This window comes from Salmo trutta, chromosome 1 (genome assembly GCF_901001165.1).
Source record: "Salmo trutta chromosome 1, fSalTru1.1, whole genome shotgun sequence".
Classification (NCBI taxonomy): Eukaryota; Metazoa; Chordata; class Actinopteri; order Salmoniformes; family Salmonidae; genus Salmo; species Salmo trutta.
In genome coordinates, this window is record NC_042957.1 from 58,447,975 (window position 1) to 58,592,153 (window position 144,179).

A 144,179-nucleotide genomic window follows, 5' to 3' on the forward strand; every position below is an offset into this window, starting at 1 on the left:
CTATGTATATAGGGCAGTAGCCTCTAAGGTGCAGGGTTACGTAACCGGGTGGAAGCCGGCGTGTGATTGGCTGTTTTAAAACTCTACAGCTGCAATCAAAAAATGTATGTTTACAATAAAAAAATAAGGTGACCCTCGAAAGCCAGATGGAGATGTGTAAATTAGATGCTCACTCAGTCCTTATATTACTGTAGCATAGACTGTGCTGCAGCAAATGTAGGCCTACCAGTCACAAGAAAAAAAGTTACCATGATGAGATGATAGGTCTAAATGCATTGAGAACTGCGCTCCATGCTGAGATGCGCTTTCTGTCCCCACCCTGAGTGTTGATGACTGATCATGCAGATAGCAGAGAGAAGGCCATAGAGAAGCCAGATTTAGACATTGCATATGATTTAACAGTTCCATTTTACATCATGCTGTTCATATAAATAATATATTATAATTGACCAGTTTCTCACAGTTATTTATTCCTGGAAAAGGGAGGGGTTTGGGTGGTAAATCTCGGTAACCCAGTTCCTGCTATTCAATCCTAGTCTCCATGCACTCCTTAAATATCCCAGTGTCAGTGAAGAGATTGGTGTGTTGAGTTAAAACCAGGGCTCGAATTGAGAGGGTATGTGAAGGTATTGTGGCTTTTGTTAAAGGAAATGGCTGATTATATAACGCAATCTGTAACAACACTTTAGTTTAATGCTTTAAGTTAGAAACAAGCTGTAAAATGTGGCGAAAGTCGTGACAGATGCATATAAGATATCTTCGATTTGTCTCTATGATATTCAGAGGCTGCGCTACAACCTTTGATAGGAGATAAAAAATGTACTTTGCTTGGGAAGTAATGTGTGATTCTGTCACTATCAATTGATGTTCGACATTTCAACAGACTATATAACAACATACTGACTCTAAATCAGTCAAGAGCAAGCCAGGTAGCTTGAGAAGGAAGGAAAATAAATACTTTTGTTTATAATATTAATATTTCAAAGCTATAGCCTGCCATTTAAGAAATCAATTGTGAAGCATTTGTGACGCGCTACAGGCTGGCAGGAGAACTCAGCATTTCAACAACACATCAGCAACAGCACTTCAACAACATGCCTATAAATAATTACTCAGAGTTAAATAATAATTAAACGAAAAATGCCTTACTAGGCTATACCCTCAAATTAAAGCTGACAGTCTGCACTTTAACCTCATAGTCATTGTATCATTAAATCCGAAGTGCTGGAGTACAGAGCCAAAACAACAAAAAATGTGTCACTGGCCCAATACTTTTGGAGCTCACTTTATAGTATACAAAATGGGTTTTATGTATTTACCTGCCTGGGATTACATAAGAAACTGTAAAAAAAATACCCACCAAGGAATGACACCTATCAGTTTGTTGTTAACTAAATAGCATGCTAGTGGTTGAACACATTCCTGGTGATGTTCCTGCATCATAAGGTGAGTGGGGCCATCTCATTGAATGATTTTTGCTGGTATTTGATGAAATGGAAATATCTACCAATCACACACCAATGACTTGAGGTTTTGCCTCATCTCCAGTCTGAGGTGCATTGATCCGTTGCTTGACCCAGGCCATGTGAAGTCTGGATGGGAGGTGAAGCTCCTGACACGAAGTTTAGCATGGAAATTCAAAGTGACTTTGCTGTGGTAAAAAAAAGATTAAAGGAAAGAAAGAAGTGAGAAGAGAGAAAAATAAAGAGAGCGAGAGAGAGAGGGAGAGGAGGAGGACCAGATGGAGAGTGAATTGTGGACTGTGTATGTATGTGTGATGATTAATGGAAGCGGTTGTCAATAAGACAAAGCAGACAGCGTATTCATTAAGGTGGCAGAAACCACTGACAGTAATTAAAAACACTTCCTGAGTAGTGGAGAAGTCGAGAGTGGAGAAATGTAAGCAATTGCAAGACTTTTGACTTCAGCAGTACATGCATAATTAATCCATATGACTGCAGTTGTTTTGACAGGTTCTGAGTCACAACATTACAGAATTCATGACTGACTTTGTTAAACATGAGTTAACCCTTAAAGGGGGGAATTCCGACCTGAGTTTAGTGCACGTAAATGGAACGTAATTCCCTTTTTATGCACTTTTCCAGTAGTGATTTTAGCATGTACATCTTGGTGGGGCAAACAAAAACATTTTTGGAGGGGGGGGGGGGGGGGTGCATGCCAGCAAAGCCACTACACTACACAACACTAAACAATACATTAATTGTACTATAACGGTGACAAACGGTGCCCACAAACTGTTAGGGACAACATAGTCGTAACACCTTACCACTGCTACACCTGGCTTTCAGCGGAGCCTTGTCTGGCAGCGAAACAGTTCATTCAGCCTAATTTACTGCCTTTAAAAAAAACATTGCTGATATGGCTGACTTGCTTAAACAAATGTGGTTTCTACTGACAATTGAGATGTAAAAACTATGGCATAAGGGGACGACAAGCGGATAAGAGGCAATCTGTAATTTCGATTAAGACATTAATGAGTTAGCTAGGACAGACGTAGTCAATATAACTATTTGTTCAGCACTTTTGAAATGTACAGCGACAGAGTTCAGAACATGGGCCATCCTTACAGAGTCCTCCCTGTACACCAAGTCAACTGTGAAAGCAGACAATGAAAGCTCTTACAATATTCAATGATTACATTGATCTGAAACAGGTTATAGGCTACATGTGCACCACCAAGTCAGAACAGCAGGTGAAATTAAGAGGGGAAAAAATACCAAATTATTAGGGGGAGGCATATGGGCTACTAACATGTTACTACACAACATACACTTAGTATTACTTTCTTAGCTACAGTATACATATCTCCCTGGCATATTACATAATTTATGCAGCAGCATAAAATACATTTTTGGACTTGTTGTGCTGTGCTCACTTGAACACGAATGTGGTGCGACGGTCTTTTGTGGGCAAATTTGCCATCAAAGTCTGCCATTCTCTGGATTTATGGGGCTTTCAAGACAACTGGGAATTTGGAAAAAAACAAGGTAGAATCATGATGACGTCAGTGATCTTTAGGTCGTAGCTCTAGAAAGAGGCCCGAGTTCCCAACTTACAATTCCTCCGAGTTAGATGACTGTTCAAAACTTGTTTTCCCAGTCAGAGCTCGTTTTTTCCTGAGTTCCCAGTTGTCTTGACCTTACTGAAGTCAGATTTCCCAATTCCGAGTTAACAGTTGATTTGAGCGCGGCTGAAGTCATGCTGGATTGACAGCATGGCCAATGTTGGATGTTTATCATTTTAAGCTTGGAAAAGAGACCCCTAAACCTAGTGTCACGTCCTGACCAGTAAAAGGGGTTATTTGTTTTTGTAGTTTGGTCAGGGCGTGGCAGGGGGTGTTTGTTTTGGGGGTTTTGGGGGTTTTGGGTTATGTTTAATGTTCTTCTATTTCTAGGTTTATTCTAGGGTATCTATTTCTATGTTGGTATTGTTTGGGGTTGGCCTCTAATTGGAGGCAGCTGAATCTCGTTGCCTCTGATTAGAGGCCATATTTTAGTAGGGGTTTTTCTCATTGTGTTTGTGGGTGGTTATTTTCTGTTTAGTTCATGTTAACCTGACAGAACTGCTGGCTGTCGTTTTCTTGTTTTGTTTATAGTGTTTCAGTAAAATAAATACAAATATGAGCACTCAGCACGCTGCGCCTTGGTCTAATCCTTCAGACGGCCGTTACACCTAGACTTAGGACCACACACCCACTCCACTGAATAGCAGGCTAGTGATTTTTGTGCAATGCTTGGAGTTAGCCACTGATTCCATCCAAACCACTCATTGTTGAATTTGCGATTTCAAACTTGTTGTGTACTGTTTATGTCCAATGGCCGATGACCACCGATACGTTTTATCTATAATTTATCTTAATTATTTCTCTTCATATGACAAGGATTTGCCAGTAGATTGTCGACTTGATTCATGATGACTGCTAGCTAAGATTTTGAAAATCTGATGTTGACATGATCAGTCCAATAAAAGCTACTGTAGATATAACGTGATTTGACATATTTTTTTCTGTAGCCAATGATCATTGTTATTCTAACTTCCGCGATGCATATAAGGCCCTCCCCCGCCCTCCCTTCGGAAAAGCTGACCACGACTCCATTTTGTTGCTCCCAGCCTATAGATAGAAACTAAAACAGGAAGCTCCCGCCCTCAGGTCTGTTCAACGCTGGTCCGACCAATCGGATTCCACACTTCAAGATTGCTTCGATCACGTGGACTGGGATAATGTTCCGCATTGCGTCGAACAACAACATTGACGAATACGCTGATTCGGTGTGTGAGTTCATTAACAAGTGCGTCGGTGATGTTGTACCCACAGCGTCTATTAAAACATTCCAAAACCAGAAACCGTGGATTGATGGCAGCATTCGCTCAAAACTGAACATGTGAACCACTCCTTTTAATCAGGGCAAGGTGACCGGAAACATGACCGAATACAAACAGTGTAGCTATTCCCTCCGCAAGGCAATCAAACAAGCTAAGCGTCAGTATAGCGACAAAGTGGAGTCGCAATTCAACGGCTCAGACATGAGAGGTATGTGGCAGGGTATACAGTCAATCACGGACTACAAAACAAAAACCAGCCCCGTCGCGGATCACGATGCCTTGCTCCCAGACAGACTGAACATCTTTTTTGCTCGCTTTGAGGACAATACAGTGCCACTGACATGGCCCGCTACCAAAACCTGCAGGCTCTCCTTCACTGTAGCCAACGTGAGTAAAACATTTAAACGTGTTAACCCTCTCAAGGCTGCAGGCCTAGACGGCATCCCCGGCCACGTCCTCAGAGCATGCGCAGACCAGCTGGCTGGTGTGTTTATAGACATATTCAATCAATCCTTATCCCAGTCTGCTGTCCCCACATGCTTCAAGAGGGCCACCATTGTTCCTGTTCCCAAGAAAGCTAAGGTAACTGAGCTAAATGACTACTGCCCTGTAGCACTCACTTCCGTCATCATGAAGTGCTTTGAGAGACTAGTCAAGGACCATATCACCTCCACACTACCTGACACCCTAGACCCACTCTTACTGCCACAATAGGTCCACAGACGACGCAATCGCCATCACACTGCTCACTGCCCTAACCCATCTGGACAAGAGGAATACCTATGTAAGAATGCTGTTCATCGATTACAGCTCAGCATTTAACACCATAGTACCCTCCAAACTTGTCATTAAGCTCGAGACCCTGGGTCTCGACCCCGCCCTGTGCAACTGGGTCCTGGACTTCCTGACGGGCTGCCCCTAGGTGGTGAGGGTAGGTAACAACATCTCCACCCCGCTGATCCTCAACACTGGGTCCCCACAAGGGTGCGTTCTCAGCCCTCTACTGTACTCCTTGTTCACCCACGACCGCGTGGCCATGCACGCCTCCAACTCATTCATCAAGTTTGCAGACGACACTACAGTGGTAGGCTTGATTACCAACAACGACGAGACGGCCTACAGGGAGGAGGTGAGGGCCCTCGGAGTGTGGTGTCAGGAAAATAACCTCACAATCAATGTCAACAAAACAAAGGAGATGATCGTGGACTTCAGGAAACAGCAGAGGGAGCAGCCCCCTATCTACGTTGACGGGACAGTAGTGGAGAGGGTGGAGAGTTTTAAGTTCCTCGGCGTACACATCACGGACAAACTGAAATGGTCCACCCACACAGACAGCGTGGTGAAGAAGGCGCAGCAGCGCCTCTTCAACCTCAGGAGGCTGAAGAAATTTGGCTTGTCACCAAAAACACTCACAAACTTTTACAGATGCACAATCGAGAGCATCCTGTCGGGCTGTATCACCGCTTGGTACGGCAGCTGCTCCGCCCATAACCAGAAGGCTCTCCAGAGGGTAGTGAGGTCTGCACAACGCATCACTGGGTGCAAACTACCTGCCCTCCAGGACACCTACACCACCTGATGTCACAGGAAGGCCAAAAAGATCATCAAGGACAACAACCACCCGAGCCACTGCCTGTTCACCCCGCTATCATCCAGAAGGCGAGATCAGTACAGGTGCATCAAAGCGGGGACCGAGAGACTGAAAAACAGCTTCTATCTCAAGGCCATCAGACTGTTAAACAGCCATCACTAACATTGAGTGGCTGCTGCCAACATACTGACTCAACTCCACCCACTTTAATAATGGTAAAATTGATGTAATCAATTTATCGCTAGCCGCAAACCTGAACCTATAGGGGAGGGTCCGGGTGGGCATCTACCCATGGTGGCGGCTCCGGTTCGGGGCGTAGCCCCCGCTCGGCCCACTGATCCCTCCGCTTTTGTGCCACCGGACAATGGATTGTCGTCGGAGAAACCGGACCATAGATCATAGCTGGAGGCTTGTGCTGCAGGCCGCCGCTGGAGGCTTCGGGCTGCCGCTGGAGGCACCAGGCTGCAGGCCGTCGCTGGAGGCTCCGGACTGTGGGCCGTCTCAGGAGGTTCCGGACTGTCGGCCGTCTCAGGAGGTTCCGGACCGGGGACCATCTCAGGAGGTTCCGGACCGGGGACCGTCACTGCAGGCTCCATGCCATGGATCATCACTGCAGGCTCCACGCCATGGATCACCACTGGAGGCTTTATGCCATGGATCATCACTGGAGGCTCGGGGCCATGGATTATCACTGGAGGCTTCGTGCCATGGATCATTCCTACAGGCTCCGGGCCATGGATCATCCCTACAGGCTTCTTGCCAAGGATCATCCCTACAGGCTTCTTGCCATGGATTATCACTGGAGGATCCGGGCCATGGATTATCACTGGAGGCTTTGTGCCATGGATCATCACTACAGGCTCAGGGCCATGGATCATCACTGGAGGCTTCGGACCATGGATCATCACTGGAGGCTTCTTACGTGGAGCCGGAACAGGTCTCACCGAACTGGGGACTGTCGCCGGAAGCTCTGGACTGGGAACTGTCGCCGGAAGCTCTGGACTGAGAACTGTCGCCGGAGGCCTGATGTGTGGGGCTGGCACAGGTGGCGCCAGACTGGTAACACGCACCTCAGGGCGAGTACGGAGAGCAGGAACAGGACACACCAGACTGGAGAGACTCACTGGAGTCCGGGTGCGTGGAGCAGGTACAGGTGGCGCCAGACTGGTAACACGCACCTCAGGGCGAGTACGGGGAGCTGACTCAGTTGGCACCAAACTGATAACACGTTCCTTTGGGAAAAATCTGTGCATCCTCCACAAACTCAACAACTCTCCCATTTCTCTCTTCTCCTGGATTGGCTCTGGTTCCCTCCTCGGCTTCGCCGACTGCTCCATGTGCCCCCCCCCCAAAAAATGATTGGGGTTTCTGGGGCCTTCCTTCCCGACTTCGTAGCTGTCCCTCCTTCACTGCTTCTGCCTGCTTCCCTGGCAGGCTCTTGTCTCCTGCCACTATTCCTTCCAAAGTCCAGGATATACTCCTCCTAATCTCCTCAAAAGTCCACTGGTCCATACCACGCTGCTTGGTCATATTGTGGTGGGATCTTCTGTGACGCTCGTCGTCGAAAGGAGTAGACCAAAGCGCAGAGTGGTAAGTGCTCATGATATTTCTTTATTTTAACTCAGAACACTAAAACAAAACAATAACCAATGGAAAACTAGCGTCACGTTCTGCAGGCTAACTGAGCTGTACAAAAACAAGATCCCACACTGAAGAAGGGAAAAAGGGCTGCCTAAGTATGATTCCCAATCAGAGACAACGATAGACAGCTGCCTCTGATTGGAAACCATACTCAGCCAAAACAAAGAAATACAACACATAGAATGCCCACCCCACACCCTGACCTAACAAAATAGAGAAATAAAACGTCTCTCTCAGGTCAGGGCGTGACAGTGTGTCTACAGATACGCCGTATTCTGACCTTTACTTAATTCCATCATAATTCCACCAACTTTGTGGAATAAACAGTGGAAAAAACATCTACTTTATAGATAACAGCACTGTAATTTATAAAATGATAAGAGCTATTGATAAGAGCTAAGTAAATAAGTAATCTGTTTGGAGAAGGGGATTGTAAATACACATAGCAATTGTTTTAGATTATTTTCCCCTATGATCCCTGGAGACGAATGTGAAACCAGTCATATGGAAGCTAACTGAAAATCATATTAACATGACATGTATGGCGACCCCATTTCCAAAGTGAAGTAGGCTATAAATAGCTGTGCCATTATTCAGAATTTTTATTGTATGCCCTCATAATTTGCGTGGATGAAATTTGGAGACCCAAACTATAGGCTTCTGTAGGGCTGAACCTGCCGAGTTGATGAATGCACTTTAGAATGTTAAAATTACATGCCCGGACTTTAATCCATTTTACAATTTATATCATATTACATGTTAGCCACTATCAGGAGCCACCGTCAGTAATACCCACATACATTTATAACTGTGACTTTAGTGTTAGTTTTCTTCAATTTGTAGCTTACATTTGGCATCATTCCATTCTGTCTACCTTTCTTTCCTCTGTCAACATGTGCAAGTTGTTCCTGAGGATTGCTAGCAATACTGGATCATATTAAGCTAACGTTGTGCAATAAATGGGGACACAGCCTATTTGAATCATTATGGAACTCAGACTACATGTAGCAGTTTAAACCTGGAGCCTGGTGCACGGTTCACAACTACTGGACCGTTGACATCACATTTCCATGATTAGTGAGGATTAAGGTAGATTTCTAAGACTATTGTTCATCCATTATTGTACACTTTTTTCCAACTTCCAATATTTAATGGATTGAACTTGAATATGACAACTTTCAGGATGAACACTGTATTTCTGATTAATCAGTATATTTTGTGTATAAAGGCTCTCCAAACCTGTGTTTTATGATTCATACATACTTTCCTCACCCCAAAATTTGCCTCAATAATCTACAAAATCAGAGTATTTTTTTAACCTACCAGTTGGTGCTGAAACAGAGACGAACATGCCTGCACCATTAAACCCCTACAACTCATCCAGAACGCCGCAGCCCGTCTGGTGTTCAACCTTCCCAAGTTCTCTCACGTCACCACGCTCCTCCGCACACTCCACTGGCTTCCAGTTGAAGCTCGCATCTGCTACAAGACCGTGGTGCTTGCCTACGGCGCTGTGAGGGGAACGGCACCTCCGTACCTTCAGGCTCTGATCAGTCCCTACACCCAAAGAAGGGCACTGCGTTCATCCACCTCTGGCCTGCTGGCCCCCCTACCTCTGCGGAAGTACAGTTCCCGCTCAGCCCAGTCAAAACTGTTCGCTGCTCTGGCACCCCAATGGTGGAACAAGCTCCCTCACGACGCCAGGACAGCGGAGTCAATCACCACCTTCCGGAGACACCTGAAACCCCACCTCTTTAAGGAATACCTGGGATAGGATTAAGTAATCCTTCTAACCCCCCCCCTCCCCCTCAAAAAAAGATATAGATGTACTGTTGTAAAGTGGTTGTTCCACTGGATATCATAGGTGAACGCACCAATTTGTAAGTCGCTCTGGATAAGAGCGTCTGCTAAATGACGTAAATGTAAATGATATATTTAGATGCATTTATTTTTTTTATTTTGGGGGTGGGGTGGGTGGGGGGTGGCTTAAAACATACAATCTACCTGCAGTGAAGCCACTCAACATTTACATTACATTCAGTCATCTAGCAGACACTCCCATCCAGAGTGACCTACAGGAGCAACCAGGGTCAAGCGCCCCACCCAAGGGCACATTGACAAAAACCTCCCCCTCCACTGTATTTGATATAGTCATTGCATGTGTCAGAAAGGTGCTAATATAATGTAACACCATATGATGTAATATATCCCTATGAGTGTTCTGACCTAAATGCACGAGGTCCATAGGCCTACTTGCGAACATAAGCAAACATTTAAATTTAAACAGGTTCTCCTGCACAAAATGCATAGCAGACTTGATTTACTTACATGTGACAGAAGGCTAAATTGTAGCTGGTCCCATCAGATAACGTGACATATGTTAACTCTATACAAATTCTTCATCAGCCTATCAAAGATCCGAGGTTTTATATCAACCAACCAATGGAATTTCTTAAAATAGGCCAACCCTGGCAACTAGAGGAACATTTTAAATCTACAAATTCAAGGTTAACTTTAGTTCAATTGGTCTGAAACAAAATGTTGTGTGCCAACATTGCATTGATGCGTCTTTGATTAGGCTACTTGCTACTAATAGGAAGTGATTTCCTACATTAAGACTGTCGATTCAAGTCCTATGGATTTGCGATAAACTTCTTTAAAATAACTGCAATACTGTCATCTGTAGGATGATAACTAGAGTGCAAACTACAATCCTACTGTACACTTTGTAATTCTCATCCTCCTTGTGCCAAATAAAGCATATGTGACAAAGCTGATGATTATAAAAATGCATACAAAACGTTGCCTGCATTTAGGTGTACATGTCTATGTAATATAGCCTATGTAATATGATTACTAGGCAATAGAAGTCTGTTGTGTGCAATGCCAAAGAAATAGGTAGGGGAGAGTAGGGTAAGTTTAACAATTCTTTACATTCAGCATCACTCCGTCAAGGGAAATATTATATTCTTTCTAAAAGCGATATCTATATATATTGCAGGATGTTGTGTATCCCTGGAAATAATCAGATTTCATGGAAACATTACTGTTTTGAAAACATAGCATATCCCCAAAAATGTATCTATTGGCCCAACTTACTCTGGGTACGGGGTAAATTGAGCCTAGGACAGGGTGAGTTGAGTCACCTACAAATTTCTGTACTGAATTCAATTTTAAATCAACCTTTTTAAAACCATGTCTATTTTTATTTCCCAACACAATTCAACACGACCACAATCACTTTTTTGTCTTTTAATCATTTTAAGCATCTTTTAACACAGGATTAACACAGGATTAACACCTAACAAAGACATTGTCCTTTTTAAAAACACTTTTAACATAGGCCAGGTCCAGTTGTTACCTCATTTGCTCAACTTGCCATTGGCTCAACTTACCCCAAGGCAAATGTTTTAATATATTAACCAACATAGCTACAAGGATGAAACCCACGGCTGTAATGTTTATGTGATGACACTTGATTTATTATTATGGTCTATGTAATGTGGTTTCACCTAAACCCCTCTCTCTTACTGCAGTGCTCCATTGAACAACTATTCTCATGAGCTGTACAGTAGAAAGGTTTTCCATAATTACTCGCCTGATTGTTGTAATTAGGGTTATTACAGTAATCATCATCATCATTTGCTGGGCAGATGCCCTTTCCCACTTAGTCCTCTCTCACAGTAGGCTCTTAACCTCACACTGTGGCTGAAAGCAGCCAAGGTGATGAGGTCCCAGATCAACGATATGAGAGAACATGGTTGGCTGCCCGTGGTCTGGTGGCGCTTCATCAAGCCTCATTATGAAATGACCCTAATAGTATATCCATTATGTAGCATTACCTGCATACAGCCACTTCTCATGATCGTCCATTAATTTACCACTCGATGAGGGGAAGCTCTGGCTGGCTAAGCAGCTGAGTGGCCGATGACTTGAGTTATTGGTTTAATTGAAAGTCGAACATCATCATAGACGCCTACAGGCTTTTACAACACCAAACCTCACCAACTGTAGTTACACTCGTTCTACCCTCTCCCCTCTCCTTCCTCCACCCAACCACACCATTCCCAAGAGAGAATACCTTGGCCGCCTACGAGCCTGCACGGTATCCAATTGACTGCTCTCATTTAAGTGGTGGCGAGGCAGTGTTGGGGGGGATCAATACTTTCAGCCTGTGGGGGCTGTGTGGGAGCTGGGTGGGGGCTGTGTGGGGCTGTGTGTGAGCTTTGGGGATTTAGTGCTGGGAGCAGTGCCGGGCCCCGTTAGGTGCATTCATCATCTGACACCCACGGTCGGCTGGTCAGCGCTGAATGTCATGCTGTTAACACTCCTCACACACAGGCCTCCCTTAGCACCGACACTTACTCTCTGCATTTACATGTTGCCCACATTCATAGCCTATATTGCACCCATGAGCCCTGGAGCTGCAGTGGTGACCCATACATTACACACATCCAATCAATGTCGTCCAATCTTGGCTATGTTTCTGAATAGGTTATTAAAGTGTAATTGCTGTAGAGGAAATGGCTACTATTTCCGTTCTGGTTGGTCAACACCTGTCATTTGAGTTTTTACTGTAAGTGACAGGGCAGTGTGCTACCCCCGTCTCCATTCCTCATAGTATTCCTTCCCTGTACTGTGCTATCAATCCTAGACAACCTATTCTTCATGGTGTTGTGGATTCTGATCTGATCAGGTACGTAGGTGGTGAGGCAGAAGGTCAACCCCAGTTCTCTGAATTCCTTCACCTCACAAGTCAGCTTAACCAACAAATGCCAACTGTAATACAGAGGAATGAAATACAGCGAGAAGTCTGTCATACTCTTAAGTTGTCATGTTGCTCAAATTCTTCCCAGAAGGATAGAAAGGTCACTCCATAAAAAACCTGGCCTCAAAGCAGTAGTCTGGCGATATGTGCAGTGAATGACAAGTGCCATGGCAGAAACAACATGGCCGTTTTCCTGTTGGCATTGGCATTTCCTTTGAACTGTTTACCCTGAGGTAAAGCCACAACTTCTCTGATATCAGAGAACTCCCTTGAGTTGTGTGGCTTAGAATATACAGATGCTTGACCTATATTGTCAGAGCAAAATAATCTTGCAGCAACAGGAGTTGAACGTTTATTCTATAATGTTGCTTGATTGGTGGTTAGGCTATTAGCTGGCCAAAAGTAGACGACATGAAAATGCGATACTGTTAGTGTGGGTTTTCAGTGAATATATGTAAATCATAAAACGGTGCAGGAAAATTCTCAGCAACAAAAGATTGATCAAATTAAGATCCTACATCTGTAAGTTTGTTTTTGGCAGGACTATTTTTTCATTTTAAAAACTATTATTGGAAAAACAAGTTCAATGGGTTAATGTACTCTGTCATGGACCAATTTGCGCAGATTCAAAATCAAATCAAATCAAATTTATTTGTCACATACACATGGTTAGCAGGTGTTAATGCAAGTGTAGCGAAATGCTTGTGCTTCTAGTTCTGACCATGCAGTAATATCTAACAAGTAATATAACCTAACAATTCCACAACAACTACCTTATACACACAAGTGTAAAGGAATGAATACGAATATGTACATAAAAATATATAAATGAGTGATGGCCAAACGGCATAGGCAAGATGCAATAGATGGTATGGAGTACAGTATATACATATGAGATGAGTAATGCAGGGTATGAAAACATTATATGAAGTGACATTGTTCAACGTGGCTAGTGATACATTACATCAAGATGGCAAGATGCAGTAGATGGTATAGCGTACAGTATATACATATGAGATGAGCAATGTAGGGTATGAGAACATTATATAAAGTGGCATTGTTTAAAGTGGCTAGTGATACATGTAATTACATCAGTTTTCAAGATGCAGTAGATGGTATAGCGTACAGTATATACATAAGAGATGAGTAATGTAGGGTAAGTAAACATTATATAATATAAAGTGGCTAGTGATAAATTGATTACATCAATTTTACCATTATTAAAGTGGGTGGAGTTGAGTCAGTATGTTTGGCAGCAGCCACTCAATGTTAGTGATGGCTGTTTAACAGTCTGATGGCCTTGAGATAGAAGCTGTTTTTCAGTCTCTCGGTCCCCGCTTTGATGCACCTGTACTGACCTCGCCTTCTGGATGATAGCGGGGTGAACAGGCAGTGGCTCGGGTGGTTGTTGTCCTTGATGATCTTTTTGGCCTTCCTGTGACATCGGGTGGTGTAGGTGTCCTGGAGGGCAGGTAGTTTGCACCCGGTGATGCGTTGTGCAGACCTCACTACCCTCTGGAGAGCCTTCCGGTTATGGGCGGAGCAGCTGCTGTACCAGGCGGTGATAAAGCCCGACAGGATGCTCTCGATTGTGCATCTGTAAAAGTTTGTAAGTGTTTTTGAATTTCTTCAGCCTCCTGAGGTTGAAGAGGCGCTGCTGCGCCTTCTTCACCACGCTGTCTGTGTGGGTGGACCATTTCAGTTTGTCCGTGATGTGTACGCCGAGGAACTTAAAACTCTCCACCCTCTCCACTACTGTCCCGTCAATGTAGATAGGGGGCTGCTCCCTCTGCTGTTTCCTGAAGTCCACGATCATCTTCTTTATTTAGTTGACATTGAGTGTGAGGTTATTTTCCTGACACCACAGTCCGAGGGCCCTCACCTCCTCCCTGTAGGCCGTCTCGTCGTTGTTGGTAATAAAGCCTACCACTGTAGTGTCGTCTGCAAACTTGATGATTGAGTTGGAGGCGTGCATGGCCACGCAGTTGTGGGTGAACAGGGAATACAGTAGAGGGCTGAGAACGCACCCTTGTGGGGACCCAGTGTTGAGGATCAGCGGGGTGGAGATGTTGTTACCTACCCTCACCACCTGGGGGCAGCCCGTCAGGAAGTCCAGGACCCAGTTGCACAGGGCGGGGTTCAGACCCAGGGCCCCGAGCTTAATGATGAGTTTGGAGGGTACTATGGTGTTAAATGCTGAGCTGTAATCGATGAACAGCATTCTTACATAGGTATTCCTCTTGTCCAGATGGGTTAGGGCAGTGTGCAGTGTGATGGCGATTGCGTCGTCTGTGGACCTATTGTGGCGGTAAGCAAATTGGAGTGGGTCTAGGGTGTCAGGTAGGGTGGAGGTGATATGGTCCTTGACTAGTCTCTCAAAGCACTTCATGATGACGGAAGTGAGTGCTACAGGGTGGTAGTCATTTAGCTCAGTTACCTTAGCTTTCTTGGGAACAGGAACAATGGTGGCCCTCTTGAAGCATGTGGGAACAGCAGACTGTGATAAGGATTGATTGAATATGTCTATAAACACACCAGCCAGCTGGTCTGCGCATGCTCTGAGGATGTGGCCGGGGATGCCGTCTGGGCCTGGAGCCTTGAGAGGGTTAACACGTTTAAATGTTTTACCCACGTTGGCTACAGTGAGGGAGAGCCCGCAGGTTTTGGTAGCGGGCCATGTCAGTGGCACTGTATTGTCCTCAAAGCGAGCAAAAACGATGTCCAGTCTGTCTGGGAGCAAGGCATCGTGATCCGCGACGGGGCTGGTTTTTGTTTTGTAGTCCGCGATTAACTGTAGACCCTGCCACATACCTCTCGTGTCTGAGCCGTTGAATTGCGACTCCACTTTGTCTCTATACTGACGCTTAGCTTGTTTGATTGCCTTGCGGGGGGAATAGCTACACTGTTTGTATTCGGTCATGTTTCTGGTCACCTTGCCCTGATTAAAAGCAGTGGTTCGCACGTTCAGTTTTGCGCGAATGCTGCCATCAATCCACGGTTTCTGGTTTTGGAATGTTTTAATAGACGCTGTGGGTACAACATCACCGATGCACTTGTTAATGAACTCGCACACCGAATCAGCGTATTCGTCAATGTTGTTGTTCGACGCAATGCGGAACATATCCCAGTCCACGTGATCGAAGCAATCTTGAAGCGTGGAATCCGATTGGTCGGACCAGCGTTGAACAGACCTGAGGGCGGGAGCTTCCTGTTTTAGTTTCTGTCTATAGGCTGGGAGCAACAAAATGGAGTCATGGTCAGCTTTTCCAAAGGGAGGGTGGGGGAGGGCCTTATATGCATCGCGGAAGTTAGAATAACAATGATCCAGGGTTTTGCTACCCCTGGTAGCACAATAGATATGCTGATAGAATTTGGGGAGCCTTGTTTTCAGATTAGCCTTGTTCCCCGGCTACAATAAATGCAGCCTCAGGATATGTGGTTTCCAGTTTACATAGAGTCAAATGAAGTTCCTTCAGGGCTGTCGATGTCTCTGCTTGGGGGGGATATACACGACTGTGATTATAATCGAAGAGAATTCTCTTGGTAGATAATGCGTTCGGCATTTGATAGTGAGGAGTTCTAAGTCAGGTGAACAAAAGGACTTGAGTTCCTGTATATTGTTATGATCACACCACGTCTCGTTAACCTGTCTGGGCTAGGGGGCAGTATTTTCACGGCCGGATGAAAAACATACCCAATTTAAACAGGTTACTACTCTGGCCCAGAAACTAGAATATGCATATTATTAGTAGATTTGGACAGATAACACTCTGAAGTTTCTAAAACTGTTTGAATGGTGTCTGTGAGTATAACAGAACCCATATGGCAGGCAAAAACCTGAGAAAAATCCAAGCAGGAAGTGAAAAGTCTGAGAATTGTAGTTCTTCTTTTTATTCTCTATCGAAGCTACAGTGTCTGTGGGGGACGTTGCACTTCCTAAGGCTTCCATTGGCTGTCTAAAGCCTTCAGAAAGTGGTTTGAGCATTTTCCTGTCACTGGGCAGATAATAGGAGCTCAGTTACTGAGTGGTCTGCCTGGCAACAAAGGGATTGGATATGCGCGGTCATGCGAGGACGCCGTTCCTTCTTTTTCTTCTTGAATGAATATGCTATTGTCCGGTTGGAATATTATCGCAATTTTACGTTAAAAATACCATAAAGAGTGATTTCAACCAGCGTTTGACATGCTTCTAAGGACGGTAATGGAACATTTTGACTTTCGTCTCTCATTCCTCACTCGAGCATTATGCCTTTGGATAAGTGATCTGTACGCACGAACAAAACGGAGGTATTTGTACAAAACTATGGATTATTTCGAACAAAAACAAAATTTCTTGTGTAAGTAGCAGTCCTGGGAGTGCATTCTGACGAAGATCAGCAAAGGTAAGAGAATATTTCTAATACTAATTCTGAGTTTAGGTTACCCCAAACTTGGCGGGTGTCTGAATAGCTCACCGTGATGGCTGAGCTATGTACTCAGAATATTGAAAAATGTGCTTTCTCCGTAAAGCTATTTTAAAATCTGACACAGCGGTTGCATCCAGGGGTAGTCTATCTATAATTCTTAAAATAATTGTTATATATTTTGTCAACGTTTATGATGAGTATTTTTGCAAATTGATGTGCACATTCACCGGACGTTTTGGTGGGAATACATTTTCTGAACATCACGCGCCAATGTGAAATGCTGTTTTTGGATATAAATATGAACTTTTTCGAACAAAACATACATGTATTGTGTAACATAATGTCCTAGGAGTGTCATCTGATGAAGATCATCAAAGGTTAGTGCTTCATTTAGCTGTGTTTTGGGTTTTATTGACACATGTCCTTGCTTGGAAAATGGATGTGTGATTATTTTTGTCTATGTACTCTCCTAACATAATCTAATGTTTTGCTTTCGCTGTAAAGCCTTTTTGAAATCGGACAATGTGGTTAGATTAACGAGAAGTTTATCTTTAAAATGGTGTAAAATAGTTGTATGTTTGAGAAAGTTGAATTAGGACATTTTGTTGTTTTTGAATTTGCCGCCCTGATATTTCACTGGCTGTGTCCCGCAGGTGGGACGCTAGCATCCCACCTAGCCCATAGAAGTTAATCATAAGGCATACACCCCCGCCCTTCTTCTTACCAGAGAGATGCTTGTTTCTGTCGGCGCGATGCGTGAAGAAACCAGGTGGCTGTACCGACTCAGATAGCGTGTCTCGAGTGAGCCATGTTTCCATGAAACAAAGAACGCTTCAGTCTCGGATGTCTCTCTGGAAGGCAACCCTTGCTCGGATTTTGTCTACCTTGTTGTCAAGAGACTGGTCATTGGCGAGTAGTATGCTCGGGAGCGGTGCGTGATGTGCCCGTCTACGGAGCCTGACCAGAAGACCACTCCGTCTGCCCCTTCTTCTATGGTGTCGTTGTTTTGGGTCGCCGGCTGGGATCCGATCCATTGTCCTGGATGGTGGGCCAAACAGAGGATCCACTTCGGGAAAGTCGTATTCCTGGTCGTAATGTTGGTGAGTAGACGTTGCTCTTATATCCAATAGTTCCTCCCGACTGTATGTAATAAAACCTCATATTTCCTGGGGTAACAATGTAAGAAATAATACATAAAAAAACAAAACACTGCATAGTTTCCTAGGAACGCGAAGCGAGGCGGCCATCTCTGTCGGCGCCGGAAGTCCTTTCTGTCTGTTAATGTGTCTGACCACTGCTGTTTCCTTCTTACCTCACATGTTCCAATAGCCATGACCTTTTCCCATCTAAATGCAAATGGGAGGGTCCTACACAAAGTGAAAACCATAGCTGTTTCCCATTTATCTGTACACAATTGTAACCACAAGGCTTTTGTTTTCATGTTGCGAGGAAATGTTTTCTTCTGACTCTATGAATTTAAAGAGGCTTTGAAATTGCACTGGCTGTTCTGGAAACAGTGGGTATTAATATGTGTGTCATCAGAGTAATGGCAGTCATAATGTATTCTGTTGTTACTGTGAGTGTCATTAGGTCAATGACCTCTGTCAATAGTACAATACAATAGATTCAAACTCTCAGTGGAAGAGGAGGGGAAAAAGAGTTGATAATGCTCCCCTATTGATTTTAATCATTAATGTGTAGTTAACAACTTTACCTACCAATAGAATTATGCAAACTGCGGCAGTGGAAGAGCACTGTACTATAGCACGACTTGTCATCAATGCACTGCATTGGATAAAAATGTTGCTTCTTTATCTTGTTTCATGTTTATTCCAAATGTGTGGCGTGTAAGACCTTGTGGGTGAGGTTGCAATTTGGGCAACTTCTTGCAAAAATCTCAGAGTAGCATTTAGTCTAGTTAATATAGGTGACAACGATTTGTAACTCAACCTGGAGGTCCATAGCATTATATCTATGGGGTATATGCTAATTTGATGTTGAAATGTTTAAGTTTATACATTTATTAGACTGTCAAACAAGTTGTATAATTCCATATGTACAGTAGATGTGGGTTATGGTTCTCTGTCATTCTTTACAAACAGTTAGTTATATGTTTATACCTCAGCCATGAAAAAACATAATACCAATATTACCAACTCACTCTCTAATTCGTGAATATTGTTTAAATTAACATATGAAAAAATTCCCCCAGACTCCATATTTACTAAACTGATTATTGTTTTATACAATACACATGGGATGTGCTTTAATAATTCATTTGTAAACAAAAACATTTGCACAGGAACAGTCGTATACTGCTTGCTTTGAAGCTTTTTAAATTAGTCCTCCATTGTTTGTGCAACAAAGACACAAAGGAATTTTCATTCATACCACATTGACACATAAAAATACAAGCTTAATAAATGGCAAGGAATATTTGCAACAAAAGTAAACAGTGTTTTTACAGCAGATAGATCATGAGACGCAACAACTTAGCAGCACGTTAGTCTCAGAACCATCTGCCAAAACTGAGCTCTAGCCTCGTGTGTGTGGGAAAAGCTTCTTGAAGACAATATCATTGACTGACTGGAAAGTAAAACCGGAGCTCTGTAATGGGGTGGATGTATTTGAGCCAGACAGATGGTTGCTTAGAGACATGTCTGTAAGATTCCGGTGGCGTAACATCAGTACAACACAGTGTTGCAGCTCCACCATGTCAGAGTCAGGGCCATCAAATGTCATTTTTTCGTTGCTCAATTTCTTTGTTGCTCTGACAGTTTTATAGCCATTTTATGTTGTAGCTATCATTGGAGCTTGACAAGGACTATGAAACTCCATATTGAACTATTAAGTTTTTTTTTGTACTCTGGCCTTACCTCAAAAGAAATTACATTTTAGTTGCTATGCTCTCAATATCTTAGCTGATACAGGGGCTTGAAACTAGTGTAATAATTGCTCTTAATATTTCAAGTACATCAATTTCTACTGTGTCTACATTGCATGTGAACATACAATATAGTATAGCTAGTCATAATGATATAAGCATATCATTTACTAAGACAAATTGCAATAGCCTGTTGTAATGACAAATTCTAAGCAAAATGAAGTCTTAAATATGGACACTGCACAAGTTGTAACAATATTATGCAAGCTCCTAACATTTAATGTAGTACACCAGTGACAATGTTTGAAATTGTCAATGACCAGCAAATTTATATAACAACATCTCTATAGTAAATGTCTATATACCCATTTCCATGACCCAGGATTTTACGATAATATTTGGACTTTCTTGTTAACTGAAGAGATAGTTGAAAAGTAAAAACAACGACAAATCATGTACTTGATGTGTCTGTTACTCTATAAGTATAAGAGGACACAGTGGGAGTCCACAAGGAAGTCTGGATGAATTCGAAAATGTGGAAGACTTTTTTTATCATTTGAAATATTTGTTCAATTCTAGTTTCTTATGTTTTTTGCTTAAAATAATCACTTCCTTTGCTTCTTTTCAAAGAACATTTTGTTAAATTAAGAATTTCATCCTTGTAAAATTTGTGTCCTATAGATTCTGAGGTATATCACCAAAACTGATTCTGTCCTTTGCTTCTATAGTGCTGGTAAATCATCCATGATAAAAAAAATGACATACAAAGCTGGTTACGGATCAACACCTTAGACACAAGACATAACACAAGCGTGATGGTACAATTAAGAACATGAGTATGGGCTTCCACACAATAAGGCATTGCTTTAATGAAAACATCTGGACATAAATCACAGTTTTAATCCTTACTTAGCTAGTGATTATATTGATGTCCTCTTTGTCGATTGTTTCAGGTACGTCAACACACCTGCAACAATGTAACAATTGTAAACACATAACAACTATTATTCTTCAACTCTGATGAATGGAGTCAAATATACAACAACACTGTATATCAAAATGAAAGGAGCTTTTCCCAACTCAAAACAAAATGGATGTGATCCACTTGGATTATATAGCGAGGGAATGAGTGCAGAAAATGAAGCTATTGAAAGAAGCATTAGTTTACATGGTCACCTGTGGAGTAGTGTGCCTACAGTCTAAAGCTGCCAATTAACAGTGGCATGAGGTTGATTCAACCCTAGCCATACACAATCATCCTACAAGCACAGTTACAAAAATATACACACATACGCACACACATTATTGTACATGTTTGTTACTATCAAGTATTTGTTGAGGGGTTGGACTAATCTGAAATTGTGATCTTTAATTGTGAAAAGACTGTAGACTCTTGGGTAGAAACTCAACAATTCCACTTGTCCAGCTCTTCTCATTTAGTGTATAATGCTGCTAATATAGCCTATTTACAATCATTTATGCAACAGAAATTGCCACTATATCCACTAATAAGCTGATATGTGCTGGCCGTTACCAAAAAACAAGAATAAATCAACAGAGAAAAAACCCCATTAATTGTGCTTTTTAACCCATAAATCCACTTCATCATTGAAATGAGAACAATTTCCAGAGGCACCTCTTGAAGTTCTAACACCAGTTAAGTTCAATAAGAATCTCTAAAGCTATAACAAGGACTGAAAATACAAATAGTAAATATATGTATATATTTATAAAGTTGATCCAGTTCCTTTCCAATTCCCCTTTTTAAAAAATATTGTCTTCTTACGAATAACCTCACATAAAGCATTCCTTATGTGTCAACGTGCAAAGCCCTTATGTTGCCCTATAGAGAAAGTACAGATGTCTTTGTGGTTGTTGATTCTAGTTGTGAAAATCCAAATCTGAATGAAGCAGAGAGCTTGAGCTGAAAGCAAGAAGGGTTAGTTGTTCGCTACTTTGAAAAGAAGACCTATAGTGAGGTTGCACACCTCTGGAAGTATCTGCTGTTTTCATCTGTTGACAGTCTGTTGACACAGGAATCCTTGGCCAGCCACCCTCTCGTTAAACAGTTACCTCGTTCTTACTGGCCGTGCGGTACTGGTTGTTGTGCTGGTGGCCTGGGATGTACTGTAGATGGTCCACTGTGTGTGTCCGTCGCGAGGCAAACTGCTGCCTCTTGTTGGTGGTCGGGTGGTTGACGGTGAGCGTGTTGTATGAGTCGTTGATGGTAGTGGGATGGGAGTGCATCTTTTGCATCTTAGCGTAGCGCTCACTGCGGTCCATGACAGGTGTGGTGGGCACAAAGTTGATGTCTACATGGGACATGGCCCGCGACATGGCCTTCTCCCGGAAGTTGGAGCGCCGCAGCGACAGCATCTTGTCCGGCGAGAGCAGGGGGTCCTGGGACTGGAGGCGGTCCGCGGAGAGCAGCTGCTCCTCTGAGAGAATGCGGCTGCCGTAGGTAGAGATGCCCATGTTGTAGGCTGAGAGGCCGTAGCCATGGCGTGGGGTCCTCTCTGGGGACAGCACATGGTCCTGGGACATGGCCCTCTGGACACGGTGAGGCCGCTGACGGTGCTGCTGGTGGGGCTCTGTGTTCAGCTTCACCATGTGGGGCGGCTGCAGAATCTGCCGACCTGCCAAGTCTTGGTGTCGCTTCCGCATGTAGTACTCATCTATGTCCTTATCACCTGAGTGGGAAAAGAGGGAGGGGGAGGAGAGAGGGAGAAGGACAGGAGAAACATTACACTCTATATAAAGAATGATTCTATACCTCCTCCTGAGTGGATCAGCTCAGCAGTTCTACTGTGACAACTCCTACAATTCCCTTTTGATTATGATTGCATTTTCTGTCCTTCTGCTTTCATGGGAGAAGGCAGGGGCTCCCTTGCATTACAATAATTCCACTCCTGTTCTGGTGTGGAAAGGACTATACGCCTGCCGCGAGGCAAAACAATCAAACTGTCAGTGTTGCACTGCAGGGTAGCCAGTGGTTTGACTCTGCCAAAAGCAGAGGGGCTCTACAGCGAGTGCCAACACTCTCCTGATGTTAAAGTCATTACATCTGCATGAGGAAAGCGGCAGGCTCCTCTCAAATGACTTTTAAACAGGCTTTTAGACCGGCTGGGCCTGGCAACATCAGATTGATGGCACCCTGAAACTACTGTGACTAACTGTCATCTCTGGGGGTTAGATACCTCAGCGGAAGCTAATTTCCCAAGGCCTCAAGAACACACAGAGGTGGTCTAAAAATGTCGGGACAAGACTGTGCTTGACTAAGATTTGGATGATAAGGATTTTGTTTTGGTATGGATATTTAAACCCTCCTCCTTAGATAGATGCCACGCCTGGATAGAGAAGATCCCCCTTTTTTTCTCTCCATAAGGGATTTATTTTCCCCAGCCATGCATCCCTAATGAAGAAGACCTGGGTTAGGCTTCTGGCAATAGCGTTTTGTCTTTTTCTCCAGGGGTCCCTTTAGGTGTGACATTATGGTAAGAAATGTCAACAACACTGACCCAGAGGCTATAGCTTGCCCACAACAGACAGGACATATCCCTTAGCTTCATTTAAGTGCCTCTTCGTTGCCAAGACTTAAGGATTAGGGTTCAGTTTATCCTAAGCCTATAGATCAAAGATTTAGAATTGACATCATTGCATTGAAAATACTATGCCATGTTGAAATAGGGGTTGATTTCATGTTGTACTCAGAGACATTTCCACCAACTCTCCTCAGATGCTTTAGTTTTGACATTTCAAAATCAATTTAAATTTGACATTTTAACTGCTGTTAAAAATGTTAGGCCTTTCGTAAATAATTCACATAGGGCATTAGGCTGCATTATTAGAATGAAAGATGCAACTTTAACTCTTATCATGGCGAGCATGGAGTCTGACAGCTCACTAAACTAGGCAATCCATAGGCAGGTCAACCTTGTGTGTTTTGTGTCCATGCTCATGATGTTACACAGAACAAATGTATTTCCTTCCTTTTTACTTTTATGTTAAAGAAATATATGCTGGATTCATTTCTTTGCTGCTTCGAATAAGACGTTGCACTTCAACTTGCATTCGATTTTGAGAGGGCATGGTGTCTCAAAGTTGAGGTGAAACCACAAACCTGCTAGCTGTGGCTAACTGACTAGGTATCCCCTTTCCCGTTCCTTACCCTTAATTAAACTAAAGTCTCCACTCTCCCAGATTAAATTCAATATGGTGAGTATATTCATCTGTGGTAGCTATTGATCCCAATACGCCATCATCCGGCCCAGACGGAGCAGTAATCACATAATGCACATACACTTGTAAAAAAACTTGTGAAACATCAATTATAAAGGGATCTTTAGAGGGGATTAAGATAAGGCGTGGTAAGAGAAAGGGGCCCACAATAATATCATTTAGCTTTTTGCTTGGCATGAGGATTAAAGGGGCTCTGTTGTTCTGACGAGTGTTCTAATGCCTTTTAAGTTGATTACAGAGGGAAGGACAAGACCGAGCCAAATAAGATTCCTGCTGCCTCCTCCCTTCCCCTCCACCCGCTAGCTCCTTGGAGGGTCTGAACAGGTTATTTTAAAGTAGGGTCCTCCATCTCCATCCCTGGCTCCCTCCAGTCCTGTCTGACGGACAGGGGAGAACGAAGGAGGAGGAGGAGGAGGAAGAGGAGGAATCACACACACAGACTACAGTATGTGCATTTAGAATCACAAATGAACCATATTAATTTGATTTTCGTTGTCCTCTCCAGATGGTTTCATTAAAAAAGCAACTCATTATATACACTTTTGGCGTTTTTCCAAAGCCTCTCTCCTTGCACAAAGCCACAGCATCTATCAGAGGTATGAGGGAACTCTCCTCTCAGAAGAGCTGCCACTGTACTGTAGGTAGGTAGAGAATTGAAATATTCACTTTTCTGACAAATACTTTAGGGTTTATGCGTCCCAGCTCAAACTGCTTTTCATTTAATTGGATTCCTCTCTGTGATTTCAGTGTGTTTACAACCCCCTATGACATTAAGAGAAGACCCCTTGGTTTGATAAGGGAGAGACACAGTCTACGATCTAAAGGCATGTAACATACTATGAAGGGAGTTTAAATTGGTGCATAACATGTATGAGATTATTCATTTTTTCATCAAGGTCATGAAATCCTTGGATTATTTGAAGGTCTTATATCTCTACCCACTGGGTACAGACATCAATTCAACGTCTATTCCACGTTGGTTCAACGTAATTACATTGAATTGAGGAGGAATCAATGTTGATTCAGCCAGTGTGTGCCCAGTGGGTAATGTTTCTATTGAACAGTACTAGATGAAGAAGCAGTACAACGCATTGCTGAGTATAGACAATTCAGATGTTATCAATGTTGTCCACATCAAAGGTTTCGTCACATTGATTCCCTGTGTCCACACTGAGCATAACATACAAGCCTGCACTGGAATACCACACCCTACTTATTTTAATACAGCACTATTGAACATTCGAGCAGGAAGGAACTAATGCTTTTGCATGACACATGCAACGCAATCAACCACAGGATACTAGAGGAGGAGCATACTGTAGATCATGCAGCTGTCATAGGGGAAATGGAGAATGGTGAAAGTCAAGCCATCATGCAGAGGAAGTATAATGATAATAATTGGGCTGACCCAGATCTCATCTCAGAGACATTAGTCCCATCTTGTTGGCGTCTAGACTCATGTGGGTATGGAGAAATGGCTGTTAATATGTCATTACCAGACATTAGCTACATGACATGGGCCACAGATGGAGCCAAATTACACGACAATTATATGTCAGTCAATGGGTCGGTAGATGGGGACAATGGGGCTGAACCCAGTGACTTTAACATGTGCTTGTGCATTTCAAGAAACCCATCTCACACACAGATGTCTTCCTATGGATTCAGCTCATAACCCCAATGACTTTGTGCTCATGACTTATGTTTGCATCCCTGTAACAGGCATCCATACAGGGACAATATTGCATCATAGTACTTGAACGCAATGTGGACTTCAACACAATGTGTTAAGATCAACCTTTTCTCCCCCCTGTGGACTGACGGGGTCCAGGCAGGAGATCAAGCAAACATGATGGTGTATGTAATGAAAGACCACCTACTTAATTTGTGGAGAGAGGAGTATTTACTTAAGTCAGCTTTGCTCATTGCCGCCAGCTCGTAGTTGGGAGGCAGGTGGGTGAGGTTCTGGAAGGAGCGTGAGAAGGACATGTCCAGGTCGTACGGCTCTGTCTGCGAGGTTAGGATGTTGTTCATGCGCTGGGGCTTCTCTGCAGGGGAGACAGGAGAGATTGACGCAGTGCAATCAGGCTACAATCAGACAGCCGACAGTCTGGAGGATGCCACAGAGAGGGGCGCGTACACAGGGGGTCTTCACTGGAGGAGACAGGGGGATACAGAGTGTGGGTGTGAGGAGGGAGTGTGGGTGCGGTGGGGGTATGTGGGTGAGGATAGATGAAGTGGGGACTTATGTTCGACTCTTCTAACCTGGATTTAACATGATTTGTTGTGTGTTTTGTAAAATGTTATTTCAGAGTGCAATTCTGGTGTGCTAGGATTGGTTGCGACTGCAAGTGCACTCGCCACGCTGGCTGTCACTATGTGTGGCGCCATTGCGGGTGGCTATGCTGCCTGCCTGCTGTGGCCATGGTTATGTGGGACATGTGGTCATGGCGCAGGCAGCTGGAGCGTTAGCAGCGGTAGGATGGGGCGTTGCCAGTCCTCTGAGGTGCTGGTCAGCAGTGGCAGGTTTAAAAATAGGGCTGGGTGACTACTGTGATAGAGAGGACAGGGACACACAACACCAAGGACCATGTGAAACAGAAGTGAGGCATTCTGTGAGAGAGAGAGACAGAGTGAAAGAGAGTGTGAGTGTGAGCAAGAAAAGATGGAAGGGAGTAGAATGTGTATTTTGTGTAACAAAGGTCCGGTTCTGAAGCGTTACCACAGATCTTAATGAGATTCTACCATTGCAAACACTGTGTGGCAGCTAACCCAACAAAGAGAGATACTGGAGAGAGAGAGAAAGAGAGCAGAGCAGAGTGAGAAGGTAAGTGAGAGTTTGGTGTGTCAACTCTGGTTCATTCAGCCTGAACAAAAAGGAAGAGTGACCCCCCGCCTTGACCCCAGCAATATACAGGACGTCACTGTCACCAACTGTCACAACAAGAGGTCGACATATACAGTACGTAAAAGAGAAAGGGAATACACATGTACAGCAGGTGTATATGCGTATTACTTACCATGTCTCATTTGTCTGTGGGCTACATAACAAATCCAAGTAAGAGAAAATGGATCAGTACAATAACAAACATTATTCATAGTATGTATTAATAACCAAACCAATGTGTCTGACTTTCTGTTTCAAATGAGTTGTTGAAAGCCTATGCTATTTATAATGATCGTACTAGTCAAATAAAGTAATCAGATTCCTATGTATTGTGGCCATTCTCAATAGTCGTTATTCAGCTGTGGTTTGATCCACCTTGAAAGCCATCCTTTGTTGTCTGTGTTGGAGAGACCTATCTACTTATGGGGACTTTCAGTCCCTTTGCCTTTGAAAATGTTGGCCTCAAAACATACAATTGGAAAACTATCCTGCCATGAGGTTGGAGTCCACAGCTCCACTGATGTTGAAACAGACAGTGTAGCATGATGTAGCGTTTCAGTGCAGACCTCAGTGTGAAAATCTTAAAATCTTAACTTTGTTCTTAGCCAATTATGTAGGATAGATGGAGAGGCATCTAGCAACAATGCACAAATAGCTTTCCTTTCTGAACTCATGGTGTTTCACTGCAGTGTTAGAGCTGTGACCACTCAATAATTTCATGCTAAAAAGCATCTCTTTTCATAGAAAATCTCATTTAGGAAAATGGATAAGGCACAATATAAGTAATTTAAGTTTTTCAATAACTTGAGTAAGCCATACAGATGCCATTATAATTCATTTTCCACAAGACCCCGTTTCATTTGCTATCCAAGCTATTCATTTCCCGTCAAGAAAATTGTTTTTTCCTCACTTGAATTCTAAAATAGCATATTTTGACTTATTTCGAATTTAGTCAAAGTTCATGTGCCGTACTGGAGCTGATAAAACCATGCATTCAGGAAATCAATAAGACCTAATCCCCCCTCAACATTATTGGGGTAAATGAAGACATCTTTGTAGCATACCCAAGAGCCACTGTGCGTTGTGTGGCAGTATAATCTCACACTTAAAAGGGCATGGTTAGTATCCATAATGTACTTTCCATCTACCATATATCTCTAGAGGTTTAGTTACCATCTAAACATTTTATTACTCATTGGAAAGAGTGAAATATTAGCAACCAACCACAGTCATATTATATATACTGTACTTATGTGAACATGCAAACCTTAAATATCCTTACCAATTTTAGGAGTGTGGGCCTGGGTAAGATCCAGGTGACTATGTTGATAATCATGTTGGTGGTTGCCTATTGGGAAAACAATGAAAAGGTTAGGTTTGGAAATCAAATGAAACATTACCATAGATTCTGTACATATCATGTGAAATAAATGGCTGTTAATACATGACAATATTATCAACTTTTCCCTTATTTTTGTGATCATTGATTCTTGTAATGCAGGCTGACTAGACACCACTGTGAATGATCACATAAACCTATGTCCCTTTGACAGACATTTTAGTAAATTGTCTTTGCGTTTCTAAATTCAAAGTATGAGATCTGTCCAGAGATAGCAGTGGTGTGCTTTGATATCTGACTGATGATTTATGGGATTCTGTGCATCTTTACTCTACTACACAGTTTTCACATTTTAAGGCAGGCATTTTGTGCTATTCCCTTTTGAGCAACGAAGAATGAGGTAAGACAGATTTCATCTTCCTGACATCTGTTGGACTTCATGTCATGCGAGGGAGTGAATATGTTCCCTTTATTCGATGAGGTCTATTTGGTCAATGTAGAGCACAGCTTCTCCTCTACTACAGCAGCAGATGCAGGACACTGTACCTTATCTGCATTTCAACACATTCATTGATCGTCCCATTAGAACCCTAAACACAAAAGAAACTCAAATAAAATGTGAACTCTTTAGAATGTTTAACGTGAAGTGACAGGAGAGCATCTCCATGGCTTAAGAAAAACATTTGCTTTCTTTCCGTTACTGTGACTTGCTAATGGAGAGTTGTGACAGTTACAAAAAAGATGTGTGGCAACACAAGCCTTCATTTCGTCTTCTGGTTTCGGATAAGTAGCTGGAACTGCGCATAACATACATTTTGCAGGGACAATTGCTTCCTGTTGGAGAGATTAATGTCAAAGCAATCAGCACAGTAGGGTAAAGTACCTTATTAAACTGGATTTTATCACAGTTCTAAAGGAATAGCTTTTTAGAAACAATACAACGGAGTAGAACAACAACATCATCCAATTAAATGGCAATGTACCGGTATTCCAAATCCCAATATCCTTTACGAACATAAAACAAGATTTGTGCCCAATCTCCCTTCACACCATAGCTGTATTGCCCTGTTCAATCACCCTGTTTGATCAAGGGACCAATTACATGATCTTCAGATGGCTGAGCTAAACTAACCTGCTTTGAGCTTGCCAGGGAAAAAGTTTTACACTGAAAAGAAGTCCCTGCTATCTGCAAACTGTCTAACAATCACGCCGTCCCCAAAAATACGTGTTGGAATACTTCAGGTTTCTAAAGGTTGTTCAAAAACTGATTGGAGTGACTGCTCCCATATCTGCCTTCCTGTTGTATTGGCTTTCCTTTGGTTTTTCATAAACGTTGGTAACATTCCGTTTTTCTTATACAGTATGTGCATCCATTTTGTATTGCATCACCATTGATTATCTTCTCAGAGCGGACCTCCTACAGTTGCACGCCTTAAAAAGTTAAGCAAATGTGAACAACCGCAGATGATGTTGTTTGCTGAGGAACACCCACATCCTGTCTGTTGTGTGTAAGGAGGTGGGAAGATGTCATGCCCCAGGACTCCCATATCCACCCACCACTATGTAAATGCATCAACAATGAATCAGATGTACAGTAGATAAGTCACACGACTCTCAGAAATTCAGAGGTGTCCAGTCATTTCATTCCAGTCTGTAACGTGTCCAGAAATAGGTACAGGAATGTTTGGATGAACAGCTGTACTGCCTGCAGGGCTCTGGATCATAGAAATAAGAATGAATAGAACAGGCTTGGAACCTCTAAATCTGGCAATTTTACTGGTAAACTCCTGGCTACACTCACAAAGACTGCTATGCCCATCCCATAATGCCATCATTGGCTTGAATGGGAAAGCCCAATCTATTCATTCATATTTCTATGCTCTGGAGCCTGTCAGTGGAGGGGCTCTGTGAGAATTTGAAATAATGACTGTTGGAGTTATACACATCCGCACTTCAGGTCTATCTACTGTAATAGAGCTAATTTGGAATGGCTTTGGTGTGTGAAAGTCTTCATCCAGACGTGACAGGTCAATGCTTTACTTGATACCAACAATTGTTCGCATTTTACCCATTATGAGTCCACATTGTACTTTGTCATAACCCTCAAACCGATATCCCTGGTTATTATGAATAAACTTTGTTATTACATAGGAACTACATACATACTACATATATAATGGTTTAACGTCACCTCAACATGTCAAACATGCTTGGTTGAACATAATGCAGGCATTTTGGGCACCACTGAGTGAAACCCTTCCAGGTTCCAGCGGCGGGACAAGACAGAGGGGATCCCACTGTTACCCAGATCCATTTTGAAAGCCTCACTCTGCTTCTGTCAGTGAAACCTGATGGACTGCCTGTAACGATGAGAGCCCACACCATGTCATTACCCTGGCAGTGTGTAAAGTGCCATGTGGGCCCTGCAGGGTGGCTGGCTGGGGCTGAGGCTCACCTCACCTCTCACACCCTGCAGTGGTAGAGGGAGGGACAGGAGCCTGCTGGGCCAGATGCACTGCAAGAACCTACCGTCAACACAGACAGGTTCGGCATGGATGTGGGCTTTGTATCGATATGCGCTGTGACCAGAGCTTCTATTGTGCACAATGCTTGCAGGATGTTTTTGGGGTGTGATTATGGTTTGCAGGTGCTGCTTTGTTTCAGTGTACAGCAGTGTAGTTGTTGCTACAATTCCAAATAAGTGAATATCCCAGCTCTTCACACATTCAGAAGAAGTCCAGATTTTATACCTTTATTTAACTAGGCAAGTCAGTTAAGAACAAATTCTTATTTTCAATGACGGCCTAGGAACAGTGGGTTAACTGCCTGTTCAGGGGAAGAATGACAGATTTGTACTTTGTCAGCTCAGGGATTTGAACTTGCAACCTTTCGGTTACTAGTCCAACGCTCTAACCACTAGGCTACCCTGCTGCCCCAATTGTTAAGTTCAAGATGACTAACTGAATCCCTGTCCTTCAAAGAAATAATATTAGTCACTCTACAGACACAACAACCATAAAGCTCAGAAGAGAAGACAAAACAATATTGTGAGAGTAAAACTCCATGAGGCACAATGAAAGATGACACTTTGAACAGGTTGCAAGGCATGTCTGGATACATCACTGTTGCTTTAAGAAACTCTGAGCCACATGAGCTTGAACTAATGCTGGTCTATAACTGTATCTGCCCTACATTGACAAATCTTTAGGGGGTCAGGACATTTTTCATCCAGCTCATCTGCCAATGCCATCACAACGTCTGTTAGTTTTCTGCATCACATACTGCAAAGAGATCCCAGTGATACTTTTTTACACCATGCAATTGTTGTAACAACCATATTGGGAGAGACATAAAAACCAACAGTTACATGACATAAACCAAAAACATGCTGCAACTTTACCAAACCTCCTCCGGTGGCCTGAAGTTTGTTGATCTCGTGAGTTGCTAACAAGGATAAGCACAGATTTATCTGATGTCTCCTTCAATTCAAAAGAAGTAACATCATTCAAAGCTGCCTTTATCCCTGCCTTAGCATCTTATCATCTTGAAGGATCCAAGTTGAATAGAACAGCAACACCTGGAATCATGTAGGAGTCATAGGAGAGAAGCATACAGTATCCACTTGCAAAAATAGCACTCTATAGATTGGATATGTAACAAAAAAAAACAAAAATTTAAAAAACTGCAATTATAATGGCTAAACAGTCATATGATATGAATTGATGGGATTGGATCAGTTCTAATGGAAAGGTTATTTTCAAACTCTGAAAAGAAATGCATGAAGCTCAAAGACACAGAATTTGCCATCGAGCTCTACGTATTAAGTGGTAATCCAGAACCGACCAAATATTTGGCATACAGGAATATTTCTCCCATAACCTTCCCCAGATAAGATTTGAGGATCACAGACAAATATCAGCCTTTTGCATATCCTTTCTATGGCTGTTTCTATTACTAACAGATGTCTATACTAAAGAGCTCTCATATTCATTGAATAAAACATATACAAGAATGCTCAACAACCGAATTCATTTAATTTTCAGTGACGCTAATTAAAAATAAAAGGAGTCCGTTTTTCATGAAAGAGATGCAAAAATCCCACCGAATACAAATTATCAATTCATTTCCATTTCCCTTTATTTTTTTGTTTGAATAATTACTTTCTATGTTTTCCCACAATTATATTTGTATTTTCAGCATAAGGCAATTGTTAATGGGGGAGGTGATGAAACATTTTAATGAAGGAGAAATGCCAGGCTTTGTGAAGACACAATAAGCTGGAAAAATAACAACTGAAATGACTTTGCAATTATGAGCCTGGGTTGACTGCGCACTGGCATTTAATCACAAAGGTATGGAATGCAAAGTGTAAACGTTTACATGTTTCAGTTAAATTTGCTTTCATTCAGCTCGGCTAATTTGTTTTCACCCACATTTTGAAGAGACAAAGTCAGTTGTGTAGCTAAGGTAGACCGGTCAACAACCTTGAGCGTGAGTATTGAGATCTCTGAGCACCTGTACTGCAGCTTTGTGCTGTGAGGTCCATCTATTACAATGACAGATCAGTGAGTCTCTGACTGTGTGAGGCTCTGAAGCTCTGTCAATCCTTCCTTCCCTCAGAGAGGCCAATGACAGCGGGTTGAGAGTGCTGGTCTAGCGTTCCACATGACGTCGTCCCATTATGGGCCCCTGGGAATGAGGCTCTTTGATCCATTTCCATCGATTCTGTATCGCCTTTCCTATCGCCTCCTGGCTGTCTTAGGCTGACGTGAATCATGCTCTGGTGGCATACTGCTTCCAGTCAACTGGAGGCTAAAGCCTTCCTCTCCCCTTCAGCCTGACCTTGTGACTCATGTACAGGAAATCCCATCTAACACCGAGCCCTGGACTGGAGGGAATCACATCTAACACTGATCACTGGACTGGAGGAAATCCCATCTAACACCGAGCCCTGGACTGGATTGAATCACATCTAACACTGATCACTGGACTGGAGGGAATCACATCTAACACCGAGCCCTGGACTGGATTGAATCACATCTAACACTGATCACTGGACTGGAGGGAATCACATCTAACACCGAGCCCTGGACTGGAGGGAATCACATTTAACACCGAGCCCTGGACTGGAGGGAATCACATCTAACACCGAGCCCTGGACTGGAGGGAATCACATCTAACACTGAGCCCTGGACTGGAGGGAATCACATCTAACACCGAGCCCTGGACTGGAGGGAATCACATCTAACACCGAGCCCTGGACTGGAGGGAATCACATATAACACTGAGCCCTGGACTGGAGGGAATCACATATAACACTGAGCCCTGGACTGGAGGGAATCACATCTAACACCGAGCCCTGGACTGGAGGGAATCACATTTAACACCGAGCCCTGGACTGGAGGGAATCACATCTAACACCGAGCCCTGGACTGGAGGGAATCACATCTAACACCGAGCCCTGGACTGGAGGGAATCACATCTAACACCGAGCCCTGGACTGGAGGGAATCACATCTAACACTGATCACTGGACTGGAGGGAATCACATCTAACACCGAGCCCTGGACTGGAGGGAATCACATCTAACACTGAGCCCTGGACTGGAGGGAATCACATCTAACACTGAGTTCTGGACTGGAGGGAATCACATCTAACACCGAGCCCTGGACTAGAGGGAATCACATCTAACACCGAGCCCTGGACTGGAGGGAATCACATCTAACACCGAGCCCTGGACTGGAGGGAATCACATCTAACACCGAGCCCTGGACTGGAGGGAATCACATCTAACACCGAGTTCTGGACTGGAGGGAATCACATATAACACCGAGCCCTGGACTGGAGGGAATCACATCTAACACCGAGGCCTGGACAGGAGGGAATCACATCTAACACCGAGGCCTGGACAGGAGGGAATCACATCTAACACCGAGGCCTGGACAGGATAGCTTTCAAACTGCACTTTAAGAGCAATGTGGAGGTTTTAGCCCCCTTAGTAAAAATAGTCTTCACTCACCTTGACACTCCACGATAAAGGATGGTGACATGCCATCAATGCCCAACCGTTTGTCAATTACTTATAGAAACTCTTAGCAGGAAGCTTTGCGTTATTATACATATTTTTCAGGCAGTGAAAGATGACTTGGCTCAGTATCCCTTTGTTTATCAGTCGCTTCATCTCGCTTTTTTATATCCCAGCCTTTCAGATGATGGCTGGCCTCTTTTCCTACCCAACCCAATCTCTTACCCAGCCCTCCTGCGAGTAACCAATCCTGCAACAATCAATCCATAAGATGCGTAGACGAGGTGATTGTATCTATTTACATAATGACTGTGATAGATACTAGTCCAACAGAGTTAAGCTTGTTTATCGTGGCCAAGTATCTGCATGAATTGTTTGCTGTTCATCTTGTTATCCCCTCTTCAAAATATTTACCGCGTATCTCCCATCTAAAGTTGGCTAATGAAATGATCGCTCACAGCCCGCAAACATTTGGGCACGATGATGACGCTAATTAATAGTTGTTGGACGCAGTGAGGCGCTACGTGTGACGTGTTGCACTGGATGACATTCATCTCCTAGCATTTATTAAGACACTCGTGATTAATGGTGTGCTGTCCTATGATAGGGTGAGAGCCAGAGCTGCAGCCCCAGACTTCGAGTGATGGAGAGAAGGCCACACTTGAGCGCCGCTCGAGAATATATGGACCACGTTAATTAGTCGCCTTTCCATGTGCCTTCGCCCATAATGATGAGCGCACTTCTACGTATCTCAGATGAACAGTGTCTACAATCTGCACTCCAGCGCAGTTATGCCCATATTAATTACAGATCCTGCACACTGGCAGGATTGGAGAGGCTTCTTTGGAAAGTGGTGGGTCTCCCTTTAATTAGCATACTAGGAAATAATTGACGCCATATGCCTGTCCCCCATGCTACCGTAGCGGGTGGTGGCACAATGCGCCGCAGCTCGTCTGGCATTCCACATCCCATGGTGATGGTTGTGTCACCCTTCTATCCCCATGCTTTCTAAATGTACAACCAGAGAAACCTGGCATCACGAGGCACTTATTAGTGTACATACATCAAGGTGATAACTGTCGGCTCATAGAGGCGGCTCATTAATTGACTTGTTTGGCGGAGGAGTGTTTGTTTGGGTGTCCAGTATTCTACCCAGGAACCCCTTCTCTGATGCTGTGTTGAGGAGTGACAACTAATGAAATAACAGTGGAGTAGCTCTGAGAAACACAGGCCTGGTAACTGTTCAAATACCTAACCCCTCCTCTCCTCATAACAGTTATTTTAATCACCTGATCTCCTTACCAATGGGGAGGCAGAGAGACAGAAAGGGACAATCTGTTTCTCAAAATATGGTATTGATGAGATGGAAATGGAAGTGATTGAACCAGTGGTGAATTATATTCGAGGGAGAAACATTGATAGATGGCACTGGGAAATATTGATCGAACATAGATAAATGCAGTGATGTTTTTAGGGGCTTTCACACCAGACTGGTAGGATACGGACTGATTCCATCCACATAGAACAGTGTCATTGGAACATTGTCCTTTTTGTTTTCATAGTAGGACTGCATTAGTCTAGAATCTAACTAGCATAACAACAGAGAAGATAGTACGTCAAGAAGCAAGTGAACTATTAGAAGACATTGAACATGTGATGGAGGTCAGGGAAGAGAAGTGAGGTGCTTAGGTTGAGGCTTGTCTAAATGTATGCATGTTGAAGCCGAAATGTTGATGGACAGACCATATTTCCAAGGGAAACAGGAAAAGACAGGTCCTGCCAGATTGAGGGTGAGTGGGGGGGGGGGTAAAAATATTAGCTTTCATGATATCGGAGAGCGTATCATAAGAACACTTTTATTCTGAAATGTGAAAGGTTCAATCAGAGAAGCTGAGATGAGAAAAGGGATAAGAGGAAATGAGGGAGATGAGGGATAGGAGAGAGAGAGGCTAGAGAAATGATGAGAAGGAGGGCAGAGTGTATGAAAGAGACTGATGTGGGTGGACGGCTGTGCATTGCAGCAGAGGAGAGTTTGACAGGATCAGAGAGGAGAGAGGTGAAGGGGATGAGGGCCGTCAGAAGGGTGAAATTTACCAAAGACATATGAAGGGAGCAGGAAATTACTAAACAAAGAGAATCAGAAATATTTGTGGGCAGAAAAGGGGAGCCAAGTCAATCAGCAGTATAAGGGGACATTCATAGAGAAGCTAAAGACAATTTAGGTTGATGGTGAGATGCCAGAAGGGGAATACATTGAGCACATGCTTGCTGTCTGCTAAGGGGGATGAAGAGAGGAGAGGATGAAATGTGATCTGATTGTGAAGGAAGCAGAAATACTCATGTCTACATGTCTCTGAATGGAGTAATCACACAAAGATGTTTATGTGAAACCTTCTAATTTACTGATAAGACCACAACCCTCTAGCTATAGTCATGATCTATATTATGCTTATGTCAGTTCACAAACAGAAGTTAATGTGATTGACATCAATGATTAGCAGTCAGTCTCCATTATTGCTTAGCTCTGTTCTTGATCATATTACTTAAACATTGTCTGAAAAGGATCAATATTTCTCACAAGAAAACCCCAGAGGAGCCACATCTCTTTGTGAGTATCAGTGAATCGAGCATTCTCTGTTATGGTCTCTAGTAATGGCATTTCTCTGATCACCACATCCCCCCTGCAACCTTCTTTTCTTCTTCAGGAGAGCCTGAGTCAGATACCTGATGTGGCGACTCAATGGGAAAATCAAAGAGCAAAGTGGCCCTAAAAGCATTTGTGAGAGGCTTTTTTCACCTCCAGATCAAGCCAGACATCCATCACAAAAGAAATCTGTGTGATGTTCTGTGTGATTGCAGCTATTTAAATAATGTTCTTGAATATACGTATAAAGGTACCTCTATGATGAGCGTAAGTTTAGGCATTAAATTAAATGTATAAATGTGGCAGTACACCATTTTCAGCAATGCCTATGAGCTACGACAAACCATGCTTACTCATCGCACATAATTATCTGCATCCCAGTTTTTTCCTGAAAGGTACACGTTACTTACACTGGGAGACCCCAAAGTGTTCAGTAGCCCTTCCCACTCATAGCCCTTGTCATCCTTTATACGGGTTGAAAATGGTAGGATTTTGTCATTAATAGGCGCTTTAAATGGATCGCAGTGGCTGTACAGTAAAATGATATGCATGACATCAGAGCTCAGGTTCTCTGCTCATCTGGTTTTGACTGACAGCCATTAGGGAAAGGGAAGGGGGATACCTAGTCAGTTGCACAACTTCCGCATTTAACCCAACCCCTATGCATCAGAGAGTTGCAGGGGGCTGCCTTAATCGACATCATCAGCAACCGGGGATCAGCTGTTGTGGGGGTTAACTGCCTTGGTCAAGGGCAGAACGGCAGATTTTGCATATTGTCGGCTCAGGGATTTGAACAAGCAACCGGTTACTGTCCCACCACTCTAATCGCTAGGCTCCCTGCCGTCCCAAGTTATAAACTTGAGCACTGCGCACGACAAGATGATGCCCCCCCCCCCCCCCCCCCCCCCCCCCGCCAGTGGCGATTTTACAGTGTAAATCTTGGTGGGGCAAACCCCCCCAAACATTTTTCTTTTGCATGCCAGCAAAGACACTACACATCACAACACAACACTAAACAATACATTAATTGCACTATAATGGTGACAAACGGTGCCCACAAACTGTTAGGTCATACATAAAGCTGTCCCAACAGCAGAGTCCCAACAGCAGTCCCAACACCGTACCACTGCTACACCTACCTATCAGCAGAACCTTGTCTGGCAGCGAAACAGATCATTCAGCCTCATTTATTCTTTTAAAAACATAGCTGATATGGTTGACTTACTTAAACAAATGTGTTTTCTACTGACAATTGAGATGTACAAACTATGGCATAAGGGGATGACGAGCAGATAAGAGGTAATCTGTAATTTCGATTAAGACATTAATGAGCAAGCTAGGACAGACGTAGTCAAAATAACTATTTGTTCAGCAATTTTGAAATGTACAGCAACAGAATTCAGAACATGGGCCATTCTTACAGTATTCTCCCTGTACACCAAGTCAGAACTGTATGATAAACAAAGGGGGCATATAAGCAGACAATGAAAGCTCTTACAATATTCAATGATTACGTTCCTCTAAAACAGGTTATAGGCATGTGCACCACCAAGTCAGAACAATAGGCAAAATGATTAGGGTGCGGCACATGGGCTACTAACAGCTTACTACACAACATACACTTATTATTACTTTCTTAGTTACAGTATACATATCTCCCTGGCCTATTGCATCATTTATGCAGCAGCATACAATACATTTTTGGACTCACCTTGTTGTGCTGTGCTCACTTGAACAGGACGGTGGAGCGGCGGTCCTTTGTGGTCAAATTTTGTAATCAAACTTTGTCATCAAAGTCTGGCATTCTCTGGGTTTATGGTGCTTACAAGACAACTAGGAACTCAGAAAAAACAAGCTTGAATCATGATTATGCCAGTGATCTTCAGGTCGTGGCTCTAGAAAGAGGCCCGAGTTCCCGACTTACAATTCCGAGTTGGATGCCGTTCAAAGTGTATTTTCTCTGTCAGAGCTCGTTTTTTTCTGATTTCCCAGTTGTCTTGAACTCACTGAAGTTAGATTTCCCATTTCCCTATTTCCAGTTGTTTTGAGCACATCAGAAGTCATGCTGGATTGACAGCATGACCAATGTTGAATGTTTATAATTTTAAGCTTGGAAAAGACACCCTTAAAACCAGACTTGGGTCCCACACAAACACTCCACCAAATAGCAGGCTAGGGATTGCTTTGCAATGCTTGCAGTTAGCCACTGATTCCTTCCAAACCACTCATCGTTGAATTTGCGATTTCAAACTTGTTGTGTAATGTTTATGTTCAATGGCCGATGAGCACCGATACGTTTTATCTATAATTTCTCTCCATTATTTATCTTCATATGACACGGATTAAAAAGGATTTGCCAGTAGATTGTCGACTTGGTTCATGATGATGACTGCTAGCTAAGATTTTGAAAGTATCAGTCCAATCAAAGCTACTGTAGATATAACCTAATTTGACATAATTCTTTCTACCAACCCCTACACATTTCATTGAAATGACGATGAAACAAAGTTGATTCAACCAGTGTGTGTCCAGTGGGCAGTTACAAGGATGCTTGTTCCTCAATGGGAAAGCTAGGAGAGCACAGAAATGCACCTTATAGTTGAAGGCTCTTTCCTTGTCATAAACGTGAGTTAGAATTACTCATGAAATGTGCAGTTTGGAGAGGTGTGTGGGCACTTGAACCACCAGTTAGACCTCTCCCTCAAACCCTTGTAATAGTTTTTTTTCTGATCTTGCACCTACTCCAAAATGTCAATAAATATTCTTATTATGTTACTGAATGTATCCAGAGAATTTTCAGATTTAGTTATTGACAAATGCTGTGAAAAGTATAGTTAATGTAAAATGCACATAAAATCAACAGTGTAACGTTTGGATTCAGTCTTGTGACAGGTGAACTGTTGTGTCCTAACCTTTGGTCTGATAATTTCCCCATAATCTCCAAAGTGCTCTCTTTCAATTGCTACCATGGTCATTTATATGCTTTGTGTAGTTTTTCTGTTAGAAACGTTTTAATTAGTCCCTGTCCACATGGGCCAATTTCCACGAGTGTAAAGGGTTAAGAACACATATAGAAGAAATCAAACAACAATTTGAAGGAACGATTTGTTTTGAGCTGTGACGTGCTTAGGAAGGCATCAAACTGCAGGGTAATTGAAGTACTTGCTATCTCTACACTGCTCTTGTTGTCTTCTGTCTGAAGACTTCTGCTGTCAATATGCCTGCACAGGTCAAATGTTGCTCTTCTCTTTTATGTCTCTCTTTCTTTCTCCCTCTCTTTCCCTCTCTCTCTTCCCCCATCCAGACACCCCAGCTCTTTAATTAGACAACGGGAAGAGATCATTTCACTGTGCCTTTTCAAGGCTGCCTGTTTCAAGATGTCCCTGAAAAACCCATTTCCACTGAAAAGAGACCATGCTCAGCAAGGTAGTTTTCAGACTGTTTACAGAAAGTATAGGTCTGTAGCTAATATGTTTTGATCAGAGAGAGAGAGAGAGGGTGCTGTATATCTGTGTTAATAGAAAATGACACCTCATCGAGCTGTGCGATGACTTTGAACACGGACTGTATGGGCTAAAATGGCTTGAGGGCATGGGGTTTTGGAGGTGAAAGCACCCCTATGACTATGAGTGGGATGATTTTACAGGTATTCCTCAAAGTCTCATATTTCCACCACACTCCTTTTTGCACATTTTGTGGTGTAAGGCACACATCTATCCATTGGTTTTGTTGGTTTTGACTCCTCGGAGATGAATAGTCAACAGGCATAAAAGGACTATGATCTATCTGGTCATTCAATCTCATAGCTGTGCTGTCTGCTCCTGCCTTAGAACTCGGAACACAATGTACTAAGGGAAACTTGGGGGAAAACAAAGAACTGCCTGTTGAGTCAGTCTTACACACGGCATGTCTCATAGGGTACAGTAAACACCACTCCACCCACCAGTGTTGAAAATTACATAGCTGACACTCCACACCTGTCAGGACTTCCACATAGTCAAAGAAGGCGATGTAAATCCAATTACAAAAGGTCTTCAGCAACTTTCTGGAAATGCTGATCATAAGTGTGTTAGAGATAATGGGTCTCTAAGAACTGAACTGGCTGACACCGCCCTCTCTGCTGACTCCATTAAACATCTATTATCAGTCTGTCAGATTAAACAATCAATGGTAGATATGGAAATTCATCATTCACATCCCCGTTTGGGATATTTTATGATGAAAAAAAAACGGGAAGCGGCTCATCATTCACAGAGGCAGTCAGAGGAGAGAGCGTTGAGCATGGAAACGGACACAAATAACAGGGCACAATAGGAGAGACCATTTCAAACAATGCCCTGCTAATGAAATGTTCTCATATGTAAGTCTGGTAAAGGCTATTCAAAATGACAGAAATATGGACCTGTGCAATATAGACCCTTGGCGTTATGGAACCGGTGCCCCCGCACATTGACTCTGTACCGGTACCCCCTGTATATAGTCTCACTATTGTTATTTACTGCTGCTCTTTAATGACTTGTTCCTTTTATTTCTTATTCATATTTTTTTTAACTGAATTGTTGGTTAGGGGCTTGTAAGTAAGCATTTCACTGTAAGGTCTACACCTGTTGTATTCGGCGCATGTGACTAATACAATTTGATTTGATTTGATTTTGAAATCACATTTGTCTGAAACTCATCAGAAGACAAAATGGTGCTATGTGAAATACTTTAACTGAACGCCACTGCTGTGTTGGGTTATGACGATCATCAATTCACTTTTTCCTCTTTTTCATCAGGATACTTAATGCAAGTGCTTTCACCCAAATGACTCAGTATTCAACAACAAATGTGCACGTTTATCTACTTATTATAGAAACTACCCTCTAAAAGGGTTTCACAGCATCAAACATGTTTCTTCTGATTCGGATTCAGTTATTGATGTATCATGCAGTTTTTGCAAGTCATTCAATTACTTTTCATACCATTAATCATACAAGCACTTCAACATTGCAAGACAATGTCACCTTCCCAATCTCACTCTTGTAATAGGCACTTCATTTGAATTCTTTGTTTAGCAGACAGCAATATTATTGAGTAGAACAGATCATCACTGACAGTGACAGCTCACTGGGCACAGACATCTATACAGTGTCTAGGCCACGTTGGTTCAATGTTATTTCATTCAAATTATGTGGAAACAATGTTGATTCAACCAGTGTGTGGCCAGTGGGAGACCTTCTGTTTTGGTAGCAGTATTTGTAGCGTACAAAATTCACTGAGAGAAGACAGGTACATGGTGCCACAATATGTACAACGAGGCTGACTTTCCTACGCTGATTCCTTCAATCTGTAGGAGATGGATGCTTCAGAAGGAAGAAGAGGCTGAACATAAGAGACAGACCGCCGTTAGAGGGCAAATAAACCCGTCTGGGAAGTCTTAAAATACCCCTTTAACTAGGGCAGCCTGTGCAGCGCGAGGAGGCTTGGGGTTGATTTGCACTACCACTACCCGACCCGCAGTGCCAACAACCTGTCCACAGACCCAGCAACTTGATCTCACGAGCTCATTTCGAGATTTGTCTGGACCCAGGACAGCACTTACATAACACACAACACGTCTCAGGACCTTGTGGTCCATAGAAAGGTGCAAGGGGAGGGGTGAGTGCAACGAGTCACTCACAGATGTCATGACTTTGGAACCCAAATACAAGTGAGCTGCCCCCAAAGCGACCAGGCAGAGCCAAAGATAAAGTCTGGCACTTCCATTTTAAAGTTTAGGTTGCCAACTAAGCAAGTTCTGTAATCAGGCCTCTAAACCCAGCTGATATAGTAGGGTGTTTAAAGATGCATGGGCTCCGCATTCACAGCCATCCATTTCATTGATGAGGTCTAGCAAGGGATTAAGGATGCCCTGCATATTGTTAGAGTAAATTGGTACCTTTCAATTCGCCAGGCCTGTCCGCCAGGCCTGTCCACAGTGCATAATGAATTCCAGTAATGAACGGGCGCTGTACAGGAGAGTACAGTATAAATTGTAAAGTGTTGTGCTGTGCAGGACGCATTTGTCACAATTAGCCAATATTTTGTGACTGCCACAAGACAAATGTGTTCCTTTGGGAACTATGAAAGAGGTCTGTTCTAATCTAATGTGAGTCATGCTTTCACCAGCTCCAGGCAATGGCCTGGCATTACACTCCACAAAACTCTGTTGACTTGTCTTCCACACAGTACCAGCCATGGGCTGGTCCTGGCTTCTGCTAGATTACCTAAGATTCACAAAAACACCCACCCAATTCTTACCAGTCCTTTTCAAAGATCAACTAGGTCAAAATGATTCAGCTGGTAGGAGCTGGTAACACTAAGAATATAAAGTTTAATATAAATAATAATTTAATGCATTTACTTGTATAATAAGTTTGTAAATATATATTAAAAACATTTGTTTACGTCAGATCGAATTCACAGAGGGACTTATTTTAGGATAATTATTTGACCACATAATAATAAGAGCCTTCAAATGTAGAAAATCCGGAGATCTCTCATATTCAACGTCATTGAAACAAACAGGATGGTTGGCTGAATTATCTCTTGTGGCAGGCTATAAAAAGAACTGCTCTCAACCAATTGAAGAGTTTAATGGATTTGTGGTCCCTCAGTAACCAAACCTTGCCAAAAATGTACCCCTGTTCAGCCGATGCAACACAGCCAACGTGAATGTCAATTATCATCAGATCACTCTATCTTCCATTAAGCCCTGGTAATGAGAATATGTTTCATGCAATAGCCACTCCAGACAACGTAGTGTGCATTGAAATGTGTTCTGCATTCCCGACATGAAAAGCTAAACCGCTGCCTACTGAGCATCTGTCTTCCCTGGCAGCGTGGTGGGAAAACTCGATAATTTCTCCACCTCATTAAGCCTGTGGTTCCCCTGGTTTCATTAGAATCCAGCCATTCCACACAGTATGTCAACATGCTGGCTGCAGCTGTGAGAACATGTCTTGGAGCCTCTCGGCACACAACCCAGGCAGGACCAGAGGGATATTACCATGCATATTGAGTGGAAACTTCAGGTCCACACCCAACCCCAAGTACGGTATATCAAACATCAATCTATTGCAAAACAGTATGAAAACACAATTTCCTGGGCCGTGTTTCTATGGTAACCTCATATATGGTGACAGCCTCTGATAGAGGTGTTGATATAAGAACGGCAGCTGCTGTGATAGTCTGCACCCTGAAAAACACACACACCCACAGAAATAAATAAAAACGTAATAAATTCTATGATCTCTATGCACACACCTATATAAACAAGTTACGTCATTGTTGGTAATTGTTAGGTTTAAAACTTTCCTCAAAAACACATGAATCAGAAAGTTCTGTAGTTCTACTACATATTGGTAGATTTGAGTGGTAAAACAGAACAACTTTGAACAGTCTAAAACAATCCAATCTGATGTCATTTCAAATAAAAATCTCCAATGAGGTGTCTAATCATAACTTCATTCGTTTCAGTGTTGAAACTAGGCCATGAGCAGCAACACAGATCATATCATTTTCTCAAATGAACGCAGTCAGTGCAAAGGGCAATAAAGCCGAGACACACTTTCCGCTCACTCTGAATAATGGGGTCAAGTGCCAGCACTCACTGTAGATTTCATTTCCTCTCCCTGATCTCGTTATCTGGCTTGGGCTTCCTTGCGTCTTATTGTCAGTCTGCGTTTTTAAGCCTTTTCCTTGGCTCGGACATTTTAATTGTCTGTCTAGTCACTTCCACTGAGTACTGGCATTGCCAAGGCAAAATGTCAGACACCTATGCACCCCGATGAAGTCCTATAAATCGTAATGTGTGTAATCGTATTCTAAATGGCTTTAATTTGCTAAAGACCAACACCGCTTTGATTTAACATGCAGTAATCAGTATGTATATACAATTTGAGGGAGTTTTTTTTCTTGTTGTTGGCCTACTACTCATTTCATATAGAAAATGTTATGCATTTAAAATGCTAGGCAATATTCAAACGTTTTTTTTCTGTGAAAAAACATTTACAATTTGGAGTTTGTTTCTGCTTTCTTACATCCCAACATGGATGTGTAGAGCTGAACTGCATTATTTTGGTTATCATAAATAACATTGACAAACTCCTGTGGGCAGATTTATCAAACCAGAGTGTGTACACATTTAATTAACTGTGCGTGCAATGCCGGGCTCAGAGAAGAGATGCCCACACGGCTATACGACTACAGCACAGTGCCTCGATGCATACAACGTCAGAAGACGTTAACAGACAGAAGCTAATGAAATTCTGTTCGCTCTGCCTGACTTTCTGGGCTAACAGCAAACTTTGGCCACAATCTGAAGCCTTTTAAGGTTATGATATCAAGTCCAATAGAGAATGGTGATGTCTTCAAAGAGAAACAATCATGATAAAACCAGCAGAGCATAACTGGTTTCGTCAGATGGGGTTGAATGTGATGTGTTGTGATAGGCTATTCTACGTAGGCCAGCCGGAGGTCTTCCTGTAATAAAATACACTCTCTCATGAGCAACCCTGGCTGTTTTTCAGTGGTTATGATATAGAACAATGTTGCTGATCAAACTTTACGTTGCCACGAGGATATCACTGCATTGGGATGCAGAACAAATCATCATAGGATGAGATGCTATACTCCATTCAGACAGGATTCATCTTGGATCCCTGCCAACCATTTATGGCTAATTGCGAGAACTACTATGAAAAGTTGAACACTCCAGAATGCTGCGTACTGTGTGTGTTTGTGTGTGTTTTGTGTGTGTGTGTGTGTGTGTGTGTACGTGCATACACACAAAAACCCGGTGCAGTCAAAAACAAAGAAAATTATGATAATGCCATTTTAGTGTAAGAGCTGTTTGAAAAGACATTTCAGCCTGTTTTGGTGGGATGGAGTTTTGGCCTGCCTGGTGACATCGCCAGGTGGTAAATTAGTTAATAGTTTTCACAATTTTCCCCTCCCCACTCAGAACACTCCCAGACCACTCCTGGTAAGAAGTTGTTTTTGTTTCTTTTTGACTTTTTGATTGAAAACAATCACAGTAACGGACTTAATTGCTACCCAGAAATGATTTGATATTGAGATAAAAACGACTGCATTGGGCATTTAAGCTATAATACTGTAAATGTTATTTTTTTGGATGAATGCGAAAGTGATTCATGTTTGAGATCCCGTTAGGAGACATGTTAAGGCATGGTCAACTGGATCAGTCCTCAGGTTGACCTTTCATCTGCTGACTGGAGCTAATGGATCAGATGAAATGACGATTAAGCTTTAGAAGTGGAGTAGGGGTGGGGTGATTGTCTTAAGTACTGAGATGTTGAGATGACTGAAGAAATATACTCTTATTCACTTCCCTCCACTACAATGAATAGGCCTTTCCATCATCTGATTATTCTCTGGTGCAAAATAGGGCTTATGATGATCACTGTTCGTCTAGCACGTCTGGCAATTGTCAATCTCCTGCTGTGCATGAAAGACTTTAAAGTGGTCATTGAGCACCATACGCTACGCACCACAAGTAACATGATTTTGAAATGGAATAAGTGGACCATACCTGGTATTCTGTGGAACACTGGGTGAAATAATGTTATGGAGATAGATGTGGTGAAGAGTTGATTGGAGTCAGAGGGCATTGGAGAAGAGGAGAGAGAATGTGTTAGTTTGGCTCATGGAGATGCTTCAGCCTCGAAGTAAAGCAGAAAACAGGAACTTTTGATACATATTTTTTTATATATTGCATTACCACACTGCACATATGACGAACACACAGACTTGTAAGTGGAAATCGGGCATCATGCGCCGTAAGACCAGAGAGCTGTTGAGAGGATTATCTCCTCCCGAATATAACACAGCATTACGCTGTATGCAATTTATTTGAAATATTATCTCAGATGATGGAGTGCAGTAATCTGAGTGTTAATGGGAATACCTCCCTCTGAGGGTGACACATGATGGGGAATACATGAGAGCTAAGTCTCCTTTACAGTACTCTTCTATGTCTCAATGTTTAAATGTCACCTGGCTGATCTCAGGTCAGAGAGCATATCTATCCACAAGCTATAGTTACTGTGGTACATTGATATCTGTTGTTGTTAGGCCTTCCGAGTGGCGCAATGGTCTAAGGCACTGTATTGCAGTGCTTGAGGCATCACTACAAACCTGGGTTTGATCCCAGGCTGTGTTGGAGCTGGCCACGACCAGCAGACCCATGAGGTGGCGCCCAATTGGCCCAGCGTAGTCCGGGTTAGGAGATGGTTTAGCTGGCAGGGATGTCCTTGTCCCATCATGCTCCAGTGACTCCTTGTGACTTCGATTGTACGGTGTTTCCTCTGACACATTGGTGCGGCTGGCTTCCAGGTTAAGTGAGCAGTGTGTCAAGAAGCAGTGCAGCTTGGCAGGGTCACATTTTGGAGGACGCATGGCTCTCAACCTTTGTCTCTCCCGAGTCCGTACAGGAGTTGTAGCGATGGGACAAGACTGTAACTACCAATTGGATATTACAAAAAATAGGTAAAATAATATTTGTTGTTGTTTGAGTAATAAAAGTGTGATGTCAAATAAAATGTGCACGTCAATGAATGGTTTTAATGTTTAAGACCAAAACACAGCTGCAAAACAGTTAAAGTTAAAGAAATGAAAGAACTGTGAGAAGTCTAGGGTGAAAGGGGAAATATCTAAGATGTTCTCAGTGAACACCACTATTTTCTTCTGATCTATTTGCCTAGCTGCTTTTTCGAAATTGGTAACAGTTCATACGTTTTATTTGTCGATGCTGGAGCCCATGTCCTTGACAAAGTGTCTTTTCATGAACCTTGCAATAGACTGCATCACAAATACCGTAGATGGCTGGAGCTGCATTCGTGCCCAGAATGAATCAGTCTGGTTTCAATTTTGAACTGACTGGCTGGTTTCTCTAAGAAAAGCCTGACGCTTTCTTGTTCCCCCTACAATCTGCCTTCCTCCATTTTCTTCTTCATTTTCTTCGGGGTCCTCTGAAGGATAGATTACAAATGATAAAAGTGGGTTTTGCATCCAATCTCCCCAACACAATGCCCAAGCACTCTGCCGTGCCTTCTGTAATGAGGTCATTATTATGCATATCTCAGATATTTGGAGGAATGCGGCTTAAAAGCCTAGAAGTTTTAATTGATTAAGTAAAGCAGCCTCCATTTGCAACACAGATGGTTGTGTTCATGAAGGTCATAATATTTGAACGCCATATTCAAAGCATTCTAATTAAATATCGCTATATTCTGAAAGCTATACAGCGCATTCGGAATGTATTCAGACCCCTTCATTTTTTCCACATTTTGTTACATTACAGCCTTATTCTTAAATGGATTAAATCGTTTTCCCCCTTCATCAATCTACACACAACACCCCATAATGACAAGCAAAAACTGGGTTTAAGAAATGTTTTCAAAAAATAATTTAAATAAAATGAAATCTTACATTCACGTAAGAATTCAGCCCCTTTACTCAGTACTTTGTTGAAGCACCTTTGGCAGCGATTACAGCGTTGAGTCTTCTTGGGTATGACTCTACAAGCTTGACGCTACAAGCTTGGCACACCTGTATTTGGGGAGTTTCTCCTATTCTTCTCTGCAGATCCTCTCAAGCTCTGTCAGATTGGATGGGGAGCGTTGCAGGACACACCTTTTCAGGTCTGTTCAGAGATGTTCAATAAGGTTCAAGTCCGGGCTCTGGCTGGGCCACTCAAGGACATTCAGATACTTCTCCCGAAGCCACTTCCGTGCTGTCTTGGCTGTGTGCTTAGGGTCATTGTCCTGTTAGAAGGTGAACCTTCGCCCCAGTCTGAGGTCCTGAGTGCTCTGGAGCAGGTTTTCATCAAGGATACCTCTGTACTTTGCTTTGTTCATTTTTCCCTTAATTCTGACTAGTCTCCCAGTCCCTGCCGCTGAAAAACATCCCCACAGCATGATGCTGCCACCATCATATTTCACCGTAGGGAGGGTATTGGCCAGGTGGTGAGCGGTGCCTGGTTTTCTCCAGGTGTGATGCTTGGCATTCAGGCCAAAGAGTTCAATTTTGGTTTCATCAGACCAGAGAATCGTATTTCTCATGGTCTGAAAGTAACCTTTAGTTGCCTTTTGGAAAGCTCCAAGTGGGCTGTCATGTGCCTTTTAATGAGGAGTGTCTTCTGTCTGGCCACTTTACCATAAAGGCCTGATTGGTGGTGCTGCAGAGATGGTTGTCCTTCTGGAAGGTTCTCACATCTCCACAGAGGAACTCTGAAGCTCTGTCAGAGTGACCATCGGGTTCCTAGTCACCTCCCTGACCAAGGCCTTTCTCCCCAGATTGCTCAGTTTGGCTGGGCAGCCAGCTCTAGGAAGAGTCTTGGTGGTTCCAAACTTCTTCCATTCAAAAATTATGGAGGCCACTGTCTTTTTGGGGACCTTCGATGATGCAGAAATGTTTTGGTACACTTCCCCAGATCTGTGCCTCGACACAATCCTGTCTCGCAGCCCAAGAACAATTCCTTCGACCTCATGGCTTGGTTTTTTCTCTGACATGCACTGTCAACTGTGGGACCTTATATAGACAGGTGTGTGCCTTTCCAAATCATGTCCAATCAATTGAATTTACCACAGGTGGACTCCAATCAAATTGGAAAAACATCTCAAGGATGATCAATGAAAACAGGATGCGCCTGAGCTCAATTTAGAGTTTCTGTTTTCGCTTTGTCGTCATGGGGTAGATTGTTTTTTTTTTCAAATCCATTTTAGAATAAGGCTGTAACGTAACAAAATGTGGAAAAAGTCAAGGGGTCTGAATACTTTCCGAATGCATTGTATATAAATGAATGTCATGCTGCCTTTCCTTAGTCCTGGAAAGCAACACCAAGATGATATTCAACCAGCATCGCCTTGAGACATAAACACCATATGCCTAGTAAAGCAACTCATTCACTACCTTCCTGAAGATTTTCCATAACAATGTATTCTGGAGAGGTATTAATATTTCATGTATGCACAAGCCATTTTTGGAGGTAAAAATCTCTCCTTGACAAATGATATGTGGTCAGTTTTGAACTGAAATACTGTTCAGATCAGGAAGAAGCACTAAGGTTGTTAATCATGACTTGTAGACTAGCATGGAGTGCAGACTCTTGCAGTAGAGGGGTATTTTACCACTCATTCTCCAGTCTACTGTCACAGCTTTTTTATCACTCTTGTTAGTTTGTCTTAATTATGTTGCAATTCCACTGTACTTAGAGTTGTTAAAGGCTTGTCTCATTATCTTTGCATTATCCTTTTTATCAGGATGCTCTTACTTGCAGGGTTTGACCGTTTTCAACAAAATGTTACCCTTCATTATGCACTCTTTAAAAAGAAACTCTGATGTCCAAAAAGTGGATAATGGAACAATAATTCCTTCATAAAGAATGTAGGAAATGGTCAGTGGGGAGATGTAGAAAACTAATGTGATATTGCTTTCATTTTGTGATGTTATTAAAAACTGTATGGACCAAATACTGTAACTTGGAATGGACTCCCCCTTTATATGTTAAGTTTCCATCCAATACGTTGTGCATAGGATATAACAAATTATATTTGTGTTAAGATAGGAATGGGATTTTAGGAGTAATAAGGGATAACTTCTAATCATATCCTTTGCACAGTAACTAGCCACACCCCGAGTGAGGTCAGAAAAGACTGTCAGTGTGATGGAACCGCCCTTTTCAACCAGGGTGCTTAAAAGGACTGGCCAAGAATGATCATATCAGACCAGAAAGACGTGAGACCGTGGTCCACACGTTTTAAATGGTTAGAATTTAAGCTCAACATGAGGTGAAGAAGAAACTCACTAGACTAGACCAGGACACCGCCAGTCTGCAGCTGTGCATGTAAAGTGGTTTGGAACTTTGACTATCTACCTGAGTAAGAGGAGAAGAAAACTCCCATCTCAGACAATCACTGGTACGGCTAAGTAGCTGTTCTTAGGAAACAGCTCATTGGAGACCAGACAATCAGACCTCTAGTGGACAATCAGAGCATGTACAAGTGGCTCACAGGAAAGGCTCACCAAACCAACATTCTTCTGAAGGAGGGCTCGTTCCGACAGAGAAACGGCGAACGGTATTCAACACATAAATACATTCATTACTTCTTATTCCAAATGGCCGGGGGTTCGTGTGCAAGGTGTATGATTAATGTGTGGACAGTCCTAGAATGTATCCACGATAAATGTCCCTTTTTCTCACTCTTTTACCCACCCCCTCTCCATACAGTGAGGGGGAAAAGTATTTGATCCCCTGCTGATTTTGTACGTTTGCCCACTGACAAAGAAATGATCAGTCTATCATTTTGATGGTAGGTTTATTTGAACAGTGAGCGACAGAATAACAACAAAAAAATCCAAAAAAACGCATGTCAAAAATGTTATAAATTGATTTGCATTTTAATGAGGGAAATAAGTATTTGACCCCTCTGCAAAACATGACTTAGTACTTGGTGGCAAAACCCTTGTTGGCAATCACAGAGGTCAGATGTTTCTTGTAGTTGGCCACCAGGTTTGCACACATCTCAGGAGGGATTTTGTCCCACTCCTCTTTGCAGATCTTCTCCAAGTCATTAAGGTTTCGAGGCTGACGTTCGGCAACTCGAACCTTCAGCTCCCTCCACAGATTTTCTATGGGATTAAGGTCTGGAGACTGGCTAGGCCACTCCAGGACCTTAATGTGATTCTTCTTGAGCCACTCCTTTGTTGCCTTGGCCGTGTGTTTTGGGTCATTGTCATGCTGGAATACCCATCCACGACCCATTTTCAATGCCCTGGCTGAGGGAAGGAGGTTCTTACCCAAGATTTGATGGTACATGGCCCCGTCCATCGTCCCTTTGATGCGGTGAAGTTGTCCTGTCCCCTTAGCAGAAAAACACCTCCATGTTTGACGGTGGGGATGGTGTTCTTGGGGTCATAGGCAGCATTCCTCCTCCTCCAAACACGGCGAGTTGAGTTGATGCCAAAGAGCTCCATTTTTGGTCTCATCTGACCACAACACTTTCACCCAGTTGTCCTCTGAATCATTCAGATGTTCATTGGCAAACTTCAGACGGGCATGTATATGTGCTTTCTTGAGCAGGGGGACCTTGCGGGTGCTGCAGGATTTCAGTCCTTCACGGCGTAGTGTGTTACCAATTGTTTTCTTGGTGACTATGGTCCCAGCTGCCTTGAGATCATTGACAAGATCCTCCCGTGTAGTTCTGGGCTGATTCCTCACCGTTCTCATGATCATTGCAACTCCACGAGGTGAGATCTTGCATGGAGCCTCAGGCCGAGGAAGATTGACAGTTCTTTTGTGTTTCTTCCATTTGCAAATAATCGCACCAACTGTTGTCACCTTCTCACCAAGCTGCTTGGCGATGGTCTTGTAGCCCATTCCAGACTTGTGTAGGTCTACAATCTTGACCCTGACATCCTTGGAGAGCTCTTTGGTCTTGGCCATGGTGGAGAGTTTGGAATCTGATTGACTGATTGCTTCTGTGGACAGGTGTCTTTTATACAGGTTGCAAACTGAGATTAGGAGCACTCCCTTTAAGAGTGTGCTCCTAATCTCAGCTCGTTACTTGTATAAAAGACACCTGGGAGCCAGAAATCTTTCTGATTGAGAGGGGGTCAAATACTTATTTCCCTCATTAAAATGCAAATCAATTTATAACATTTTTGACATGCGTTTTTCTAGATTTTTTTGTTGTTATTCTGTCTCTCACTGTTCAAATAAACCTACCATTCAAATTATAGACTGATAATTTATTTGTCAGTGGGCAAACATACAAAATCAGCAGGGGATCAAATACTTTTTCCCCTCACTGTATATGTAACAAGCTGTCATATCTTGTCAGTACACTAGGGACCTTTGTCTCATGGAAATGTGTATGTGTATTCTGTGTTATTATTTAGTTAGCTAATAAATATTGAAACCAATTTGTGTAGTACTCAAGGCTGGGGTTTTTGCGTATCCAAGAAGGTTGCGACCGTTCAGAATTATGAGACTGATATGAGGTAATGATTAATTAATGACTGTTATCCATATATAACTTATGGATCTTCTGGAGTTTAATTCGGGAGATGGTAACTCGTTTAACAATTTATTCCATGGTGCCCCAAATCCTAATGAGTTAATTGTTACATGATTAATTTAATCAGGTAACAATTAAATATAATTAGTGGATTAAATAAATAACAGTCATCAGATTAATGAAGGTAAAGTCACGACAGGTTCTACATGGAACCCAGTAGGTTTTTAGCTGGGACGAAAAGGTTTTTTACCTGGAACCAAAAAGGGTACTTCAAAGGGTTCTCCTATGGGGACAGCCAAAGAACCCTTCCAGGTTCTAGATAGCTGTTATATTATTGCTCCTCTCACCATATATCCTTGCATTAAAGTCCTTTACACTTAGCTGAATTAGTGGATGTAAATATATACTGAGTGAAATCATGCTCTATTGGTTGCAAGTTCAGACACTTTTTTGCCTGATAGAGCCTTTTGTCACTTCTAAACTCTAAACCACAACCATCCACCTTAAGGCAGAGTCGTTCAGTGCTGCTGCTGTGTGACTGGTGCAATTTGACCTCAATGTAGGTTTCAGGGTAGTTATCTAATGTGGGGCAGCAGAGATTGCATTGTATCCATGGGGCCTGCCAGAGACTGCATTTCTGGGAACCTTTGGAGGGACACAAACTGTTTAAAGCAATGCACTTGTGATGGCCTACTCTCCGCACTGCATGCATCGGCAGTCTGTTTCAAGCCTCCATCCATCCCCTCTGTGTCGGGTGCGCAGACAATAAAAATATATTTTCCACTAAAATGTAACAGCCCCCTACAAATATTTATCAGTGTGTCCAGAAGCAGGCTATACTGTAATTGAATTCTTGAGTCCACTGATTAAATTCTATTATATCCCCAAAATGGTGAGCGTGTGTTCAGGCGGTGTTCTTAACCTTCTGGTCCCCTGTGTAATCATTGATTTACTGGTTGAAAGTCTATTCCTACAACAATAATGTGGCTCTTTGAAAAATTAGCATTGAAAGAATATTAATGATTGAAAAATATCTGACATGTTTAACACTACTTTTTTCCCAAAAATGTTATTCCTCACAAGAGCCAAATGAAAAAGCTGCAATGTCACCCAAGTCAACTGGAGCAGTAATCCAGCCATGTCCGTAGACATCTTGGTGTGGAAAGAAACTGACCTGGGATGCATTGCCTCTGGGTTCTGTTGTTCCTTTGTCATGGGCTAATGTTTGCGTAGACACACACATGCCTCCTCAGGGTGAATACCAGTCCCTACCCCTCGTATCACAAGTTCAATTAATTTCACAGTTGGCGGCACCCACAGTCCTTTTGCCCAGCCTGTTGTCTGGGGCTGGAGAGAGATGGAAGAATATGACGTGCCTCGAGCTGCAGTCTCTCCCCCCATGAAGACTCAACTCGCCCAGGGACAGATCTGGTCTGATAGAACCGCTGTGCTGCCTGCCTGCTTCCCCGCCTGCCTGCCTGCCCGCCTGCCTGGCTGACTGTCTGCCTGCACTCGCCTGCCTGCATGCCTGCCTGGCTGCCTGCCTGGCGGCCTGCCTTTCTGTCTGCCTGCCAGGCTGCCTGCTTGGCTGCCTGCACTCGCCTGCCTGCCTGCCTGCTTGCCTGTCTGCCACATATTACAAGAGTGTCCAGACACAGAGAAAAAAAATGCCCAGACACCTGAAATGATAACGATACAAGAGGAGATGAGAGTGTCCAGACACCTGAAATGATAAGGATACAAGAGGAGATGAGAGTGTCCAGACACCTGAAATGATAAGGATACAAGAGGAGATGAGAGTGTCCAGACACCTGAAATGATAAGGATACAAGAGGAGATGAGAGTGTCCAGACACCTGAAATGATAAGGATACAAGAGGAGATGAGAGTGCTAAAGGCATCATTACTGCTCCATAAAGGCAAATTATTTATTTTTCTTTCCTATAAAAGCATCTTAGATGTTATTTAGTCATGTTTCTATATTTTACTCTATATTATTGAACCATATCACACCAAAAATATTCTGATATGTGGTAATCTAAATGCAAGCCGATGCATAAGACTGTAATTTGACTTATAATTATAGTTGAAAGGTACATTTTTTGCCAGTAAATCATAGTTTGCCATTGTCATCAACTTGGCTATACTTTTTTTTAATGTTGTAACCAACTTGGCTATATAAAAAATAAAGATTCTCAAAATGTTGGTGTTAGAAAATGCCATTACTGATGGGCGGTGTCGACAGCTCATGAGAACGTGCACCACAATGATTTGTTTGAAGACAAATAGCTGCTATTATAAGATATGGCCTTCAAAGCCAGTGTTCTCCATGGCCAGATTAATGGGACCAACCTCTTGCTGATATCACACTGCAACATGATGAACGGGAAATGAGCATAAAAGACTCCTTGCATTCTATCTGGCACTCTTAATGAGCTTTAATAAAAAGTGGCCACACAGCACGAGGAAATGGTCCTGATTGATGTCTCACATTATTGGGGATTGCACCCCTCAGAACTCCAAACCCTTGTGTTCTGCCTGGTTCTCCTGCCCTCTCTCCCTATCTCTATCCCTCTCCATCTCTCTCCATCTCTCTCTACTTCTCTCTCATTCTCTCTGTCAGTACTGCCTGCTGCTGAAGCCTGGTTCCTTCTTTTCCAGGACAACACCCAAGGGACAGTCTACTGATAACAGGCCTGTCATACCGGCCCACTCTCGGCTCTCACACCTCTATTTTATTCAATAGCACAGTTCTGAAGTCAACCCGCGTTTTCCTTCATGCCACAAATATTTGATTTTTCATATCCCTAAGCAACAACTCCCTTCATCAGGGTGTCTTCAATGTGAACAACACAGAGCTGTGTTTCTGAATGGGTTATGGATTTGTTTAGGATGTCAATACTATGTTCGTGTTACAGGTCTGAGAGAGAGTTAACACGCTGTGCTTCCCTGAATGAGTGAACACTACAGGATACAGTACAGGATATACACTGAGTGTACAAAACATTAGGAACTCCTGCTCTTTCCATGACATAGACTGACCAGATGAATCCAGGTGAAAGCTATGATCCCTTATTGATGTCACTTTTAAATCAACTTCAATCAGTGTAGATGAAGGGGAGGAGACATGTTAAGTAAGGATTTTTAAGCCTCAAGACAATTGAGACATGGATTGTGTATGTGTGCCATTCAGAGGGTGAATGGGCAAGACAAAATATTGAAGTGCCTTGAACAGGGTATTGTAGTAGGTGCACCGGTTTAAGTGTACCACGAACTGCAACACTGCTGGGTTTTTCACGCTCACCAGTTTCTCATGTGTATCAAGAATGGTCCACCACCCAAAGGACATCCAGCCAACTTGACACAACTGTGAGAAGTATTAGAGTCAACATGGGCCAGCATTCCTGTGGAACACTTTCGACACATTATAGAGTCCATGCCCGACGAATTGAGGCTGTTCTGAGAGCAAAAGCGGCTGCAAATCAATATTAGAAAGGTGTTCCTAATGTTTTGTACACTCAATGTATATATATATATATATATATTATATATATATATATATATATATATGTATATATATATGTGTGAGGGAAAATGTACTGCTCTAATGTATGGGCCTGTCCTTCTTCCTCTTGTCTCTCTAAATTTACTCTGAGGCGTTGCCTAATGAAGCAGCCAGCGGAGAGTGTATGATGACTATGGATCAGACGCAATTGTGATTTTGGGACGCCATTCCACCGAGCTGCAATTACCATCCATTTGTGGTTGGAATGAGAGCTTGCCGCTTGCAACTCAATGTTCCACCACCACCATTATGCCGAAAAGCTAGAGGATTTAATGTGCATAACAAAACACACATGTCATTGCTCGTTCTCCACCCTACTGGGCACTGATTTGCACTCACTGCAGTTTCCTCTCTCTCTGATGAGCTGATTGTGGATATTCCTGTGTGTTTGTGTGTGTGTGTGTGCGTGTGTGTTTGCATGCACCTGTGTCTCTATTTATGAGTAAATACATTCTGAAAAATGTAGACACTCCGTTGGCTTTCCACATTAGCTAAGACATTGTACACATCACAGCCAACAAACCCCCAAATACACAGCCTGGCCTGGGCTTGTTGTAGCGTTTTGCCATTTGGGTGTCAGATGGTTTGTATCTCTCAGCCATTTGCTCTATTTGTGTCAGCTTTGGTCCATCTTTGAATGATCTATCCCTTCAACGTAATGGCAGAACCTCCCTTTACAGAACAACAGCCTTTCTTCAATAGCAGCGCTGAGTGTCTGGACCACATACAGCACAGTACTGTAGCTGTCCTGCTATGCATGCTAGATCTGCTCTCCCTGGTATTAGTATTCAGACAGGTGTGGTACGGTCACTGCTGCTCTTCTGGTGTCGGCTAGCTCGTTGGCGCCATGCTGACAGAAGCAATTCCATGTCCACCACTGCCCTGTGCTGCTCTCTCCTCATAATAGTTATTGACAGGTGGAGTGCAGATAACACTAATCTCTATCCTAACATGATTGGATATGTCATAGAGGGCTTTTTCATCATTATAGCATTCAATTCACAACTTTGTCGGCCCGCTAATAGCATTTCATGCTAGCATACGCCGTGCCCTGTAGCTGAATGGCTGTGTAATTGTCACCCTTCCTCTCTTCTCTGGTTCCTTGTGCTGCAGCCCAGCAGGTAATAAGCCCTGCCAGTGGTCTTATACTTCATCTTTACTTCAACCCCTAAGCTGAAGGCTGTGTGGTCTCCTCATCTCTCGCTAGTGTCCGACTGTTTCCCTGTTTACATAAAAAATGCTGTTTTATACCTTGCCGTCAAAATGCACAGTTGATGAATAATACATGTCTCTTATTAATGAGCTTATGGAGCATGCAACACTAATGCAGATAGAGACAGCAATATATCCCTGCCCTAATAAAAGGCTGTGTATCTATATACAATATATAGATGTAAATTAATCCTTCAAATAACCCGCCTGACATTGTCTTTAATATGGTGTGATGTTTCCAACTGTATGAGCAAACTAATGAAATATAAAGCTATGCTGGGAAGACAGGGGGAATGTTCTACATTTTAGCAGATGCTCTTATCCAGAGTGACTTACAGGAGGAATTCGGGTTAAGTGCCTTGCTCAAGGGCACATCGACAGATTTTTCACCTACTCGGCTCGGGGATTTCACCCAGCGACCTTTCAGTTACTGGCCCAATGCACAGTGTCTCCCGACCCCTCCTGTCTCATCCTCCAGTATTTATGCTTCAGTAGTTTATGTGTCGGGGGCAAGGGTCAGTCTGTTATATCTGGAGTATTTCTCCTGTCTTATCCCCTGTCCTGTGTGAATTTAAGTATTCTCTCTCTCTCTCTCTCTCTCTCTCTCTCTCTCTCTCTCTCTCTCTCTCTCTCTCTCTCTCTCTCTCTCTCTCTCTCTCTTTCTCTCTCAGGACCTGAGCCCTAGGACCATGCCTCAGGACTACCTGGCCTGATGACTCCTTGCTGTCCCCAGTCCACCTGGCCGTGCTGCTGCTCCAGTTTCAACTGTTCTGCCTGCGGCTATGGAACCCTGACCTGTTCACCGGACTGTCCCAGACCTGCTGTTTTCAACTCTCTAGAGACAGCAGGAGCGGTAGAGATACTCTGAATGATCGGCTATGAAAAGCCAGCTGACATTTACTCCTGAGGTGCTGACCTGTTGCACCCTCGACAACCACCGTGATTATTATTATTTGACCCTGCTGGTCATCTATGAACATTTGAACATCTTGACCATGTTCTGTTATATTCTCCACAGCCAGAAGAGGACTGGCCACCCCTCATAGCCTGGTTCCTCTCTAGGTTTCTTCCTAGGTTCTGGCCTTTCTAGGGAGTTTTTCCTAGCCACCATGCTTCTACACCTGCATTGCTTGCTGTTTGGGGTTTTAGGCTGGGTTTCTGTACAGCACTTTGAGATATCAGCTGATGTAAGAAGGGCTATATAAATACATTTGATTTTGATTTGATTTGACTTAACCACTAACCACTTAACCTTCCACCCCTTCAGGAGCTCATAACATTAATTCACACAGAGATAATCACAACGTTATAGTGTACAGTGTCCTTGCTTTTCAACATAGTAAGAGATACAGACAGTTTTGAATGGAATGCTATGTAAAGGATAGAATGAATAGGAGTCTCTTAAACCTGAGGAGATCTATAAAAAGGCATACTAGCCTCCCAAGGACTTTTACCTGCATCACACTTAACGTGTGCTTTAATGTGTGAGATCACAAATACAAATTCCCTACAATAGGCTATACATTCATTTTCACAAAGCACATTCATACAACATGATACAAATGTGAAAATCATTTAACTGAATAGTAAACACTGTCGTACACACTGAATCCTAACTCAAGCTCAACAGGCACATTGGAATTCAAGGAGGCTCTGCAATTCTATTCTGAAGTGGTACATCCTCAAGAATAAATGCACCAACTCCTGATATAGAGATGGGAGAAAGATAATTATATTTCCAATTTGAGATAAAGACACTTTGGGCTAAGTAAGCAATGAATGAATGCATATCTATCTGTTTCCATGCCAATTCATAATGCAGAGTACCATCAAAACTCAGATGGCATCAATATGCATATTGCTCTTGCAATATTATCTAAACTACCAAAACTTCTAATAGGATTTCACTGGCCTAACACACACACCATACATACTGATCCATCTCCTGCCCTTCTAATGGGATTTCACTGGCCTAACACACACACCATACATGCTGATCCATCTCCTGCCCTTCTAATGGGATTTCACTGGCCTAACACACACACCATACATGCTGATCCATCTCCGGCCCTTCTAATGGGATTTCACTGGCCTAAAACACACACCATACATGCTGATCCATCTCCGGCCCTTCTAATGGGATTTCACTGGCCTAACACACACACCATACATGCTGATCCATCTCCGGCCCTTCTAATGGGATTTCACTGGCCTAACACACACACCATACATACTGATCCATCTCCTGCCCTTCTAATGGGATTTCACTGGCCTAACACACACACCATACATGCTGATCCATCTCCGGCCCTTCTAATGAGATTTCACTGGCCTAACACACACACCATACATGCTGATCCATCTCCTGCCTTTCTAATGGGATTTCACTGGCCTAACACACACACCATACATGCTGATCCATCTCCGGCCCTTCTAATGGGATTTCACTGGCCTAACACACACACCATACATGCTGATCCATCTCCGGCCCTTCTAATGGGATTTCACTGGCCTAACACACACACCATACATGCTGATCCATCTCCGGCCCTTCTAATGGGATTTCACTGGCCTAACACACACACCATACATGCTGATCCATCTCCGGCCCTTCTAATGGGATTTCACTGGCCTAACACACACACCATACATGCTGATCCATCTCCTGCCCTTCTAATGGGATTTCACTGGCCTAACACACACACCATACATGCTGATCCATCTCCGGCCCTTCTAATGGGATTTCACTGGCCTAACACACACACCATACATGCTGATCCATCTCCGGCCCTTCTAATGGGATTTCACTGGCCTAACACACACAACAGCAGTGCATAATGCATGAAATGACCATGGATCACTGGAGGTGATGTGAGGGTATCAGTGTGTTTATCAGTAAGATGAATTTGTTCTTAACTGACTTGCCTAGTTAAATAAACGTAAAATAAAATAAATAATAAAAATCAGAAGGCTAGCAGATAGAGAGCTGAGTCCCAGCCCACAGCCATCCAGGCCACTGTTAAAGGCATGTGGGACTAAGGGAGCATGAGACTCATGAAGCCAACCTAATCACTTCCTTTAGTCTGCTTCTTTAATAGACAGGCTGAATAAGGATTATAATCAATTCATATTGTGCATTTGGCTGTTCCAGATTCCTACAGCACAGAGCAGAGGCTGTACTCTGCTCAGAGACATGCTTATCAGGAAAGAGAAGGAAAACACAGCTTGTACCAATGTGGCTCTTGCTGAGAACAGAAAGGAACAAGGTCAGTGAGAGCAGTGTCGCTCGATGGCCTTTATGGGTTTGTGAACTATTCACAAGGATCATTAATACACCTGAATTAATCTATGATTTACCATCACCATGCTGCATTGATTGACTGATTTGATTTTGGATTACGATCTAAAAGAATGTCAAGATTATCTAAACTACCAGTTGCAAAGAATTTTGTTCACATTTCCATATCTAAAGCAACATTTGGCATGCTATGACACAAACTGTTATGTCACAACAGACATGGCCTTAACAAGAAGCACTTTAGATGTCTTGCAAGAGCCCCAACTCTGAATAGTGCCCTGGTCCTTAAAATAAAAATGGATTGCGCCTCTTTCCAAAGACAGGCAACAAAGAGAATATTCTCCCATCAACTATATCACCATGAATAAATCCTTTAGAATTTCTTCCTGTATTTTTTTAGACAGAAAACTCACAATAGTGGGGAGAGAGTTGTATGCGTGTGAAGGTGGAGAGTTCTGTGCCTCCGTCACAATGGCCCACTATTATTGGATTACAGTCCGTCTTGGTGCTCAGGCCTGTCCATTAGGATCTAGCTGGCAGGGCCATGCGTGGCATGCCTCTCCTCTTCCCCTGGCTGTCACACAGCTGAAGGGCACAGTGAAGTGGTCACAGTAGACTGGTCAGGAGGGGCAATGGACGGCTGGGCGGCTCACGCTACTGGGAGGTCACTCAGGGGTCAAGCTTTTAACAACCTCTCAGTCTGGCGTGAACAGTAGAGGTCACAGCTAAGACACTCTGCCCAGCCATTTCCTTTTCCACTTGCCTTGGAACCGCAACACTTCACTACAGGGCGTGGTACCCCTTTACTCCTCTGCACTGGGTCTTTGACTGTCCCTCTTAGTGATATAGTGGGGCGGCAGGTAGCCTAGTGGTTAGAGAGTTGGGCCAGTAACCGAAAGGTTGCTAGATCGAATCCCTGAGCTATCAAGGTTACTAGGACGTCATTGTAAATAAGAATTTGTTCTTAACTGAATTGCCTAGTTAAATAAAAAATATACTGTATACAGTCTCCTCTTCAGTACCTACCTCCTCTTACAGCCCTGCTTTCTGGGATATCACTTAGCTGAAATGTCTGCCTTTAGAGAGATCTTCATAATGGAGGTAGTCATGCAGGTGACACCTGCTTGGTGTACTTGACCTCCCCTACCAATGTGGGGCCTCAGGGATTAGAGAAAAAGGGAGGGATGTGGGAGGGGTGCAGCACTGTCCCTATGAGACAAGGTCACCTTAAATGGATTGGGATGAGAAGAAACCAATTCCCCCTGGGACAAAATCAGGGAGCAACTTATGAAAAAATAATTAAGCAGGATGCACATCAGTGGATGTCACAGCCAGAGGGGGAGGGGTGAGGGTGGGGGGGACACAAACAATCCTTAAGACAAGGGTAATGTTTGTTCACTGGATATCTGAAAGTGTCACGATGGACAAAGGATCATTTGTTTGATCTCAAAAACAGTTTGGTTTTGTGAAAGGAGTTACTTTTGAAAGAAAAAGGCCTGGGGTTCAGAATGACAAAATTACATTTATAACAATATTATGAAATATTCGACCCACATTAGTCTACGCCCACTGGCAATGCCCTCACATTTTTGTCTTAGGTCAGTTAGGACAAACAGATTAGCATTTATTACATTCGTGACATAACTTAGCTTTGGTAAGATTTTTTATTTCAGAACCAATTAGTCATTTGCAAGTTTAATATCTCATTTGAGGACAAATCATTTCTAACTCTGATTTATGGCTGTTCCACTCCAATATACCTCTAATCTGTCAAACATCTTGGATAGTTTTATTGTAACAATAAGATTCTCTCTCTCAAATTCTCCAACAACCTCGCAATGACCTCCAAACAATGCAGGAAGAACCCCACCCCACTTCAGAAACTCCTCCAAGCGGAGATACTTATATCAGCTGGCAGATATATCTTCACCGGCTTCAAAAACACCTTTTATCAATTCAATGTTTGTCATTTGATGAATGAAGTGGAATCTCCTGAAGCATTTCCTCTGTGGCAGCTGCTTGGCCTTTAGTTGTGTCTAATAAATCTGTTGTGGTCCACAGTGGCTAAATGGACACGTCTGCCTGGCCAATCCATCATGGAAGAGTGGAGATAGATAGACATTGCCAATTCAAACCACTCACTGATATCATTTATAAATCACACTCACTGCACAAGCCTTCCAACAGACACTTCACTAGCCAGCCACAAAAACGATCTACCGTGAGCTATATGAGCTTGCTACTGTACGTTAGCCTGCAGCCCCATAGTGTCTGTATGAGTAGAGTGTACACCCCCACAGAGAACTAAAGGATTTTGCTCAATCAAATTTGAGGTCATTCCTATTGTACTAAGCAGTTGTTTTTCTTGTAACTATCCTGATTGTAGACTCCGTTATATCTCCCTATTAGCATATGGATATTCATTAATACATATTTACAGTTCCACGTGAATGCATGGGGAAAATATCCAGAATATCATAATATACACTTGAAATTAACTTGAAAGGAATTTAGGGACTGAAGAGAGATGCTAGAGATACAGTATGGTGTATTGTAGCAGGGTTACAGTATGGTGTATTGTAGCAGGGTTACAGTATGGTGTATTGTAGCAGGGTTACAGTATGGTGTATTGTAGCAGGGTTACAGTATGGTGTATTGTAGCAGGGTTATAATGATGTGATGGGGACACGTAACATGTCTGTCAAGTTAGAATGTAAGGTTTATTGTCACATGTACAAGTACAGTGAAATGCTTAACTTGCCAGCTCTACCCAACAGTGCAGCAAACAATATCAAAATAGTATAACTAATTTAAAAAACGAATATATACAGTGGCTTGCGAAAGTATTCACCCCCCCACCCCCCTTGGTATTTGTCCTATTTTGTTGTCTTACAACCTGGAATTAAAATAGATTTTTTGGGGGGTGTGTATCATTTGATTTACACAACATGCCTACCACTTTGAAGGTGCAAAATATGTTTTATTGTGAAACAAACAAGAAATAAGACAAAAAAACTGAAAACTTGAGCATGCATAACTTTTCACCCCCCCCAAAGTCAATACTTTGTAGAGACACCTTTTGCAGCAATTACAGCTGCAAGTCTCTTGGGGTATGTGTCTATAAGCTTGGCACATCAAGCCACTGGGATTTTTGCCCATTCTTCAAGGCAAAACTGCTCCAGCTCCTTCAAGTTGGATGGGTTCCGCTTGTGTACAGCAATCTTTAAGTCATACCACAGATTCTCAATTGGATTGAGGTCTGGGCTTTGACTAGACCATTCCAAGACATTTAAATGTTTCCCCTTAAACCACTCGAGTGTGGCTTTAGGGTAATTGTCCTGCTGGAAGGTGAACCTGTGTCCCAGTCTCAAATCTCTGGAAGACTGAAACAGGTTTCCCTAAAGAATTTCCCTGTATTTAGCGCCATCCATCATTCCTTCAATTCTGACCAGTTTCCCAGTCCCTGCCAATAAAAAACATCCCCACGGTATGATGCTGCCACCACCATGCTTCACTGTGGGGATGTTGTTCTCAGGGTGATGAGAGGTGTTGGGTTTGCACCAGACATAGCATTTTTCTTGATGGCCAAAAAGCTCAATTTTAGTCTCATCTGACCAGAGTACCTTCTTCCATATGTTTGGGGAGTCTCCCACATGCCTTTTGGCGAAAACCAAATGTTTTTTCTTATTCTTTTCTTTAAGTAATGGCTTTTTTTCTGGCCACTCTTCCGTAAAGCCCAGCTCTGTGCAGTGTACGGCTTAAAGTGGTCCTATGGACAGATACTCCAATTTCCGCTGTGGAGCTTTGCAGCTCCTTCAGGGTTATCTTTGTTCTCTTTTTTGCCTCTCTGATTAATTCCCTCCTTGCCTGTTCCTTGAGTTTTGGTGGGCGGCCCGCTCTTGGCAGGTTTGTTGTGGCGCAATGTTCTTTCAATTTTTTTATAATGGATTTAATGGTGCTCCGTGGGAAGTTTCAGATATTTTTTTATAACCCAACCCTGATCTGTACTTCTCCACAACTTTGTCCCTGACCTGTTTGGAGAGCTCCTTCGTCTTCATGGTACCTCTTGCTTGGTAGTGCCCATTGCTTAGTGGTGTTGCACTCTGGGGCCTTTCAGAACAGGTGTATATATACTGAGATCATGTGACAGATCATGTGACACTTAGATTGCACACAGGTGGACTTTATTTAACAAATCATGTGACTTCTGAAGGTAATTGGTTGCACCAGATCTTATTTAGGGGCTTCATAGCATAAGCGGTGAATACATATGCACACACCACTTTTCCGTTCTTTCTTTTTTTGAATTTTTTGAAACAAGTTATTTTTTGAATTTCTCTTCACCAATTTGGACTATTTTGTTTATGTCCATTACATGAAATCCAAATAAAAATCAATTTAAATTACAGGTTGTAATGCAACAAAATAGGAAAAATGCCAAGGGGGTGAATGCTTTTGCAAGGCACTGTATATATTGTAACGATCTGGCTAGATCATAAATTAACAATTGTCCAGACAGAGAATTGAGTTTACAAATTCCCAATTTATTAACCAAACTCAACACAGGCTACTGTTTGGCCGTAGCCCACGCCAAATAAGGATACCTATATAAATCAACCGTGACCGTCTCTTGTTAAGACCAGACGTAAGAGAGAGAACAATGGCTAAGCATGGTCTTAAACTGGTGATGCTCCACCCCCAGCCAAACCCCCCCCCCACACCCCCCACCCGCCGCTCCACCAACCATCAGGATGCCCAGCACCTGAACATTCCAGGCATTCCCGTGCTTGGCAGATAGCAGTTTGACTGGCATGTCAGACCCCGTGAAAACTGGGCACTGGTAAATACAACACAACCAACGAACAGCATAACACATAACACACAGCTGTCTGTGCTGGTCGCTACAATATATATAAATATAATAAAGAAAACACGAGAAATAAGAAATAAAAGAGTAAGCTATATACTGGGTCAGTGCCAATACTGGCTGTCAAACTGGTGATAGTAACAGGAGGTACAGGGAGCAGACAGAGAGCCTGTTGACAGCCAGCTGTTTGAGGTGGAAAAGCCCTCGGCTTTGTAATGATAGTTACTGTAACACCAGGCAGCAGTGATGTGGCCTAACAGGAAGGCTGAGGATTGCTGTTCAAACCCCAATTAGCCTACCTAATTTTCACATGCATTCTTTGTATAAAGATATGAACATATTGAACAACTATATAGATTTGCAAGGAAATATTTGAATTTTAATTAGAAGCAAATGTAAAACAGCACTTGTTTTTGTCATTTGGTAAAATACCACTTACCTTGCAGACACCTAAAATTTACAAGAAGTGGTTATAAAATTGCAGACACAATAACACCATCAGAATGTCTCTCGTCACACACACACACACACACACACACACACACACACACACACACACACACACACACACACACACACACACACACACACACACACACACAGTTAATCATGACATAGCAACCATTTTAATGCTTGTCACCCTCCTTGTCTATCCTAATCATCTACAGAGCCCATGACTGCTTCATACTTTGGAGAACAGACCAGCACAGACATTCAAGCCTGCTTTCCACTCCTCCTTGTGGAGTTGTTTCTCTATGTTTTGCATTAGGTACACCAGACAGCCATGCTTTCTAAAAGCTGTACTGGGCTGGTTAATGATAGTGGCAGAGCGTCTGCTCTGATGCCCTGCATTATGAGGAGCTGGTGAGATTAGCCGCCAAACCCACTCTATGGGCCCAGGGTCTAGGTGTGTGAAGTGTGTGAGCGTGGTCTTATCTGGCGGGAGCAGAAAGCAGGTGTGTGGCTGTTCTCCGGCAAGTAGCAGGGGTCTCCATAGTGAGAATATGTTACATACTGTAGGAGATATTAGGAACGTCCAGATCTCCCTGCCAGGACAGCTGCCCTAAATCGTCTACAGAGTGCTGCGCTGCAAAGACAGAGAACAGCCACTTGTTCACTACTTAGCTTTATGCACCAACTCTAGCTATTACCATCTTATACTACCAGATTAAGAACATTTCGTTTTCTATGTTCTACTGATAAGTTCAATAGGTGTATATCATAATGTAGTTTTCTTGGCATTTGACAGGAAGTCACTTATGTACAACTATCATCAATGATTTTAAACGTCCTTAGTGAGCGGAGACGAGACTCTGCCAGCTCAACTGACTCCATTGTTCTCGTACAGTAGACAGTTCTGTACACAGTGATCTGGCACAAAGAAGAGTTGGAGGATGTGACAAGTACAGCATGCAGTGCTGATAATGCTAAGTGTTATTTCATCCACACATGGCCATTGTGTAAATGCCTATATGAGTCAGTCAAGGGGAAAAACATAACAAAAAGGAGAGTACTTTTCACATCTGAACAAAGCAGTAACTCATTGAGGCTTTTCTCTTTTCAATTAGCTTTGAGAAATGACGTTATTGTTCTGCCAAAAGCTTCAGTCCTATTTCCCAAGGTGACTGCCAGCTGAGAAGTGAGCAAGTAAAATAATTGGATGGGCTATTGCACTGCTTCCCCCGATCTACTCAAACAGCGGTTCGAAAAATGGAAGAAGACTTTTTGGACAAAGAGTGGAGGAAATGTGTGGAGGTGAGTGGCAAGGTGAAAATGAGAGTGAGATTTGTGTTAGAAGTTTGTATCACAATGCTGTCTTTACTCTTGAAGACATAGTAATTGTCATCAGACCAACAGACAATGGAGATGGACAATACCTTTTAGGTGCGGTCGTCCCAGTGTCACGAATCCAGAGGAGATGAAGTTATGATCAAGTTGGCCTTGGCGGAAGTTCTCTTTCCCGTAGTGCCCTGTGGGAGAAATGCAGAGTTAAGATAGCATGAGATGACCAAAACAATTCACTAAGCATATTCGTTGCTGATTTTCGTTCCAACCCTCACATAGGAAATCACAAACAACTGTGTACACATATCAGCATCTGGGACACTCTTAATCAGAGGTGTGGACTCGAGTCACATGACTTGGACTCGAGTCAGACTCGCGTCACAAATATGATGACTTGCAACTCGACTTTGACTTTAACACCAATGACTCGTGAACTAACTTGGACTTGAGCCCTTTGACTCGAACTGACTTGATACCCTCCCCAAGCCAAAATATAAAAAACGATGCTATTAAAAAAGTGTGTAGCGCATCAACTCTTCAATTAACTGATTATTGTTTGAATCGGACAGCAGCCAATCAAATTGTGCCAGCTGAGAAAAAGTTGCGCGTGGCAGTGCAGAGGAACGTCGGTGAGTGAATTCAGATGGAGCCCTTGGTAAGATGATTCACAAAATAATTATTTTCGGATATGAAGACTACGCTGTAGGCAGCAAAAAACGGATTGCAACTTTCAAAACATGCGGGAAGAAAATTAGACGGAGGCGCAACAACTTCCAACTTGGTTCGACATTTGAAGCTGCACAAAGAAAGGTAAGTCGTGGCTAATATAGCCGACAGCTATATATAACTTTGCTTGTATAGAATGTTGGCTAACGTAACATTAATTCAATGAGCCTCCACACAGTCAGTCAGTGCGGGAACGTGATCATTGCACCCAAGATTGAGCTACAACTGGCTAGGCAGTTTGTAGCCTAAATCCTGCTTGGTGTTACTGCTGTTCCTAAATCAATTGACATACGTTAGCCTACTGTAACCACACACAGAGAGGATTTGTGTGTTGTGTGTTAAGGTTGGGCGATTGTGTACAAGCCTACATCGCTCGATTGCGCCCCATAGCGATAGTCGATCGCTATGGGGAGGTCTTTCTCATGGCTACTCATGTATTTCCATGGAAATATAATGTTTATTTGGAAAGTAATAAATATTTATATTTTTTAAAGCATTCATGATTTGCGTAAATGTAGTATACTAACTATTACTCTTGTTAAAAATATGAAATGGTATTGCATTTGGGGAAGAGTACATTAGACTTGTTTAGGACTCGAAACTCAAAGTTTAGAACTTGAGACTTGACTTGGGACTTGACTTGGGACTTGAGTGTTAAGACTTGAGACTTACTTGTGACTTGTAAAACAATGACTTGGTCCCACCTCTGCTCTTTATACATCCAACCACCCTAGTTAATGAACGTATTATATGATGCATCAGCCTCATTCTTTAGTTAGCTGAATAGCTGTGTTCCCGGGAGTTTGTCTTTTATGGTGTCTTAGTTCAGTTCAGCTAGTACTCTGACAGATAGGGAGGAGGCCTCTGAATTTCACTCTCTCTTTGGCTCAGCCAACTGGTAAAGGAACAGGGACACAGAGGGAAAGGACGGTCTCACATTAACAATTTATGATGTCTGATGTACACTCAGGATCATCACCACCGCAAAAGGTCACACTCCCCAAAGCTGCGAGCTGGGGGAGCTAGTGAAGACCTTCCCTTCTCATATCGTTCACAAATTAAACAAAGATTCCCATTCAGGGTCAAAAGCCCTGCCCTTTTGCCAAAGCAGGTAAAACATTCAAACTTTAATTGGGTGGAAAAATGTATTTCAGGCTTGGGCACTTGACCCTGAAGATCAGTGGAGAGATTCTAAAGAACCCTTCTAACTGAGACACTCTCCTGTGTTTTAGAACTGATTCATTCCTTCCTCAACTTATACAGTAGAACACTTTTACCCCACATAGACCTACACTATGGAGGGACCTTATATAATTGATTCATAAACTGTGTAATTGGATCTATCTTCATAATCATGACAGCTGCATTGTAGTACTGTATCTATGAAATGTCAGTTTATAAAAAATGTGCCTTGCAACAAAACATTTCATCCTGGATTTCCTTGGTCTTAAAGATCACTATGTAACATAAGATGCTATATTGTGTCTGGCTGGAACAAGTCCTGTAATTGAGAGTGCAGAGGTCCACAATGGACCGTCAAAGTGCCTGCCAGCAGTCTGACAACCTCCATTTGTCCTGCCAATCGAACACCAAAATGTTGTGCACAAAAAGATGCAGGTAGGCTGAGAAAGTGAGTGTGTATCAGACAGTGAAAGCTTAAACTGAAAATAGAGGAGAAACAACATGACGGTCTGTCTTACAAAGGCCTATTGAGTTCCCCTCCTGCCACTCTCTTCCTTCCTGTTAGTGCCAGTCTGCATTAGCTGGCGAATAGTTCAACAGCCTCATCTCAATGGAGCAACTTCAAAGTCAATAGCGTCACTCAGACCTTTGGGCCATAGAGGCAGAGATCGAACTGCATTTCAAATTATAATGAGAAGGAACACCTGGGACCATTAGCCCTGGTCTTCATTACACTGACGTTTGACACAGGCCTGAGCTCTCTAAAGCCTGTTTGGTTCTGTTTTCAAGCCCAACGGATACTGTAAACTGATTGCTGAAACATTTTATCCATCACTGTTACTTTGGGATTTTCATACTAAGAAACTAGTAAATACTTAATGACTCTCAGGATTTAAGAAGTTGACTGTGTCCAATTTATGCTGAATAAAAAGAGGCGTTTATGTGCAAGTTTTTTTTATCTGTTTGAAGTATGCCTTCATGAAGTGTTCTTGGCTTAGAATAATACCAAAGGGGAAACAACTACAACACTTACAGTGCATTCGGAAAGTATTCAGACCTCTTCCCTTTTTCCACATTAAAGCCTTATTCTAAAATGTATTAAATAATTTACACAGTTTACACAGAATACCCCATAAAAAAACAGAAATACCTTATAATACTTTATAAGTATTCAGACCCTTTGCTATTAGACTTCGAAATTGAGCTCAGGTGCATCCTGTTTCCATTGATCATCCTTTAGTTGTTTCTACAACTTGATTGGAGTCCACCTGTGGTAAATTCAATTGATTGGACATGATTTGGAAAGGCGTGACACACCTGGAAAGGCGTGACACACCTGTCTATATAAGGTCCCACAGTTGACAGTGCATGTCAGAGAAAAAAACAAAAACCAAGCCATGTGGTCGAAGGAATTGTTCTTGGGCTGCGAGACAGGATTGTGTCGAGGCACAGATCTGGGGAAGTGTACCAAAACATTTCTGCATCATCGAATGTCCCCAAAAAGACAGTGGCCTCCATCATTCTTAAATGGAAGAAGTTTGGATTCACCAAGACTCTTCCTAAATCTGGCTGCTTGGCCAAACTGAGCAATCGGGGGAGAAGGGCCTTGGTCAGGGAGGTGACCTAGAACCTGATGGTCACTCTGAAAGCGCATAGAGTTCCTCTGTGGAGATGGGACAACCATCCAGAAGGACAATGATCTCTGAAACCCTCCACCAATCAGGCCTTTATGGTAGAGTGGCCAGACGGAAGCCACTCCTCAGTAAAAGGCACATGACAGCCCGCTTAGAGTTTGCCAAAAGGCACCTAAAGGACTCTCAGACCATGAGAACAAAGGTGGAACTCTTTGGCCTGAATGCCAAGCGTCATGTCTGGAGGAAACCTGGCACCATCCCTACGGTGAAGCATGGTGGTGGCAGCATCATGCTGTGGGGATGTTTTTCAGCAGCAGGGACTGGGAGACCAGTCAGGATCGAGGGAAAGATGAACAGAGCAAAGTACAGAGAGATCCTTGATGAAAACTAGCTCCACAGTGCCCAGGACATCAGACTGGTGCAAAGATTCACCTTCAACAGGACAATGACCCTAAGCACACAGCCAAGACAATGCAGGATTGGCTTCGGAACAAGTCTTTGAATACCCTTTAGTGGCCCAGCCTGAGGCGGACTAATCAATTTTAGAATAAGGCTGTAACGTAACAAAATGTGGAAAAAGTGAAGGGGTCTGAATACTTTCCGAATGCACTGTATCTTCACCAGTGTTTGACAAGCTGTGATGGGGATAATCAGCTTTCTATCCTTGGTCTACTCTAAGGACAGCGCCTAAGGGCTGAATTCAGGTTCTATTGTAGGAGACGTTGACTATGATACATTGTGTTCTTATGCTGAAATACACTGATACATTATCTCGAAAGGGTAATTTAACTGATTATCCTTTAGCAGAAGACTTTAGGGTCCAAGCAGAGTCCAACCAACATCAATGAGAAAATTATGTTAGAACATAATATATTTCCAAGTGTGAAAATAAAACAACATAGAATACAATCTGAATTGTGAAAAACAGATATATTCATATGAGGATCTCATGTATTACTGCAGATTCCCAGGTATATCCACATATAATCTACATGAGCCACCAAAGACACCAACTAGCATTGTAATACAGTATGTAATGGAACTTCATGCTGTATGTGTTGAGGCTAGTTCAGTCAAGGCCAGTTTAACCCAGTATAGTACAGCTGATGCCAGACTTGAGTTAGATGCATACAGTATTTCACAACAGAAAGATGAGTCGTGTCAGAAAGGAGGCCACAAGGGATGAAGACCAATTACAGGACTGACATGAACCAAAACAAGATAGTCAGCCTCTAGGGAAGTATCCTGCATAGTCCACAATATCTTAATGTAAAACACCAGGGAAGTATGCAACATAGTCCATAATCTCTTAATGTAAAACACTGGGGAAGTACGCAGCACAGTCCATAATCTCTTAATGTAAAACACTGGGGAAGTACGCAGCACAGTCCATAATCTCTTAATGTAAAACACTGGGGAAGTACGCAGCACAGTCCACAATCTCTTAATGTAAAACACTGGGGAAGTACGCAGCACAGTCCATAATCTCTTAATGTAAAACACTGGGGAAGTACGCAGCACAGTCCATAATCTCTTAATGTAAAACACTGGGGAAGTACGCAGCACAGTCCATAATCTCTTAATGTAAAACACTGGGGAAGTATGCAACATAGTCCACAATCTCTTAATGTAAAACACTGGGGAAGTACGCAGCACAGTCCATAATCTCTTAAAGTAAAACACTGGGGAAGTATGCAACATAGTCCACAATCTCTTAATGTAAAACACTGGGGAAGTACGCAGCACAGTCCATAATCTCTTAATGTAAAACACTGGGGAAGTACGCAGCACAGTCCATAATCTCTTAATGTAAAACACTGGGGAAGTACGCAGCACAGTCCATAATCTCTTAATGTAAAACACTGGGGAAGTACGCAGCACAGTCCATAATCTCTTAATGTAAAACACTGGGGAAGTACGCAGCACAGTCCATAATCTCTTAATGTAAAACACTGGGGAAGTATGCAGCACAGTCCATAATCTCTTAATGTAAAACACTGGGGAAGTACGCAGCACAGTCCATAATCTCTTAATGTAAAACACTGGGGAAGTACGCAGCATAGTCCATAATCTCTTAATGTAAAACACTGGGGAAGTACGCAGCACAGTCCATAATCTCTTAATGTAAAACACTGGGGAAGTACGCAGCACAGTCCATAATCTCTTAATGTAAAACACTGGGGAAGTACGCAGCACAGTCCATAATCTCTTAAAGTAAAACACTGGGGAAGTACGCAGCACAGTCCATAATCTCTTAATGTAAAACACTGGGGAAGTACGCAGCACAGTCCATAATCTCTTAAAGTAAAACACTGGGGAAGTACGCAGCACAGTCCATAATCTCTTAATGTAAAACACTGGGGAAGTACGCAGCACAGTCCATAATCTCTTAATGTAAAACACTGGGGAAGTATGCAGCATAGTCCATAATCTCTTAATGTAAAACACTGGGGAAGTACGCAGCACAGTCCATAATCTCTTAATGTAAAACACTGGGGAAGTACGCAGCACAGTCCATAATCTCTTAATGTAAAACACTGGGGAAGTACGCAGCACAGTCCATAATCTCTTAAAGTAAAACACTGGGGAAGTACGCAGCACAGTCCATAATCTCTTAATGTAAAAGACTGGGGAAGTACGCAGCACAGTCCATAATCTCTTAATGTAAAACACTGGGGAAGTATGCAGCATAGTCCATAATCTCTTAATGTAAAACACTGGGGAAGTACGCAGCACAGTCCATAATCTCTTAATGTAAAACACTGGGGAAGTACGCAGCACAGTCCATAATCTCTTAAAGTAAAACACTGGGGTGTCATGGTAGTCTTGAGGTCACTTCAGGGTTAACATTATGGATTAATGAAACACAGTGAGAGCTGTTAGAGGGGATGAAAGCAGATAAGGGGTTAGATAATCCTAGTTTTGGGCAACTGTAAAATGGCAGTCAAAGTGGTTATTGATTCCAATGAGAATTATTGACGTGTCAAGTGCTGGAATTCAGGCAAACAGAACTGTAACTACCTCTGTTGGCTGGCCCTTACAGTAGTTTCATTTAATAAACTGCACATACCAGCAGCTGTGGCTTTTGTGGCTCAAGTCAAGTCTGAGAAAAGCAGCTCACATCCCATGGTGTGTGTAGCACGTAACAGTTCTCCTCTGACACAATCCCTGGATGAGGAGGAGTGTCTACTTTGACACGAGAGTGAAACATAACACTGAATCTGGGACACCATACTAGGGCACTTAGCAAGCGACCCCCGGAGCAGGGATCTGGAGACCGGATAAAAGAAGGAGGAACAGCGATGCAAGACAGAATTATCTCAGGACAAAAGCCATGTGTCTCCCGAAGAACATGTTCATTTGCATCTCCATTTTGAGCCAATGCTGAGTAGGCTTATGGAACCCCAGCATGAAAATAGACTCAGCCGAGGCCCTTTGTCTAAACTGCTATATCGTTTTCAGTCTTAAAAAAATATACTTAAGTAGCAGGGCCCCATCATCAGTTTGAGGGAGTAGTGAACTACATATGGTTCAACTAGCAATTGAAATACATTTTTGCAGTAGCTTTGTGGTAGTTGACCTAAATTCAAATCTTGGTAGTGTTTTCAGTAGTTCATTACTTTTTCGCCATGTAGTGGTGTAGCTTACTACTGAAACTACATACTACTTTTCTTTTGCAAAAATAAAATATTGGTGAAGTAGGCAAGAATTGCCTTTATTTTTCAGCATCAAGCCTGCCTAATTCTCACTTGAAACACTTTTTGTGTGCCTAATTCCACATGTTTGAGTTTAATAGGTCAGAATACACATTCTGTTAACATCTGACTCCAGAGTGATATGTTCTTGCAATTTGTAGTCTATAACATTTCAGATTCAGGTATGATCATTTTTCGCTAAGTAGTTTGGATGTAGTGAACTACTTTTTAAAAGTAACTTTAAGGTTAGCTTTAGTGTAGTTTAACTTACAATAGTGTGAAGTAACTGGTAGCTCGTTAATTATATTTTCAGAGTAGCTTCCCCAACACTGCCCATCATCTATTTCAGTGCGTGTGTCAAAGACCATTTTGACCAATAATGAAGCAATAAGGTCCCACTTTACAATGCAAAGGTCGCATACCATAGAAATAACATTGTTGTACACATGTCAGCCAAGTATAATGACAGTAGTTATATATACTGTTACATAGAAGCGTATACAATGGAGATTACTGTGTAGTCATAAAAAGCTATTGAAAGTCCATAATAGAATGTGTCCTTATTCAGTCATCACTGCTTGTCTCGTTTCTATGACATTTCTAAAGATCTACCTCCATAATTCCTACCAATCATTACTGTATAAATGAAATTCAGACTGGATCTCCACCACTCAGAGAATGTAACTGAGGGCAAAGAATATGGCTTTAATAACACCTTCTCTATTATGTTCTCATGACATTTATATTGAACCTCTTTTCATTTTATCTTACTATTTAACATATCCTCTGTTTCCATAGTAACTCTGTCATCTTGGGTATCGATTTTATACAGAGAAAGGACTTTAATTCAACTCATAGTGCACCATGAAGCGTACCTGAGGTAAAGACCATTTCAGAACCTATGCTTAGGACAAATACAGTTTGAATCATTTTTGCAAGATATTCTTGGATATGTGAAGTAAAAACAGTGCAGGTACCCACCGTGGTTTGCTAGCATGGTGTGAACTGGGGTGTAATGGTTCTTGGACGTTCGGAGAGGCGTGCCTATGTCTTTGGGTGAACCCTCCAACGCTGCAATATTTTCATTCTCCTTATTTAGTCCTTGTTGCCTCAAAATGTCTGCAAGGGCTCTGCAAAAGAAATGTAAAAACACAGATGTAATTTCATCGTTTTCAGACTATACAAACAGAACCAGAAATACTTTCCTGTTTTCAATCCCCGACAACCATTATTCTCAACATCCCCAGAAGGTCTACTTCATTTATTTAGTTACATACAGCTCCAATTGTGTTGGTGGAGCTCCAGAACCAGGCACAGTGTAAAGTGTAATTACAACAAGGTGGCCAATAGGCCAGGTTTCAATACTGAGCCACACTGAGTACAGATGGGTCTTTCCCTTCAGGCCAAGGGAGAACAGCTAAAGCCATTCATCAATGTTCCTTGAAGAAAGTTCTGCTAGAGCTATACGCCCCCACTACTAAGGTTCAAATGAATTTAACTCCTACCAAGTTACCAATTTCCAAGGGCTCTACACAAAGCATCTTGCTATCACCATTTTCAACATTGGTCCCCATTGAAGTATAGTGGTGAGGATGGTGGACATATTGGTTTCTTCAAAGAGCTGAAAGGGTAATGTAACTGTGTCAAAGTCGACCTGAGTCAACTTCTTTCCATAACTCTCTGTGACTTTGGGAGCTATGTATTAATAGCCTTTCCCTTCTAGGATGGGCACACTTTAACCATATCCTTTTCACAGACTCAGGCGACCTCGTTTTCATCGCCCCAGTTGACTACTTTGTGTCTTGTATAGCAGGAAAACGTTCAACCAGTCCCACACAGTGGAGGAATAGAGGTGCTTTTTTTAAAAATATTGTGTTTGAAAGCCCCAAAGTCTAGACCTGTCACTGTTTCCTCTCTACAACATCTCTTAGCTAAATCATGTTTCAATAGCACCAGTACATTCCTATGTATGGAAAGGGAAAAAAACATCTACAAGAAATGGGAACGTATAAAATAATCTTCAAACAATACACCCATCATCCATCGAGGGAGTAAAGTAAATATTGTAAAGAAAAGAAGTGAAAATAAATTGTAATTCCCTTTACACTGCACTTGCAGCACATGACAGAGGATGTAGTTCAGTCTTGTTGGTTATCAGAGGGACTTGCCTCCGCAGTGAAATTAGATTTTTTTCCTTCTCTTTTTTTCTATTTTAACACATTTCTACATTGTCAGAAGAGATAAGGAAGCCTAGAATGTGTTTACAGATATGGTGACATGTTTGCAATTATTTCAGACTGAGACAGAGATTGAATTATTATGAGCATGTGGTGTAGATGTTCAACAAGTCTATCATCTGCATTCTAAATGGATTCATTTAGTTTATTAGGATCCCATTAGCTACTGCACATGCAGCAGCTACTCTTTCTGGGGTACACATACAAGGTACAAATTCATGACAAAGTACAGAACAGTTATAGACAAGTAAAACATAAGATATTACATTCAATCCAAATTAAAAATACACATAAAAATAAGAGTTTGAAATATATTTCAAAGAGACCAAGAGACAACAGTATTTACACACTATTCATATATACATATTCATATTCTTATATACAATACATTACATCTTTACAAATAGGAGAGATGATGTGATGCAACATACATTTTTTTCTTCCGTTTTTTAAAGCTAAACTTACTTTTTGCCTGAGTAACGTCTTGTGGCAGAGCATTCCACAATGACATGGCTCTAAACATACAGTAACTGAGTGATGCATTAAATCTGTCTTTGGTTTGGGTACTGTGAAGAAACCCATAGTGGCGTATCTGGTGGAGTATGTACAGTATGTCTGTTTGAAGTGTATGCATATAGGTTATACATGTGGTTAGGCATTTTTAACACACATACATTTCTTAAAAAGACTAGAAGGGAAGTAACACATCTCTCCTCAACCCTGAACCATGAAAGACTCATGCATGCTATTGATGTTAGTTCTGTGTGTACAGTTAAGGCCAAGGCGTGCTGCTTTGTTTTGAGCCAGCTGCAGCTTTGCTAGGTCTTTCTTTGCTGCACCTGACCATTTACCAATTAAAATAGGTTCAAAAGCATGGAAACCAATGTGAATTTCTACTCCCCTTGGATCCTGAACTCCACAAAATGTTGTCAAGCCATGATTCATGGCTGAATGAATATGTTAGAAAAGTATTGCAGCATTGACCCTGCCTATCAGGTTGTCAGTAATCTTGGTTAATGCAGATCTAAAATATTTTGTAATTTGGTCAGATGCTCGAGGACCAGTGCCAGTACCAATTAGGTATATAAAGTCTGTCCATGACAGATTAGGTTGTCAGGAACACCAAAAAGATGAATATTCCCAATGTGAGCAGAGAGAAGCATATCACTGACTTGCCAACCACTAATGGAGTAGAAGCAGAAACTGGAGAGGAAATAAATCCATGTAGGTGTGCTTTACATGCATTAAAGTTATACAAGAGACATTGCAAAGTCATACTATCTCACCTACCTCACCCAATCTGCTTTCTCTGCCCAATATTATGGTAAAATCGCTCAAAAATGACGTATTCAATCTCACTGCATGCAGGTCAATTTAGAAATCCCTTTTGAATGTATTGGAACTGACTCTCACTGGCATAACAAAACCTAATATGTACTCAGTCTGAGAGTAGATACTTTTTTTCAACAGATCCACCTTAAATTGCATCCAGGTTTGCTTTCGAGAAAGTGATCAATATAGACCACTCAAATCCCTGGCTTTGGCTTTCACTCGACATTTATTGTGCCTCCGTGAAGGTCACAGAAGAAACAACAGAGGTCTGCCAATGCCTTAGCATTCCCCTCACAATCCATCCCCAGTCACTGAGATAAAACTCTGAATCACCTCACAGGGCTAAATACATTTAAACCATTGCCTAGTATATAGTTAATCCCATGTTCCAATACAGCTTTCTAGACAGGGTTATCAGCATGGATGTCTCAAGCCAGCCACAGAAGTACATTTTTTCCCCCGGCAGAGATCATTATTACCAAATGTGCCAAATGATTGTTGGAAATAAATCATTAAAAAAGCTATTGAATGTCCACTATGCAATGTCACCTCGTTTAGTCATCCCTACTCTGGCTGCATTTACACAGGCAGCCCAATTCTGATTTTACACTAATTGGTCTTTTGAGATATTTTCACATTATATATTTTTTGAGCTGATCTGATTGGTCAAAAGACCAATTAGTAAAGAAAAAAATCAGAATTGGGCAGCATCTGTCTCATCTCTCTCACCAGCACTCATACTGATGTGGTAGTGGCAGTATGCATCTCCATTTGAAAGTATGCCCCATGGCTAGGATAGGAGAGCATTAAGGGGGCAGAAATCCTCACATTCTCCTCAGTTCTGAGTACTGAGACGGAGGCACTGCCACAGCCTCAGAAGTCTAATAGTCTTTAGTGGGTTCAAAGTGAGTCGTTTGGTAGGTTGCATGAAATAGCTTTGACTAGAACTGTAGGAATACACTAGAGACAGACAGATATTGGTATCATATTTTCTACTTGTACTGTCATCGTTGAAACTGTCAAGGTAATGGCTTGGCTTGCATTTAAGGATTGTATATTTGAATGTCACTCTACGAGCAGAAAAATGTGTCTGAGAACATTATCTCTTAAACCAAAGACCTGTACTTGACACCATCTTTTGGTGTGACTATTAAATCAATAGCTATTGAGGTTGTAGACATAACCATTCATTTTCGAAAGGAAAAATGAATGGGGGGCACTTATCCAAGCCTTGTTCTCGTATCTATATTTTGTCAGCAGAACCGTCCACCTGAAAGATTTCTCTTCAGAACCAGACGTTTAATAAACTGAGGGGAACAAACAGGTTTCCTTTCTAATGCTTTGATATGCGTTGTTCAGCTAGGAGTCAATGACATTTGACAGGTTGAAGTATGGACTTCTAACAGCAGTGTGAGTGTGACTCATCTAACAGCAGAAGTATTAATGCTGAGGTTAATGGATGTTGTGGAAGAGAGACAGATCTATGGTTGTAGATCCCTGTCATGAGAAGATGACAGTCAGTGTCATCCTTAGAGCTTACCCCATATTGAACATCTGGCCACCGCTACAGTTCAAGCTGCATTTAACTCCAGACAAAGGTCTTCCAGTCTGCTAGACCAGCCACTATGTCCACTAGGCTTGTGGTACAAATTATCTCTAGTGGAGAAACATACATTTTCTATCTAGGGTTGATGCCATGGGAGGGGCTTGCTTAAGAATGGGTACAAATTAATGCTGCATGGACTCTGAGAACAATCAATCTGAATTCCACTCACTGCCTTGATTTTATGGAGCCAGCAGGTAACGAGGGTACAGAAGCCAGTCCTAGCAAGGCACAATTAGCCTCACATGAGCTTTAATCAAAATCTTAGCTTTGGCTGAACAGGTAGACAACCCCCTCTGCTATGGGCTAATAGACACCAGACCACCATTAGACAACCACAATGATTGGCTAACCACATGTGGTTTCTCCACCCAAACCATTTCTTTGGGTACTGTCTTGTTATAGCTTTTCTTGCAAGGCATAGGTATACTACTCAAATACAACACCATGAGTGAATGAGATAGCTGCTGGCTTAATCTGCAAAATTCATCATGGCAGGTTGATGTCAGAGCACAAAATCCCTAACATACTCCTCCACTTCAGAAGGTTAACTGTCTTTCAATTCAGACTACAGTACATTAGTTACTCTCCTAGCTCTAGGAAGTGCTTAACAATATAGTCAAGGCTTCTAATGTGTCAGAAAAAATCACCAGCTTCAATCATTTTGGAGGCGGTTTGATATTTTCAGCACCTATCCAAATACTTGGAAATTGTTGGACTGCAGAGTGCCTGATTATAAGGATTAGTGGTACGGTATGCATTCATTCCATTGATAGGGACATAATATAATTAATACATTGAGACATTGATTCCTCAGCAGTTAGATGTATTCCACCATAATGTGTTTAGCTCATACTTTCCCAACAGCAGTCCATCCATGGGCCATTATCCCGTAAGATACAAAGCCAATCAAAAGAAGGAAGAGTGGGTTGTTAGCAGTGAAGCAACCCAACCTTGCTCCTAGCCTGAATGTTATACCGTGACCATGAATGTGATGCCTTTTCTTTGACAGAGACATTCAATTCCACACCTGCCTCATGGAGGTTTGTTTGTGCTGCTGATGAAAACGGAGCAATACTTTAGTTGACAAGAGACATTTAATGTTCCAATGTATGGTGGTGGTGGTGTTGGTAGTGGTAGTAGTGGTAGTGGTGGTGGTGGTAGTGGTGAATCAGGTTGACTGTCAGTTGGGGGATTGTGTATATCTGCATAAGAGAGGTATTTGAAAAGGAGTTGATTGTAATGATCAGTTTCTCTTTGCATAATGGCTTGCAGGTGGTGTAACATTTTCCAGAGAGGAATGAAATTGAGCATCATTGTGAATTATGGCTTCATCCCTATTCAAATGGTCAGATTTATATGCATCATTGTGATGAAATGCTCATGATTTAGTCTGTTCACAAATCTAATTTAGCTTTCTATAGCCACTGTACACATTTTTACTGTCATCAGCAGACTTTTCATGTCTGTGAAAACTGAAGCTGGTGTTTCTTAACAGTGATTGCACACACAATCATACACACACACACACACACACACACACGAGAGGAAAAAAGTGCCCCCCCATAATGAATTACTATTTCTTAACCTGAATGTCAGGGTGACTTACCTATGGACATTCATTTCCTGAGGGGGCTTGGTTGCTTTGTCGTAGGCAACTTTTGCAGAAACTCCGATGAGTATGATAAAAGCTATGACACCACAGGTGATGTATACCGTTGTGTTAGTCTGATCCAAGTCAGGGTCGTAAGTGTCACCTGTTGGTGCCGGGGAGGGAGGCTGCGTTTTGATCCAATCTGGGGTGTTATAATTTGTGCAAGTTCTCTGTTCTATGCGTTTCCCTTTCTCTGCACAGCAATAGCGCAGGAAACAACTTCCACAACAGTAGCGGTGCTCGGTGTTGTTGCACTCGAACACTTTATCGTACGCTCCGCTCACGTCATAGTAGCCCAGACACGTGTCATGGGTAGCGATCGAAGGTGCCTGGACCTGAGTGTTTCGCCGCGGAACCGCAGTAGGCGCCTCCGTGCCATTCACCTCCTTCATCTTCTGATTCCGCTTTGGAGCGTTTTTCTTCTTGTTGGCTGTAGCCGCGCACAGTACATTCAGCGGGTCCAAGTAAATCAAAAGAAGCAGAAGATGCTGTATCCCCATGATTTGAGGTTGTATGTCTTTGCTGATGCGATCGTTTGCCCCCCACTTTTTTTAGTTGTATGCTTTCTCTCCTCACACGAAGACTTCTGCTTCTTTACCTTGCCGTGCTCCTGCCACTGACCCAGTCTTGTGGCTGTCCACAGGGGTTCATTTCCGAAGCCCTTTTCCAACAGTCCACTGCTGAGAGTGTCATGCTCTGGTTGAGGGAAGGACGTTTCTTGCACCAATCAATTGCAGTCGGACGACCGTGTCACACATTGTGCAGCATCCTCCGAATATAAGTGGAGTTCTGTGGTCATCGGGGGACTTTTGGGTGGAGGAAGTGTCATTTGGATTCAGCTTGAGAAATGGGCTGAAGAATCCCCTCCGGCTGTCTCCGACAATGCCATCTACCATAAGTATATCTTTATTAGCAAAGCTCTAAATCTTGCACAGTTGAACGCTGATTGTTTTCTGTAGAGAAAGCAGGAGAGAAAGACGGAGGATTCAGTCAATTCCTACTGTAAAATAATACTTTGTTAAAGAAAAAAAAAGGACCAAACATTTTGCATAAGAAAAATAACATAACCATCTGCACCAAATTAGATCTAATTTTATGAATTGCGTATCAATGGCAACTAAACAGACTCATATGAACGCGCGTAAAACAATTCTCCTCAGTCAAACAAACGTTCCCTCGCAGACGCGCGAACTGTTTCAGCACCATGGACAGCGCAACCCAGCTCTGACACTATGCGGATATATCCTTGAGTACTTATTGGTGCTATGCTTTCTATTTTTGAAAGTCCACTTCAAAGTTATAACGCAGACAAATAAAAAGTCTTAACTCATTTTTCCAGAGAAATAGCCTAACATTTTCAATGCTGGTAGTTTCCCCCCTCTTTTCTTGTACGAAGTTTACTTTCCTCCAGCTCTATTCATGGAGAGAAGAAGACGAATCTAACGAAACTTTTGTACAAACAAGGCAACCAAAATCACACAGCAACGAAACAAGCACTTACCCGTTGATGGTGTCCGGCAACTGGGTATCTCGACTCTGCCACAGACTGAACCAAAGTACCTCAGCTCCGCGTGAGACCCCGCTCTGCTCCGACCCGACTCCATCCCTCACTCCCCCTCCACATGAGCGCGTCTACGTCACCAATACAGGTACCTCAGTTAATTAGAAATCGGCCCCTGACAGCAATGCGCTCGGTCATGCCTACAGGCTGCACTCAATAATCTGGACCATTCTAGAACTGCATTAGAGCTTTCTCTTTCAGAGTGCGACGTTGGTGGTGCAAATCTTCGCTCTACTGCACAATGCTGCGTTCACTCATACCATGTAACAGCAGCATGTTGCAATTGTTGGTGCTTCTATATAGTTGGCTTTTATTATGCCCTATTATGCGAGAGATTGGGAATGATCTGCTTTAGGTAATACAATAACATGCCACAATATGCTGGTAATACACAGTTGAACATGCCATGATAGCAGAGTTTGTCTCCAGGCTATTGGAATGTTCCATTCTGGTGTTCAGAAAAGTGGCTATATTTCCTAAGACATTGATATCTAATCTGGAATGTGGCTCGTTGGAAAGAGAGAACACATACATTACAACGGAAAGCAGTTGGTTAATATTCAGTGAAAAAGCTGCATTAAAGCTAACACACCTACTTATAGGAGGCTCCAGAAACCGCAATAGCCTAATTTTCAATGAAAGGCACTGCATCATGTTCAACCTCCATGTAATTTTGGATGAGGCAGTGGAGACTGAAAAAGAACAGTGGCCTACATAATTGACTTCAGCCCCTAGTTCAGTGGAGGTTCCTGGGAGACCTTGTGCAATCTAAATCTAACAATCCCTATCGTTTCAGACAACTCTACATATTTGATGTACTTTCCCCCCTCATTTTTTATTTTACAGGTTTGTGTACTTTCAGTTGTGTTTGACCCATATTACAGTATGAGTATAAGGCTACTGTTACTCTCCAAGCACAGTAAGTTACTTTGTGGCCCATGGTTGAATGAGGTAGCCTTTTTTAACCTTGTCCACACATTGAGTTGCATGTTGAAAACAGCGAGGCCTTTGAAATGAAATCCATAAACTCCACGCTGCCCTGACAGTGTTCAGAAGCTAATATGACAAGGAGACAAGAAAAGGGCACAGGGCTTTTGATAAATGTGTTTCTTCACTGGATGCTATGGATGGCAGCATTTGCAAATTAGCCCCCCAACTCTCTGTCAGTCAAAATGACACATCAGATGTCATATCGAGCACAAAGGGAAGAAGGATTGTCCATTAATGTTTAACAGCTTAGGGCGGAGAAAGCTAGCCTCAGCAAAAAGCATTGACAGGTAACGACTGGGTCGACATTGGCTCAGGAATAATGAGACCATTCCTCAGAAGAATGAAATCATTAGGGTTCCAACCTGGGAATAGTGCTCTCTTGTTTTCTCCCAATTAAGTGGAATGAGCAACATCTTGAAACAACAACTAATTGGAAACAATACTGTCTAATGTTATATTTTCTCCAAACAGGAGACTAAGTGACTATAATGAGGTGTCATTGTTATGACATCATGAATATGCTCAACTACTGTACCACATCTGTTTGCTGTGTGTCTAAAAACCTGCTCTTTCAATCAGGGACGTAATCTGGATCCTGTTTGGGCTTCAGCTCAGAGCATAACCAAAATGTCCGCCCTAGTTCTTATGCAAAACAGTAGTGTGTAATGTTGAAATGTTTGGGTACGTTTGAGTTCATGGAACTGTCAAGAAATGTTTCATCAAAAAAGCAAATACTATTTGAAAAATGAATTGTTTAAGGCATTTGTATAATATTTAATAAGATTTGAAATCCTAGAAGTACCATCAGCCCACGTCCATGTATTCCAAAGTCCCAAAATCATGGAGTCTGGAAGGGTTATGCTAAATCTACAAGAATGTCCTCTGAGATGTAGAAGTAAACCCACTTCAAACTACCAATACACCTTTCAATTTAATGAGAACATATGTAATGGCACCCTATCTCCCTCATTTTGACAGGCCCAAGCGATCTCCTCTCAAGAGCAGATAGGCATGGGGAAATTAGTCGATGTTATCAAAGCTGATGTTATCAAAGTTAGTCATTTGAGGCATACTAGGCAGCTTCTGTGTGGCCTACTACTTATCTCCAATTTCAGAGTGAAGCCAGAACGGCATAGTTGTTACTGACTTCAAACACTTTTGCCGTATCTCTATGGTTGCTTTCATGCCGTTTTTCGGGAAATGCACCGGCATATAGTAAAGAACCACAACATGGTCCAGTGGGATGTGTCAAAGAAAGTTTGGACCCATGTGGCATGTGGAGAGAAAATGAGCATGGAGGGATGGAGGGAGAGTGTTATGGTTAGAGAGAGGAGGAGGAGGAGGAGGCGGTTCTGGTCTGTGTCTGTTCCACCACACCATGCTATCAGAGAGAGACAGAGTAAAGAGGAACAGCAGCCAGTCTGGGGAAAATTAGAGCAAAGCTGTAGCAGCACTGTCTCTCTCTCCCTCTTTCGTTTTATCAGCCCCAGCAAAGCTGCACAGCCAGCACTGACTGAGGCTACTGCTGCTGCTGCTGGCACGCTCAGACCATGAAAGGAGTGGCTGTCTGTGTGGTGTGCTGTTAGCGGTTAACGGCAGCAAAACCTTATCTCCCTCCAACACGTCAGTGCTCTGTGATTCAGAGGAAGGGCATAGTAGAAGAGTTGGTTAACTTCCATGTGGACTGATTGGTTACTTACTTGACGTGACACTGTGTGATGTAGTTCACTATTTGGGTCTTGAACATCATGATAAGTCCAGGACACAGTTAATGGAGACATAACAACCTCATTGCATAATCGATATGGACATATTGTCGACCTCGGGGGTTAATTTTATTTCTGTAATGGTAAGACATTTACATTTTAGTCATTTAGCAGACGCTCTTATCCAGAGCGACTTACAGTAGTGAATGCATACATTTCATAAATTATTTTCCGTACTGGTCCCCCGTGGGAATCAAACCCACAACCCTGGTGTTGCAAACACCATCCTCTACCAACTGAGCCACACGGGATAAACCATAAGAGTTTATCTTCACACATGGTGGAACCTCAGTGCAGCAAAACACACTGAAAGGAAACAAAATATGTGAGTGTAAAAAGCTCTAGTAAAACAGAAACAACCCCCCAGACAGTAATAGGGGAGGGTGCGAGGACAGGCAGCAATGTGTGTCACAGTTGCTTTTGGATGAACAAACATGCATTTCTGGGAAAGCATCATAGCAGCTAAGATTGGTTGTTGTGTGGAGGAAAACACTGTTTTAATAACTCCACCACTGTAGGGATAGACAATTCTACACTAACCTTGTCCTTCACTAACTGAGACTGACATTCCATTACCTCCAGCACAAGTAGGCTACGGACACACGAACACAGTGAAAATGTATACAGGACCATTATGAGTGTTCTCTTTTTATCATTCTGAACAATATTAAGAGAACAGATATACAATTTTCTTCTGCCATGATAACATTATGTTTCCTTAATTGTCGCTTAATGCGGTTCATGATAAATTAGTAGCTATAAGCACATTGGTATACACAGCTGTTATAGAGAAGTGTAATGAGGACAATAGCACAAAATGACCACTGCTGATGATCGCCAAGGGTCATGTTTAATGCCTGTCATTACTGCATTCGTCTTTACGATGTCATCTTTATAAATGACCATGGTCAATACTGTTGAGAAGTAATTGGGAGGGACTCTTTTGGCATTTTTTGGAATCCTGGGTGGTTTGTATTGAGGTTGATGCCAGACTTTCCTTGGGAAAAGCTTGACAGCGTCTGTAGAAGTTGGAGGATTACTGTTGCTTGTCTGTCCATGTTGTGGCGGCCTGGCTTTGCAGTGGTGGAGACTATGCCGCACCAGTAAACACAGCACAGAGCTTGGATAGCATGCACTAGGTTCCTTTTTACCTGCAGCCACCAATCAATAGTAGCCTCACAACCAGGGTTGTCTCACTACCAGGGTTGTACTGGGCCTGGATGTTTGTAGAGTAAGGTAAGCCGCTAAGCAGAACGTGGAGAACAAGAAATCTGTTCGAATCTCCTCTTACACAGTTCCACGGGCTTGGCTACCCTCTCGGTGGTGTGGAACGTGGGCAGTCTCAAATTGGCATTCGGTAAACATTCAGTACAACTCATTTCCTGTTTCTCCTTCCCACAGCTTGACACCCCCTGAGACGGGTTGTTAAATTATAACTGCATACCAACAGCTTCCTCTGAATCAATTACCATTTGGACGTAAATGTCACAGCTTTGGAATTACATCACAAACTGTCGCTGGACCAGGATTGAGAGGAAACCAATGCCTGGTGGAAAGAGAGTCCCTGGGGGAATTTGCACACAGTTTAACATGCATGAAACTGTATACATCTCAAATTACCTTAGCACTTGGAGCGACAGTAACCATGACCAGCCCTGGCAGTTCCTTAGATTTTATGAACATATCAAAACCTTACAAAAGACACTGCATTTGTATATGAATAATTAATGGTGTAGTGATGAGTGATGAGTGAGGCTATAGGCAACCAAGAAGGCAAAGCTTTCTTTTTTCAAATAAACGTTTTTATAAAAAAATAGGGCCAAAGGGAATTTCATAAGTTAAGCGATTGTCAGTGAATTGAAGAAAAGGAAGTCAACTGATTGAAATGCCAATGGTTATTGTAAGGAGGTGTTGAAGTAGGATAGTTTAGAGGGTTGTACAGCTTTAACCAAGCAGCTACAGTAGTATGACTAGGAATAGGCCTGTTCCCATAGTGGCCATACCCTCTCATGTCTTCTCAATAGATTGTTCTTGGGCTCTGAATTTTACATTTTTTTCAATGTCTGCGGCAGTAGCAAAACAGATCTTTGAAACTTCAATGATTCATGTAATGGGCATCTTGTCATGACGTGGTTCATATGAAAGAGTAGTTATCTGTTAATCCTGAACTACCAGCTATTCTTATATCCCAGTCTCTCTCTCTCTTCCTCTAACTCTTTCGCTCCCTCTCCCTCAGATCACAAGGCATTATTAAGTAGCTTCTGCAAAATGCATCTGCCGGAGTTTTCAAAGTGCTACTTAAGACAGACAGTGGATGAGATGAATAGTAGGGAAGGCAAGAGAGAGAGCACATCCTCTATGGTCTAATGTGGCTTTCACACATACCATTTGCTGAATTTGATTTGAAGTCCTGATCAGATCAGAGGTCATTTGCAAGTAATTTTTTACCAAACTTGCCTGCATTAGTTCCACACTACAAAATGTGTAAAAACTAGCAGGCACATTTTTTAGGGTAAATCTGATCTGAAATGACTCAACCAATTAAACCAGGTGTGAGAGATACCTTAGACCCACAACCTCAATGTGACTCGCTCCACACATGTCAAGTCTTCATCCCACCCCAACCTGCCAAGTTTCCAACTACCCAATTTCTTTCAGAGACCGCTGTTCCTAAATTATACTGAGAGGCTCTGTTTCATCCCGGCCCTTCAAGAGAAACCTGCCCCTTGTGTTCAGTGTGTGTGTGTCTGTGTGTGCCCTGCTGTGTATTGGCAATGTAAAATGTCCTATCAAGATGGCCAGAAGATCATGCAGACTCTGGCCTACAGGGACCAGGAGGACCCAGCAGGGGTGCAGGGGCACACTGACAAAGTCGCAGAGTACACAGCACACATACAGTAAGTCATTGGAATAGAGCCAAGTAACAAACTGTTTTTGTGGCATCCAAATTTAATTATGGCACATGCCCTCAGGATCTCATAGAAGCCTCTCCTCTCCTTTTCTTGTTATTGTTTTTAAATTGAATCATACTTTTGTTCCAATATCTTTCAAAGAAAATGGTATGCTATCTGCCAATTACAAGTGCTGTATTGTGCCGTGAAAAACATTGGTTTAAAGAAGATTATTCTCAAATCATAAGACTTGAGAAAAATACGGCGAATAGTGAAGAGTTGACCAAAACAAGATATACTAGAGAGCTGTTAGATTATGCATATTATACCTTCTAGCGTCAGATCAGGAATGAAATGTGGTTTGTCAGTTCCTAGAAGCTCCTAGAGAAACAGATACAGCAGGCAACATACTGTACTGTAGAAGCAACTTTATATTTGAAGATGTAGATACTGTAGAAGCAACTTTATATTTGAAGATGTAGATACTGTAGATGTGACTTTATATTTGAAGATGTAGATACTGTAGATGTGACTTTATATTTGGACATGTAGATGTGACTATATATTTGTAGGTGAAGAAACAGTAGATGTGACTTTATATTTGGACATGTAGATGTGACTATATATTTGTAGGTGAAGAAACAGTAGATGTGACTTTATATTTGTAGATGTAGATACTGTAGATGTAACTTTATATTTGTAGATGTAGATACTGTAGATGTGACATTATATTTGTAGATGTACATAATGTAGATGTGACTTTATATTTGTAGATGTGACTTTATATTTGTATAGTTAGATGTGACTTTATATTTGTAGATGTAGATACTGTAGATGTGACTTATATTTGTAGGTGTAGATACAGTAGATGTGACTTTATATTTGTAGATGTAGAGACTGTAGATGTGACTTTGTTTGTAGATGTAGATACCGTAGATTTTACTTATATTTGTAGGTGTAGTCACAGTAGATGTGACTTTATATTTGTAGATGTAGATACTGTAGATGTGACTTTATGTTTGTAGATGTTGATACTGTAGAAGTGACTTTATATTTGTAGATGTAGATGCTGTAGATGTAACTTTAAATTTGTAGATGTAGATACTGTAGAAGTGACTTTATATTTGTAGATGTAGATCCTGCAGATGTGACTTTATATTTGTAGATGTAGATGTGACTTTATATTTGTATAGTTAGATTGACTTTATATTTGTAGATGTAGATACTGTAGATGTGACTTATATTTGTAGGTGTAGACACAGTAGATGTGACTTTATTTGTAGATGTAGATGTGACTTTATATTTGCATATGTAGATGTGAATTTATGTTTGTAGATGAAGATACTGTAATTGTGACTTATGTTTGTAAATGTAGATTCTGTAGATGTGACTTTATATTTGTAATTGTGGATACTGTAGATGTAACTTTATATTTGTAGATGTAGATGTGACTTTATATTTGTAGATGTAGATATGACTTATTATTTGTAGATGAAGATACTGTAGATGTGACTTTATATTTGAAGATGCAAATACTGTAGAAGTGACTTTATATTTGTAGATGTTGATGTAACTATATATTTGTAGATGTAGATACTGTAGATGTGACTTTATATTTGTAGATGTAGATACTATAGATGTGACTTTATATTTGTCGATGTAGATACTGTAGAAGTGACTATATTTGTAGATGTAGATACTGCAGATGTGACTATATATTTGTAGATGTGACTTTATATTTGTATAGTTAGATGTGACTTTATATTTGTAGATGTAGATACTATAGATGTGACTTATATATGTAGGTATAGATACTTTTGATGTAACTTTATATTTGTAGATGTAGATACTGGAGATGTGACTTTATATTTGTAGATGTAGATACTGTAGAAGTGACTTTATATTTGTAGATGTAGATACTGTAGATGTGACTTTTATTTGTAGATGTAGATACTGTAGATGTAACTTTATATTTGTAGATGTAGATACTATAGATGTGACTTTATATTTGTAGGTGCAGATACTGTAGAAGTGACTTTATATTTGTAGACGTAGATACTGTAGATGTGACTTATATATGTAGGTGTAGATACTTTTGATGTAACTTTATATTTGTAGATGTAGATACTGTAGAAGTGACTTTATTTTTGGAGATGTAGATGTGACTTTATATTTATATAGTTAGATGTGACTTTATATTTGTAGATGTAGATACTGTAGATGTGACTTATATTTGTAGGTGTGGATACTGTAGATGTAACTTTATATTTGTAGGTGTGGATACTGTAGATGTAACTTTATATTTGTAGATGTAGATGTGACTTTATATTTGTAGATGTGATATTACTTTTTATTTGTTGATGTAGATACTGTAGATGTGACTTTATATTTGAAGATGTAAATACAGTAGAAGGGACTTTATATTTGTAGATGTAGATACTATAGATGTAACTTTATATTTGTAGATGTAGATACTATAGATGTGACTTTATATCTGTAGGTGCAGATACTGTAGAAGTGACTTTATATTTGTAGACGTAGATACTGTAGATGTGACTATGTACTTTTCGATGTGACTTATATTTGTAGATGTAGATATTGTAGAAGTGACTTCATATTTGTAGGCGTTGATACTGTAGATCTAACTTTATATTTGTAGATGTAGATGTGACTTTATATTTGTAGATGTAGATACTGTAGAGGTAACTTTATATTTGTAGGTGTAGATACTGTAGATGTAAATGTATATTTGTAGATGTAGATACTGTAGATTTAAATTTATATTTGTAGATGTAGATACTGTAGATGTAACATTATGTTTGTAGATGTAGATACTGCAGATGTGACTTCATATTTGTAGATGTGACTTTAGATACTGTAAATTTAACTTTATATTTAAAGGTGTAGATACTGTAGATGTAACTTTATACTTGTAGATGTAGATACTGTAGATGTAACTTTATACTTGTAGATGTAGATGTGACTTTTTATTTGTAAATATAGATGTGACTTTATATTTTTAGATGTATATACTGTAGATGTAACTTTATACTTGTAGATGTAGATACTGTAGATGTAACTTTATACTTGTAGATGTAGATGTGACTTTTTATTTGTAAATATAGATGTGACTTTATATTTTTAGATGTATATACTGTAGATGGGGCTTTATATTTGTGGATGTAGATGTGACTTCATATTTGTAGATGTAGATGTGAATTTATATTTGTAGATGTAGATACTGTAGATGTGACTTTATATTTGTAGATGTAGATTCTGTAGATGTGACTTTATATTTGTTGATATGACTTTTTATTTGTAGATGTAGATACTTTAGAAGTGACTTTATATTTGTAGATGTAGATACTGTAGATGTGACTTTATATTTGTAGATGTAGATACTGTAGATGTGACTTTATATTTGTAGATGTAGATACTGTAGATGCGACTTTATATTTGTAGATTTAGATACTGTAGATGTGACTTTATATTTGTAGGTGTAGATACTGTAGCTGTAACTTTATATTTAAAGATGTAGATCCTGTAGATGTGACTTTGTATTTGTAGGTTTAGATACTGTAGATGTAACTTTATACTTGTAGATGTGACTTTATATTTGTAGATGTAGATTCCGTAGATGTGACTTTTTATTTGTAGATGTAGATACTGTAGATGTGACTTTATATTTGTAGATGTAGATACTGTAGATGTAACTTTAGATTTTTAGATGTAGATGTGACTTCATATTTGTAAATGTATATACTGTAGATCTAACTGTACTTTTGATTGCTACAGCCCATAATGATTTCATAACGATTGATGTGTTCATTTCTTTCTCTCCCTGTGATGTGGTGATGGAGGAAAATGTGAACTCCCCTTCATTCTGTCCATCTAATGGGCCTGGCCCACCTGACAGGCAGGCTTTATCACCCCCATCACTCCACTTAATCAAAAGTGCCGGCTTAGGAGTTCCTTTAATCAGCCCAATTAGGCACTGAGACCACGCCATTCTAGGGGACGGTTTCTCAGCCCGGAAAACTTTCAAGCTTTCTCTTGAAGTATGTGGTTCATTGACAGGCTCACTGAAGCCCAGCGGTAGTGGCTTGATCCGCTTCAGTCTTTTCTCTGCTCCCATGTCACTGCTTTCTCCATTTATCTGCACTAGTAATGTTTGAAGCCTGTTTGAAACCTGTCAGACCTTTCGAGAGCTAGATATTTTCTGATTGCGAAACTTGAACTGTGTGACAAACTGTGTTTTCACATGACAGGCAAAGCAAACTAAGGAGTAATTTTCATGTAGTTGCAATGTGTTTACAAACGATATGTTGTTGGATAGGTTTTGCTGGCTATGCTATATGGAAGTTGTTGGAAGGCTGTCAACTACAGGCAAGACAAAATAGAAGAAAATGGTGTCTGGGTAAAGAGGAAATATCCTGAGAGTAAACCTCACATTCTTCAAATGTTTACTTTCAAATAAATGACTGATCAAGGAACCATAGCAACAGGTCTTTCTTTCACTTCTTTTACTTTTTAATAGTTTTTGGCATTTGAAATTTCTGAAACATGTTTAATCTCAATATAATTATCATAAATACATGAGCATTATCCATTATTGTCAGTTGTAATAACCTCCTTATAAATCAATGTCATATGAAAAAGATCATCAAGGGGGAGTCCTGTGTTGTATGGAATGGAGAAATGACATCAAAACACACAGGCCCAACAGCCAGACGCAGTGATGGTACATGAGTCTTAATAAGGGCAGGTATCTCCTCTCAGACAGCTCCAGGCACAGGACACAGAACTGACAGGTGCATCAACAACTCTATCCCCATGGATGACTGAGCTCTACACAGAAGCTGTTCCTATATCCAATGCACTGTTGAATCTGTTGAGTGGTGTGGTCATAGTTCATATAGAGATGAGGAAGATCACTGTATTGCTACTGTAGGAAATGATTTTTTTAAGGATCTAAAAATAGATCTAGGAATTAATTTGGCATGTAGAGAGCACTGTATTGCATCATTGGTTAAAACATAAAATGCTGAGAGGTTTTGGCTCCAACACGGTTGTGACTGAGTACATCCACGCAAGTGTAATAGTGTATTGACACAGAATCAACCTGTGCCAGACAGTCAGTAAAGTTATCCCCCAGCTTAAATGCAGAAGGCCCATAGTAAAACAACCCCATGGCCAGCTGTTTCTAAGGCTCTAATAATGGAGGCTCTCTAAACTACTGATGAAAGATATGATGTTCCCACAGTGAATGAAAGATAATTAGCCAGAAAAGTAAAAAGGAAGAGAGGGGGGTTCATTTGAAACTAATTGAATTTGGGTCTAATCACACTAAAGGATTAGAATGGATGGTTATCAGATGCTGGTAAGGAAATCATTATTTCACTAGCAACTATTATTCAGAATAGTTGAAGTTGAGGACAGGATGAGACAAGGTAGAACAGAGTGAATGGTCAAGACTGCATTCAACTTCAAGATCTCAAACTTTCAAAGTGAAAATATAGACTTAATTGTTAACATTTTAACAAGATTAGATTTTAACAAGGTAGATATGCGTTCACAGACATAGCAGCAAGGTGCTATATTGCCCTATTCATCTCTCTTACTGTTAAAATCTATTTAAAACTATTTTTAAAGTATTTTTTCTATTTAATAAGCTCATTTTATTTGATGTTCCTTTCAAAATGTGAAATTGGGTTGCCCTAATCCCTTAGACTTGGTATGAAATCAATATGCAGTATTTTAAGTGCTAAATCTTGTCAGCTAGTGAGAATCCCAATGGGGTTTTCTGTTTCATCAGGTGCAGTCGCTTCCTTTCTCCGACTTGGAGTACCTGGGCACAGATACCATGAATACAGTCTTTCTCTAAAGTGCAGTGTTCTTCTGCCAGGTTGTAGGTCCTCTGCCAAAATAGATGCCATGACTAGTCTTATACAGAATTAACTGCTGTTAAATACAGCAAGTCTCTTGACAAGCTAAGAAATGAAAAATAACTAAGTTCACCATTTTTTTAGAAGATATGATGGCCACATCAGAAGTCAACAAATGCTGTTTTTGCCTTCGTCTGTCATTAGAAGGTTGGCACTTTAGAAAGCTGTGGCAGTGCCAGTGTGGGGGGATGGTGTGTGTGCCCCAGCATATCAAATGTGTGTGCCCACTCTGGATCTGGTGTCCTCCCCACTGACACTGTGCTGGTGAGAGTCTATGAACTGGGTCACAGCTGCACAGAGTGGCACCATGGCACATTTCTCATTGCTCTAAATGGGGACTATCTGAGGGCTGGGTGAAAACAAGCATGCTTGTTAAACTCTCTCTTACCCCCCTTACAAGTGAGATGAGAAGAGCAAGAAGGCTGTGCAATAAATCATTAATCCACCGCAGGGGAGGCATCTCACTCTCTTTTCATGTAAGGTACACAATGAAGCTGATGGCAACGGAGCTGCTCTCCCAGGCACCTCGACATGGCACACTGGAAGAAGAGGGAGGGACAAAAAGAATGTAGACAAAAAAGTATATATAAATAAATCACACTATATCTGGGTTTCTTCACTAGGCTCCTCCGCTGTTCTAGGAATTGGCCAAAGATAAGGGCTGCATCGTGGGTAAGTTCCCCAGGAACATCCCCAGGAATCATCAACAGAGACAGGAATCTTGTGGATCCTATTGAAGAAAGTCACTCAGACCCCTGCCTCTGTCACTGAGAAGCCCCAGATGGATGGCTCTCACTGATGATTCGCATTTAGAGTAAAGACACTGTGGGTTTCTTCTACTTACTACAACTACAATATTTACTGAGAAGATAAGGCAGATAACGAAACAGGTCTATACGGCTGCGTTTAGACAGGCAGCCCAATTCTGATCTTGTTTCCACCAACTGGTCTTTTCATAAATCACATCAAATATTTTAACATCAGATCTTTTTCAGAGCTGACCAGATTGGTCAAAAGACCAATTGGTGAAAAAAAGAGCAAAATTGGGCTGCCTGTCTAAACGCAGCCTACATGACTCTATCAAACCATGTAACATCAAAGGGCTTGTACATTCTTAAAAATATGCTATCTAGAGCCTAAAATGGTTCTGCGGCTGTCCCCGTAGGAGAATCCTTTGAAGAACCATTTTGGGTTCTATGTAGGACCCTTTCCACAGAGGGTTCTAAATGGAATCACAAAGGGTTTATGTGTAACCAGAAAGGGTTCTCCATGGAACCAAAAAGGTTCTCCTACGAGGACAGCCTTTTAGGTTACATTAAGAACAGAATGGCGTGGGGCAGCCATGAGGGGAAAGATGTAACAAGGCAGTTACATGAATAATGCGTTACCGTACACAGTACACACTTATATTTGTGTGCTTGTGTTAGTGAATGTTTGGTACCCATAAAAGATTAAGCCTACATAGCATGATTTATAATACAATATTGAGGTATCACCAGTCACTGTGAAATTGGAATATAGATTAAGAGAAAGTTCAGGTAGACGTGGTCATTTTCTAGTCACTGGAAAGAGTTGAACTTTTTTAACAAGAAAATGCATTTACACAGGATTATCATCAAGACAAAATCTCAAGTACTTCTAATATCTAAATGACTTAATCAAACCATGACTTAATGCTTTGAGGGCTTTATACAATAGCTTCAAGAAGAGTATTAATTTGGTCTCTTTGCATTCAGCTCAAGATTATCTTTGAAGCCAAGTTAGTTGTTGGAGATAAAACAGGAAGACTTGAATTCCCTGGTCCCGCCACTACAGTTCTGTTGGTACATCAGAGCCCTGGTCCCGCCACTACAGTTCTGTTGGTACATCAGAGCCCTGGTCCCGCCGCTACAGTTCTGTTGGTACATCAGAGCCCTGGTCCCTTCACTACAGTACTGTTGGTACATCAGAGCCCTGGTCCCTTCACTACAGTTCTGTTGGTACATCAGAGCCCTGGTCCCTTCACTACAGTTCTGTTGGTACATCAGAGCCCTGGTCCCTCCACTACAGTACTGTTGGTACATCAGAGCCCTGGTCCCGCCACTACAGTCCTGTTGGTACATCAGAGCCCTGGTCCCTTCACTACAGTTCTGTTGGTACATCAGAGCCCTGGTCCCGCCACAACAGTTCTGTTGGTACATCAGAGCCCTGGTCCCTTCACTACAGTTCTGTTGGTACATCAGAGCCCTGGTCCCTTCACTACAGTTCTGTTGGTACATCAGAGCCCTGGTCCCTTCACTACAGTTCTGTTGGTACATCAGAGCCCTGGTCCCTTCACTACAGTTCTGTTGGTACATCAGAGCCCTGGTCCCTTCACTACAGTTCTGTTGGTACATCAGAGCCCTGGTCCCTTCACTACAGTTCTGTTGGTACATCAGAGCCCTGGTCCCTTCACCCCAGTTCTGTTGGTACATCAGAGCCCTGGTCCCGCCACTACAGTTCTGTTGGTACATCAGAGCCCTGGTCCAGCCACTACAGTTCTGTTGGTACATCAGAGCCCTGGTCCCTTCACTACAGTTCTGTTGGTACATCAGAGCCCTGGTCCCTTCACCCCAGTTCTGTTGGTACATCAGAGCCCTGGTCCCGCCACTACAGTTCTGTTGGTACATCAGAGCCCTGGTCCCTTCACTACAGTTCTGTTGGTACATCAGAGCCCTGGTCCCTTCACTACAGTTCTGTTGGTACATCAGAGCCCTGGTCCCTTCACAACAGTTCTGTTGGTACATCAGAGCCCTGGTCCCTTCACCCCAGTTCTGTTGGTACATCAGAGCCCTGGTCCCGCCACTACAGTTCTGTTGGTACATCAGAGCCCTGGTCCCGCCACTACAGTTCTGTTAGTACATCAGAGCCCTGGTCCCTTCACTACAGTTCTGTTGGTACATCAGAGCCCTGGTCCCTTCACTACAGTTCTGTTGGTACATCAGAGCCCTGGTCCCTTCACTACAGTTCTGTTGGTACATCAGAGCCCTGGTACCTTCACTACAGTTCTGTTGGTACATCAGAGCCCTGGTCCCTTCAATACAGTTCTGTTGGTACATCAGGGCCCTGGTCCCTTCACTACAGTTCTGTTGGTACATTAGAGCCCTGGTCCCTTCACTACAGTTCTGTTGGTACATCAGGGCCCTGGTCCCTTCACTACAGTTCTGTTGGTACATCAGAGCCCTGGTCCCGCCACTACAGTACTGTTGGTACATCAGAGCCCTGGTCCCTTCACTACAGTTCTGTTGGTACATCAGAGCCCTGGTCCCTTCACTACAATTCTGTTGGTACATCAGAGCCCTGGTCCCTTCACTACAGTACTGTTGGTACATCAGAGCCCTGGTACCTTCACTACAGTACTGTTGGTACATTAGAGCCCTGGTCCCTTCACTACAGTTCTGTTGGTACATCAGGGCCCTGGTCCCTTCACTACAGTTCTGTTGGTACATTAGAGCCCTGGTCCCTTCACTACAGTTCTGTTGGTAAATCAGAGCCCTGGTCCCTTCACTACAGTTCTGTTGGTACATCAGAGCCCTGGTCCCGCCACTACAGTACTGTTGGTACATCAGAGCCCTGGTCCCTTCACTACAGTTCTGTTGGTACATCAGAGCCCTGGTCCCTTCACTACAGTTCTGTTGGTACATCAGGGCCCTGGTCCCTTCACTACAGTTCTGTTGGTACATTAGAGCCCTGGTCCCTTCACTACAGTTCTGTTGGTACATCAGAGCCCTGGTCCCTTCACTACAGTTCTGTTGGTACATCAGAGCCCTGGTCCCTTCACTACAGTACTGTTGGTACATCAGAGCCCTGGTCCCTTCACTACAGTTCTGTTGGTACATCAGAGCCCTGGTCCCTTCACTACAATTCTGTTGGTACATCAGAGCCCTGGTCCCTTCACTACAGTTCTGTTGGTACATCAGAGCCCTGGTCCCTTCACTACAGTTCTGTTGGTACATCAGAGCCCTGGTCCCTTCACTACAGTACTGTTGGTACATTAGAGCCCTGGTCCCTTCACTACAGTTCTGTTGGTACATCAGGGCCCTGGTCCCTTCACTACAGTTCTGTTGGTACATTAGAGCCCTGGTCCCTTCACTGCAGTTCTGTTGGTACATCAGAGCCCTGGTCCCTTCACTACAGTTCTGTTGGTACATCAGAGCCCTGGTCCCGCCACTACAGTACTGTTGGTACATCAGAGCCCTGGTCCCTTCACTACAGTTCTGTTGGTACATCAGAGCCCTGGTCCCTTCACTACAGTTCTGTTGGTACATCAGGGCCCTGGTCCCTTCACTACAGTTCTGTTGGTACATTAGAGCCCTGGTCCCTTCACTACAGTTCTGTTGGTACATCAGAGCCCTGGTCCCTTCACTACAGTTCTGTTGGTACATCAGAGCCCTGGTCCCGCCACTACAGTACTGTTGGTACATCAGAGCCCTGGTCCCTTCACTACAGTTCTGTTGGTACATCAGAGCCCTGGTCCCTTCACTACAATTCTGTTGGTACATCAGAGCCCTGGTCCCTTCACTACAGTTCTGTTGGTACATCAGAGCCCTGGTCCCTTCACTACAGTTCTGTTGGTACATCAGAGCCCTGGTCCCTTCACTACAGTACTGTTGGTACATCAGAGCGCTGGTCCCTTCACTACAGTTCTGTTGGTACATCAGAGCCCTGGTCCCGCCACTACAGTTCTGTTGGTACATCAGAGCCCTGGTCCCTTCACTACAGTACTGTTGGTACATCAGAGCCCTGGTCCCGCCACTACAGTTCTGTTGGTACATCAGAGCCCTGGTCCCTTCACTACAGTCCTGTTGGTACATCAGAGCCCTGGTCCCTTCACTACAGTTCTGTTGGTACATCAGGGCCCTGGTCCCGCCACTACAGTTCTGTTGGTACATCAGAGCCCTGGTACCTTCACTACAGTTCTGTTGGTACATCAGAGCCCTGGTCCCTTCACTACAATTCTGTTGATACATCAGAGCCCTGGTCCCTTCACTACAGTACTGCTGGTACATCAGAGCCCTGGTCCCGCCACTACAGTACTGTTGGTACATCAGAGCCCTGGTCCCGCCACTACAGTTCTGTTGGTACATCAGAGCCCTGGTCCCTTCACTACAGTTCTGTTGGTACATCAGAGCCCTGGTCCCTTCACCCCAGTTCTGTTGGTACATTAGAGCCCTGGTCCCGCCACTACAGTTCTGTTGGTACATCAGAGCCCTGATCCCGCCACTACAGTTCTGTTGGTACATCAGAGCCCTGGTCCCTTCACTACAGTTCTGTTGGTACATCAGAGCCCTGGTCCCTCCACTACAGTTCTGTTGGTACATCAGAGCCCTGGTCCCTCCACTACAGTTCTGTTGGTACATCAGAGCCCTGGTCCCTTCACTACAGTTCTGTTGGTACATCAGAGCCCTGGTCCCTTCACTACAGTTCTGTTGGTACATCAGAGCCCTGGTCCCTTCACTACAGTACTGTTGGTACATCAAAGCCCTGGTCCCGCCACTAAAGTTCTGTTGGTACATCAGAGCCCTGGTCCCTTCACTACAGTTCTGTTGGTACATCAGAGCCCTGGTCCCTTCACTACAGTTCTGTTGGTACATCAGAGCCCTGGTCCCGCCACTACAGTTCTGTTGGTACATCAGAGCCCTGGTCCCTTCACTACAGTTCTGTTGGTACATCAGAGCCCTGGTCCCGCCACTACAGTTCTGTTGGTACATCAGAGCCCTGGTCCCTTCACTACAGTTCTGTTGGTACATCAGAGCCCTGGTCCCTTCACTACAGTTCTGTTGGTACATCAGAGCCCTGGTCCCTTCACTACAGTACTGTTGGTACATCAGAGCCCTGGTCCCTTCACTACAGTACTGTTGGTACATCAGAGCCCTGGTCCCTTCACTACAGTTCTGTTGATACATCAGAGCCCTGGTCCCTTCACTACAGTTCTGTTGGTACATCAGAGCCCTGGTCCCTTCACTACAGTTCTGTTGGTACATCAGAGCCCTGGTCCCTTCACTACAGTACTGTTGATAGATCAGAGCCCTGGTCCCTTCACTACAGTTCTGTTGGTACATCAGAGCCCTGGTCCCTTCACTACAGTTCTGTTGGTACATCAGAGCCCTGGTCCCGCCACTACAGTTCTGTTGGTACATCAGAGCCCTGGTCCCGCCACTACAGTTCTGTTGGTACATCAGAGCCCTGGTCCCGCCACTACAGTTCTGTTGGTACATCAGAGCCCTGGTCCCTTCACTACAGTTCTGTTGGTACATCAGAGCCCTGGTCCCTTCACTACAGTTCTGTTGGTACATCAGAGCCCTGGTCCCTTCACTACAGTACTGTTGGTACATCAGAGCCCTGGTCCCTTCACTACAGTACTGTTGGTACATCAGAGCCCTGGTCCCTTCACTACAGTTCTGTTGATACATCAGAGCCCTGGTCCCTTCACTACAGTTCTGTTGGTACATCAGAGCCCTGGTCCCTTCACTACAGTTCTGTTGGTACATCAGAGCCCTGGTCCCTTCACTACAGTACTGTTGATAGATCAGAGCCCTGGTCCCTTCACTACAGTACTGTTGGTACATCAGAGCCCTGGTCCCTTCACTACAGTTCTGTTGGTACATCAGAGCCCTGGTCCCTTCACTACAGTTCTGTTGGTACATCAGAGCCCTGGTCCCGCCACTACAGTTCTGTTGGTACATCAGAGCCCTGGTCCCGCCACTACAGTTCTGTTGGTACATCAGAGCCCTGGTCCCTTCACCCCAGTTCTGTTGGTACGTTAGAGCCCTGGTCCCGCCACTACAGTTCTGTTGGTACATCAGAGCCCTGGTCCCGCCACTACAGTTCTGTTGGTACATCAGAGCCCTGGTCCCTTCACTACAGTTCTGTTGGTACATCAGAGCCCTGGTCCCTTCACTACAGTTCTGTTGGTACATCAGATCCCTGGTCCCTTCACTACAGTTCTGTTGATACATCAGAGCCCTGGTCCCGCCACTACAGTTCTGTTGGTACATCAGAGCCCTGGTCCCTTCACTACAGTTCTGTTGGTACATCAGGGCCCTGGTCCCTTCACTACAGTTATGTTGGTACATCAGAGCCCTGGTCCCTTCACTACAGTTCTGTTGGTACATCAGAGCCCTGGTCCCTTCACTACAGTACTGTTGGTACATCAGAGCCCTGGTCCCGCCACTACAGTCCTGTTGGTACATCAGAGCCCTGGTCCCTTCACTACAGTCCTGTTGGTACATCAGAGCCCTGGTCCCTTCACTACAATTCTGTTGGTACATCAGAGCCCTGGTCCCTTCACTACAGTTCTGTTGGTACATCAGGGCCCTGGTCCCTTCACTACAGTCCTGTTGGTACATCAGAGCCCTGGTCCCTTCACTACAGTCCTGTTGGTACATCAGGGCCCTGGTCCCTTCACTACAGTTCTGTTGGTACATCAGGGCCCTGGTCCCTTCACTACAGTCCTGTTGGTACATCAGGGCCCTGGTCCCGCCACTACAGTTCTGTTGGTACATCAGAGCCCTGGTCCCTTCACTACAGTTCTGTTGGTACATCAGAGCCCTGGTCCCTTCACTACAGTTCTGTCGGTACATCAGAGCCCTGGTCCCTTCACTACAGTTCTGTTGGTACATCAGAGCCCTGGTCCCTTCACTACAGTTCTGTTGGTACATCAGAGCCCTGGTCCCTTCACTACAGTTTTGTTGGTACATCAGAGCCCTGGTCCCTTCACTACAGTTCTGTTGGTACATCAGAGCCCTGGTCCCTTCACTACAGTTCTGTTGGTACATCAGAGCCCTGGTCCCTCCACTACAGTTCTGTTGGTACATCAGAGCCCTGGTCCCTCCACTACAGTTCTGTTGGTACATTGGAGCTCTCCCCCTTGTCCTCCTTCCTGACAGCATGCACCAGACAAAAATCAGCACGACTATGACCCTCTTTCTCTTCATCTGTGCTGTCGCTTTCATATTGTGTTACTGTTACAGGAGAAAGGAGAAATATAGCAATCAAACGCACACACACACACACACACACAGAGACACATGCGCACGCACGCACGCACACACACAGACACACACGCACAAAGACACACGCACACACAAGCACACATACACACTGGTGTTGGGCATATAAAAAATGGTTCCCGGAAAGAGTCTAACAGCTTGCATGTTTAAAAAAGGGGTAGATCAGCTTTAATATTGCAGATAGATTGTAGCTTCCATCAATGTCTGCGTCACTTCCAATCCCCCATATATCTTTTTGCAAATATATATACAATTGAAGTCGGAAGTTTACATACAACTTAGCCAAATACATTTAAACTCAGTTTTTCACAATTCCTGACATTTAATCCTAGTAAAAGGAAAAAAATACAATTGTAAAAATAAACAAAAACCCTTGAATGAGTCCAAACTTTTGACTGGTACTGTATATATATGTATGTTTGTGTCTGTATGTACAGTTGAAGTCGGAAGTTTACATACACTTATGTTGGAGCCATTAAAACTCGTTTTTCAACCACTCCACAAATTTCTTGTTCACAAACTATAGTTTTGGCAAGTCGGTTAGGACATCTACTTTGTACATGACACAAGGCATTTTTCTAACAATCGTTTAGACAGATTATTTTACTTATAATTCACTGTATCACAATTCCAGTGGGCCAGAAGTTTGCATACACTAAGTTGACAGTGCCTTTAAACAGCTTGGAAAATTCTGATAGGCTAATTGACATAATTTGAGTCAATTGGAGGTGTACCTGTGGATGTATTTCAAGGCCTATCTTCAAACTAAGTGACTCTTTGCTTGACATCATGAGAAAATCAAAAGAAATCAGCCAAGACCTCAGAAAAAAATGTGTAGACCTCCACTAGTCTGGTTCATCCTTGGGAGCAATTTCCAAACGCCTGAAGGTACCACGTTCATCTGTACAAACAATAGTACGCAAGTATAAACACCATGGGAACACGCAGCCGTCATACCGCTCAGGAAGGAGACGCGTTCTGTCTCCTAGAGATTAACGTACTTTGGTGTGAAAAGTGCAAATCAATACCAGAACAACAGCAAAGGATCTTGTGAGGATGCTGGAGGAAACAGGTACAAAAGTATCTATATCCACAGTAACATAACATAACCTGAAAGGCCGCTCAGTAAGGAAGAAGCCCCTGCTCCAAAACCGCCATAAAAAAGCCAGACTACAGTTTGTAACTGCACATGGGGACAAAGATCGTACTTTTTGGAGAAATGTCCTCTGGTCTGATGAAACAAAAATAGAACTGTTTGTCCATAATGACCATCGTTATGTTTGTAGGAAAAAGGGGGAGGCTTGCAAGCTGAAGAACACCATCCCAACCGTGAAGCACGGGGGTGGCAGCATCATGTTGTGGGGGTGCTTTGCTGCAGGAGGGACTTGTGCACTTCACAAAATAGATGACATCATGAGCAAGGGGAAATTATGTGGATATATTGAAGAAACATCTCAAGACATCAGTCAGGAAGTTAAAGCTTGGTCGCAAATGGGTCTTCCAAATGGACAATGACCCCAAGCATACTTTCAAAGTTGTGGAAAAATGGTTTAAGGACAACAAAGTCAACGTATTGGAGTGGCCATCACAAAGCCCTGACCTCACAAGATTTGTGGGCAGAACTGAAAAAGCTTGTGTGAGTAAGGAGGCCTACAAACCTAACTCAGTTACACCAGCTCTGTCAGCAGGAATGCGCCAAAATTCACCCAACTTATTCTGGGAAGCTTGTGGAAGGCTACCTGAAATGTTTGACCCAAGTTAGGCAATGCTACCAAATACTAATTGAGTGTATGTAAACTTCTGACCCACTGGGAATGTGATGAAAGAAATAAAAGCTGAAATAATTCATTCTCTATACTATTATTCTGACATTTCACATTCTTAAAATAAAGTGGTGATCCTAATTTACCTAAGACAGGGAATTTTTACTAGGATTAAATGTCAGGAATTGTGAAACACTGAGTTTAAATATATTTGGCTAAGGTATATGTAAACTTCCGACTTCAACTGTACGTACAGACACGAACATACATTCATACACACATATACATACACATATAAATACATACCTATACACACACCTACATATAAATACATATACATATACATTTATATACACTGCTGAAAAAATAAAGGGAACACTTAAACAACACAATGTAACTCCAAGTTAATCACACTTCTGTGAAATCAAACTGTCCACTTAGGAAGCAACACTGATTGACAATACATTTCACATGCTGTTGTGCAAATGGAATAGACAACAGGTGGAAATTATAGGCAATTAGCAAGACACCCCCAATAAAGGAGTGGTTTGGCAGGTGGTGACCACAGACCACTTCTCAGTTCCTATGCTTCCTGGCTGATGTTTTGGTCACTTTTGAATGCTGGCGGTGCTTTCACTCTAGTGGTAGCATGAGACGGAGTCTACAACCCACACAAGTGGCTCAGGTAGTGCAGCTCATCCAGGATGGCACATCAATGCGAGCTGTGGCAAGAAGGTTTGCTGTGTCTGTCAGCGTAGTGTCCAGAGCATGGAGGCGCTACCAGGAGACAGGCCAGTACATCAGGAGACGTGGAGGAGGCCGTAGGAGAGCAACAACCCAGCAGCAGGACCGCTACCTCCGCCTTTGTGCAAGGAGGAGCAGGAGGAGCACTGCCAGAGCCCTGCAAAATGACCTCCAGCAGGCCACAAATGTGCATGGGTCTGCTCAAACGGTCAGAAACAGACTCCATGAGGGTGGTATGAGGGCCCGACGTCCACAGGTGGGGGTTGTGCTTACAGCCCAACACCGTGCAGGACGTTTGGCATTTGCCAGGGAACACCAAGATTGGCAAATTCGCCACTGGCGCCCTGTGCTCTTCACAGATGAAAGCAGGTTCACACTGAGCACATGTGACAGACGTGACAGAGTCTGGAGACGCCGTGGAGAACGTTCTGCTGCCTGCAACATCCTCCAGCATGACCGGTTTGGCGGTGGGTCAGTCATGGTGTGGGGTGGCATTTCTTTGGGGGGCCGCACAGTCCTCCATGTGCTCGCCAGAGGTAGCCTGACTGCCATTAGGTACCGAGATGAGATCCTCAGACCCCTTGTGAGACCATATGCTGGTGCGGTTGGCCCTGGGTTCCTCCTAATGCAAGACAATGCTAGACCTCATGTGGCTGGAGTGTGTCAGCAGTTCCTGCAAGAGGAAGGCATTGATGCTACGGACTGGCCTGCCCGTTCCCCAGACCTGAATCCAATTGAGCACATCTGGGACATCATGTCTCGCTCCATCCACCAACGCCACGTTGCACCACAGACTGTCCAGGAGTTGGCGGATGCTTTAGTCCAGGTCTGGGAGGAGATCCCTCAGGAGACCATCTGTCACCTCATCAGGAGCATGCCCAGGCGTTGTAGGGAGGTCATACAGGCACGTGGAGGCCACACACACTACTGAGCCTCATTTTGACTTGTTTTAAGGACATTACATCAAAGTTGGATCAGCCTGTAGTGTGGTTTTCCACTTTAATTTTGAGTGTGACTCCAAATCCAGACCTCCATGGGTTGATAAATTGGATTTCCATTGATTATTTTTGTGTGATTTTGTTGTCAGCACATTCAACTATGTAAAGAAAAAAGTATTTAATAAGATTATTTCTTTCATTCAGATCTAGGATGTGTTGTTTAAGTGTTCCCTTTATTTTTTTGAGCAGTATATATACTTTTTTTTAAACAGCTTGCAGATGTTTCTAAAAGGCAGAAATTGCAATGTTTCATTGTTACTGTTGAGTGGTGACAGCTCGATGGCAGAGAACATGTTATGTTCAGAGGCATTGAGAAGGAGAGAGGGGCGGAGAATGGAGAGTAGTGAACATGAATGACCCATATGGATGACAGAGTCATGATGATTCATTGGAGGTCAACAGCATACTATTATCAGGGAATGTTTTTTCAGTTCTAAATGATTACTGCCAGTTCGTAGCTGTTTTGTGAAAGACATCTGCAAATGTCCCTTTGAGCTGTGAAGGAATACACATTTTGTCCATGTTATGGCGTTTGGGAAAGTTTTACTCGTAAAAATAAAGGACAACATTTTAAGTAGCATCCCATTAAGTGGAACGCTACCGTAGATCGTCCACAGAGAAAACCAGCCATGTCTCAGCTGTCTCTTGCAATCACAAGCTAATTGCCGTGCAACACCACAGCTAATAGCCTTCAGCTTGCGGCCAGCCTAGCCATTAGCTGATTGCCGCACGCCCACTTTCTCTTTAATATAAATCCCTGGGAGAGAAAAAATTATGCGTGAAACACAATATTTATTTTCTGGGCTATTCAGAAGCACACAGACTCAGTAGGGTCCCAACTATAGAACTCTTTAATGAGTCTTAACCAACCGCCCAAGACACTTATAATTCCATCCTGCTGACTGCCCCAATCACATGTTTTTGCAGAAGAGGCACTTGGAGCGGTAAATATACTGCATTTTAATGTACTGTTTGGGAACAGCCATAATCCATCAACCTTTGTATCTGCGGCAAATATAATTGATCCCCCATACTTATCTTGTCGGTATGACTTAATATATGATCCTCTTTCCTTGGTCGACTCTATTGTTTTAAATTCATCAGTGGCCTTGTCACATCTCTCATGCTTTGCATGGCCAAGGCTGTGCTGTTCTTCAAGTAACCCCATTTAGCAAAACCTACGCCAATTAATAACAGGCCGACTGCAGTCATACTCAAAATACAAGTCTGGGATTTATCATCTGTAAATAGACAGTCACACATCTGGCAATATGAAAACATCCATTGTACAATGAGGTTCCTGTTTTTGCATTTGTTTTTAGGGATACACAGTTCTCTGAATTCCAAGTTCACATTTGTGTGGAATTAAAGTCTACATTTGGGTCATTGTCATGATGGACTGTCTGTTTCCCTTGTTCTGATTTAGCATTAGAAATAGAAAAATTAGAAAAATACTGCCATGGCCCCTTCATGCATGCCATTATTACAACAGCGACAACTCCCTTCCTTCTGTCCCCAGTTCTTCCATATCGTGGATACTGTAGGTACTCCAGCTGTCACGCCCTGATCTGTTTCACCTTTCTTTGTGCTCGTCTCCGCCCCCTCCAGGTGTCACCCATCTTCCCCATTATCCCCTGTGTATTTATACCTGTGTTCTCTGTTTGTCTGTTGCGTATTTGTTTTGTTTTGTAGAACCTACCAGCGTTTTGTTTCCCTGCTCCCGCCTGTTCCTTGCTCCTGTTTTCTAGTTCCCGGTTCTGACTGTTCTGCCTGCCCTGACCCTGAGCCTGCCTGTCGTCCTGTACCTTTGCCTCACTACTCTGGATTACTGACCTCTGCCTGACCTGACCCTGAGCCCTCCTGCTGTTCCGGTGCCTTACACCCTGTCATTTGCCTGCCCCTGTTTAAAGAATAAGCTTTTGTTTCTTCAACACTGTCTGCACCTGGGTCATACATCAAAACCTGATACCAGCACCTTGCTCTCCAGTGCCCCCGGAATTGACTGTGAATAGTGGAACAGACCCTGTGCAGTAGGAGCCCACAGACAGACAGCCTAGCTCCTATTAGATCCAGGGGAGATGCCTGCTGTCACTTCGGCTCTCTGGCTACAGCCGATTTACAGGCCTAATCTCCTCTCGTGCTGCTCTGTCACCTGCCCCAATATGTCCTCATTTAAGAAATCGGCCAAGCTGATAAATGGCCATACTCTCTCTCACCATAACTAACGGGCCACCAGCAGCCTGTAGGCTCAACAGACAGGTGCTCATTCTACCGTGACAAAATTACATCTCATTGGCCATTGGGATGCTACCAGGAGCCTTTAGATGGGTGAGAAAATCATAGCCCCACAATAATATAATTCCTCTCTATTGCTTTCTAACTGTGTTATCTGGCTGTCTCACTCTCTCACAATATTATCTGCTTCCTTCAACACACTCCCAGCTAGACGAGAACTAACTGGAGAGATCTCCAAAGTCTGGGCCCTTGAATCGATACTAAATCAATGCAGTCCGCTTCTTTGTGTCTTTGTGTGAAAGGAAGCTGTCTACATTAGAGAGGCCTGAGTCTTATCTCCCCAGAACAATCAGGCCCGTCACCCTGGAGCCAGGCTCTGGGTAGGTTTGGTGCTGCAGTGTGTTTACACTGTAAATGGTATCCTATTGGTCACTCTGGAGCCAGTTTCCCTAAAGGGAGACTCTGGATAGGTTTGGTGCTGCAATGTGTTTACACCGTAAATGGTATCCTATTGGTGCATCAGATCCTCTTCTTCTATACACTTGTTTACAGGTTAAGTATTTTGACCCTGACAATGTAGCCTCTATTATTTCGATGTGACAAGCAGCAATGCAAAGTAGCCTAGATTGTGTAATCAATCCAACCACAAAGTCATCAGCATAACAATACCATATAGTGCTTCAGCCTGCCAAAACCAACTTCATATTTTCGCATAGTAACTGTTCAGGGAAGTGAACCTTAATATCAACAAAGGGAAGATTCTCTTGAATAAAGAAACAGGGGGAGAGAATGGAGAGGGAGAGTGCAGGGGGAGACATATGGAGGGAGAGGGAGAAGTGGGCCAGGGTGTTCCTGGGGAGGCGGAAGCAACCTTTCAGTAGCGGCTAAATTTGGTGAAGTGTTCATTTTGGACTCACCCCTTGTCTCCCGGACGGGGTTGATTAATGTAGCTGTTCGTCAGTGTTAGGCTGGCAGAACCAGGACAGGTACATCCAGTTCATCCTCCTCTTTTAAATCTCTCCTCCACGGCTGACAAGTTACAGGTGCTGCTGCTCTGGCCCATTCTGTCTGTTTCAACATGCTGCACCATGAAAAACAACAGGGAATATCATATTTTACAGCTATTTCCACTTTACTTGTATAATCCTATTTAAGTACTACAATTCCATTCATCCTCACTAAGTATGAGAGTTTAATAGTCACAGTACGTACTGAAAAATGCCCCCAGGCAGCAGTTAGACCTCGTAGAACAATGTTAGCAAAAATGCAGAAGGGTAGACAAACAAACAGAGGTCTGTACAAACACCTGTTCATAAAGGTTAATGTGGGTGGGGAGGCTGGTAAAACATGATTATCATTCAGCCCTGTTCACTTAGCTAGGGGATACTAGGTCAGGCCAGATGTTCAGTGTCAGTGGACAAGGACAGCAGCTTATCAATAGGTGTGTCTCTTCATGATTACAAGAGTGAATACTCACACACACACACAGACACACACACACACACCATACAGGCACGCACGGACACACACACACTCCCTGCCTCCTGTCTTCCTCTTTCTGCTCGACAGCCTCGTCCTGATCTGTGATTTGACGGCTTCTGATCCCACAAGGCAACCACCTCCTCATCTCTGCGACAAGAAGCACTGCTGTGATGGTGTGGAGGACAAGTGCAATAGGCCCACTGTCTTTATCAACTGCATACATTCTCAGCTTTACCCCAGGAGAACTTTGAAGGGCAACTTCCTATAGACTGAACTCATAGATGGTGGAACAGAGCTAAGGGAGCATTCGATACATTTACAAATGTGAGATACTTTATATATCTATAAAAAATGTAACACTGTATGCACATACTCTACATCAACCAACTGTAGGCAAGGATGAAATAGTGGCTAAAAATAATTGCAATACATTTACACTGAAGGACACGTGTATACATAGTGAATGGATTTAATAAAGGTATCACTAGTCACTTTAAATAATGCCACTTTAATAATGTTTACATATCCTACATTACTCATCTCATATGTGTATATATACTGTATTTCATACCGTCTATTGCATCTTGCCTGTGCCGCACTGCCGTCGCTCATGCATATATTTATATGTACATATTCTTATTCCATCCCTTTACATTTGTGTGTATAAGGTAGTTGTTATGAATTTGTTAGATTACTTGTTAGATATTACTGGACTGTCGCAACTAGAAGCACAAGCATTTCGCTACACTCACATTAACATCTGCTAACCATGTGTATGTGACAAATAAAATGTGATTTGATTTATACAACCACTCGATCTAACAAGTATGACAGTAATGCTGTCTTGCTTGTTCAGTTAATGCTTCATAGTTACAGTAAAATGATTAGGGCTTCCTGTACAGGTTAGCCTGTAAAGAATAGCCATTGTATTAGCCCTGCTTATTCAGCCCATCCTTTTCATGCTCCTAATTAAAGTGCATATCTCTATAAGTTCCACTGCATTGTCTTCCGTTGTCTTCCATTACTTTTACATTCTTGGTTTTTCTTCCTTTCTGATTCAATACTAGTTTGATTGACAGTTTCTTGAAGGCAGCAGAAACTTGGGATTTACCTCTATTCCAGTTTTACATTCATGTGTAGAGCTAAACTGTTATCTCGCCAGTTGCGATGCTGAGCAAAGTCAATCCAGCTTGGAGCAGACACAAAGACACAGAGATAAATGTTTAAGTATACAGAAATAAAGGGGAATCCTCCAGCGCCAAACACTATATTAACAATGGGATTTTCCTTTGAGTCTACTTCATGACACCACACATCCAGAGGACACAGGAAGACTGAGATCCTTTCATAAGGAGCAACACTTCATAACGGATTACTCATTTAGCTTTGACCCTTTCTATTTCACATTCTCTCTCTCTCTTGCTACAAAATACATCCCAAGTTTTGATGCTTTCAAGAAACTGTCAATCAAACTAGTATTGAATCAGAAAGGAAGAAAAACCAAGAATGTAAAAGTAATGGAAGACAACGGAAGACAATGCAGTGGAACTTATAGAGATATGCACTTTAATTAGGAGCATGAAAATCATGTGCTGAATAAGCAGGGCTAATACAATGGCTATTCTTTGCAGGCTAACCTGTACAGGAAGCATGAAACATTATACTGTAACTATGAAGCATTAACTGAACAAGCAAGACAGCATTACTGTCATACTTGTTAGATCGAGTGGTTGTATACACGTGTCCTTCAGTGTATACAGCACACTCAGAAAGTATTCACAGCCCTTGACTTTTTCTACATTTTGTGTTACAGCCTGAATTTAAAATGGATTAAATTGAAATTTTGTGCAAATGGCTGACACACAATACCCAATAATATCAACGTGGTATCATGGTTTTAGAAATGTTTACAAATGAATTAAAATAGAAAAGGTGAAACAGTTTGAGTCAACAAGAATTCAACCCCTTTGTTATGGAAAGCCTAAATAAGTTCAGGAGTAAAAATGTAAATAACAAGTCACATAATAAGTTGCATGGACTTGTGCAATAATAATGTATAATATGATTTTTGAATGACTACCTTATCTCTGTACCCCACACATACAATTATCTGTAATGTCCCTCAGTTGAGCAGGCAAAACAGGAGAAAATTAAACAAGTGTTTTCTGGTCACGAATCTGTATATGTACAGCTGCCTTTGCACACCAATACTGATGACTGGTCATTGGTTAACAGTCAGGATGCACAACGTTTTGGTTCTGAAGCACAGATTAGATGTTTTGGAGACAAGAATTTGGTGCAATGCCGTAGGCCTATGTTAGTGACCAGATTGAATAGGCAAAGGTGTAACTATAAAATACAAATTGTAGGATACATGTAGCCTCTTAAAATATGTATGAAAAAAAACTATACAAATAATTGTGATTTGTTAAATTGTTTCAGTTCCACACTGACCCTCCAAAGGGTTGCGACCCACACTTTGAGAACACCTGATCTATAAGGAATTTAAAAAATCTAATTCATGTATTTATTCTTTCACAACTAGGATGTTGCTGGGCTCAGTTCAGGCAGTGTGGTCCCCTGGTCTTCTGGTACCAGTGCTGTGAGAAATGATGGTTAGCAGAGGCAGCTCAGGGACAAATGGATGATACTAGGATGATACTGGGGCGGCAGGTAGCCTAGTGGTTAGAGCGTTGGACTAGTAACCGAAAGGTTGCTAGATCGAATCCCTGAGCTGAAAAGGTAAAAATCTGTCGTTCTGCCCCTGAACAAGGCAATTAACCCACTGTTCTTAGGCCGTCATTGAAAATAAGAATTTGTTCTTAACTGACTTGCCTAGTTAAATAAAGGTAAAAAAAATACTAGGATGATAGGATGATACTAGGCCTAGCACAGACAGTGAACCAGATAATGATGATACTAGGCCTAGCGTAGACAGTGAACCAAATAATGATGATACTAGGCCTAGCGTAGACAGTGAACCAGATAATGATGATACTAGGCCTAGCACAGACAGTGACCGAGATAATGATGATACTAGGCCTAGCGTAGACAGTGAACCAGATAATGATGATACTAGGCCTAGCGTAGACAGTGAACCAGATAATGATTACATTTACATTTAAGTCATTTAGCAGACGCTCTTATCCAGAGCGACTTACAAATTGGTGCATTCACCTTATGATATCCAGTGGAACAACCACTTTACAATAGTGCATCTAAATCTTTTAAGGGGGGGGGGTAGAAGGATTACTTTATCCTATCCCAGGTATTCCTTAAAGAGGTGGGGTTTCAGGTGTCTCCGGAAGGTGGTGATTGACTCCGCTGTCCTGGCGTCGTGAGGGAGCTTGTTCCACCATTGGGGTGCCAGAGCAGCGAACAGTTTTGACTGGGCTGAGCAGGAATTGTGCTTCCTCAGAGGTAGGGAGGCGAGCAGGCCAGAGGTGGATGAACGCAGTGCCCTTGTTTGGGTGTAGGGCCTGATCAGAGCCTGAAGGTACGGAGGTGCCGTTCCCCTCACAGCTCCATAGGCAAGCACCATGGTCTTGTAGCGGATGCGAGCTTCAACTGGAAGCCAGTGAAGAGAGCGGAGGAGCGGGGTAACGTGAGAGAACTTGGGAAGGTTGAACACCAGACGGGCTGCGGCGTTCTGGATGAGTTGTAGGGGTTTAATGGCACAGGCAGGGAGCCCAGCCAACAGCGAGTTGCAGTAATCCAGACGGGAGATGACAAGTGCCTGGATTAGGACCTGTGCCGCTTCCTGTGTGAGGCAGGGTCGTACTCTGCGAATGTTGTAGAGCATGAACCTACAGGATCGGGTCACCGCCTTGATGTTGGTGGAGAACGACAGGGTGTTGTCCAGGGTCACGCCATGGTTCTTAGCACTCTGGGAGGAGGACACAAGGGATTTGTCAACCGTGATGGCGAGATCATGGAACGGGCAGTCCTTCCCCGGGAGGAAGAGCAGCTCCGTCTTGCCGAGGTTCAGCTTGAGGTGGTGATCCGTCATCCACACTGATATGTCTGCCAGACATGCAGAGATGCGATTTGCCACCTGGTTATCAGAAGGGGGAAAGGAGAAGATTAATTGTGTGTCGTCTGCATAGCAATGATAGGAGAGACCATGTGAGGATATGACAGAGCCAAGTGACTTGGTGTATAGCGAGAATAGGAGAGGGCCTAGAACAGAGCCCTGGGGGACACCAGTGGTGAGAGCACGTGGTGCGGAGACAGATTCTCGCCACGCCACCTGGTAGGAGCGACCTGTCAGGTAGGACGCAATCCAATCGTGGGCCGCGCCGGAGATGCCCAACTCGGAGAGAGTGGAGAGGAGGATCTGATGGTTCACAGTATCAAAGGCAGCAGATAGGTCTAGAAGGATGAGAGCAGAGGAGAGAGAGTTAGCTTTAGCAGTGCGGAGAGCCTCCGTGACACAGAGAAGAGCAGTCTCAGTTGAATGACCAGTCTTGAAACCTGACTGATTTGAATCAAGAAGGTCATTCTGAGAGAGATAGCAGGAGAGCTGGCCAAGGACGGCACGTTCAAGAGTTTTGGAGAGAAAAGAAAGAAGGGATACTGGTCTGTAGTTGTTGACATCGGAGGGATCGAGTGTAGGTTTTTTCAGAAGGGGAGCAACTCTCGCTCTCTTGAAGACGGAAGGGACGTAGCCAGCGGTCAAGGATGAGTTGATGAGCGAGGTGAGGTAAGGGAGAAGGTCTCCGGAAATGGTCTGGAGAAGAGAGGAGGGGATAGGGTCAAGCGGGCAGGTTGTTGGGCGGCCGGCCGTCACAAGACGCGAGATTTCATCTGGAGAGAGAGGGGAGAAAGAGGTCAAAGCACAGGGTAGGGCAGTGTGAGCAGGACCAGCGGTGTCGTTTGACTTAGCAAACGAGGATCGGATGTCGTCGACCTTCTTTTCAAAATGGCTGACGAAATCATCCGCAGAGAGGGATGGGGGGGGAGGGGGAGGAGGATTCAGGAGGGAGGAGAAGGTGGCAAAGAGCTTCCTAGGGTTAGAGGCAGATGCTTGGAATTTAGAGTGGTAGAAGGTGGTTTTAGCAGCAGAGACAGAAGAGGAAAATGTAGAGAGGAGGGAGTGAAAGGATGCCAGGTCCGCAGGGAGGCGAGTTTTCCTCCATTTCCGCTCGGCTGCCCGGAGCCCTGTTCTGTGAGCTCGCAGTGAGTCGTCGAGCCACGGAGCAGGAGGGGAGGACCGAGCCGGCCTGGAGGATAGGGGACATAGAGAATCAAAGGATGCAGAAAGGGAGGAGAGGAGGGTTGAGGAGGCAGAATCAGGAGATAGGTTGGAGAAGGTTTGAGCAGAGGGAAGAGATGATAGGGTGGAAGAGGAGAGAGTAGCGGGAGAGAGAGAGTTGGTTGGGACGGGACGGCGCAATACCATCCGAGTAGGGGCAGAGTGAGAAGTGTTGGATGAGAGCGAGAGGGAAAAGGATACAAGGTAGTGGTCAGAGACTTGGAGGGGAGTTGCAATGAGATTAGTGGAAGAACAGCATCTAGTAAAGATGAGGTCAAGCGTATTGCCTGCCTTGTGAGTAGGGGGAAGGTGAGAGGGTGAGGTCAAAAGAGGAGAGGAGTGGAAAGAAGGAGGCAGAGAGGAAGGAGTCAAAGGTAGACGTGGGGAGGTTAAAGTCACCCAGAACTGTGAGAGATGAGCCATCCTCAGGAAAGGAACTTATCAAGGGTGATAAATGGAGGGTGATAAATGATAAGGATGTTAAGCTTGAAAGGGCTGGTAACTGTGACAGCATGGAATTCAAATGAGGAGATAGACAGATGGGTCAGGAGAGATGAGGATTGGGAGAGATGAGGATTCCAGTGCCACCACCCCGCTGGCCAGATGCTCTCGGGGCATGCGAGAACACGTGGGCAGACGAGGAGAGAGCAGTAGGAGTAGCAGTGTTATCTGTGGTAATCCATGTTTCTGTCAGCGCCAAGAAGTCGAGGGACTGGAGTGAAGCATAGGCTGAGATGAACTCTGCCTTGTTGGCCGCAGACCGACAGTTCCAGAGGCTGCCGGAGACCTGGAACTCCACGTGGGTCGTGCGCGCTGGGACCACCAGGTTAGAGTGGCAGCGGCCACGCGGTGTGGAGCGTTTGTATGGCCTGTGCAGAGGGGAGAGAACAGGGATAGACAGACACATAGTTGACAGGCTACAGAAGAGGCTAAGCTAATGCAAAGGAGATTGGAATGACAAGTGGACTACACGTCTCGAATGTTCAGAAAGTTAAGCTTACGTTGCAAAAATCTTATTGACTAAAATGACGAAAATGATACAGTACTGCTGGCTGGTGAAGTAGGCTAGCTAGCAGTGGCTGCGTTGTTGACTTTGTTTGAAGGTGTAGCTGGCTAGGTAACCTCGATAGTTTCAGTACTACACCTTATCATGATGCAAAAGCAACAATGTAGCTAGCTAACATAGTACTAATCAAGACGTTCCTTTGTAATGTATTTAGTTTCCACAATGCTGCTTGTCAGTAATAGTTGGCTAGGTTTGGAAAAATGGCGTAGCGGGGGACAAAAATAGCTGGCTAGCTAACCTCGATAATTACTCTAAACTACACAATTATCAAACTATGACAAAGACAACTATGTAGCTAGCTAACACTGCACTAGTCAAATCGTTCCGTTGTAATGTATTAGTTTCTACAGTGCTGCTAGTCGGTAAGGTTGGCTAGCTAGCAGTGGGTTTGATGATGACTAGGTGTGTTGACTAAGTCTGGAGTCTGGACAACGGCGTCGCGTCGCGGCTGGCTAGCTAACCTCGATAATTACTCTAAGCTACACAATTATCTTAGATACAAAGACAACTATGTAGCGATCTAACACTACACTAATCAAGTCGTTCCATTGTAATGTAGTAGTTTCTACAGTGCTGCTAGTCGGTAGAAGTTGGCTAGTTGGCTAGCTAGCAGTGTTGACTACGTTAGGAGGACGAAAATAGCTGGCTAGCTAACCTTGATAATTACTCTAATTACTCTAAACTACACAATTATCTTTGATACAAAGACGGCTATGTAGCTAGCTAAGATGATGATACTAGGCCTAGCGTAGACAGTAAACCAGATAATGATGATACTAGGCATAGCACAGACAGTGACCGAGATAATGATGATACTAGGCCTAGCGTAGACAGTGAAAAAATAATGATGATACTAGGCCTAGCGTAGACAGTGAACCAGATAATGATGATACTAGGCCTAGCGTAGACAGTGAACCAGATAATGATGATACTAGGCCTAGCACAGACAGTGACCGAGATAATGATGATACTAGGCCTAGCGTAGACAGTGAACCAGATAATGATGATACTAGGCCTAGCACAGACAGTGACTGAGATAATGATGATACTAGGCCTAGCGTAGACAGTGAACCAGATAATGATGACTAGGCCTAGCGTAGACAGTGAACCAGATAATGATGATACTAGGCCTAGCGTAGACAGTGAACCAGATAATGATGATACTAGGCCTAGCACAGACAGTGACCGAGATAATGATGATACTAGGCCTAGCGTAGACAGTGAACCAGATAATGATGATACTAGGCCTAGTGTAGACAGTGAACCAGATAATGATGATACTAGACCTATTAAAGACAGTGAAGCAGATAATGATGATACTAGGCCTAGCATAGACAGTGAACCAGATAATGATGATACTAGACCTATTAAAGACAGTGAAGCAGATAATGATGATACTAGGCCTAGCATAGACAGTGAACCAGATAATGATGTGAGGTGTGTGGTGTGTTCTGCCTCCTCATTAATTTACATAGAAGTAGCCCATTTCTGCGTTGCGGACAATTTATGTTTGACAATTTATGTTTGAGCCTTTACTAAGCCAGATAAACTTCTCTCTTTGAGGAGAGCCCACCATACTTCACTCATGTTTGCGCAGATCAAGTATGCATATATTTGCGCAGTCTTGCAAGAAACATTTTCTTGCTGACGCTCGCTTTGTTGTTTTCCTTACACATAATAACTTTGGACATGTGTGCGTTCCTGTCAAAGTAAGTTCCATTTTCTGTATATCGTGTTGTCGTTTCTACTGTAGGCACATACTGTATGTATATATGTATGTATGTATGGAGCATAATGTATTTACAGTTTTATTCACATGTTTTCAATTACTGGTGACAAATAATGCATTCCGATTATTGCACATATTGTAATGGACACCTATGATGTGTGGAAAATACTTTTTTGAAGGTTGTACTGATTGTAATGAGCTAAGCTATTTGCCAACTTTGTGTGGTACCATGTTTGTTGACATTATACAATGCATTCTGGGTGTCACGTATCTGTCACACCAAAGATATTATAATGAGGTGAAGGAATGATTCACTCATCTTTCAGGTAAACTTCCGGAAGTGAATGAAGGGAAGTGGATGATCGTAGACGACACACCCCCTTCAACATGCATACTATAAACAGACCAAACTAATCTTGTCTCTTATTATCTTTGGTTGATGCGAGAAGAAAAAAAACATGGCAGAAACTACCCATCCTCAGATTACTTTCGATTTCTACAAAGTGTTTTACTCAGTTATTTCAATCAATGGTGAGCTCACCCGTGATGTGATTAATTATAAATACTAATTGCTATGAGCTAATTCATATTGTAGTTTCTGTCAGCCGAGAGTTATAAAAATATGACGCTTGTGTTATGTCAATCTTTTCTCAGTAAGCGCTAGGACAAATGTAGCCTACATTTGTCCAGTTTGGATGATTGTGTTATGCTGTAGCTACTTCTGTGAATGTCTGAACATTGCATCCAAAAATAAACTGCTCACATTATGGACATACCTTTGTAAGGACTGTGTTTGTGCAAAATGTTTCTGAAAGAACAGTGTGGCCAGCTCAAATGCTGATTGTTGCATCATACCGAAACTGGACGTTCTAAATAAGGGTTCTAATCACACCGGTTTGATCGTACACTACAGGGACCCCTGTAGAATGATTTCACATTCTCTCTCTCTCTCTCTCTCTCTCTCTCTCTTTCTCTCTCTTGTTAAAAATTAATCCCAAGTTTCTGCTGCCTTCAAGAAACTGTCAATTAAACTAGTATTGAATCAGAAAGGAAGAAAAACCAAGCATGTAAATTAATGGAAGACAATGCAGTTTAATTAGAAGCGTGAAAAGCACGGGCTGAATAATCAGGGCTAAAAAAATGGCTATTCTTTATAGGCTAACCTGTACAGGAAGTGCTAATCATTATACTGTAACTATGAAGCATTAACTGCAGTAGGCCCCACAAGCATTACAGTATTTCTGTCACTACTTGAAAGATCGAGTGGCTGCATACACGTGTCTTTCAGAGACCATCGAGAGCATTCTATCGGGCTGTATCACCGCCTGGTATGACAACTGCAGCGCTCACACCCGTAGGGCTCTCCAGAGGGTGGTGCGGTCAGCACACTACCTGCCCTCCAGGACATTGTGGTGGAATTATTATAATCAAAAGGAGAGACTTTTAGATTTTTTTCAAAACAATCAAACTTTATTATTTAATTACTGCAGTAATGGAGCTGGTCGGTAATCACCCCTGGAGGTGATCACTGAGAACTCAACGAGCTGGTTTGAGCCACAGCATTTTATAGCAAAGTCAATCCTCCTTCAGTCTACATGACAAACATCAGATGTATGGAATGGGTCACAAGGATCTGCTGTAAAAACTGTCCTCATTGTGTGGAGACCCCCAACTCTATACTGGAGACATCTCCCCCTGGTACCCCAGTACAGAAACATTAACTCATGCTCTGGAATGCGCTATCACCCAAAGACATGGTAAATCTTCCAGAGGCCCATTCTCAGTAGAACACACATAGATGAGCGTTCTAACAACCCCTTATTCTGTTGCATAAAACAACCATTTGATGCAATAACAGCATTATAATACCCTAATCTTGCAATTTTGTTCTCACAACATCTACAGCACCCAGTGTGACAGAAATGCCAAGACGCTCATCAAGGACCTCAGTCAGCTGAGCCACGGCCTGTTCACCCCGCTGCCATCTACAAGACGGAGACAGTACAGGTGCATCAGTGCTGGGACCGAGAGACTGATCATCTCCATTCCACCCAGTACCCTGCCATGAACCTTGTACTTAGAGTCATTGAACACTGGTCACTTTAATGTTTATATAGCACTTAATATGTATATACTGTAATCTAGTCATGGCTCATCCTATATAACAACTGCTGTACACACATTTTCTATTCATATACTGTCCATACTGTCTATACACACCATTCACATACATATATATTTATATTCCGGACTCTGAAATTGCTCGTTCTGCTATTGCTTATTCTGGTTTGTCAAAAATTGTATATATTATTTTTTTTACTTTTTGGATTATGTGTGTTTTGTTATTGTATTGCTAGATATTGCTGCATTGTTGGAGTCAGAAAAAATAAGCATTCCGTTACACCTGAGATAACGTCTGCAAAAGTGTGTGTACTCGACCAATAAACGTTTATTTGATTTGATTCAGTGTAAATGTATTGCAATTATTTCAAATAATTATTTCATCATTGCCTACAGTTGCTTGGTATACAGTAGGCTTAGACTCTAGAGTAAGTGCATACCCTGTTGCAATCCTTTATATATATATATATGTAGTGTACAAAACATAAATAGTGAGTTACACCCCCTTTTCCCCTCAGAACAGCCTCAAATCGTCAGGGAATGGACTCTACAAGGTGTCGAAAGCATTCCACGGGGATGCTGGCCCATGTTGACTCCAATGCTTCCCACAGCTCTGTCAAATTGGTTGGATGTCTTTTGGGTGGTGGACCATTCTTGATACAAACGGGAAACAGTTCAGCGTGAAAACCCAGTGTTGTAGTTCTTGACACAGACCATTGCTCCTGGCAACTACTACCATACCCCATTCAAAGGCACTTAAATATTTTGTCTTGCCCATTCACCCTTTGAATGGTACTCATACACAATCCATGTCTCAATTGTCTCAACGCTTAAACATCATTCTTTATTAACCTGTCTCCTCCCCTTCATCTACACTGATTGAAGTGGATTTAACAAGTGACATCAATAACGGATTTTAGCTTTCACCTGGATTCAACTGGTCAGTCTATATCATGGAAAGAGCAGCTGTTCCTAATGTTTTATGTTGAGATGGTTTGGGATGAGTTGGACCTCAGAGTGAAGGAAAAGCAGCCAACAAGTGCTAAGCATATGTGGGAATTCCTTCAAGACTGTTGGAAAAGGATTCCAGATTCCAGACTACCTCATGAAGCTGGTTGAGAGAATGCCAAGAGTGTGCAAAGCTGTTATCAAGGCAAAGGGTGGCTACTTTGAAGAATCTCAAATATAAAATATATAGTTTGATTTGTTTAAGAATTTTTGGGTTACTACATGATTCCATATGTGTTATTTCATAGTTTCTATGTCTTCACTATTATTCTACAATGTTTAAAATAGTCAAAATAAAGAAAAACTCTGGAATGAGTAGGTGTGTCCAAACTTTTGACTGGTACTTTATATGTATGGTATATACAGTGCATTCGGATAGTATTCATCCACGACATTGGTCCCATTATGCCTGGCGAAAACCAAACACTGCATTCCACCGTAAGAATCTTATACCAACGGTCAAGCATGGTGGTGGTAGTGTGATGGTTTTTGGGATGCTTTGTTGCCTCAGGACCTGGACGACTTGCCTTAATAGAAGGAATCATCAATTCTGCTCTGTATCAGAGAATTCTACAGGAGAATGTCAGGCCATCCATCTGTGAGCTGAAACTGAAGCGCAGCTGGGTCATGCAGCAAGACAATGATCCAAAAACACACAATAAAGTCTACATGAAAATGGTTTAAAAGCAGTCCAGACCTAATCCCAATTGAGATGTTGTAGCAGGAGTTGAAACGAGCAGTTCATGCTTGAAAAACAACAAATGTGACTCGTTTCAGGAAACTAGGCATACAGTATGCAACACGTCACTACAGGACTTCACAGGAGCAGCATTTGAACGTAAACATTTGCTTTTTATCAACATTTGTTTTTGGGCTGAAATTCCTTCTGGAACATATGAACCTTCATGTGCCTTAATAACAAACATATATTCCATCCATAAATACGAACACAATTGTTAAATTACAAGCCTAGTTGGTTTAGCCAGGGAAAAAGGCAGGAACTTTCCAACTAGCCATGATTGGCTCAGATAATGTATGGGCTGGACATGTTGATAGATGAGTTTGGATTGGTCTGCCATGTAGCATGTGTTGACAGTCCTTTCTACCATGCCGTTTTTGAAAGATATAATGTCAGCCATCGAGAACTACAAAGGTTTTGCTACTTTTCTCAGCAAGATTGATGCCCTGAATTTAGCAGGCTCTATCAACAGATCAGTAGGAAAAAGTGATGGGCTACTTTCTGCACACGCCACAGTCAGTGTGAACCGGAGTGACTTGACACAACGCTGGCCAAACAAGATGTAGCTACAAACAAAACGGAGTTAAATGGTTCCAGTATGTCGTGAAGTGTTCATCCATGTATACAGGTAAGAGTTTAGCTACATTTTCCAGATATAAGTTTCTAATTTTGTCAGAAAGTTGTTTTTATTGCAAGTTAAAGCGTGCTGTTAGTTAGCTTGCAAAAGTAAGCTTGCTGGCTCGCTAGCTAACGTTACGTGTATGATCTGTGTAGTAATATTATTTGAATCAGAAATTAATTTGCACTGCTAGTTATAGTCTAATGTTAGCTTGCTAACATTGAACCTAGTTTGTTAGCTTTAGCTACCTGCAGATTCATTCTACAGCTATGACACTTTTTGTATTGGTAGTTGTATGAGTTGGGGTTATGCCAGTTCATTGTTTAGCTAGCTAGCTACCTAGCTAGCTACATGTCTAAACAAAAGACTCCACTTCGGCCAGATTATTACATGACCCGTCAAATTAGCACGTGTGTCTGGGGGTGATTATGGCCATCGATTGTATTTCATGAACATGTGTACACACTGTTTTTGATATTGCTACTATGAAAGTATGCAAGTACTGCCACTGTACCGTTTACACCTTCTGTATCCTGTGCATGTGACAAATAAACGTACATTTTATTTGATATAGCGTGTGTTTACCACATGGCCTCACATGTGAATCCTTAAAGAGATGGGTGGGGCTAAGGCTTAAGAGAATGTGAACGATGCTGAATGGGTGTAGACAAAGAAGAGCTCTTCAGTATGTGTACCAAAACATTTAAAGGCCATTTTCTCAAAAGTGGGGTTACAAGTGTATCAACATCCAAAGCAGAATTACTTTCCCATTGTCCCTCAACTGCAGTGTATGATATGCCATTTTTTAGCTCTACTTTTATCCAATGTAAAAAACACTATTTCAAATGTTGCTACATAAGACTGAATCGAAGCGGTCAGTCACAAATGTCACGGAATTAAGCAGTTCTGCATGCAAGAGTGGGCCAAAATTCCTCCACAGCGATGTGAGCGACTGATCAACAACTACAGGAAGCATTTGGTTGCAGTCATTGCAGCTAAAGGTGGCACAACCAGTTAATGAGTGTAAGGGGGCAATTACTTTTTCACACAGGGGCATTGGGTGTTGCATAACTTTGTTCATGAAATAAATGAAATAAGTATGTAATTGTTGTGTTATTTGTTCACTCAGGTTCCGTTTATCTAATTTTAGGTTTTGGTTGAAGATCTGATAACATTCAGTGTCATAAATATGCAAAAGTAGAGTAAATTAGAAAGTGGGAAAATACTTTTTCACAGCACTGTATATACAGTATATATACTGTATATGTCAATGTATTTTATTGAGAGGACAGTGAAGAAGAGACAGGAAAGGTAAGAGATTGTGAGTCAGAAGGGCATAGGGCGGATTCAAACTCTGGTAGCCTAGGCTGTACATGTGTGCCAGGTTACGCGGCACTAGCCATTGAACCGCACAGGCCACCAGTGTTGCATTTCTAAGTTAAAGGCCAAGGAAAGTAATCCTAAACTCTTTAAAAAGTCTAAGTATTTGATAAATGGGCTTTCTATCCTAAAGAAACCGCAGCCCACCTGACAAGCACTGACATCAAGTTATAAATGTGTTGGTCCATGAGTTAATCCTGGAGAGTACTCTGGATCATTAAGAAAACATTTACTGTATACAGCATTATGTAAATAAAGTTTATTAAGTATAGAGTTCACAAAAGTAAACCTCGCCAGTAACCTATCCAAAAGGGCTTTTTAGAAGTTTGTAGTCGGCATGACAACATTAATTTTGTTTTAGTGGCAAAAAATGTGTTTGTTGCGCCGCAAATATTGGGTGTGTTTTAGCAGAAAGGCTAACGATACCAACTATAGATGGAAATTGGCGAGTGAAGTCGGGGGAGGTACATCTGTGACAGCCAAAGTCAGACATGGTAGTGGTTTTCCAAACAGCAAGGCTCAGATCAAAATGGCAGTGTCAACATAGCTGCTATTGTTTATAAAAGTTTGTCTTTATAAATGTCAAAATAAAAGTTTCTATACTCCCATATCACGCACTCACAAACTAATCGATCTGGCCCAGGTATCCTGGAAGGATATTGACCTCATCCCGTCAGTAGAGGATACCTGGTCATTCTTTAAAATAAGCATGCCCCATTCCAAAAATGTATAAACAAGAACAGATATAGCCCTTGGTTCTCTCCAGACCTGACTGCCCATGACCAGCACAAAAACATCCTGTGGCGTTCTGCATTAGCATCGAATAGCCCCCATGATATGCAACTTTTCAGGGAAGTTAGGAACAGATATACACAGGCAGTTAGGAAAGCTAAGGCTAGCTTTTTCAAGCAGAAATTTGCATCCTGTAGCACAAACTCAAAAAAGTTCTGGGACACTGTAAAGTCCATGGAGAATAAGAGCACCTCCTCCCAGCTGCCCACTGCACTGAGGCTAGGAAACACTGTCACCACCGATAAATCCACTATAATTGAGAATTTCAATAAACATTTTTCTACGGCTGGCCATGCTTTCCACCTGGCTACCCTTACCCCGGTCAACAGCCCTGCACTCCCCACAGCAACTCGCCCAAGCCTCCCCATTTCTCCTTCACCCAAATCCAGATAGCTGATGTTCTTAAAGAACTGCAAAACCTGGACCCGGGCTAGACAATCTGGACCCTCTCGTTTTAAAATGATCTGTCGAAATTATTGCAACCCCTATTACTAGCCTCTTCAACCTCTCTTTCGTATCGTCTGAGATTCCCAAAGATTGGAAAGCTGCTGCAGTCATCCACCTCTTCAAAGGGGGAGACACTCTAGACCCAAATTGCTACAGACCTATATCTATCCTACCCTGCCTTTCTAAGGTCTTCGAAAGCCAAGTCAACAAACAGATTACCGACCATTTCGAATCCCACCGTACCTTCTCCGCTATGCAATCTGGTTTCAGAGCTGGTCATGGGTGCACCTCAGCCACGCTCAAGGTCCTAAATGATATAAACGCCATCGATAAGAGACATTACTGTGCTGCGGTATTCATCGACCTGGCCAAGGCTTTCGACTCTGTCAATCACCACATTCTTATTGGCAGACTCAACAGCCTTTGTTTCTCAAATGATTGCCTCGCCTGGTTCACCAACTACTTCTCTGATAGAGTTCAGTGTGTCAAATCGGAGGGCCTGTTGTACGGACCTCTGGCAGTCTCTATGGGGGTGCTACAGGGTTCAATTCTCGGGCCGACTCTCTTCTCTGTATACATCAATGATGTCGCTCTCGCTGCTGGTGATTCTCTGATCCACCTCTACGCAGACGACACCATTCTGTATACTTCTGGCCCTTCTTTGGACACTGTGTTAACTAACCTCCAGACGAGATTCAATGCCATACAACTCTCCTTCTGTGGCCTCCAACTGCTCTTAAATGCAAGTAAAACTAAATCCATGCTCTTCAACCGATCACTGCCCGCACCTGCCCGCCCGTCCAGCATTACTACTCTGGACGGTTCTGACTTAGAATATGTGGACAACTACAAATACCTAGGTGTCTGGCTAGACTGTAAACTCTCCTTCCAGACTCACATTAAGCATCTCCAATCCAAAATTAAATCTAGAATCGGCTTCCTATTTCACAACAAAGCATCTTTCACTCATGCTGCCAAACATACCCTCGTAAAACTGACCATCCTACCGATCCTCGACTTCGGCGATAGCCTCCAACACTCTACTCAACAAATTGGATGCAGTCTATCACAGTGCCATCCATTTTGTCACCAAAGCCCCATATATTACCCACCACTGCGACCTGTACGCTCTCGGTGGTTGGCCGTCGCTTCATACTCGTCGCCAAACCCACTGGCTCCAGGTCATCTACAAGTCTCTGCTAGGTAAAGCCCCGCCTTATCTCAGCTCACTGGTCACCATAGCAGCACCCACCCATTGCACGCACTCCAGCAGGTATATCTCACTGGTCACCCCCAAAGCCAATTCCCCCTTTGGCCGCCTTTCCTTCCAGTTCTCTGCTGCCAATCACTGGAACGAACTGCAAAAATTACTGAAGCTGGAGACTCATATCTCCCTCACTAGCTTTAAGCACCAGCTGTCAGAGCAGCTCACAGATCACTGCACCTGTACATAGCCCATCTGTAAACAGCCCATCCAACTACCTCATCCCCATACTGTATTTATTTATTTATCTTGCTCCTTTGCACCCCAGTATCTCCACTTGCACATTCACATTCTGCACATCTACCATTCCAGTGTCTAATTTCTATATTGTAATTACTTCGCCCCATGGCCTATTTATTGCCTTACCTCACTTATCTTACCTCATTTGCACTCACTGTATATACATTTTAATTTTTTTCTACTGTATTATTGACTGTATGTTTGTTTATTCCATGTGTAACTCTGTGTTGTTGTATGTGTTGAACTGCTGTGCTTTTTCTTGGCCAGGTCGCAGTTGTAAATGAGAACTTGTTCTCAACTAGCCTACCTGGTTAAATAAAGGTGAAATAAAAAATATATATATATATAAACTGAAAGTATAACACCTATTCAATTAATTGGTTAGAGAGAGGTCTCAAATATCACTTTCATTTGTATTCCCTGTAGCTTTAGAATTGCAGCAAAGTTGGTTCCTGTTTCAGTCATGTCTTTGGTCACATTCGTGTGGGTCACCCAAAAACACCCTAATGATTGTTTGACAAATAGTGGCTCCCAAAATGCAGGTGATGTCTGTATGGTGCAATTGGTGAGAAGAAACTGCATTGACTTGATAACCTTTTATCATGTTTTTTGTAAAGTTAATTCAGTTGACATGTAGGCGAAAGTCGGGCAATTTGTATCCTCATAATGCTACAGACTTTGTCAACGACTTTACAAAATGTATCTGCTTGAACTCGTCCATTAGCTCTTCTAATCAATCCTTTTGTCAATCCAAAAGGAATGAGTGGGTGGGGTATGGGGATGGGGGGGGGGGGTCAAACAGAGCTGCGTTCAGGAACACCAACTATCCTGTGTGGTTAATGCAATGTTACTTAATCCGAAGGAGATAAACGTATTCCCTGGTTGACTTACTGCTTAAAGCAGGGTTAAACACAATTAATGAAAATGTGTATATTTCTGATAATTGCCTTTATGTTATTTGTACTTTCATGCCTTATTTGAACTTGTTAATTAATGATTTGTTAATATTGATATTTTTAAATTGAGGCCTTTGTGAGTCAGGGTAAGGTTGGCGTGCTGCCAGTTACAGCCATGATTGAGGCCTGGCTATTTTGAGCCCAACTTATTATTGGACTTAGGCCTACTTTCAGTTATTCTCCATTCCAGTCTCGTTCCTGTCTCAATCTATGCAATGTTTGTTATTTTTGTTTTGTACATACAGTCAGGTCCATAAGTATTTGGACAGTGACACAATTTGCATCATTTTGGCTCTGTATGCGACCACAATGGATTTTAAATAAAACAATCAATATGTGCTTTAATTGTGGACTTGTGTCCTTAATTTAAGGGTTTTGTCAAAATTTTTGTATGAACCGTGTAGGAATTACAACCATTTTTATACATAGCCCCCCAATTTAAGAGGCTCAAAAGTAATTGGACAAACTAACATTAAATTGTGAGTTTTAATACTTGATTGCAAATCCTTTGCAGTCAATGACTGCCTGAAGTCTGGAACCCATAGACATCCCCAGATGCTGGGTTTCTTGCCTGGTGTTGCTCTGCCAGGCCTTTACTGCAGCTGTCTTCAGTTCCTGCTTGTTCTTGGGGCGTTTTGCCTTCAGTTATGCCTTCAGCAAGTGAAATGCATGCTCAATTGAATTCAGGTCAGGTGATGGACTTGGCCATTCGAGACCATTCCACTTCTTTGCCTTAAAAATGTATTGGGTTGCTTTCGCAGAATGCTTCGGGTCATTGTCCATCTGCACTGTGAAGCGCCGTCAAATGAGTTTTGAAGCATTTGGCTAAATCTGAGCAGATAATATAGCCCTAAACACTTCAGAAGTTATCCTGCTGCTTTTGTCAGCAGTCACATCATCAATAAATACAAGGGAACCAGTTCCATTGGCAGCCATACATGTCCATGTCATAACACTACCTCCACCATGCTTCACAGATGAGGTGGTATGCTTCGGATCATGAGCAGTTCCTTCCCTTCTCCATACTCTTCACATTTCATCATTCTGGTACAAGTTGATCTTTGTCTCATCTGTCCATAGATTTTGTTCCAGAACTGTACAGGCTTTTTAAGATGTTTTTTTGGCAAACTCTAATCTGGTCTTCGTGTTTTTGAGGCTTGCCAATGGTTTACATCTTGTAGTAAACCCTCTGTTCTTACTCTCATGAAGTCTTCTCTTGATTGTTGACTTTGACACAGATACGCCTACCTCCTGGAGGGTGTTCTTGATCTGGCCAACTGTTGCGAGGTGGTTTTTCTTCACCAGGGAAATAATTATTCAGTCATCCATCACAGTTGTTTTCCATGGTCTTTTCCATGGTGTTCCTGAGCTCACCAGTGTGTTCTTAAGAATGTACCAAATAGTTGATTTGGCCACACCTAATGTTTTTGCTTTCTCTCTGATGGGTTTGTTTTGATTTTTCAGCCTTATATGGAACCCAAAATGGCTGTGCGCGTGCGCCATCATGCGCCATTGTGCATATATGTATTTTGCACCCCACACCAAACGCGATCACGACATGCTGGTTAAAATATCAAAACAAACTCTGAACCAATTATATTAATTTGGGGACAGGTCGAAAAGCATTAAACATTATGGCAATTTAGCTAGCCAGCTTGCACTTGCTAGCTAATTTGTCCTTTTTAGCTAGCTTGCTGTTGCTAGCTAATTTGTCCTGGGATATAAACATTGAGTTGTTATTTACCTGAAATGCAGACGGTCCTCTAGTCCGCCAATTAATCCACACATAAAACGGTCAACCGAATCGTTTCTAGTCATCTCTCCTCCTTCCAGGCTTTTCCTTCTCTTGACTTTATATTGCGATTGGCAACTTTCATAAATTAGGTGCATTACCGCCACTGACTTCGTTCGCCTTTCAGTCACCCATGTGGGTATAACCAATGAGGAGATGGCACGTGGGTACCTGCTTCTATAAACCAAAGAGGAGATGGGAGAGGCAGGACTTGCAGCGCGATCTGCGTTAGAAATAGAACTTACTTCTATTTTAGCCCTTGGCAACGCAGACGCTCGTTGGAACGCGCGAGCAGTTTGGGTGCAATAATTGAATAACATAGATTTCTACATTTATTTTGCAACGCATGCGATGCGAGCGGTGTAGTCAGCCTGTAAGGATGGCTTGCTTCACTGGCAGTGACAGCTCCTTGGACTTCATATTGAGGGTTAACAGCAACAGATTCCAAATGCAACACTTGAAATCAACTCTAAACCTTTTATCTGCTAATTTGTCAATTAACTAATGAGGGAATAACACACACCTGGCCATGGAACAGCTGAGCAGCCAATTGTCCAATTACTTTTGGTCCCTTAAAAAGGGGGGAATCACATATAAAAAGTGCTGTAATTCCTACACTGTTCACCCAATTTGGATGTAAATACCCTCAAATTAAAGCTGAAAGCCTGCAATTTCAGTTAATATTCATTATTTAATTTCAACTACAATATGCTGTGGTAGACAGCTAATATAATAATAACTTGGTCAATGTCCAAATATTTATGGACATGACTGTATATTCCACAGGAGGCTGCTGAGGGGAGAACAGCTCATAATAATGGCCGGAATGGAGCAAATCGAATAGCATCAAACACATGGAAACCATGTGTTTGATGTAGATACCATTCCACTGATTCCACTCTAATCCTTACCACACTATATGTACATACAGTGTACAGTCAGCTTCTCCTTCACCCTCATCCTGGGCATTGCACTGGCAGCATCTTGTCTGCCTACTCAGTACTCCACCACAACGGTCTCCCTAAGGCATGTTTTAATTGATCATGCTTTTTACCTACCCCTTATGATATATGAAAAAAATCTGGTATAACAAAGCAGGCGTGATACATTTGTGGGATTTTGGTCTGTGTATGAAAGGGATATAACAGGACAGTATTGACATCCTGTTGCATAGCAGTGATACCTTTCCCAGTTGGAAATTTACATTACTCCCTTTTATAGTTCATGACAGTCTCACAGATGTGAAAGCGGCTCTACAGTATATCATGATCTGAAACGTCAAATTAATTGCAGCAGATACAGATGGGCCCCAGAGAGCTGCATCCAGTGATCCTGGGATAGGAGGCACGCAGACTGCACGGCCCTGGAGACACTAGACCACCATGCTGCTGCATGCACCAGTAGTTCCTCTCCTCTCCTCCCTCCCTGGGTTTCACACTGAAGCTCTGCCCTGAGTGGCCTTCTCTCCTCATTAAGAAAGAGTTTGGTTTCTTTCCACAGTCTGGTATAATTTCACAATCTTGGATACTCATAAGTCGTCTACCCAAGGATACCTTCTCCAGATCGGCTGTTATCTAGGCACTGAGAAGATTAAGTGAATTAAATATGTATCGTAATTACGATGGTTGCCTAGGATAAAATATATATAAAAAACAAACTTGCTGTTAGATAGATGGCATGGAGAGATTTAGTGGTAAGCAAATCAGCAGTGGACCATTTGGGGTGTAACAGAAGTATATATCTAAATAGTGACAGCAGGTCCAGGTATTTTCACTGCCGAATACTATAACTGGCAAGACGGGAACGTATACTGTCATTTATCTCCGAAAGGAGGTGAAATTATGTCAGAGACAATTAAGCTAAATGTATTGGTGTGAGTTCCACAGAAGTGGAAGTACTTGCCAAGAATATAGATATTCAGTTTTGGTGCCAGTAATTTGTTATCATTTGTCTTATACGCACATCCATTCAACAGAACCATTAAAAGATTTGAACAACTGGAACTTGTGGAAAGTGATAAATCGCCTGAACCATCCACAGGTAATGGCATCTCAGGGTTGAAGAGAGAGGAGTTGACAGGCCTGAACATAACTGAAAAAAGCAAACATTGTGGCATAACTCCTCATTTGCATATTTGATGTGTGAAGGCTTTTTATGATAAAAAAAAATGATACCTGACATTGGTTGGGCAATTAATTGTCCACAAGCTGAAAAGAATGTTTGAAAAGAGAGACAAAGCGATGACACAAGTTTTTCCAGAATCCCCTAGTTAGACAGAACCCCGCTGGTCTCTACAAAAGGAGACAACTGCAAAAACATGCTGGCAAATATGTGACATGTTCTCCAGACAGGCTTTGTGACAATGCCAAAACACTGAGGACTCGCTTTGCTGCTGACCTTTGACATTTCTGAGTCCTTCTAGAAAGTACAACTTCCGAGAGAAACTTCCGAGAGAACTTTCTCATATTTAAAACATTAAGGTTTTGTTTAGGAGAGACTCCTGCACACCATGTCCTCTTTGTCATTCAGGAAAATATTAAGAGAGAGAAAATAATTCCATCAATAATTCCATTTTCTTCTGAGCGAGGCTGCATATTGCTCATTAAATATTAACTAACTGTCCTGAGCTCCCTTGCATTTTGAAGATTATTATTTATATATTTATTTCTGGGAGATGCACTGTGGGTGGTTAGTACACACAGTCTACCGTGTGCCAGTAAGTACATTTCAAATAAATGCAAATCAAAAAGCGGAACTAATTTCCATAGTTTTGGAAATCATTACCTGAACAATTGACCTGCAAGCAGAGATTGTGAAAAGCTGGATGATAAGCTTGGATGACGGTGGTGATGTGAGAAGCACCCTGTATCTGTGGATAGCAGTTCATGCTCTACCTCCACTGACAGAAGGAGCTCACTGGCCTGTATCTGTGGGTAGCAGAGGCCTGTATCCCTGGCCTATATCTGTGGGTAGCAGAGGCCTGTATCCCAGGCCTGTATCTGTGGGTAGCAGAGGCCTGTATCCCAGGCCTGTATCTGTGGGTAGCAGAGGCCTGTATCCCAGGCCTGTATCTGTGGGTAGCAGAGGCCTGTATCCCAGGCCTGTATCTGTGGGTAGCAGAGGCCTGTATCCCATGCCTGTATCTGTGAGTAGCAGAGGCCTGTATCCCAGGCCTGTATCTGTGGGTAGCAGAGGCCTGTATCCCAGGCCTGTATCTGTGGGTAGCAGAGGCCTGTATCCCAGGCCTGTATCTGTGGGTAGCAGAGGCCTGTATCCCAGGCCTGTATCTGTGAGTAGCAGAGGCCTGTATCCCAGGCCTGTATCTGTGAGTAGCAGAGGCCTGTATCCCAGGCCTGTATCTGTGGGTAGCAGAGGCCTGTATCCCAGGCCTGTATCTGTGAGTAGCAGAGGCCTGTATCCCAGGCCTGTATCTGTGGGTAGAAGAGGCCTGTATCCCAGGCCTGTATCTGTGAGTAGCAGAGGCCTGTATCCCAGGCCTGTATCTGTGGGTAGCAGAGGCCTGTATCCCAGGCCTGTATCTGTGAGTAGCAGAGGCCTGTATCCCAGGCCTGTATCTGTGGGTAGCAGAGGCCTGTATCCCAGGCCTGTATCTGTGGGTAGCAGAGGCCTGTATCCCAGGCCTGTATCTGTGGGTAGCAGAGGCCTGTATCCCAGGTCTGTGGGTAGCAGAGGCCTGTAACTGTGGGTAGCAGAGGAGGCTTACTGAATGCAGTAAGAAGTCTGTCTAGAGAGGTTTGGCGACTGTGTTATTACTATATGTAAGCAGTGTTGTGATGTATAAATGATAGTGGAGAAAGCAGCTTTAGCATTGTCAGCTAGCGTGGATATCACATCATGCCCTTTTTAGACAGTGATCCAAGGCCCCATGTCCACCAAGCCAGAGGTTTTATCCTGATCTTGAGCTGATGCCACTAGGCATGTTTATTTCTATCATCTGGTTGTCAATAAGCCAGCTATTCAATCTACTTGGTATAGTTCATGACAAGCTCTGACTGTGCCCAACGCACCAGTGTACTGAATTATGAAAACCATTGATGGGTGAAATATGAACATCAATCTTGTTCAGCTCCTGTCTGCTGAATGAATTACTTTTAAAAAGTTCAGCGGCATGTTTGCAGACATGTACTTGATTTTCTATACTTTTCTCTCTCTAGTGGCTGACTTCCATTTCCCTTTAATAAACAGCTTCTGTTCTCTGCAGTGCGAGAGTTATCTCAGTGAGAGGGTAAGGAATTAACAATCACACAACAGCACATGAAAGATGCTGTCCCTGAGTATGACTGAATAAGACTGAAAGGACGATGCATTGGTGCTGACCAAAGCAAATGTTTAGCGATTGGGTAAGACAACAGAACACAGCTAAATATAACTAATGCATCAGCATACTAAGATATTTACTCCTGCTCTAAAACGTCACACATTTCATTGTGCATTTTGGTAAATGTACTCTTCGATGTGAGCCACTCTGTGCTCTGTGTTCTGACAGGTACATTTCTCAAGTTTTAAGGCTAGTGCATAAGGATTATTTGTCATGGTGTAAGTCTCTTGTGTCCTGAGTGTACATCAGTACACTTAGACAGAGTATTGGGAGAGGGTAGAGCAGTGATTGACATTCTGCTCCAAATGGACTGCATTGATTAGCTGCGGTTTTCTACTGATGTCCCAAAAACACTCATTATCCTTCCCTACATAGTCCACAGGATGAAGGGGCTCTACAGCCAGCTACAGCCAAACACAGTGAGTGATTTGGGCCGGAATTAATTTTTTACAATTATTTAACTTGGCAAGTCAGTTCAGAACAAATTCTTATTTACAATGACGGACTACCCCGGCCAAACGATGCTGGGCCAATTGTGCGCCGCCTTATGGGACTCCCAATCACAGCCGGTTGTGATACAGCCTGGAATCAAACCAGGGTCTGTAGTGACGCCTCTAGCACTCAAGATGCAGTGCCTTAGACCGCTGCGCCACTCGGGATGGCTTGGATTATGGTGAAATGGATTGGAATATAGGAGATACAAAGTCTGTGTTATTGGGTGTTCAGAACCTCTACTTACTCATTCATTAATGCATTCCATTGCGCCTCTTTCATGTCTACCTGCGTCATACTGGTTTTGACTTGACTTCAGAGCTATTTATAGGCCTATTCTGCATGGCCGTAATTAGTCTCTTGCTCTTTCCAGCCTGTGTTGTCCTATTTTGTCAATCTCTGTGCCCTCTACCATGATCTCTATCTGCTAGCATTTGACTTTTTCATTGTTCATTCTTCGACTTCACTACGATGATATTTAGCCAGCCAAAACCCAACCGGCAAAACGTTTCTAATGACAAGATTGCAAACAGGTTGTAATGAGGTAATTTTAACTAGCTTTTCATGCTGGGAATTTACTAGCAGATCATTTTACCTGAAGTGTTATTGTGTCTCATTATTGATCTTGTAGTGCTAACACTATAAACCTATTTGGAGAATCACCATCCCATTTAGTTGACTACATTTTGCTTTCTGTATCACCCAGCCAGAGATCTGCTTCCAGGTAGCTCATCATCTAAAAACAATTACATTTCCATAATTCTGTGTGTCAAGGGCCTGCTCAATTACTATTTACATTTATTTCAGAGAGTAATACCCCATGCACACAAATTACATCAGAAGATCATAGTTGTGGCCCCAGTAAATCATCCATCAGTCTCATTATGGGGTTTTAGGTGAGTCACACTAAATAGGTCATTACCCAAGAGTTTGCAATCTTTGGCATCCCTCCCTCCCTGCCTGAGCTAACAGACACCAACAGACCAGGCTGAGGCTCCAGATCTACCAGGAACATGAGTGATGACCTGCTCTCTACTCTCCCTCACCAGCTATTTGTCCTTGCAACAACGTTTGGTAACAGCAGTCTGTAAATATGAACAAATTAGATAAAATATTAAACAGAATCAAGCAATGACGTATAGTAACCTTTAAAAAAGTAGTATTGCAAAGCTCTAAGAAAGCCATGTGTCTTAAAGCAAAGTCATTGTAGAGTGCTGATCATTCTCAAGACAGACTGCCTGCTACAATCATAAGGTCAACTGTTATTAGCCTTATTGTCAAGAGCTTATTTAAACTAACTTTGAATTTCTGCTCCTTTCACTGTTGATTAAAAAAACAAGTGTCACAAACAGAGACTACCAGTCTCTACCAGAGTCTATTTACTCTCTTTGCACGGACTATTATGACTCCTGCGATGTTATAGATCTCTGATGGTACCTTGAATTAGCTTAGATGAGAGTATCTCTGTGGTCCAGTCACTTTTGTCCACATCAACATAATGTCACACAGTGCAGGGCTGGAAAAAATGGAGGCCTGGGCACTCAGTGTGATCAATAATTGCCTCAGACCCAGATTCCATGCTGATAAGGTGCTTTGATGTGGACCAAAGTGGAAGAGAGGATCCTTTCACAAGGAGAAAATGAGAGTAAAATAGGCCTCATTATTTTAGACATCTATCAGAGGGCAACATTCAATTAGCACAGAAACATTTGTTAGTTTGCCAAACACACCAAGAGTAAGAGAGAGATAAAAGCCCACTGTGTACAGTGTCTCTGGTCCATTTCACACTGTTAACAAATCTGACACATACAGTACAGTACAGTAGTCTGTCTCTATATTGTTATTACAGGTGCTATGTACCGGACACACACATCACAGAAAGAGACAGAATGCATCGACACCCAATCACAGCTGCAGCTTCAAAAGAACTACTCTGTGCATCTTCTCTCCACCTTCAACAGCACGTCTGGGTCTTCCTCATTAGTATTCATGGATGGTGCAGTTGCCAGCATTCATTTCATATAAGTTCTGCTTCGCACCCTGGATCCAAATGACTTTCAATCACTTTGTTCTGGGCAGCGGTCCAGCCCAGAGGGCCACAGAGTGATGCATTAAGGTGCTGCATTAATACGATACACCACACAACCACTGATGCCATTCATATTTCTGTCTTGCCACACTGTGTAGATCCAGGCAAAATACAGGATCACCCCAAGGCTTCCACTCCAGCCACCCACAACTGAGTTCTACATCGTCACAAAGATTTACTTCCTCTTATAAAGCTGTCCTCTCTGTTGCCAGGTACTATAGACCTCCCAACCGTCTTTATTATCAGTCACAAATCACACTATTCAGAAGACTGGAACATATCTGTCTGCCTATATCTATAATGCCTCTAAGAATATATCCAAAAACGCTGATATGTTTGTAATCCATTTGTTTGAAAATGAATCTTAATTCTCAGTCACAGACATACACCAAGCTAGGTTTTCTCATGACACTGCCTGGATCACACTCCAAATGAAGTGTGTTTTTCCCCTCCTTTGAGCTTTGTAAGTGTCTGTAGTGGATATTGTTATGGCGCTTTCTGCTGATTGGTGTCTGGCCTTGTGTTCTCTGGGTGATGCCAGCTCACTCACGGAGAGCTTGGATGAGCTAAAGCAGTCACTGCTCTGAATACAAAGAAACCTCAAGCCAAATCTCAGTTAAGAGTTGCTATTATCTCTCACCGGCAGAAAGGATTGATATTTGGTCAAGTTGTGTCAGGGTTATGTAGATTCGAATTCAAACAGCCTTATCCAATGGTTGACTCCAACAGTGGCTGTTAGCTGTAGGTTGTAGGTTGTGCATGTGCTAAATTCACACAGGATGTGTGAGCATGCCACAGTTCAGAGTGCCCAATGTGAGACAAGGTCCAGGGCATCTGTTTCGTCCTCCAGCTCATGCCAGGGTGTCAGAGTGGACATCTGTTTGTCAAGGTTTCCCAAATGAATGGTATCTCTTTCCCACTTGACATGAATGGTAATTCCAATGAGACTATCTGTAGCTGGCTGGAATAGCTTCTTCACATGCTCCAGTCATATTCAGACAAATCCCACTGGGCACACACTGGTTGAATCAATGTTGTTTCCACGTCATTTCAATGAAATTACGTTGAACCAACATGGAATAGATGTTGAATTAACATCTGTGCCCAGTGGGACATTTCCTAGTCTGACATTGTGTTTTACTCTTCCCTTGCCTCTCACATGCAGCCACTCAACTTGTGTTTTTTACCTCTACAAATAGACGAGAGAGCAAGAGAGCGAGAGAGAGAGAGAGAGAGAGAGAGAGAGATAACTTTACAAGTCACATGTATGGTGGCGTGTAGCCAGGCAGTGCAACCCCGTGATAGAACTGGGCTAGAGTACAGTATGCGGCTGTGAGCCTCAGCGGAGGAAACCTAGATACACCACTGATAACCTGTATATCAAGCTCTCAATCTGCCACGCACTGAAGGGGGGAAATAAATAGCCTTCATCTCAGTGAGAGTGCTCTCTCCTCATTTAAAAACGGGTAAATCTTGCCCACTGTGAAAGTGGGCCATGCTGGAAGGCTGAGGGAAAAGAGGCGAAGACAAGGGCACTGGAGTAAGGACCAGGAAGAGAGGAGAGAAAAAGGCTGTGTTCCCTCCGTCATTACGTTTCTGTGGTGGTCGCCTACGCTACCTACATTTCTGAGATTTCCCTGCGGGCCCTCACAGACGTACGACCTTCCTCTTCCAATATCACATTGAGATTATGTGTTGACAAGCAATCAATGCAAATTGGCCCACGTCTGTAATGTCCTTTTTGTTCTCTCTTTGTTGAGCCGCTGGTTCTCTCTTTCTCGGCCCCAGTTTGAATGGAGTCGGTCGGCCAGGCCAATTCGAAAGTGTCCCATAATTATAGACTTGTCAGTAGGGATTTTCATCAACAAGTGTGCGTGTGATGATCCGGCAGGAATGTTAATGACTCCTGAAATGGAGTTAATCAGTTTTAGGCACCACAGTGGCCGCCTCAGCATTCTCTCTCCCAGGGTCCTCTGCTGCTGTCCTGTCCAGTGTCCACACTTGTTCAGTGCACCTTGGGAGAGTGTCAGTTGGTGGTAGCCTAGATAGTACATAACGTTCTGAGAACACTATGTTTCTTAGAGCTTGGTGGCAATGGTGCAGGATAGTTGCTTGGCTTTGGTACATACTCAGCACATTTAAGGAGCTTGACAAAAAAAACATTATTTTCTTGATATTTCATTACTTAAGCAGAACGTTTCCTAAAAGTTCAAACATGGTTACATTTCATTTAAACTTTGGTAATGTTCTAGGAACATTCTCCAACTGGTTTGACATTGGGAATGTTCTCAAATAGGAAGCCCTTTCCTACAGTCAAATGACCTAGTAGCCACACGGGTGGAATGTTATTTCAAAAAAATCTGAATTGAATAATTAATAAACAGTATTTTTTTTTTACCACCGAAAATCTGACATTTCTATGTCAAATGGTATTTCAGTCTGCTGTGATGTTATAAAGTTTAATATTGGGATGCAAACTCAAAAATGAATACATTTACAACTCTGTATCTGACATGGTACAGCTATCTTCTTTTTTAAGCCCATAACCATGTGTGTGAGGTGTATACGTTTGTTTCAAAGCAGATTTGTTTAAGACTACCAAGGAACACTCGGTGTGACCCTGATTTAGCTCACTGCAGTAAAATATTTTAAGAAACAATGTTCTTCTTTGGGAATTCCAGTACTTCCAACAGGTTTCCTCGTGGTTCTATTTAAAGTCATGTTCTCACATTGTTCTGAGAACGTTAAGAAATAGCTTGCTTCTGTGGGAATATCAGTACTTCAGCATAATGTTTTTCCTACAGGTTTGCTCATTGTGTAGGGGTGTAGAAATTATGTTAAATATAATAATAAACTACATTTATCAACCTGACTCCATTATTATGTGAATAAATGCAACAGGCCCTGTGTGTCTCTGGAGGAATCTAGTCAAGGTAGGGAGCCTTGCATCACCTCTCAGTATGATTGTAATGAACATGTGTCTAACTTGCACCGTTATGCAAGAGACTAGATACAAATTGGTCATCCTTACGACCAATGTTCTAGCATTAATTTATTGAGGCAAGCAGATCAGAGATGTCAAGGTGGTACCCAAGCATGTGTAGTTTATATAACAACTACCAATAGACCTACTAAATTATGAACGCATAGTCAATCAAAGAATTACTCTGTAAAATGAGGAATGCATTTACTCAATTCAACTAATAGAATGTATTAGTCATGATAGCATTAACACTCAAACAATTACAGTGTGCATGAAATACATGATACATTACAGACTACTCAGAGTAAATGATCACCAATAGGCTAAGACTTAAGGTGGTTACACATTTCTTCAATTCAGAAAGATCTTGAAGAGAAAAAAAAGATGTGCGTAATACAGACATGAGCTTGGTAGCAAGTTCTCAAAGTACGAACAAATTCACTGTCCTTTTAATCAAATTCAAGCATAAACTCACCTCCAACCTGAATTAACATTTCTTTGCACTTTGCTAGTAAAAACAAAAGATAGGAAAACACACCAAGATTCTAATCTAATCAACTCAATTTAAATGATAAAAGCGCTGCTTTTTAATCTGTCTTCACACCTCCGTGCTCCCAGGGTTCTGTGGGAACGTCCCTCCCAGGAGAAAACCACAGATAAGGTGTGTTTGACCCCTGTGATAGCCCACAAATGGTCAGCTATCCAAACAATGCCATAAATTGTGATTGAGTCATCATGCTGGGCCTCGGTGCCTGCAAGTCGTTATTCGCGAGTATCACCTTCTTTCATTCTTCCACTACAATGGTTCTATTTAAAGTCATGTTCTCACATTGTTCTGAGAATGTTAAGAAACGACGTACTTCTTTGAGAATTTCAGTACCATTTCCGACAGGTTTCCTCATGGTTCTATTTAAAGTAATGTTCTCAAATTGTTCCGAGAACGTTAAAACTTTCCATATTAACCACCCAAAAACTTTTGTAATGTTTAGAACATTTTCTAAGAATGTCATTTAAAAACATACATTCAGTTCTCAGAAAACTTTCCATAAAAACCACAAGAAAACTTTAGTAACACACAGAGAACCTTCTAAGAATGTTATTTAAAATCATATACAATCTGTTCTCAGCATCAACAAAACTCCCTCTATCCTCTATCTTGCTAAGTATGTTCAGGTGTGTTGGCTGTGCCCACTAATTGGCCACACCTGATCTTAATGAGTGATTGTTTCCTTTGAAATGGGGTCTGTTTCAACAGACTAAAATTAACAGCTTTGTGTGAGTTAAAAAAAATACATGGTATGCTAGTTCCATCCTGGTGGCACAGTGGACTAATTCCATGGAAAGAGAACAGAGAGCATTGGTTTAAATATCACTGATGCTGTGCCACAATAAAAAAAGAAATGTGTTTGCATGATTAATGCCTAAGAAAATGAATTTGCATGTGTCCTATCTGTGCTTGGAGTTCAAAGCATTTAACCCGAACTCAGCTAGCAGTGTTATTAAAAGTCTTACTGAAACGTTCTCAAAATGTTATTTTATTACCTTCAAATAACTTATAATGTCCGTTCTCAGAACGTTAATAAAACCTCCCAGGAAAACCTTTTGGGAACCATAGTAAAACATTCTCAGAATCTCACTGCAAATGAAAAGACTTTCCGTTTTCCGTGTCAGGAAACTTATGGCTTCGTTCCTAGAACTAATGGGAAATCAAAAATGTATGTTCCCCCAACTTCCAAGGAACCAAATGTGCTAGCTGGGAGGCTATTCTATCGTGTGGTACTGCTGAGCGATGAACCAACATTTCAATTCGATGGCCTTTCAATTACTTGAATTCCATTTAGTTTGTGTTTTTTTGTGCGCCCAACATGCCGTTTCTATAGAGAGAAATTGAATTATTCACGAGAGAAATCAAGTCAAGAACTATGTGGGATGCTGGGCTGAAGGGAGTTGTAGTTTTTATTAAGCAAATATTCAACCTAGTTCAGTGCAGAAACGTGGTAATTAACTGCATTGACCATAATCCATTGTGCCATTATTTTCCGGATCAGAGACAAAGAGGTGAAGCAAGACGTTTCACTCTTACCAAAATCGGTCCAAAATAAGCCCAATGCATTTCTATGGGCTTATTTTGGACCTAATCATGTCGCCTGCCTTCCCGCCTTTCGGACAACGATTCCCAGTGTTAGGGCATAGACATGAGCATCTCATCATTGTATACAGATCACTGGACAGATAGGCCTACACTTTTATGCCTGCTACATTAGGTTAGATACACACAGACCGCATAGACCACATGAGAGAGGAATGTAGGCCTACACAACCCAACGACGAGAGGGACAGAGACAGTTCGTAAAAGTACAGTGGCTTGCGAAAGTATTCACGCCCCTTGGCATTTTTCCTATTTTGTTGCCTTACAACCTGGAATTAAGATCGATTTTTGGGGGTTTTGTGAAACAAACAAGAAATAAGACGAAAAAAACAGAAAACTTGAGCGTGCATAACTATTCACACCCCCCAAAGTCAATACTTTGTAGAGACACCTTTTGCAGCAATTACAGCTGCAAGTCTCTTGGGGTATGTCTCTACAAGCTTGGCACATCCAGCCACTGGGATTTTTGCCCATTCTTCAAGGCAAAACTGCTCCAGCTCCTTCAAGTTGGATGCGTTCCGCTGGTGTACAGCAATCTTTAAATTATACCACAGATTCTCAATTGGGTTGAGGTCTGGGCTTTGACTAGGCCATTCCGAGACATTTAAATGTTTCCCCTTAAACCACTTGAGTGTTGCTTTAGCAGTATGCTTAGGGTCATTGTCCTACAGGAAGGTGAACCTCCGTCCCAGTCTCAAATCTCTGGAAGACTGAAACAGGTTTCCCTCAAGAATTTCCCTGTATTTAGCGCCATCCATCATTCCTTCAATTCTGACCAGTTTCCCAGTCCCTGCCGATGAAAAACACCCCCACAGCATGATGCTGCCGCCACGCTTCACTGTGGGGATGGTGTTCTCGGGGTGATGAGAGGTGTTGGGTTTGCGCCACACATAGCATTTTCCTTGATGGCCAAAAAGCTCAATTTTAGTCTCATCTGACCAGAGTACCTTCTTCCATATGTTTGGGGAGTCTCCCACATGCCTTTTGGGAAACACCAAATGTTTTTTCTTTTTTTCTTTAAGCAATGGCTTTTTTCTGGCCACTCTTATGTAAAGCCCAGCTCTGTGGAGGGTACGGCTTAAAGTGGTCCTATGGACAGATACTCCAATCTCCGCTGTGGAGCCCTGCAGCTCCTTCAGGGTTATCTTTGGTCTCTTTGTTGCCTCTCTGATTAATGCCCTCCTTGCCTGGTCTGTGAGTTTTGGTGGGCGGCCCTCTCTTCGCGGGTTTGTTGTGGTGCCATATTCTTTCCATTTTTAATAATGTATTTAATGGTGCTCCGTGGGATGTTCAAAGTTTCAGATATTTTTTTATAACCCAACCCTGATCTGTACTTCTCCACAACTTTGTCTCTGACCTGTTTGGAGAGCTCCTTGGTCTTCGTAATGCCGCTTGCTTGGTGGTGCCCTTTGCTTAGTGGTGTTACAGACTCTGGGGCCTTTCAGAACAGGTGTATATATACTGAGATCAGGTGACAGATCATTGCACACAGGTGGACTTTATTTAACTAATGTGACTTCTGAAGGTAATTGGTTGCACCAGATCTTATTTAGGAGCTTCATAGCAAAGGGGGTGAATACATATGCACGCACCACTTTTCCATAAAAAAAAAAATAGAAACAAGTTATTTTTTTAATTTCACTTCACCAATTTTGGACTATTTTTTGTATGTCCATTACATGAAATCCAAATAAAAATAAATTAAAATTACAGGTTGTAATGCAACAAAATAGGAAAAACACCAAGGGGGTGAATACTTTTGCAAGGCACTGTATACCTTATCTACTTTGAAGAACTAGTAAATTAATTTTGTCAGACAGCTCTGCAGCATACTTAGGCAGGCTAGCTAAATAGGATGACTACAGTGTGTACAGTGTGGGGAGCACTTAACTGTAACGGCTGTCGTAGAGAGGGGACCAAAGCTCAGTGTGTTGATCGCTCATGATTAATATTTATTTTAACTCAGAACACTAAAGAAAAAAATAACAAAGCGAAAACGAAAGCGCACAGTTCTGTCAGGTACATAAACAGAAGACAACTACCCACAAACACAGGCGGAAAAAAAACATACTTAAGTATGATCTCGAGAGGACCAGCTGCCTCTAATTGGAGATCATTCCCCCCAAAAAAACATAGAAAAACTAGAACCTAAACATAAATATACAAAACATAGAAAAACACAAAACACCCCCTGTCATGCCCTGACCTACTCTACCATAGAAAATAACATCTTACTATGGTCAGGACATGACAGTACCCCCCCCCCAAAGGTGCGGACTGACCGCACCTAAACACAACAAAACCCCCCCTAGAAAAAAAACAAAAGGGAGGGTAGGGTGGGTAACTCCTGTCTATGGCGGCTCTAGTGCAGTCCACATAACCTTATCCTCCAGCGGATCCTCCAGCAGAGGAGGCGGCTCCGGTGTGTAACCCTTGCTCCACCCGCTGATCCCTCTGCTTCAGTACCACCGGACCGCGGATCGTCGGAGGAGGAACCGGACTGCGGATCGTCGCCGGAGGCTCTGGGCTGCAGGCCGCCGCCGAAGACTCTGGGCTGCAGGTCGTCTCAGGAGGATCCGTACTAGGGAGCGTCGCTGGAAGCTCCGGACTGGGGAGCGTCGCTGGAGGCTCCGGACTGGGGAGCGTCGCTGGAGGCTCCGGACTGGGGAGCGTCGCTGGAGGCTCCGGACTGGGGAGC

The 144,179-nt window shown here is 42.7% G+C and overlaps 1 protein-coding gene across 4 annotated transcripts; it reads right to left on the bottom strand.

Moving 5' to 3' along the window:
- Positions 1-19,884: 19,884 nt before the first annotated feature.
- LOC115202660 (protein shisa-6) lies at positions 19,885-83,256 on the bottom strand. Of its 4 annotated transcripts, none has more exons than XM_029766738.1 (9): positions 83,119-83,254; positions 81,573-82,570; positions 75,773-75,921; positions 67,647-67,739; positions 66,785-66,856; positions 28,043-28,108; positions 26,894-26,914; positions 25,754-25,921; positions 19,885-22,324 (listed from the first exon to the last, which is right to left on the bottom strand). In XM_029766738.1, the coding sequence occupies exons 2-9, from the start codon at positions 82,115-82,117 to the stop codon at positions 21,696-21,698; spliced, it is 1,743 nt and encodes a 580-aa protein (XP_029622598.1). In that variant the 5' UTR covers positions 82,118-82,570; positions 83,119-83,254; the 3' UTR covers positions 19,885-21,695. The 4 variants fall into 4 exon arrangements, with proteins under 4 accessions (XP_029622598.1, XP_029622614.1, XP_029622606.1 ...); XM_029766754.1 differs by having other exon boundaries at positions 25,781-25,921; positions 83,119-83,253; XM_029766746.1 differs by lacking the exon at positions 26,894-26,914 and having other exon boundaries at positions 83,119-83,256.
- Positions 83,257-144,179: the final 60,923 nt, after the last annotated feature.

Excerpts from the sequence above, each read along its gene's own strand:
- LOC115202660 (XM_029766738.1), bottom strand. The coding sequence starts at position 82,117 with ATGGGGATACAGCATCTTCTGCTTCTTTTGATTTACTTGGACCCGCTG. Across the intron at positions 66,857-67,646 it reads GGGACGACCGCACCTAAAAG|CGCAGCACTCTGTAGACGAT; the intron begins GTATTGTCCATC and ends CTGTCTTTGCAG. Across the intron at positions 28,109-66,784 it reads CGTTCCTAATATCTCCTACA|GCAACCACCAACATGATTAT; the intron begins GTATGTAACATA and ends TTTTCCCAATAG.